The sequence below is a fragment of the Odontesthes bonariensis genome, chromosome 18, assembly GCF_027942865.1.
Source record: "Odontesthes bonariensis isolate fOdoBon6 chromosome 18, fOdoBon6.hap1, whole genome shotgun sequence".
Classification (NCBI taxonomy): domain Eukaryota; kingdom Metazoa; phylum Chordata; class Actinopteri; order Atheriniformes; family Atherinopsidae; genus Odontesthes; species Odontesthes bonariensis.
Window position 1 is genome coordinate 8,712,177 of NC_134523.1, and position 144,179 is coordinate 8,856,355.

At 41.4% G+C, this 144,179-nt stretch overlaps 2 protein-coding genes across 2 annotated transcripts; both read right to left on the minus strand.

Annotated features, from left to right (window-relative positions):
* Positions 1–29,598: 29,598 nt before the first annotated feature.
* Positions 29,599–53,208, minus strand: ptp4a2b (protein tyrosine phosphatase 4A2b). The gene is made up of 7 exons (XM_075449225.1): positions 53,091–53,208; positions 33,701–33,994; positions 33,216–33,324; positions 33,037–33,129; positions 32,817–32,947; positions 30,596–30,670; positions 29,599–30,270 (listed from the first exon to the last, which is right to left on the minus strand). The coding sequence occupies exons 2-7, from the start codon at positions 33,703–33,705 to the stop codon at positions 30,162–30,164; spliced, it is 522 nt and encodes a 173-aa protein (XP_075305340.1). The 5' UTR covers positions 33,706–33,994; positions 53,091–53,208; the 3' UTR covers positions 29,599–30,161.
* Positions 53,209–55,977: 2,769 nt separating this feature from the next.
* col8a2 (collagen, type VIII, alpha 2) lies at positions 55,978–104,921 on the minus strand. Its single transcript, XM_075449677.1, has 3 exons — positions 104,203–104,921; positions 61,997–62,185; positions 55,978–59,787 (listed from the first exon to the last, which is right to left on the minus strand). Exons 2-3 carry the CDS (start codon positions 62,157–62,159, stop codon positions 57,890–57,892), a joined length of 2,061 nt encoding a protein of 686 aa, XP_075305792.1. The 5' UTR covers positions 62,160–62,185; positions 104,203–104,921; the 3' UTR covers positions 55,978–57,889.
* Between the last annotated feature and the right edge of the window lie 39,258 nt (positions 104,922–144,179).

The window sequence follows — 144,179 nt, forward strand, 5'->3', positions numbered from 1 at the left end:
AGACTCCGAGAGCAGAAATATAGAGGCCATACCACAAGATGCAAACCACTCATCAGCAGTAAGAATCGGAAGGCCAGATTGAAATTTGCAAAGAAGTACAGAGATGAGCAGCTAAAGTTCTGGAACACAATCTTATGGACTGATGAGACCAAGATTAATCTCTACCAAAGTGATGGAAAGGCCAAAGTGTGGAGAAAGAAAGGAACTGCTTATGATCCTGATGGTGGAGGTAATGTCATGGCTTGGGCATGCATGGCCGCTTCTGGAACGGGCTCATTAATATTTATTGATGATCTAACTGATGATGGTAGCAGCAGAATGAATTCCGAAGTGTACAGAAACATTTTGTCTGCCAATTTATGGAGAAATGCATCCAAACTAATCGGGAGGAATTTTATCATGCAGCAGGACAACGACCCAAAGCACACTGCCAATAAAACAAAGGACTTCATCAGGGGGAAAAAGTGGAAGGTTTTAGACTGGCCAAGTCAATCACCTGACCGTAACCCGATAGAGCATGCATTTCACCTCCTGAAGAGGAGACTGAAGGGGGAAACCCCCGAAACAAACAAGAACTGGAAGAAGCTGCAGTAAAAGCCTGGAATAGCATCACAAAGGAAGAATGCAACAGTTTGGTGATGTCGATGGGTCGCAGGCTTGAGTCAGTTATTGCAATCAAGGGTTATGCCACCAAATATTAAATGTTACTTACTTTAAGATTATTTGTTCCTTTACTTTTGCTCACCTAAAAATGCTGTGGTGTAATACAAATGGTGATATATCCTAAGTAGGGGTGGGCGATATGTATCGTTTGCGAAATTATCGTGAATGTTGTTTTGACGATGAGTAATTTGCAATATCGAGATATAGGCAAAAAAAAAAAAAAAAATTTTTTTTTTTTTTTTTTTCAATCACCAAAAAGTGCGGCGCCAGTGGTCCTCTGCCCTTACCACAGCGCCACGCCACGCCCTGCTTTGAACGCTCTAATTTTTTCAAAGTAAACGTTTCGGACCCCGCGGGACACTCAGCTAAGAGCATCGAGGGGGCGCCGAGAGGCAGGGGCTGGGACAGCGAGAGGCAGGGGCTGGGACAGACGGCAGCTCGCCTCGCGGCGGACCGTCTGCTCGATCCCGAGATCCAACAACGAGCTTTTTAACTGCAGCAACTTTAAGATACGCTATTGGAGCTGGAATTACCGCGCCTGCTGCCTTCCTTGGATGTGGTAGCCGTTTCTCAGGCTCCCTCTCCGGAGGGAGAAGTAGCCTGAGAAACGGCTCGAGGTTATCAGTCACCAAAGCGGCCGGGGCACCCCGAGAGGCACCCCGCATGGGTTTTGGGTCTAATAAATGCACGCATCCCCGAAGGTCAGCGCTCGTTTTGCATGTATTAGCTCTAGAATTTCCACAGTTATCCAAGTAACGGTAGAGCGATCAAAGGAACCATAACTGATTTAATGAGCTATTCGCAGTTTCACTGTAGCCTACCGGCCGTGTGTGCTTAGACTTGCATGCTTGTGTTCATTTTATTGTGATCTTAATGCAAGTTTTAATTTTTTTTTTAAATATCGTCAAAATATCTTTATCGTGAAAATCCTAAAAAATATCGAGATATTTTTTTTTGCCCATATCGCCCACCCCTAATCCTAAGTTGTTTAACGCATCTAGATGTAAATACCAGGAAATAAAAGCTGACATTCTGAACTCTTGTCTTATACTCATCATTTGATCTTGAACCCAAATGTCTTCAGTGAACAACAAAAACAAGGGAATTTGCCTTGCTGTTCCAATACTTTTGGAGGGGACTGTATTTATTAATGCAAGTTTATTCTACAGAAGTAAGAGACTCACCCTTAAAAAGAAAAACAAACAATGTTTGCAGAAACTTTTTCAATACTCTATTGAAAAACATACACTATAAGAGGTAAAGAAAAACAACACAACACAATACTGAAAAGCATTTCCACTTACAAAGCACATCATCCTCTGACACTTTTAATTAAATGGGGAATTATGGGCAGTTTGAAAATGATCCCAGACTTTATAAATGCTCTTTATTAGAGCTATCTTCAATCCAGAATCTGCCGAACACATTCAGTGGCAAAGAATGGCAAATCAAATTCTGGTTGGCAGATTCTGTTTGGGGAATGTCTAAGCCATTGTTGTTGTCCAGACCGAGATCCAGGAATTTTTACTTGCCATCAAATTTCAGAAATATGAAATTTCAGACTGCTCTTGGTGAAAGCTGCAGTCTGCAACTCTTTTTCAAGCATAAGGCCTGGAACTGTCCGGGGATTCTGAAAGTAGTACATTCAATACCCCAATACAAAAAAAAAATGAGTTCTCTAGGTCCCCTATATGTCCCGCTAGGTCCCTCCAAAGCCAGCAGGTTTGTTTACAAAATTGCAGACCGGACCGGTAAAAGGTAACCAATCAGGTTACGAGCTGGGCCCTGCTGCCTGTCAATCACCGATTGTGCACGCGCGATACAAGGTAGGCCCGTCCCCACGCTTATTTATCTAGAGTATTGAACTTCATTACGGGCTAGTCTACTTACTGTGTCTTCCAAGATCGCAAATGACAGGTGAGTTAGGGTGACCAGATTTGGGTTTCTGAAAAGGAGGACACTTTTTTTTGGGGGGGGGGGGTAAAGCAAATTAATTGACATCAAAAGCACCCCAAATGAATCAGCTGACACCATTGCACAGTACATAAAAGACACACTGCAAAAGAAGGGAATCTTTTCTAAATGCATTGCATTTACTGGAGATAATTGCAATACAAATTTTAGAGGACTCCGGCGTAATGAGGAAGGAAAAAATGTTTTTGCAAATTTAAAGAAGTCCTGCAGAACACCGCTCTTATTGGTGTTGGCTGTCCAGCTCATATCCTGAACAATTGTGTTCACCATAGGTGCCTGCCTTACACGTCAAGCACTCTGCCTCATACGGATCACGACCCTGGCGAAAGCACGGGAATTTTTTCTTTAACTCCTCCGTAAATGTGCACTTTCGTTTCGGCATTGCCGTAGGACCGGCGGACACACGTGCGTGTGCTTTCGTGCTACACACTCGGGGGTAGACTGACAAGCAACACACCCTTTCTTCACACAGTCCAAATGACTAGACACAGTGCAAAAGACTAGATTTGAGGAGAAGGGCGTGACTAATGTGCGATAGGCTACAGAGAAATCTGGAATGGAGTGGAACGGAGTGGCAATTCTATTGACAATGCACTGTACATGTAGGTGTATTTATTTTTGAGCCAGTCGAACAAAATCCCGGACGATTTTGAAATTCCCCCCGGACATTTTTTTAGGTCTCAAAAGTAGGACATGTCCGGGAAAAAGAGGACGTCTGGTCACCCTAAGGTGAGTTGATGAATAAGGAGTCGTGTACGCGCATCTGGCGTGCACGTAGACGTGCACGAGTTCTCATGTGTTTTGATGGGGCGGGACAGGAAGTTGAATAACTTTTTATTTTTCGGTTAAAAAAGAAGCATTTCTTGCATTTTGCGACTACGCAGTTCACCGTTTTCAACTTGAAGCGTTCTGATAGATCATGTAAACTCTTAAAATGCCAAAAATTAGGACTTTACGTATGACAACAACAAATCCTGCAGACTGCAGCTTTAAGCAGTCCTGCACTTTAAGCTCGCAGACATGCATGCAAAGCTGTGAAACGCAACGCTCCGTTCAAAATCAAAAGGCTGTACTTGTAAAACAAAGAGGAACGAATGTGACATGATGAATCCACATCAGATTAACCAGGGCATCCCGTTGCTCGTTGCGGAACTTGAACATTTTGCTATTGAGAAAGACTTTGGGTAATTTTAGAGACCACTGAACAATTATGCAATTCCAAAATATCAGTCCATCACACAATAATGAGCTTTGTGTTTCTGAACTTGTGAAATGCCGTGACTTTCCTCAGCAAAGCCTCTCTGTTACTCACGGTCAGTGCATTTCCGACAGTGAAGTGCCAGGAGCTTCATTCCAGCAACGTTGCCTTGTGAATCTCTAACAACTTGCGTACCATCTCTTATCTGGATGTCTGACCGTCTGGGGTCCGCAGAAGCAATTCTTTTAAAAGCCTCCACCAGAACTATATACAGCTAGCGAACCTGGGATGATTAAATGCTGACTGCCCCTGTTTATGTGGTAATGTGTGCATCTACGCCCTCTTTATATCTCTCAGCCTCAACATTATATTCTTCCTCCTCTCTATCGCAATTCTCCATCTCTTTTCTTTCATTTTCTCTCCAGCAAGGAAAAATCAAATAATATGAGCAATGTCAGACCCACAGAGAAATGCCTACCATTTCCAAAGTAATGAAGGGAAGGACATCGAGTGGGAGCAGCCAACAGAAGAAGCGGAGTGATGGTGCAAGCACAGCAGGCCTCGGGCAGCGTTAGGGGGCTCTCAGCGAAATCGAAAGTGACAGAACCACACTGGCATTATGGCTATTTGATCACGGCCACTGATGTGCAAGCACACAAACAAAAAAAAATCCAATGTTAACTTTTCTGCTACACACTTCAAAAAGTGTTGATTTGCCACAAATTTCTTTTCTGGATCGCTGTGTCGTCGCCACAAACCACCAAGGAAGGGAGAGAAAAATGGAAACAAAAGACCTCAGAGTGTATTTTGACGTGTTTTGATACTAAGAGTGTCAGCAATCTCTCCTTAATCAAAAAATGTTAAGGTTAACAGCTTAGCAGTTTCTTTTTTTTCTGTTGGGAGCCTGTCGTTGTAGTTCCTCTTGCTGGGGAAAATAAAAAAAGTTTGGAGGTTTTCTCTCCTGCAAGCCATCAAACCTTTGTTGCCATAAAAAATAATAAACTTTGGAAAATTCATCGACAGTAAAAGCACATTTTCTCCCGTCTCCACCACCAGAGGTCCGTTTCACGTAGCAGGTTTAGTGAAAACTCTGAGTTGGTTAACCCTGAAATGAAGGAAACCCTGAGTTTTCCGTTTCACAAAGGGAGGTAACTCAACCCCGAGAAAGAGGGGTAACTCTAGCCTGTTTCACAAAGAGAGGTAACTTAACCTCTCGGTCAGTTACCGTAGTAACAGACTCTCTGAACCTAACCTGGTCGGGACCAGGTTTTATTCAAGAAACCTCGAGTTTCTTTCTGTCTCCGTCCTCTTTCAGCCACACACGCCATTTGATTTCTTCATTCATTCAGTCAGCAGAGCGAGTTCTTCTACTTCTATAAGTCCATTAGGCACAGTAGGAGGCGACTTTTTTCACGAACATGTCCTTTTGACAATGATCCCGTGGATGAAGGTGCAGCATTATTGCGCAGAGAAATAAATATTCGTCGGAGATGGTTATCAGACCGCGCATTTATTTTTGCATTTACAGATAATTATCTTTTTGAGCGGCACCATCAGAATGTGTTGGGACAAAAGAAAAAAATGACATAAAAGACAAATAAATATTTGTATGAATAGGCTTAAGAAGACATATATAGGCCTATCATATTTTATAAAGGCACTCGTGTCTTGGGGGTGGATTCCCTCCGGGGATTCCCTCAGCCACTGCCTTCCCGTTAGAGGTGGTGGCCACCACCCGTTTTACGGGCATCTGCCTTCTTTCTGTTGGCTCAGTAGAAGTCTGTGTTAGTTTAAATAGGCTTAATTATTTAACAGAACATGATATAGATGGTGACTCTAAATTGTCCTTAGGAGTGAGTGTGAGTGTGCATGGTTGTTTGTTTCGTTTGTCTCTATGTGGCCCTGTGATGGACTGGCGGCCTGTCCAGGGTGTACCCCGCCTCTTGCCCATTGACCGCTGGGATAGGCTCCAGCCCCCCCGCGACCCGACTGACGAATTCAGCGGTGTATAGATAATGGATGGATGGATGATATATATGAGAAGACAGAGTTTATTTGTGTGAAAACAGCATTATGTTGGGAATAAAATAACTGCACAGTCAAATAGCCACTTAATTTTTACTTTATAGTAGAAAACATGATTAAAATGAGGTACCTCCATGCCGAGGTCTCATCTGTTTGAACAATGTTTTTATATTTCATCTTAAACTGCTGCCAAGAGCGCTCCTCCCCCGCGAGATTGCACCTAAATGAAATAAATGAATGGGCTACCATTCAAGCAGTTTCCCTGTAATATTATTGTGATTGCAAAGGACTACATTTAAACTTACACTTTTGCTGCTGCAACGGTGTTGCACTTATTTCTAAAAACGTATTGAAACTCGCCGTATGAGCGCATTAAGATTTCCAATTCGAGGTTGGTGAAAAACGTAGCCCCTCCTCTTCCCCGTTGCCAAGGTGACTCGTCGAATCGGGGCTCCATTGATGCTGGCTTTTTAAAGTTGTGGTGCACGCGCAAAACTCAAGGTGAACTTACTCAGAGTTGATTAACCTCACTCAAATCAGCGTTTCTGGAACCGAAAACTCAGGGTTTTCTATCTCAGAGTAGATCAACTCAGAGATCAGGAATAGACTCAGAGTTGGTTGAACCTGCTACGTGAAACGGACCCCAGGAAAAGAGCCTGAAAAACAAAATTCAATATGGTTCCTGGAGCCAGCGTCAAGTCAGACCTGAAGGAGGTAATGTGGCGATACATCATCATTACAGAATCCCTGAAAAAAAAAAAAAAAACGAAGAATGAAACTTCTCTTTTGCACTTTGCACTGGAGCACCTTATTATATATCACACCCAACTCATCATAGGATCGCTCATTTCTCTCCCAACTCTAATTCTCTGCTTCTCCCCAAAAGACTGGGGAGAGAGTCGTGCATATGAAACCCAGCAGATGCCAGAGGTGTTGTTTTGACAGTGTGAGGGAACAGGAGAGAACAGGGGGTGGGGGTCTCTGACATGGGATGATAAATGTGTCGCAGAGGTGTAAATGACTTCCACCTGATTTGATATGGAACACTCTGCCTGTCCCTCTTAATCTCACGGACCCGATAACATTTTCATTGGAACTGTCAGACACACTGTTGCAGGTAAAGGTGGGGAGTTTTTGCCACGTGCTCTTATCTGTATAACCCATGTGCATCTTTTGGCATTTCCATTCAGCGCTCACATGGCACTGCATATGAGGGTAATACTGCAAATTAACTCTTCTAATTTTCATATTCAATCAATGCTTATGCTTTCCTCGTTTCTAACTCAGATGCTACTACACATTTAAATTGTTTAAGATTATTAGGATGCATCTTAAACATCAATACTAATCAAACTAGCTACTGTGTCACCGCTCCAAAGCGCCCTGAGTAAAGGTTCCGGCAACTCAAGAGAGGGATTTGAGCTCTCAGAAAGCTTCAATACAGGTATCAGATCACAAGCTGCGTTTCCAAGACAGGAACCTTTTCCTGAAACCAGGGTCTTTGAGGAGTGCTTTTCTTAGACCCCTCTGTTTCAACCGCAGGAAGTGGGAGCTAAAGAGGGTTCTGAGAGGGAATTTTCAGTCCCCTGCCTGTCCCGCAGAGCAGCTGCAGTTTCTCAGTCATTGTCTGATAACAAGAAGAAAAAAAGCAAATAAGAACACGCTCATAAGGAATTCAGTTTTACTAAGATTCCTTTTTCGGAAAACAGAGGAATGTTTGAAGTGAGATGTTTACTCCTTGGCACAGGTTAACAGGAGGCAGAATGAAAAAATTCAGTGTTCTGCCATACTATTACATTTAGGTCAATATCAGAATAATAAGGATTTATAGGTAGCACAAAGATACATATTATTTATTGCCATTTCTATTTAGAAATACCACAATATGATTTCTTTTGCTATGCAGTTGAGCCATGCTTGGCGAAGAGAGAATTCTCTGTTAGAAAGTATGGATCCGGTTCTGTACATTCTGGAAGCAAACATCACGCTGTGTGAAAAAGTTGAAATACATGGCTACAATACAAGGATAATGATCCTAAACATACCTAAAGAGGCACATGCTGAAGGTTTTGCCATAACCCTCGTAGTTTTATCTATAACTTTATGCCCTTTGGAGAGCAAAAAACATTTTTTCTCCTTTTGCTTTTCATAGTAACGGAACATGTTCACCAGGGGTTCACTAGGGTACTTTTGTACGCCCCCTTTTAAGAACGTATATATAAAAAGTATTTCACAATCTCTATAGGGTCTCTCTGTTTATCTACAATATTCTGAAACACACACACACAGACACACACACAGACACACAGCCTCTGCATGCAGCACCATGGAAGCTGCAGCTCGTGATACGGAGAGGCGGCAGAAACCCACCTGACCTGGGCTCTGCTGTGCTTTGAAACTTTAATTTCATCACCTCTGCAACAGTTGCTCTCCTCACTCTAACTTCTACACCTTGCCTCGCTCTCTGCTTCCTCTTCACCATCACGTTGCATAAATGCCCATATAGACAGGCTACGAGCTGAAGAGAATATTTTAATGTTAAGAAGACTGTTGCAAACAAATGGAGACAGAAAAAAAAGAGTTTACAGAAGTGTAAAGGCTTAGTTGAAGCAAAAGGGGGGAATGTGTTATATTGCAGTGAACTTCTGTAGGCCCCAACAGACAGGCCTGACATCCACACCTTTACTGGAGCAGCCAATTAAGCCAGCCAATCCTATAAAGCTAACACGCCAACCAAAGACTCTTGGATAGCCACTGCAAGGCCAATGACAACACAGGGGATAAATGGTAAATGGACTGGACTTGCATAGCACTTTTCTTGTCCAGTTGATGGCTTAAAGCGCTTTTACACTACATGCCACATTCACCGATTCACCCACAGACTCATGCAGAACGTCTTAGTCAGTGCTTTATTCTATGCGGGGGTTCAGCGTCTTGCCAATTGACGCTTCGACATGCGGCCCGGGGAAGCTGGAAGTTGAACCACCAACCTTCCAATTGGTAGGCGACTGCTCTTCCCCACGCTGCTGACTTCTGTTGCAGCGCAACTTCTGTTGTGGCTTATGTGTTGCGTTGTGTTGGACTTCTGCATTCGTGTTTTTGCTTTTGTGTTGCGTTGACCCTGGCGACAGTTTTTAGTAATTAACGCATCCTTGACTTTTGGCTAAAGACCCCCATCTTTCCCCACGGTTCCTTTGACATTTGACCTGCAATGTCCCCTCGGTTCATCCTCTGTCCAAATTATGGTTTGTGCAAAAACTTGAATAAGTTTGCACAAGGTTGTTTTTAAGATATTACATTCATTTTAATAGGACTGATGAAGTGATTACCTGACAAACATATGGCCTCCATCCTTTACTGTCGCCAGTGTAGAAACAAAACTTGTTCTGACCCTCTGAATCAGTGCACTTCACTGAGTGGATTGGTTCATCTGGCATTGTGACAAAGGACAAAAATTCCAATCAGCCTATCAGCACCATGGGTGGGACTAACACCCCTGCCAAGCTGCGGCTGAGTGTTGTCAAGCTGTGTGTCACCTGTGGGGGGATTTTAATTGGGCAGTGCTTTCTTTTTTCAGTACTACTGAAACATGGTTACTAAAGGGTGAGGAGACCCAGCAGATGGGTGGCCCTTTCCTCGTTGCAGATGTCGCTTCGGTGTATGAGACTTTTTTTTTTTGAGTGAAGGCAGCATTGGATAGGCTTCAGGTTGATAGTTATGTCCGTTATCAACCTGTTGAAATACAATTGTGTTTTTAAAGAATAAGACTTGGATCTTCCAGCATCGGCCACTTCTCTAGTTTCCTAAATTGGCTGCCGGGCAAAAAAGAAAAGAAAATGAAGTTTAAAGGACTGAGATACAGTGTTAAAGAAAATGACAAGCAGGATAAGGAGTCAAAAGTCAAATTCAAAGTCAAATGTCCCTCCTCTTAACCTCCAGTCATTCTTGACTCCGCTGTCAGTACTCCATCCTGTGGCCGTTCGGAGAGAAGGTGTGGTGTTCAATTATCCCTCTTTTCGGACGAGCGCGGCGACCTTCGCCACCCCAGGTTTAACTTTAAATGAATAACAGAGGCGACTTCTATGTGAACTGTGAAACAGTGTGCCACATGACAGGCAATTACTCTTGGTGATGTCAGTCAGTCAAAGGGTCACTCTTGCCACCATTGTTGTTATGCGGTGCTCCTTCAGTTTGCCCAACATGTGATAGACATTTCTTTAGAGTTTAGGCCTCGTGTTGCTGGCAGTTTGTGGCCATGTGTGGACAGAAACTCAATATGGGGCCAGTGTTAGTATGAATGAACTTGGAGAAGGACCAAGAGAGGAAAAGGAAGTAATACAATGGAGGGTGATGGAGTGAGACAACAGCTTTAGAAATTACCAAGGGAGAGATAAATTTAAATAAATACTCTCAAAGTCTTGAATTAGTGTTTCTTGGGTTGTAGTAAAATTAAGCCGTAATTCATTCATGCTAGAATATTTTAATTAATTCTCAGATTACAAGAAGAAATCTTGATTGACAAAAGCACCACAGCTGCGATGCACTGCATCATTTTGGGAGACTAAGTAAGCTGAGATATTTAATATAAACAAACACAAGCAGGCATTTTCTTAAAGTCTGCAGAAACCCTTTTTGAAGTTTTTGTCAACATAACTGCTTCTCATTTCTCTATTGGGCATCAGATTGTTGCTTATCGCTTCCATAAAGAGCAGAGTGGATTTGCAAACACGGGTGGGGCTCTTCTCCCCTGGGCTCCAATTAAAACTTCCCTTGGCAAAGTGACAGCTTTTTATCCCTTGCTTTCCCCGATTCTTTTTTCATTACCCTCTTATTTTTTTGCCACATTTCCTAACAAACTGCAGGAAAGTAGCAACGGGAGCAGCTTTTAGAAAATGAGAGCCAAGTGAAACGGGATGGGTTTGAGAGAGATGGAAGACGAAAGAGCAAGAAAGCCATTAGTCACGCATTAGTCAGAAATTATGGAATAATTTCAAATGTTAAAACTCCATATATATTATTCAGAGTCAATATTGTTGGACTGCTTTTGTACAACAAGAATGTCAGCTACTGAATGGAATTGAGTTTATGATGCCAAGAACCCAAGAGGCAACTCAAAAAGCTCCACTCAATTGAGTTATGTCAGAGTGCTAAGTGTGGAGTGGCAGTGAGACACAAAAGTCTTTTTTACTATTTTCTACCTCTTGAAAGTTTGCTATAAGTCAAACATAAGGTATGTATATGCATGAGAGAGCTTACTGTTGATCCTGATGAGCAAATGGCCGAGATCAAGCTGGAAGCAAAATCATGACGGATCAATTGTTTACCCAGCACTGGTATGTATTTGGGCTTGAACAGTCAGCTTTAAAAAAAGCCTTAATGTTACTGCTGCTTTGATGAAACAGCAAGCTTTGGAGAATTTTTTTTTTATCCTTGTGAGGTCTTCATAGTCACATGTCTGTGCTCCCCCACGCTCACGTTCCCCATAAAAAAACAGCTCTGCCTTTGTGTCCCTAGCCAGCTCTCAAAGTTTCCATCTGGATGGAATATTCCATCCATTATGATAATCAATGACTGAGCGGAAAGCCTCCAGAACTCACAGCAATCATTAGCTGATAGATGCATAAATAGTTATGTTTCGACGATAGAATAAAAGGTAGCTTCGGGAAAACTAACTCATGATTAGCTCATTGATTAAAAATTGATACTCACGTGGTTTATATTTATGCAGTGGCCTTGATGTACATTGCCCACTCGTTTATTTAGTCCACTCTGTAGTGCAGCCACTATTTTGTGGTGCTGTTCAAAACTTCAACTAAAAATTTAATTGACCGCATAGTGCACTACGAACTTGCCACGAGATACACTGAAGGTGCCGTACAGGAGCTGTACGTTACATTAGCCGGCATTGGTGTCCGGAGCAGTGTGTGCCAACACCAGCTACCGCTGATATCCATTAATCATTTTGTGATAATTATTACCACCATGGCTTTAAAGATATTTATTTACCAGCGGGCGTTGTGTGGTCTGTGTCATAAAGTATTATCCCAACAAAAACAGTCTTAATTACAATGGCAAAAGTCCATATGATCCCATCTATTCAAATTTTGAGTCCAAAAACCATCATTTAATCTATAAATACCAGCAGACTGGTGTTGCATCATTTGAAATTAGCCAACAGTCAGGCCTGGTCTTCCCCGTGGTCTCTGTCGTAACTCCCCTTTGCAACACCTGAAACACTGCAATCTGTGGAAAAGGAGCTGGTGTCCTCCGCTTTTGTTTGGCACCTCACTTGAGCCAATAAGAGCTTCCGTGTCTTGTCTGAGGCCTACAATAGCCAATAGGAATCCATGTGAGAGGTTTCGCCCCCCACACCCAGTGTAGACCAGCGGTCCCCAACCCCCGGGCCCCGGGCCCCAGACCGGTACCGGTCCACAGGTCGTTTGGTACGGGGCCGCACAGAAAGAATTATCTCCGTTACATCCGTCTATGACTCACTCTTGACACGTGTCAAGATGCTTGTCTCGGTCATGTGATACATTAATGCTAATATTAAACCCACAAGCTAGCAAATTAGTAAAAAAACAGATGTCTTTGGAAAGTTCATTTGCAAAGGTGAAAAGGCCCAGTGAGGAGACAGAAGAATAGCCTATGACCACTAAGAAAAAGAAAGCTGCATTTAACAGACAGTACCAGGAGACCTACTTAAAATATGGATTTATCGTAACAGCTGATTTCCACGCACCAAGCCCGCTCTGAATAATATGCGGCGACCGGCTCTCACCTTACAGGCCGGTCCGTGAAAATATTGTCTGACATTAAACTGGTCCGTGGCGCAAAAATGGTTGGGGACCGCTGGTGTAGACCATGGAAACTAGGGTAGCTGCAAATGGTCTTCACATAAAATAGCCAATCAAAATCTTAAGCAACAGCATGTTGTTCATTTGGGTAGCATTATATCCCCAAGACATGAAAAAGTCTTTCACTTTAAGCTTTCATACAGAATAACACAATGTATTCTCCCCACCCACCCCGCACAATTAATCAATGCACTTCAAAGCTCAAAAGTCAGGTACCGTGTAAACTGATCAATGTTGTCGTGTGTGAAAATAAATCACTGATAAAGTCCCCACAAATCTTAGTTTAAACGCTTGGAGATCAAACTAGGAAGGTGCAGCTCGACTCTGGACCCAGGGTAAAAGAATCCGAATGAACATCAGCACAGGCAGTTTTTGCACTTATTAGAACTGTTGAGAATCACCGTAGCTTCGGTGTAGATCTCTGGAGCATGTAAACATTCTATCCCCGGAGACTGACACATGGACAGCATTGATCCAAAGCTATATCACTGTAGCAGAGATAAGAGATCCACCATTGCACCACATAAATGAAAACAGAGAGCATATCTCACACTGGTACATGACACATTATGAAATATAGAAGCAAGCATGCAAACTGGGTGACTGTGTTGCCGCTGAGGTTCGTGTATTCATGCATGTATGCGTGTGTGTGTGTGTGTGTGTGTGTGTGTGTGTGTGTATTGAAAGCAATGTGACAGCAGGGATCAGATAGCAGTGAACGCATCCCAGACTGGATTTAGAGTCTGTCTGATATAAGGGTGAAAAGGGGAGATTGTCTCAGATATTTATTGACGGTGACTTTTCTGCAAGCAGTGACGGTGCTGCAAAGAGCAAAAGAAACTTTTACAATTTCTGCAACTTCAAAAGTGCACAAGAATGGACTTCTTTCACAAATTTTAATGAATTCATCAGGCATGTGATGCCCTAGTAAGAAAAAAAAAAGAAAAACAGAATTGAACATCCTTCAACTTATTCAAAGCTTCAACATTCTCCTCGGAAGGCTCACTGAAGACTAGAAGCCACAGAGTGTCGATTTCATCTCTTAGACTCACAAGTCAGCCAGCTGCCGTGTTCTTGTCATCTCTGCTAATCATTGAACTGACAGCAATCAAAGTAGCTTATGTTTGTTCATATTTCACAAGATTCTTAAGTATTTTTTTCTAGAAGCCCATTTTTTTTAAAGTGTCAGTTCAATCACGATACCAATGGTTATACTTTAGAACCTATGAAAACAGATTCAAAATTAAGGCTGGCATGAGAAAAGTAAAACAACACCGGTTATACCGATGTCCTTCTGCATGACTGAGTGTCTTGAAGCTATGCACAAGCACCCACATGAGCTCACCAAGGGTAACAACACAATTTGTCACCTGGGGTTTTTGCCCGCAAGTCTTTTGTGTGTTGTCAGACCGAGGCAAAGGCCTTGGCTGTACACGCAGCCTGGGGAGAGTCTGATTAGCTGCGGGTGGGCAAACACTTGACAGACTTTTTCCAAGACTTTGCTGGACATGCTCCTGTGACTGACCCTCGTTCTATGGAGTGGGCATGAGATGCTGTCCAGTACAGTTCTTAAACTGGACTTAACCTGGGCTCTCTGACGGTTGTGTCAAAAAGCCCAGTTCACCCCTACAACAACACTGGCTTTGAGGATCTGGCCTTTGTGGAGTCTTTTGGCAATTTTTAACAATAGGCTTCTTTTAAGCACAGCCAATTTTAAATGGTGTGACTCAGTCTTATAATGTAAGACAAAGATTCACTGTAGTAATCGCTTGCCTGTGTGGTTATATAACCTTTGTGGAGCACTTTCTGCAGTGCTTTCTGTGGACTCAAAGATCTATATTTTTATATATATATTCATATTCATGTTATATGTATGTAAGCTACTGAGATTCTGGTAGCTGGAGGAACATGTTGCAACTTTTCTGTAGTTTAGAAGGAAGAACAGCCGTCTGCGAGTCGGAAGGTTGGCGATTTTAGAGTTCCAGCATCCCCAGACCACATTTTAAAGTGTTGTTTGGCAAGACACAAAGCCTAATGTTGCCTCTGATGCATGTGTGAAGGTGTGTGAAGGGAAAAAGAGCACCATGTTGCCCGTAACACTGTACAGACTAAGACTAAGAGTGTGTGTGTGATGGGTAAATGTGGCTTGTAGTGTAGAAGCGCTTTGAGTGGTCAACTAAAGTACAGTGCATTTATCATATAACTAATTGGGTTAATTGGCAACAGGTCAATAACTTGACTGAGTATAAAAAGAGCACCTTACAGAGGTGGAGTCTCATAACTAAAGATGGGCAAAGGTTCCGCAATCTGCAAAAATACAGTCTATAAACTGTGAAGCAATTTCAGAACAATGTTCCTCAGCGTAAATTGTAGAAGACTTTGAATATCCCATCATCTACAGTTCATAACATCATCCGAGATATCAGTCTTAGAATCTGGAGGAATCTTTGATTCGTGAGCACGATTCGGAAAAACACTGCAGTCTTCTCTGAGGCAAAGCTCATTTAAAATGAACTGAGCCACAGTGGCAAACTGGTCTGTGGTCAGATGAATCAAAATTTGAAATCACTTTTGGAAATCATGGACGCTGTGTACTCTAGGTTAAAGAGGAGACGGAGCGTCTGGCTTGTTATCAGCACTCAGCTCAAGAGCTTGTATCTTTAATGGGAGGACACATCAGTACCTATGGCATTGGCAACTTTGACATGTGGAAAGGCACCATCAATGCTGAGAAGCATATTCAGGTTTTAGAACAACATGTGCTCCTATCAAGACAAGATTACTGTCAGGGAGGGCCTTGTATATTTCAGCGAGACAATGCTAAACCACATACTGCATCTGTTACAGCAGCATGGCGTCCAGGTGATGGACTAGCTGGCCCGCGGTCCAGACTATTCCCCTGTTTAAAACATTTGGAACATCATGACACACAAAATATGTAAAAGGCTCGGGAGTGTTGTGCAGCTAAAAATAGGACAACATTCCTCTCCCAAAAGCTCAGCAACTAGTTTCCTCAGTTTCTGGAAAAAAAGAGGGAATGCTACACAGCTCCAACCTTTGTTGAAACATGTTGATACCATCAAAATTCAAGAGGAGCATACTTTTAATCCAATAGTTGTATATAGCGTTTCCAACTTTTGATATGTTTTCCATAAAAAAAGGAAATATTGGTTAATGAGATTCTGTTTTTATTTAAAAATTTTACACAGCATTCCAAATTTCTTGAAATTGAGGTTGTGCCCCTTATAAATATATATCTTAAAGGAAAGAAAATGACATCCTATATGCAAACAAGCAGCTGCACAACAAACCCTCCATCCTCAGTAGATTTCGTCATCCCCTCGTTTGTTAGCTGGAAAAAATTGCTTCCGAGGCTGAACATGGCCTGGTCGGGTGCTGCACAACAAACATATTCAGGAGAGCACACATCGTGTAATGCACCAGTGAATTTGCATGAAGACAAGTTCATGCGTTCCTCAACCTCTTGTCACCCTCCGATTTCCTTCACAGCCACTTCTATTACCTCCACAGACGGGAAACCGGTTATACATCTTGACAGTGGTGGGTTATTGCCGGTGTGCCATGAAGTAAATGTTTGGAATACTAAATAGGCTTATGGGATGAATCTATACAGGCTCTTCTTCAAAAACAGGGTTGAATTATACATGAATTTAGAGATCACAGTGAATATGTGTGTTGGAGATTCACTGTGGAGACTCAGCTATCATTTATGCCCTCCTGCTCTTCACCCACTCTTCTCTCTGTATCTGGTGCCTTCTGTCAATATGCACTTGTTGAGTTAGAATGTATTGTTGTTTGTTCCCTCCCACCGCCGCCTTCGCTCAGTCTCTGTGATTGCAATCGGAGTTTCAGCTTTCCGGCATTAAGTATGCAAGCCGTGCTGCATGCAGTGCTTTCACTATCAGCAATCAGCAAATGCCACCGACTCAGCTTTTCCCCAACACACATAGGGCGAAAATGAACATGAAGAAAAACTTAACACTGACTGGTTAAAAGGAAAGGAATAGATGCTGGCAAAAGCTGGCTTCAAGGTATGTAATTTCAAGCACATGCTTAAGATTTTGTGGAAAAGAAAGTGATCATTGTGATTGGCTCAATTCAATGTCCTAAATCTGTAGCTTAGCAACTCAACATCCATGTAAACTTGAATTTTGAACAAATATAGAATTTTTACATTCAATTTCACGGTTTTCTACACTCAGGATTACATTTTAACAAACCCGACTTCGAACATTTAAAAGATTGGTGACAAACAACGATGAATTACTGAAATTTTGCAGGATTTTGAGCATTGTCTCATCACGACACACCTTGCATGATCAGAGAGAGGCAGTGGTGTGCTGCTGGTCAGATTCAGAGGGCCACTGTGTGGCCAAACAAAGCCTGCTTGAATCTTACACACAGCACTGATGTAAACTGCAGCAGCCAGCCTCCATTTAAGATTGATTTGGATTAGTGTATTTTGATGACAAATTCATTCACGGAAACTCAAATCAAGAAGTGGCAAGCCCATCAACGAATACAGGTAGGTTTTTGAAGGAACATTTTGTGAAACGTATGCATTTGCTTTTTTGCCAAAATAAGAAAGAAAAGAAAAGTTTTACTCCCCATGTTTGTCTGGTAATGATGTTGCCACTGCCAGCAGCCGGCTGACTTAGCTTACATACGAGAGAAAATAGCAGCAGCGTGACTTTGTCCCGAGGTGGGGTTAGGAAGCAACTGGAGCATCTACAGTCATGTGAAAAAGAAAGTTCAAACTCCTTCAGTAGCTGGCAGAGCACATCGTGAGACTGGACCCCAATGCAGGGCTGAGGAAACGAGTACAGGCAATGCAGATGGACAAAGGCTTTACTGAAAACCAAAAGGTGCTGCTTGAGCAGGTTAAACGTGAAAAACAAGCGTGAAAGAACTAACAAACTACACTAAAAGAACTGCCTCAAAGTTCAATAACTATTTAACATTGAAGTACGTCAGTGAAAGGGCAATTTAATTTGAAAACCAAGAGACACATATACTGGGCAGGGAGATGGGAAAGGGGGGAAGCAGGTGATCAAGGGAATTATCAACAGCTGGAACTGATAGGAAAAGGGAAAACTGATCCAAAATCCAAAAAGCACACACAGAGAAAGACACCATGACAGTTTCAAGGTTTTACATATAAAAGAAAAAATAATCTGGTCCCTTTGGGTCCTAAAACTAGATGAATACATCCACGGATGAACAACAACGCTCAACATTTTGCATTGCGTCATAGTTTACCGTAAAGGCTTCCCGAGGAATTAAGGACACCAAGTGTTGCTACTTAAATGCAGTGTGGTGTGAGGTGTGATCACCTCTTTAAAAAAAAAAACAGAAGTTTTCACAAAGACCTTAAAAAAGCAATCATTATTGATGCCCGTCAATCTGTAAATAGTTATCAGGCCATTTCCAAACTATTTTGGGTCCATTATTCTACAGTGAGAAAGATTATTCACAAGAGGAAAACATTCAAGGCAGTTTTCAATTGTCCCAGAGGCAGATGTCTCAGCAACTTCGCACCAAGGTCAGACCAGGCAATGATCAGAGAAACTGCAAAAAACCCAAAAGCTACCTCTCAGACTGTACATGCCTCAGTTAGCATGTTAAATGTTAAAGTTAAAGGGAGCATGAGGCCCAATTTTGGCACCTTCCCATAAATGATTCAATGAGCTTGGTCTCACCTCCAAACCATGACAGCAATCTTTTTGTCAGCCCCTCTTTTCCATCTTTTTAAGAATGAAGGGTCGATTTTCGTCTGTTCTCACAAGCTGCATGAAGCCCCGACGGGTTAATGGTAATGGGCCAATGGGTTCCAGGCTCAGTAAGCATTGCACAGATCAATGAGAATGTCTCTCACCTGAACCAACGGTAAAACTGTTAAGCATTAACTCTTCTTCTCTTTGGTTTGCGGGAGAGATCACCTTCACGAGGTCAGCTGTCAAAACACTGACAGCGTCGGTATCCCCCGGAGTAATCTGGTCTGGCAGACGGATGATCCCGGCTGAGTGAAATGACTGCCAAGGAATCTGGTCTGAATGCCAGCACTCCCCTATAGTCTCTATCTAACAAACCGAGCGGGCCAAGTCCATCTCTGGGGTCAAACTGCTAATCAAAACAAAAGCATTAGCTGTCCTTTTGTGACGCACAACAAATGCTCCCCCCGCTGACATATACAACCTTCCATCACAACAGCGTGTCTCCGGGATCGTCCTTGTTTAGACTGAACTGAGTTGTTCGAGTAATGCTAAACTCGCAGTAATGGTCAAGTCATTGACTCGGTAATGGTTTCTTTTCACTGCTGCCCCTTTTCCACTATTGACTCCTGATACAATTTGCTTTGCTCATTGACTACAGACAGTGATGTTCCAGAGAGTGGATGAGAGGGGGTTGAAGAGGTGATCTCCCCTTTATCCCTAAGCTACTCCGCTATTGTGGGCAGATCAAAGTGGTGTTTATGCAGGGCTGTTGGATATGTGCACGCTGCACCACAGCAAAGTAGGATGCTCAAATGCAAAATGAAAGCCCATCTATTAGTGGATGAAGGGTTGCCTTCAGATGGAAGTTCAAAAGGGCCAATCAGGCCCCAAGCAATTAATTGTTAATTCAGTAAAGCAGAATATCAGCAACATGTAAAAAAAAAAACTACTTGGTTTTAAAAGAGTGGTTTGACATTTTGAGTCAAAGAATACAATTATTTGCTTTGTTGTGCAACTTGGGTTAATGGGATGCAGTGTTTCAGATAATAATTCAGCACAGAAAATTAAAAGCAGACAAATTTCAAAGTTTAACAAGGTAGAAATTTATATTTCAAAAGCTGAAAGAGAAGGTCGAGGTAACATTTGGCACAGTGAAACCAAAGGAAATTGATTAAGCGGTCACAAAATAATACTAAAGCAGCTGGAGATGAAGCTGTAAGGATAAAAGGCTCCCCCTCCCCCAATAAGTTTTCTTTACTCAGGGTGGTCACCTGCCAAGCTGGGGGAAAAGGAAAGGGAAAAACCCCCTTTCAGCCATCACGTGAACCGACTTAAACAGTCACTTACATATATTGTTAACAATGTACTCTTTAGTGTAGAATAAAGTGTCAATGTCAGGGTCAAATAGCTACATGAAATCCCAGTAAAGCATGTAGATCATGGAGAAACTCTGCTGACTGTAATGCTTCAGGTTTGACAAAAAAAAAACAAAAAAAAAAAACAACAGCAAGTGTCTTCAATGTGTTCAAGGATCAGTGGAGAGGATCTGCTGCCCAACTACATTGCGGTAAACAAATCACACAAAGGCCGGTTTACCTCACTACACGAATGTACCGTTTCAGTAAAGATGCTGAACACATGATGGTTCTTGGTTTGCAAGTATGGGAATTCTCTGCCTCTCTTTCTCTGCATTTAATCTATTATTCATTCAAAGTGTTGCTCAAACAAACGGGAGATTTTAAAAGACAGCCGCTTGTGCTCTGAGACATTGAGATTCCTTTTCTTCCCAACTGCTTTTGATGGTCTGTGCACATCAAATGATAAAACAACAATTTCACCTTCGCTTAGGCTGATTGGTGTAGATTGTTTCTAAACTACATATGTGGGTATAAGTGGATACCTTTTTCCAAGAGGTCAGAACAAATTCGCCCGTGTGTTCCATCTTCACAGGTGGGAGAGGTACAAAGAATTGTCACTAATTAGACAGCACTTGGTCCTGCACATGGATGTGAATGCCTGCCAGATGACACATTTTGCTTCTGTAGCTAATCAGATCCGTGCTGAAGTGGAGGACATGCTCAGATGACACAGGACACCCCCTGCGAATCGCGGAGCGCAACCGAGCAAAAGTCAGGCGGGAAAGAAAGCGACGGAGAGAGAGCCACCGATTAAAACCAAGGAAATGGACACACCTGCCTGCTGGAATGGCTCGACACCAACTGCTAATGAATAGAGAGCTCAAACATAGCCAATTAGTTGCAGTCCTTGTTAAAGCAGCTACTTAACACATGCTGTGTCAGGATGGATTGGCCTTTCATGGCTGCTTTGGGGCTACTGATATGGCTGCTGACAAGTGTGGAAAAAAAAAATAGAAAGAAAAATATATCCATCCACCAATCCCTTCTCTGCTGTGGTATTCTCATCTCAGTGGGCAAATAAATGAAGGTCAGTAAAGCTGAATGGCACCACCAAAAAAAAAAAAAGAAAAAAGAAAAAAATATCCATCCGCTGCTTCAGCTTGTGTCTTTCACCAGCTTTATGACAGAGGAGGAGGTAGTTAGATTGGGCCTGTGAGGCAAAGCCGAGCTGCAAATCCACAGAAAAGGAGCGAGATTGGATACGGTGTTTGACGTTGAAGATAAAAGCTGGGGTGATGAGCAAACGGGTGAATAATGGAGGTGAGGAGAGGGTAAAAAATAAAAAGGAGACTTTCGCAGAGAAAAGCCGGCGGGGATGAATAGTGGAGGCAAACTACAATGCAGAGGTAGAAGACTTGGCTCGGTGAAGGGACGATGGAGGAGTAGTGCCGTGCCACATGGGAGAATGACACGTATCTTATCCCCTCGAGAGTGAAGGGGAGGGGGGCCGACAACCCTGCTGATTGACTGGCAGCATCTTCGCCTGTCATTCACAATCTAGTCTTCCTCATCAACACTGGCTGGGTGCCCTGCGATGACGCCAAGGGCAGAGAGTGAGCGCTGCACAATAAGATTCGCCCACATGAAGCTGCTCCGCGCCAAACAACTGCGCCACATAAAAGGAGCTTTAAAGAGATGCAATGCCTCGCCTCTTTTTCAATAGGCCTCCCCATTATTCTGGCGAGGCATCTGAGAGCCGTGTCAAGCATTTCTGATACGAACAAACAGCATTAAAGTCACCATCCTCCTGGTGGAGTAGTCTGAAGGAAGAAAAGAGAGAATGAAACTCGTGCCAAGTCAACTTGCTGACAGCTCCTGCTGGTGCAATGACTAACACATTCTATTTCCATCGGTCTCTCCTTCCTGAGTCACTGAGTCGGGAAGGGTTGAGGATGGAGAAGTTAAACATGCTCCCCCTGTTTAACAAACACAAATGTGTGGTTATTAATTACTGCATGGCCTCTGCCGCTGAATCCAAGCATCCTGAATACAGTGGCAGGATGACTCACCGGACTGGTGCTGTCCAAGGTGCTGCATGAGGGAACACAGCACACTTCTCAACACTGCAGCCCACAAGTGGCACGTGGGAGGTCAGTGTGTGAGCACTGCGCCCTTGTGTTCGCCGCAGGTACTGCCGAGCAGCTTGGACAGATAAACAGCACCATCTGGTGGTGACGGCGGAGATTGCATTACATCATCTGGATTGTTGTTCCGAGGTGGTTTAGAGTAGATTCTGGCAGTGTTGTATAGTAACGAAATAAAAATACTTCACTACTGTACTTAAGTATATTTTGGAATACTTTACTTTCACTTTACTATATTTCCGAACTTAATTGCATACTTTTACTCCGATACATTTTCATTGTTCGGTTTAGTTACTCGTTACAAAAGAGAGAGAGAGAGAGAGAGAGAGAGAGAGAGAGAGAGAGAGAGAGAGAGAGAGAGAGAGAGAGAGAGAGAGAGAGAGAGAGAGAGAGAGAGAGAGAGAGAGAGAGAGAGAGAGAGAGAGAGAGAGAGAAAAAACGCAACAGTGTTTTGACCCCATGCATGTTATGCCTGCCCAAAGACGTGGAAATTCTATCTTACAGAAACTCCCCTTTTTTAGGTTTTAAGGTAGTTTTACAAAAAAGGTCTTCCTCTTCAGATACCAGATAAGCTTGGGAGGGAACTCACAATTCTTTTTTTCTTTTATATAATGACCGGTTGTGTGTGCACCTCCTATAGCTTGTGAAGTACAGTAATCATAACAGCTTTTTTTCTTGGTGATGTTGGCCGCATTTTCTGTACTGAGTTATTTTATTTATTTTTTAGAAAGGTTTACAAAAGGGGTTTCAAACTGGACTCCCTCTTCAGATGCCAGATAAGCTTCAGTTTTCTCTATTTTTTTCTTTAAATTTTGTTTATAATGATGGCAATAACAGTAGCAGCCTCTTTTGTTTCATTTTTTTCTTAATGGTGTAATGTACGCCTCATTTTCAGCACTGACCTTACTTGAAGAAGAAAAACTTAAAGGTTCACAAAGTTTGTATTTTCTGTCTAAACTGGTCTAAATTTTGCCTGCACTTGGTTGTGTGTAGATTTTAAGTGTATTTGACCTTCAAAGTTTACCAAAATATAAAAAATGTCATTCAAACCGCATTTGCCTTGTTTACTTTTTACTTATACTTTTCATTACATTACTTAAGTACATCTATTTTTAAAGTAATTCTCATACTTAAGTACAAGACGTTTCGGATACTTTAAGACTTTAACTCAAGTAACATTTCAGTCAGTGACTTGGACTTTTACCAAAGTCATATTTTGGAGGGGTACCTATACTTTTACTTGAGTGTGAGATTTCAGTACTTTATACAACACTGAATTCTGGCGAATTAACAGATGAAGTTGCGCCGTTTTCGGTGTTGTTATTTGAAGATGAAGAGTCACAGTCCCTGTGCTCCTTAAATACAGCAGCAGCCAGAACTCTGCATGCTCTACTGAGATCACGAGTCCATGACTCGACAATCAGCGGCCGTGGGCTCATCTGAAACACCTCCTGACTTGTCTGAAAATTAAAACTGCTGCTCGCGACGCAGGGGAAGGCTGTAAAGTCTTTTCAGGCACAACATTATTTAAAAGTCTTGAGATACCCCTGATGTGTTTTCATATTACCGGGAAAACAGAGAAAATTGGTGCAGAGATTTATCGCAAACAAATACAAATACAGTATGCAAAGGCAAAAAATAGCTTTGTACAATTCTAATGAGTCTGAATGCCAATATTTGGCATGACCACCCTAATTCTTCAACACAGCTTTGTTGTAATTTCTTTAAATAGTCTTCAGGAATAGTTCTCCAGGCTTCTTGAAGGACATCCCAAAGCTCTTCTTTGGATGTGGGCTGCCTTTTGTTCCGTTCTCTGCCAACATGATCCTGCACTGCCTCCATAATGTTGAAGTCCGGGCTCTGGGGAGGATTCATCCCTCCATAAGACCTGTTGCCACTGATTTTCAGTCCACTTCTTGTAACGTTTGGCATACCTCAGCCTTTTTTCCCCTTACCCTCCCTTAAGAAGGGCTTCTTGACAGCCACCCTTCTACAAAGACTATTTCTGATGAGGCTTCAGTGAACAGTAGATGGATCAATTGAAGGAATAGATGCATTTCTGAGGTCCTGTCTCAGATTTTTTTTTTCTTTAGGACATCACTTTCCAGTACTGTCCGTACATATGTTTTGGGGCCTGTCACTTCTTTTTTGGTGCTCAACGTTTCTTCACACAGTGCGAATCCAAGTTTTCAGCAAAAAGCTCTTTTGAAATCACTTTGTAGAAAAAATGAAATTTTATGTCTTTTTGTGCTTACATGAGAATAGTTTAGGGTTAAATGGCTTGGAAAAAGAAAAAAAAAACAAATAACAACTTCTTCTGAAAAGGGTGTGAAAAAGCAGCCAATGTCCTGAAAAAATCTCTCCAAAGAAAGATCTTCAGAAAGCCCAGAGGTCAAATGGTCAAGACCACTTTTAAAGATTACACGAACCCTGGCCTCTAGCAATATATAGAGAAATGAGGTGTTGTCGATGATTCCTGCTTTTCTTATTCTCGTTGAAAATGGAAATAAAACAACGCCAGACAAAAAAAAAAGACTGTCAGAGAGAACGGTTCATTAGGTTGTTGGAAAGGCAAATCACAACCTCAGTTGGACTGCTAAAGAAATATACATTAAGACTGCTCAGACTGTGGAGCTGAGGTGCACTTTTCTGTTCAGCATAAACAGAAAAATAGATCTTTCTTGTGGAAGAATCAGAGGAAACTCATTGCTGCATCCTCACCATCAGCAGTTTGCTAATGAACATTTAAACAAGTCTGAAGCCTTTTGGAAACAGGTCCTCTGCGCATATTAAATTAAGATTAAAGATACTGTTTCCAGAGAGCAAAAATATCTAAAGGGTGCAGGATTCTTTTCAGAGAAAGACTTTCTCTATAAGTATTGATCATACTTTTATGCCGGATTCGACTAAAAAAAAAAAAAAACAGCTAAATCTGGACCCAAACATCCCAGCAAACAGATAAGGATGAAAAGAGGATGGCTTCTGCAACAGTTCCAACTTCACATTTCTACAAAACCCACAACTGACAACCTCATGAAGCTCAGGCTGAAAGTTCTGCACGGCGCTCTACCTTAAACATCACTGACATCGTCACGGTAAATAAAAATCTCAGGTGGCAACACGCAAGTTTGCAAGCTGTGCGAGCAAAAAAGGAGGACTTTTTCCTCTCGAGTCATTTTGAAACAGAAAAAAACTGGACTTTAAAAAGAAATCTTGCTTGGAATATAAAAGAAAAGTGCCATCCTTAATGCAACGCCCTTTGGAAATCAGTTTCACGCTCTTTGCTGTTGACACCAACGGGAATCTTGGCCGCCTAACCACACACACACACACACACACACACACACACACACTGTACCGTGCCACTTACTTTATAAAGTTGCCTCAGTGCTGAGTGAAAACTGATTGTTTCTTTGAGTGTGCACAAACTTAAGAGATGCTAAATCCCACTTTGAAAATTAAATGGCTTTCCTCTGAAGCGGCGGAGAATGATATGCAGCCTCGCAGCCTGTGGGGAGCAATCGCACGGAAATGTGCGTTGTGCATTCGACAGAGACAATTGATCAAAACTGACTAATTAATGTGTGTGTTTTACATATATTCATTTCCGTATCAAATATTCATGGCAATAAACGTATTTGTTTTTCAAATGAGCGCAAGGCTATCAAATATTTCAGACACACCTCATTAAAGATACAGAGCCAAGAGCGGGCATGCATTTTTAAAGGGCCCACGATTCACAATGGCATCTCGCTGGGTTGGATGCTCAGTAGTGTGGCCTAGATCCTCAGCTCTGCAGAAGTCTGAGTGCCGGAGGAGATCAATGACTTCTAGGAGAGGAGCCTGAACACTTTAGTGTTTCTCTCCTGCCTTTTTTTTTTTTTAAGAGCAAGCATAAAAGTAACACTCGGGCTCTTGAGTTCCACTTACGAATGACTCGTATAGCTTTTTTTTTTAAAGAGTTGAATGAGGCTTTGGGGTTCATTCAAACAACATTCTGAGCATTCCACCAAAATACTGACGACTCTAATACATCCTCCATGATAAATGTCCCCCGTCTTGTTGACACAGGCACGGATCAAGACAGGTGAAAGTCTGAAAAAAAAGTCATGTTTAGAGAACATTTTGGACACATTATATTGGAGGTTAAAAAAAAATGCAGAGATTTGAAATTCATTTAAAATTTACATTTAAAGAAGTTTGTTTGACAAAAACATTACAATGTACAATGCTAAAGAGCAGAATATCTCAAAACCAGTTCTTTGTTACGTTTCAACATGATTTAATTAAATGAAAAGCATTCAAATAGCTTTCTCAGAAGCTCTGCTTTAAAATCAATTCTACTACCCAAAGAAAATAAGAGGAAAGAAGTAACCAAACTGCCCATTCTGGTGTCTAGTGCAATTGTCTGTTTTTGCTTCGGGTGAATGAAAAGACCCTGAAGTATGCAGGCTGCAGCTGTGACAAGAGCTGTTTGAATTCTCTAAATACTAAGGAGCAACTATGTGTCCTATTATCTCTGTTAGCGTGGGAAACATTGGACCATCTTTGATGAAGGAAAGAAAGGAGATCGTGCCGTCTTACAATAAGACCAATGCTCAATTCCATGCATCCAGTTGTTCTAACCGGGATATCTAACTGTGGGAAAAAATGAGGACAGGAGGGTGAGAGTGAGCCTGGTACACCTTGGACTATGGGAGGTCATTTTTTTTTTCAAATGATTTGTCCACACCTTCTGTGTGGGAGTCAGAGAGGCAGGGATACAGTTTGCATGGGTGTGTCTGGAGGAAGTGACACACCTGACTCAACTTTCTCCTGATTTTTATTGAAGGCACTTGACTCAGTCGGTTCCTTCTCTCTTTCTCCACACCCAGCAGGATCTCATTTGAGCTTACTTACTTTATATTTCTAAGTTTTGTGTACATCCCACATGCATGCACTCTATATATTGCTGATTTAAGTGTTCTACAAATTATTTGGTAAAGTTTACTTCTCTTTTTTTATTTATATATATATATATATGAAGAGAGAGAGAATTGTGTGTGTGTGTGTGTACATTGTGGGTGGGAGGTGGTGTTTGAATAAATCTTCTCTCTCTAAATTGACATTTCCCTTTATGTTCAGGGAAGGGAAGGCATGGTTTATTTCAGCAGCACAATGCCAAACCACACCTCGCAGCGGTATGATTCCATAATAAAGGTTAACCAGGTTAACATGACCTCAGTCTGATCCTGCCACATGTGACAGAAAATACGACAACAGAGGCCTGTGACTATTGAACGGCTTCAATTTTGTATCAAGCAGAACTGGGAAAAATATGCTTTTTCCTGTTCCTGCTTTTAATTCACTTGAAAAAGTATAGCAGACATGAAATAGTGAAAACGGAGCACCTTCATCTTCTGTGGAAGAAGGCTGCCATCTGTGGTCCCAGAGTCACTGTGTGATGTTGAAACTGAGGGTCCAGACTATCTGATGGAACCCTCTTTGTTCTCCCTCAGCGCTGTGCGTTTGGGAGTCATGGAACAAAAAGGAGCTTCGTACTGATCCGACAAGTCCTCGGTGTTGTTGTGATGGGTAGGAATGTTAAAAAGGGCCAACAGTTCCCTCACATTTCTTTAAATCTAGTAACCCGTCCTGGGGAGCAGCCTGAGGCAAATTAACCCAATCTGAGGAGTACATCAAGATGTTTTTAACCTGCAGAGGACTTATAAATAAACCACAGCCTCTTCTTTACAACAGGTGGGTGGCTTTGATATGGTCTTTCAATATATGACTGCATACTGAGTCATATGTACTACAATCGCAACACCACCAAGATCCCGTTAGTGACACCCACTGGTGAGAGAGGCACGGCAAACGAGGAGAGACGACGTACACCTCTTCTCCCGTCCATTTGTGTCCAAAACAATGTTTCACTCCTGCATGCAACTTGATCCATTAGTCAAATATCATCAGCGAAAGTTTTTGGCTTCTGGGTCAGCTGGGCTGATCCGATCTGCTTCTTGAACCCTTGTACAAGCTGCGTTGCTGTTACACTGTAACTCAGCCTGTTACTCTGCAGCAACACCTCTAAACATCAACTGTAGCAATGAATAACAAGTTCGATTTGCATTGAATAACAAGTTCAATGCAAATCGGAGGTCTCACTTGTCGGCTTTCAAAGTAAATGGCTTTCATTTTTATTCAAACCAGGCTCTGCAGCACTGAACTGCTGACACGGGGACTCATCTGTGGTTTTGCAAGCGCCATCTGATGCACTGTCAGTAACATGGTGCTCATTTAACACACACACACACAAAAAAAAGATCACAAGACTGATCAGATGTTTTCCCCTCGTCCTCCAAACCGCTGATTTAAATTTTCAGAAATACACCACTAAACATGCCCTTGCAAGCCTAATGTGGAGCAAAAAGGACCTTTTTTCGTTCAAACTTCTGACATGAAGTTGCTGCCTGAAAATAGAATTGCCTTCATCATGACCAACTTTAACCAGGAGAGGGGGCACTCTCGGTCATTTCCTGCATTCGCCCGAGTCCTGGTGATCAGTTGAGGGGATTGTGAGTCATCCCCCTGAGTACCACGGTGTCCTGTGCCTTCCACGTGGGGCTGAGTCACTCTCTATTGATTAGGAAAAAAAAAATAAAAAAGTGTACGACAGCTTCTGACTGGCATGCTCGATGAGAACATGCCCACAAAAAAAAAAAAAAAAAAAAAAAAAAAAAGAAAGAAATTGTTAAATCAATTTATGGGCCAGAGAGAAAGGCCATAAACCTCAGAGCACGTGATGCCTAAGAGAAAGGCTGGAAATACACGGCACTGTCAGTCGCTCTTAAACCATCGCCTCCCACTAAAATAAGCAACTTCTGTCCACACCTCGTGTCAACACCAGCACTCCTTACAAACTACCAAACAAACAGCATTCCCCTTTATGAGCAGCTCCTTTTAATGCGTTCAGGGGGAGCGTGGGGGAAAAGAAAACACACAAGGAAGCTTTTTATTTAAATTTATTTTGTCTTTAAAGAACCAATACGAATCGGGGATGTTTCTAAAACGGGAACAACGATAAAAATTGAAAAAGGGAAGGAAAAAAAAAAAATTCATTTTCATTCCTCTACACCCCCCCCCCCCCCCCCCCCCGTCAGATTGGATCTTAGGCTCTGTGTGTGGAAAAAGTTCAAAATATGCATATTGTGGGGAAATTCCGTCGCAGGCCCATTCAGTGGAGTGATGAAAGCAGGAGTACCCGGTGTAGTGGCCGTTTCTGTTTTTCCTCTCTTCCTGCTTGACCGCCTGGCTAGCAGTCTGAAATGTACATATAGCCTACATCCGACTGTGTGTGTGTGTGTGTGTGTAAGCTGCACAGCAGGGTGTGATGGGCTTATCTGAGGTGGACCAATTATTGCACTCCAAGATTTACAAGAAAAAAAAAAAAAAAAACTAAACAAAAACATGGCTCTTAAAACAATAAAAACCTATTTGATAACAAAGTGCCCTTTGCCAACTCTCATCTGCCATACATTTTGTGTGAATAAATATTGATATATTCAGACTCAGTGAACGCCTAAACTGAAAGTGACTCGAAGCAAGTGAAGGGTAAGAGGAAAAGATTACTGCATCTTCAGGTGAACCTTTTGAGTTTTGTGCAATTCAAAAAAAAAAAAAAAAAAAAAAAAAAAAAAAAAGAAGAAGAAAAGACAGATGGTCAACAATGCGTGTTCAACGTTTAAAAAAAAAATGCTTTTTAAAAAGGCCCAATCATAAGATCAATAATTAGTGGAAATAAAAATCAGAATATAACAACATTTCATATTTCGTCATCATGTTTGTGTAAAAATAAAAATTCACATAATGGAAACTGATATCCCATGATTACAACTGAAAAACAAAAACAAAACAAAAAAACAGGATGGACTCAAGTGGAAAAATTGTGGCCCGTGGTGGAACCGGGAGGCGGGCCCATCTGTGTGCTTTGACCTTCCATTCATTGGTTCGGCTGGTGGATCCCCAGATCTGGATTCATTTGTCTGGTCACTCGATTGCTCTCTGATCAATTAACCATGACTCAAGTGTTAACAAATCACAATAATTACTGCTAGCACTTTCCATTTTTTTTCTCTTTTTTTTTTTTTTTCCTTTATTCTCTAATCTCCCCCATAATGGAAGATTCCAGACTAGACGTGCATGACACTGATGCACCGACAGACAGCCTACTGCACACAGCAGGGGCCGTTGTTATCTTTGAACCGCAGACGCATTTTGGGTCTGTATTTCTCGAGGTAAAGAAGCTGTTTGGAGTTGAAGGCTCCACGTCTTTTCCTGTAGTGAGCAGAGAACAGAGAAGCCAGGAGGTTAGAAAAATGCCCGACGTTAGAGTCATTAAGTAGCTTTAAGTCACCTTTTTCTCCCTCGTCACTCATATTTCAATTAAAATTAAAAAAAACTGCCGGTCACCAACTTTAAAACTTACATATCCAGTTGGGTTTTGTACAGAAAGTGCAAACAGACTGTAAACGTGCAGTTAAACAGACTTCCTGGAACCAAAGCCATCTACATTTCCCAGAGTTTATTATTCCCATAACTCCATCCAGTACAATCTGAGAGTCTCAAAAGAACAGAAGCAAGTAGTAGGCAGAGTACTTACTGCCTTATGAACTGCACGGCATCCTCATACTTCATCCCACCCTCAATGAGGGCTAAGGCCACCAAGACTGGAGCTCTGGAAGGTGGAGAAATCCAACGCACCAGTACAAACGGCAGACGGTGAGAGCAAGAAGAGAGGGAGAAGAGAAGATTAAATGCCAAGGTTCACATGGCTCCATAGTATTATGGTGCTGAAAGGGGGGTGGGGGGTTAAATCTGGGAAACGGGCCTGGGAAATCAACAGGGGTGCACGAGTTCACGGTTGGCCTGCTGGGGCGCTGCGCTCATCACACACATAAACACACAAGGCTGTGATAAGTTACAGTAAGACGGCCTTCTCTTTTCACACAAGAGGGGAGACCGAGTGAGAGAAAAAATAAATATAGGAGCTTTCCACCACTTGGCAGGTCACATCTCAGCACAGAGCATTTCCTGAAGAGACTCCTCTTGCGCACACATTTGATCGAGTATAGAATGTGAGAAAGGCAGGATTTAAAAGAAAGAAAAGAAAAAAAGAAGCATGGAAGAAGGGGTGAGGAGATTAGATAAAAGACAACACTTGGCTGCCTCCTTAAACATTCGGTCACAAAGAAAAAAGAAACGGGAGATGATTTCAGAGAATGCCAGTCTGACCAATACTGGGAATTATCCAACCTCTGGAATGCCACAGCAATGCAGAGCGCTCGGAGCTATTGAGAACTGATGGGCTTACTGTGCACTTGTGGTCAAGAAAGACTTCTTCGCACTAGTTCGCCCACATGTGCTTCGGCCTGCACCATTTTTACACTTTTATTCGCCACTATTTAACTGTAATTCACACTCACACTGTTCTGAATGTGTCAATGCAGCATCGCCCGTGCAAACCTCGTGACCATCCGATTGTATCAAAGTATAAACGCCTTCCTTTCTAGTCTACAGGGGCAAGAACTGTTAAATAATATATCTAATCAGCTGACTGCAAGTGGGGGCGGGGCTTTTAGCGACGGCAGAAATATACCACGCCAACGTGTGAAGCGCCGCTCCGTAATGAATATATCTAATCAGCTGACTGCAAGTTGCAAGATGAAGCACTGGTATGCATTTAGGGTGAAAGCTGAAACAGGCACAACAAACAATCAGCTGTGTGATCACTGCTGAAGAAGCAGCAAGTGGTAAAGGGAAGGAGGGAGGCTGATAGGAAGGCAAGATTAGAGGAAAAAAGACTTCAATGATTTCAATGCTTCCGGTGGCTTTTGTACGTGAACTCAATGACCTCATGTTACTGGAGTCACTGGGATATCAAGGAGAAGAAAACGGACCCTTGTCTGACCAACAAAAGCAACACACTAACCAGATAACACCAAGGAGACCGAGGATTCGAGGCCTGTGCAATTCACTGCTTTACACGGGGGTGAAGCCTCAGAATGGCTGCATTTGGATTTTCCTTTCTAAATTCAAGAAAAGATGCCACAGCTATTGGGACTAGGCATGGGCCGGTATGAGATTCTGACGGTATGATAACCTTCGGCAAAAATATCACAGTTTAACGATATTACGATTACAGCTCTAAAATGTGTATTTTGAATGTCTGTATTTAAAAACAAGAAAAATAAAAAACTTTTCCGTAAGTTATGAAATAGTGTGCTTCAGTGGACACACTTGGGAATCATCTCATTACTTTCAGGATGCAATAATAAATCAGTTTTATATAGCGCTTTTCATAATACTCAAAGCCTCTTCCAGTGAATGAAACAACAGCAAATTCCCCAAAGTTCTGCCAATCTCTGTCAGCGAGTTCTGGGAGTTGACGTGGTCACCACGTTGTTTCAGTGCAGTGTCGCACAGGTGTCTGTACCGCACTTCTGCGCTGAGTCTGGATTCGAATTGATCCATCCTGTTTGTCGTTCTCTGCAAAGTTTGACTGGTGCACGACTACGCTGCAACCAAACAAACAGACGAGGGGGGGGCATCATACTGGGGCACTACGCTGCAGCTGCACACGGAATGAGGGACCTCCAATGACAAGATGCACAAAAAAAAACAAAAAAAAAACGCTCATACCGCATGGTTTTGCAACCTTGACTTTTTAAATACCGAGGTATACCTTGATACCGGTCCATGCCTAATTGGGACCTAGATTAGCAGATACATGTCAGGCCCCTTCCAGATCTATATAACAGGTCATAGCTCAAGATGGCTAGTTATCCGAGGGAGGGAGGGGTCCAACACTGAAGCATACATACCGGCCCAGCCCTGCCACACAGTGCACGGCGATGCAGCAGCCGGGTTCCTCTCGAAACTTGTTGTTGAGCAGCTTGAGCCAGTCATCCACAATCTGTGTGGGTGGGGGGGCACCGTCATCGAAGGGCCAGTCCTACAGCGTAGAATGAACAGATTAAAAGTGAATCATCAGGGCGCGTGTCATCGCAACAGGCAGCCACAAATCAGCGTGACGACACTTACCAAGACTTGTATTCCCTCCTTCTCTACTGGAGCCTTATCGTAGGTGGCATCACAAACTCTCACCAGTGTGTCCACCTTAAACTTCTTCAGCTCCTGGCAGACATCCAACAGAGGACTTTAAAACAAAGTGCTTATTAACCAACACGTGCAGACAGAATAAAGGACAAAGAAGGGCATACCTCAGTGAACTTGTTAAGCGTGGCATTGGTGGGGTTGTGGGTGATGAGGAACTTCATGCATTCGTGGGAAATCTCGACTGCAGCGGGGCGGTTCATGTTGGCGAGACGGCTTAAAAAAAAACAATTACAATACAATACTCTTACAAAACAAAAAGCGACTTTTGGCTCAGAGGTCAGCAAAAACTGCTTATAGATTTGTGCTTATAGGGAAGGGTACAATAAATAAAAATAACACGTGGGGAAGGATGGGTCAGGAAAACAACAGTTCTTCAATATGGGATGATGCACACAGAGAGAAGGGTAACAAAAATGATAAACTAGTCCACAGTACTCTGGGATATGGAAAAAAAAAATTAAAAATGACACAAAATGGAAAAACTTTGAAAAGAATTAAACAAAAAGGGAAAAGAAAAAGGAAAAAAAAGAAAAAAAAAAAAAAAAAAAAAAGAAGATGACACTATCCAGGAGTCATCCAATGAGTTTACCCCATTCAGGAGAGCTGTTTGTGATTGGCTGTTCAAGGAGAAAGTGGAAAGCAAAGATTTTTCGTATTGGCTGGTACACGGCAGGGCAGTCAGGCCAAGGACTACGCAATATCCCAGGGGGTCTTTTGGAAAAGTCAGCAGTTCCTAGTTTGCTGGCAATCAGGGGGGTTTCTGGGTAGCGTAGTCCCTCAGGGGGCGGCCGATTCACTTCTCCACAGAGGTGAGGTGCTGTGCCTGGCAGAATTCTCCGGTCACACACGCCATATAGCTACGGCTAAAGTTGACACAGAAACCCTGTGAAGAGAGAACATGGAGAAGACCAAAGTTATGCCATTAAACTTCGATGTCACACAAAGATCAGCAAATATGCTTTTTCCAAATATATGTCAGCTCATGCTGAGGGCAGGAATGACCTTCTGTACCATTTGTTGGAGCAGAGCTGAAGAAGCCTCTGTCTGAACACACTGTTTGATCACTGATAAAGATATGATCTTTGTGATGTGGTAAACGTGCAAAGACAGACAGTGTGACAGAAAAACGAAGCAGATCAGTGCAGCAGTTGAGCTCACGTGTCCGGGATACAGTTTTTTTTTTAAACAGACTGCCGCCGACCAACCAACCCAAGCTGAACTTTAACTGTTTCCGCGAAGTTGTTAGAGCTTATTTCTGGCACGGCACATTTTTTAAATGTTTTTTTTTTTTTTAATATAGTTTCACCTACACAGTTTTGTTGAAATGATCAGGTATTTCCCAACAGCAAATGTGCACACCAAGCTGTGGTTCTGTGGAAGCTAGTTTATTGTTGATATTAGACGGTCGCATTTACAACATTAAACATGGATAATAAGGGAAGATTCAAAGCCATAAAGTGTCCGGACTAGGCAGAGGAGTAAAGCCGAGATAAAGGTAGGCCACTGCATTTTATTTTAACTTCTATTGCTACGACACTGAGTAGGCATATTCTTGTAATATCAGCTGCTGAGGGAGAATGAGACCACAACGAGTAGCATGCAGACGTGTGTGCGTGTGTGGTGCCTATATGCAAAGATGATGACAGAAACGCGGCACCTAGCTGTGTTAATGTGTTTCTCCTGCCTTGCGGGGAATATACAATGCATCATTATTACTGTGAAGGCTTAAAAAGAGTATCAGTTCTGTCAGTCGCTTTGTATCTACTGTGCAGTCTTAAAAACTCTTTTAGTTTCTCGAGTTGTTCTGCGCGTGCAAGGGGGCGGTGGCCTGGACACGCACCGCGGAGGTCCTCTCAGCACCGCGGTGATTGCATTTTGCGGTTATCGCGACAGCCCTACAGCCTCCCATGCTTATAAATCATAATCTTGCTTTCTGCAAACACGCTTTTACTTCCGTCTTGATGAACCACAAACGTCTGCGGCATGTTAAAAACTACAGTGACAATGTGAAAAGACAGCTACACTTTTAAAACTGAGCTTTTAATAAACATCCAAACAGCTTCTGCATTATTTACCCACAGTTATGACTGTTTCTACTTTTCAGGCTGAGGTGAGCAGTGAAAAGAATCCACCTTTGGATTACGTCACTCTGTAAACTCACCACCTGTCACCAACATGGAAACTAATAATAGTCACAGCAGGGCGCGCGCACACAGGCATCAGAGGGGTCTCTCTCAGAACAGGTAATGTCTGGTCCGTAACTAGCCAGAGAGTGCTCGGTCAAACTGTTGCCAAGTCCTCGGCAGTCTAAACCCAGCCGCCACAAACTGGCTGGAGCAGTCTCCGAGCAACATAGGGAGGTGTGTGGGGGTTGGGTAGAGGGGGAAAAAAAAAAAAAAAGGATGACGAGAGCAGCCTATCACAACACAGACTACACACACAGAGTAGTGGGCAGTACAAGGCTCAGACTTTAGCACCGTGTCACAGGCAGCAGTCACAAGGTGAGGATTAAAGAGTGGGCAAAGATTCAAACAGCTCCAGAATTTCAGTCCCACTCTTTTCACCGGTTTTAGAAAGACAAAACAAACAAAAATATCTCTGTACTCTTAGTCACTCAAGCCATTTCTACTTTCCCCAGAAATAAATAGTCAGGTATGTATGGTTTGAACAGGACAAAAAAAAAAAAAAAAAAAAAAAAAAAAAAAGTAGAAGACATCCAGCAGCAAATGGTCAATCTTGAAAACCACTGCAACTTTCTTTTACTCCCACCATCAAACCCCGAGTCACTTATCCTCAAGGTTAACTGCCAACCACAGACGTACTGTCAAAGGGATGCATCAACCCACTCTAAGTTTGAAATTTCTGCCCGCCTTGTGTTTGGCAACAGCTACAAGGGCACTCAAAACAGACTTGATATTTTTTTTCCCTTTTCTTCTTCTCCATTGATGGCTGAGATCCTCTGCGATGCCTTTAATTGCCCCCTCTGAGCTGCACTTAAACTGGCGGCCTAGCTGCATGCAGACAACTAAAGCTGGATCAAGGAGTGAACAGATAGTACTGATCCTCCAGAAATGAGGGATGGACAAGAATCGAGAGGTGTTAGTTAACAATGTGCTTTTCACCTGTGAAACACTGAAAAGGATGGCACACAATTTAATGAACTGAGCACGCAGGGGTGCAAAATAAAAACGAGAAAGGAACAAAAGAACCAGACACAACAAGAGCCGCTTTCGGACTGTAGGAACCATTGGCAGTTCTAATAACCTTTTAATCCGCGGGGCCGTTTTCTCCCGTGTTCGGACATACAGGAACTCGGGGCTTTCTCCCTCAGTTCCTATAACTATTTAGCTCCTTCTCCGAGGTCGGGTCTTTTCATGGTTCTATAGAAAAAATCTAACGGAGGTGTGTGGTGGTCGGTAGCTACGCCCCATGTCATGCTATCACGGCTGAAATGTTTCCTCGTACCACACAGACACAACCGGCGGGTGTTTAATAAGTTAAACTTACACTGGTCTCATTTGTCTGCGGCGCTCTGCTCTCCTTTCTTCCTTCATGAAATGAAAAAGTATCTCCTGACTCTCTCTGTGAGCTCTTCCAGCCTCGATATTAGACGCCTGATGTGATTGTCCATGATTAATATCACCATCATGCAGACCATAAACAGTGGCCTCCCCGCTTTCCATATTAGCTTCTTGGTGGTGTTTTTTCTACTCTCATTACTTTTACCGTTTTGTTTTGTGTTTGAATGTAGCGCTAAACGGCTAACGGGTCACTGAAGCAGACGGCTGCGCATCAGTCCCTATCAGGTCCCGACTCATGTGCGAATGCAGACTGAAACAGTTCCGCTGGGGAAGGATAGTTATCAGAACGAAATTAGTGGAGGGTAGTTCTGATAACTACTTTCTTAGAACGGTCTGTCCGAAAGCGGCTAAGGACACCACAATGACAGGTTGTGCTAAAAGATTAAACACAAGCGGATAGCGGAAAGTTGCCCACATGCAAAACGTGACTTCATACAATCCGTTTTAAATATGGCCAATTACAGGGTTACTGAGGAACAGAAAGGCCGGCCGAAGCACCAGTTGAAAGTTGTCTGGGTGAAACGGAGCATGGCTGGGCTTGGTCGAGAGCATGTGCAGTAGCAGAGAAGCATTTAAATTACAATGAAGGCACTCTGAAAAGGCCTGAGCTGCAATGCTTTCCGTCTACAGGCTGACCTGTTCAAATCGCTCCTGCACTCATCTGGTGGACAGTAAAAACATCCCATTTCCAAGGACCCAACAAAACAAACAAACATCTTACAGAGCAGCAAATGATCGACAAAACAGGAACAACAAGACAGCCATGCACTGCCCACTACTCATCGATTACACACAAACAAAACAGATAAATGGTAAAGACGAGGGCAATTTCCGACCTCTGTCTTGAGTAGGTTTCGCAAAGGGGAAGTGAGTAAACTGTGGTAACATCAGACCTGCCCAGCTGCCAGCCATCACAACACTGCCAGGAAGGCATGCAAATGATGCTTGAAATTTGCAAACTGGTTCAGCAGTTATACACTGCACAGATGTAGAAAGAACAAAAAAAACATACACACAAACACACTCAATTTGTTTGTGGAAGACGAGACATGTTTAACCACACAGGAAGCAAGCAGCCGTGCAGACAATGGACCTCAAAGATGTTGAGTTCAAACAAGTCAGCAACCTTTATCAGAGCTCAATACGAACGAGTGTTAGATGTCATTTGATGGGCATACTGCAAGGGTGCAAACATCATGCGAGAAGTCAGACAGCTGCAATGCCTTTCGTGTGGGATTAATACGCAGATTATTTTTCTCAAGTCATTAATTGCTCTTAAATGCATCAAAGCAATATATATATATATATATATATATATATTAATTAAAAAAAATAAAAAAAACTTTACTTAAATTGACAAAAAGCCTAAAGGACAATCAATTTGCCTTGATCCTTGGGGTGCTTAAAAAAAGAAGAAAAAAAAAGGTTCTCACACCTTTGGTTCCCTTTTCTGCAGCCCCTGTATTTATTTGGCAGATATGCACAAGGGTGTTGCACCACCCTCGATTTTAGTTGCAAATTTAAATGAACAGTTCTGCATTTTTGTTTTTTCTATGAAATGACACGAACAAATAAAACTGCATTTCATTGGTCAAGTTCAACCGAGAGGATGGCACGTCATACTGTAGTCAAGGGTGCCAAATTTACAGGCTAAAGGTGAAGGCTTCCTTCTCTTGTTGTTGGTATCAGTTACGGAGCTGCAGCGCAGGAGCACATCATCTGAGCAAATGGCAAACGGTTGAAAGAATAAGCAGCAGCTGCCATTTTGTGCACAAATGTCAAAGCAGAAAGATATATTCTAAATTGGGCAAAAGGTCACCTAATAAAGACAGAGGCCCACTTCCTTGTTTCCCGTTCAACATCACGTGTTCTGGAGAGAGAGAGAGAGAGAGAGAGAGAGAGAGAGAGAGAGAAAGCGAGCGAGGGAAGTGATAGGAAGAAGCTGGCCTTTCTGAGAAATCTCCAGCAATGACTAAGGAGAAAGAACAGAAGGAGATGGCAAGTGTGAGAGAGCAGGGAGTCGTGGTAGTACTAACTGATAAGGACCACAGTGTCTCAGAACAGAAGGACATGCAAACCTAAACAGGTGATAACGAAAAAGAAAGAATGGTATTCCAGAACTGCCAACTCATCATTTTAAGATGTTTCCATCTGCTCAGCAACTGTTGATGATCAGTCAAGTTCAACAGCAATCTGAATGAAAACTGAACCAAACTGTAATGCAGTGCAAGTGTTAGAAGCAAGTTTAGCAAAGCCTCCTAATATCAAAAACTGAACTGTGTGTGCACGTTGTAAAGTCACCACAAGCTTAAAGTGCACGGGGAGAGTGAATCGACACAGTGGGAGTACCAATTAAAAGCCTTTCGCAATGTTAAGGATTTTACTGCCATTATACTCCTGAACTGAAATCTCAAAAGCCAAGACCTGTTCCTGTTGACACCCGATAACTGTCAGGTGGCCCATCACCAGGAATCTCTCACCACAACTTCTATATGGATACATAGTGTAGATAGCCACAAGTTGGCTCGCGATATACATTTGACACAAGGGAGAGGGGCGTTGTTCTAAAATTAAAAAAAAAAAAAAAAACACTCGCGCACAGACACTAAAGTAAGCTCAAACGTCTGAACATGGGCTACAGACTGGAAAGGCACGGAGGCAAAACAGACTTTTAACAAACAGTGGAATATTTGAGTCCGTCTTATTCCTCCTTTTGAATAATGTTAGCATTATATGCATCCCCGTCTGGTGGTTTGAGGTTGTGCGTCTCTCATGGGTGTTTTGTCTGGAGCCAGACTGGGCATGACCAGATTGTACTGCCCCGAAGCAGCTGGAGAGCCAATTTGGTGCGCCAGATCCAAGCCGAGTGGCAGGGGGAGCGCATGTCATCCAGGGCAGGATGGACAGCGACGGAGGAAGAGGTTGAAAAGGTCAGAGGAGGCCCTTCTTGAAATGTGAGAGAAACAGGATAGCAAGAGATTGTCTCGCATTCTTAAAATAGGCAAGCTTCAGCGAATTAAATATGCATGTGTGCAAATACAAGGTGATGCAAAGCTCTTATAGTAACCATAAAACTGAAACCAAATGGCAGACATGCTCATTTCAGTAACCTCTGTGAGAACCAAATAAAAGGCAACCGATACACTCGGAAATGTCAAGGAGTACAGGGACAAAGGGACAGTCCCAAGAAGAAAAACCTCCGAGATTCGACATCCTGGAGAAATTCTTAAGGGGGACATAAGGGATTAGCTCAATTAAATAGGACAGAAGGGGGGTGTAAAAGACAAGAAAGAGTAAGAGACAAAAACTACTGCAGAGATAAATCAGGGGATTGCACCTGCCCAATAGTACAGCTGGTCCCTATAATGACGTCAATACGACAGATAGGCTTGGTGGGTGGATCACTCCTCAAGCTGGAGCTTAATTCTGCCTAATCATGTCCACACTAGCAGCTAATCATTTCAAATCAGAATTGGAAAAAAAAAAAAAAGAGAGAGAGACCTTAGGAAGCTCAGTGAAAATCAAAGCCTGAGACCACTTAATCCCAGTGACCCAGCTGACACGCAGCCCTGCTTTTGAGGAAGTTTTTTTTTTTTTCCCCTCACCAAGCTTGAGCATATTGGAGAAATTACGTGCATGTTTGCAGGCCTTCAAAAATTTGGGCTTGAGTTGAGACTGCTTTCCCACCCAAGTTTGACACAGACATTTTACACTTAGAGAAAGTGGTGATGTCAGCGATGTCTTGTTAGACTGCTCAACATATCGGAAACCAATTAAAATTCAGCTCATTACGACCATCTTCAAGCAACTGATGGTCGATACAAGTCAGGACTTTAGTGTGAAAGTAATTTAGAATTAATCTGGATTACAGATAAAGGATAATATTATTAATCTGATAGGACTGTATAACCTTAGTAAGTTATTACATGACAGTCAACTTGGCAGAGTTATTTAGAAAAGAGCATGCCAGGGCACAGTCCAGTACTGAAGGGGGCTGTCAACGTAGGGTATGGTGACAGGTCACCACAGCATTCAGCAAACAGTTCAAACGTAAAAGAAAGTCATGTACACACAACCCTCCCATCCCATCCATCATGCTTAAAAGCACCTAAAGTCAAACAAGCAAGCAAGAAAGTAAATACAAAACTATAATAAGCAACTCCAGTTAAGCTTCTCCTTTTCTGAGCATCAGTTTATCCAACGTAACAATCAACATACTTAAATCCCCAGACACGCCTGAACACGGCAGCATTGTTGAGAGAGAGAGGCATGTATGCAAAATTCAACTTCAGATATCCCTGTTGTTGTTCCTCTCATGAACTGCACTCTCCTGGGGCTCTGCAAACAGTCAAGTCGGTAGATTCTGTGTGACTTCGAGTTGTGTTGCCCGAATTCTGCTGCATTTCCAAGAATGGAGAATCTGGGAAGCGCCGTTTCTGAAAATAGCATCTTTATTTCAGCTGAAAGATAATCTGGATGGCTTCACGAAAAGAATATCGTGCCACATTCCATTTAGATTTTATCATTTGTCGTTGTGAACTAAAGACGATCACTGGAATTATTATAAGCTGGTGCACTTTTACTAACTAAACTTTCACATGGCCAACTAATCTAAAAATATGCACTCTTTTTTGAATAAAGAATAAAGAGTTTTTATACAGCAATAGTATTGGTATTGTGGTTTTATGGGTCGACAAGCCTAAAATATGAATATGTTTTGATGTTGGATGTTTTTTTTTTTGCCATTTTCATTTCCATACAACAAATGGTGTCTACAAAACTAGACACAAAAAAACATGACAACTCGTACATAGAGATGAACATACAGCACGATACAGAAGGTGGTGAATCAGTCTTACAATACACGGATATCGTTCAAGTCCACAGCAGTCCTTTTAATAGGGTGGAGGAAAGGTCTGGACCGATATAATCCAAAAACGGGCGCCATACTCTGTAGAACTGATCTACACTGTGATGTATGACGTTAGTAAGAAATTCCAGAGGTATCAGTTTGAAAATTATTTTGCGCCAGCCACAGACAGAAGGGACCTTGTCACTGACCCACTGCGAAAGAATATTTTTCCTAGCCGCAAACGTTAGAATGTTATACAATCTTTTGTTAGCTGCCGTTTTCAAATGGTCACTTGGAAGACCCAAAATCAGGGACATGGGGTCCATGTCCACACTGATATGAAAAATTCGCTCCATTTCACTTACAATTTCAACCCAATATCTTTGAAGTTTATGACAAGACCAGAAACGATGCGTTAACGTTCCCACATCAGTTTTACACTTGAGACACAGAGCGGTTGAAGAAATGCCTGCGGTGAGGGGAAATGTGTAGTCTGTGCAGAATCTTAAGTTGTATAGCTCGTGTCCGGGTGCAAATTGAGATCTTTTTTGCAAGAAACCAAATGGTATCGCACTTTTCTTCATCTATTGTCACAGACAACTCCTTCTCCCACACACCCCTGACCCCCTGCCAGGCACTTTGTCTGACGAGCAGATTTGTCCCCACCACTTTAAAAAAGTAGAGAAAGTGCAAACGCCGCTTTTGCTAAAAACTATCATTTTATATCATGGCATTCTCCTAACCAAAGACTATTTGATCCGCTCTGCTTTCCTTGTATGAATGCGCTTGCGATCAGCCCCCATTGCTGAATAGCAACTATGTTGAATCCGCTCCGCTCCCACCAGGCACAGACTGAGCAGTCACGGTCAGTCATCACGCTCCCTCGTCACTCTAAAAAGTTCCTTCTTACTGACGTTTCAATGGCACCTTTTCGCTATTTATACCACTGAAATTGCTATACATTACACACTGACGGTGGGACCTTGATGATGTGTTTTATTATGGTTCATTTACATTACATTATTTTATTTTATCTGAATATATCTTCGTACGCTGTAAAAATGTTTTAAATAAAATAAATGTATATCTATCTATATTTTGTATGTGTTTGAGACAACTGGAGTAAAGCACTGCCTTGTGGGAATTTCATTTACCCGGTTCCCGCCAAAAAAAAAATAGAACGTAGAAGATTCAACATTTTGTAGCTTGTTGGTCAAAGTAAGAGATAAACGGGGACGGTAGATGTCGCGGATGGATTACTTACAATCTTAAAAAAAAAAAAAAAATGAATCGAGGACCAGGAGGAGGTATTAAACGACAGAAGGGGGGAGCGGAGAAAAAGAGGGACAAATTGAACAGATTTGTCTCTGCAATCGCCAAGAAATACGTTCACAATGGGATAGCAACTACACAAATATGGATATTAACAAGATGTGTTGCACAGACGCTACGAACAAGACAAGGTAGGGGCCAAAGGATTTCCACTAATCATTGTGTCCGCCGTGGCACTATTTTTTTTTTTATATTTCATCCCATCTCCTTCACGTAGGGTCTGTCTTGTCACTCACTTTTCTAAATCAGTGTGTAGCCTACTGTCATAAGCTAGTCTGTGGCTAGTCTGGCTAACCTAAAGAGAAATACAAGGCACACTTTTCACGATGTGTAAACCTGTTTAGCTTGTGGTAACTGCCTGGTAATCTATGGCAGGGCTGTTGTAGTTGTTCTTATTCCTATCTTCATGACTTGGTAATGGGTTGTCGATTTGACGGCTTGTCTAGCTGACAATTTTACAGTATCTCCATGTTGCTTTGTATTTAGCTCTGGACTGGTTAGCATAGAAGTTGGACTACCATAACTGTCTTGTCATGAAGTATTAGCTGGGTCTCTCTCTCAAGTGGACAGCGATCTAAAGAAGGGACTTTTGCATATAAACACAGGGTGCAGGAGCGAAGTGGACATCAAAAACAAGTGGACAATTGTGTGTGTGTGTCTGACTGTCTGTGCGTGCGTGCGCGTGCGTGCAGGCAAGTTTGATGCCCGGTGACTGTTGTTTCTAGTTTGAAGCTTAATTTCGGTTTCTGAAACTTGAGTTTGGATGTGGATGTGGTGCGCTGTCACCATTTTTCTATATGTCTATGTGTTGCAAGTAATTACTAGGCCGAGTGATGAAAGACGTCGCTGGTGTTGCAGGTGAAGATTCGTCAGTGTTTAAGATGCATATCAGGCGAGATAGACAATGAATGAAAACTTCTTTCACAGAGGGGTTGCTGCTTGTTCACTCTTGCCCGTCGTTTCATAGCCTGGCAATGTTTGAAAACTTTGTCAGGGCAAGGGCTGTTTGTAGCCAGGCTACGTCTCCTGATGCGCTCTTGCTTGGTCGAGGTTTGTCTGAGATTTGTTGGTGTGTCAAGGGCTGTGCAATAACCGAACAGGATGTTTCCGACGGCCTAAACAAGACCGTGCAGATGGCTTTTAACTTTTAATATGGGGACAATATCGCGTCAGTACGCATCATCTAATGCAATGCCTATTATTTATCATGAAACCTCAATTCTGAAGTAATGGGCCTAGCTTGTACCCAGCACTTTTCAAACCTTACTCAGGTTTATGGTAATTGTCCCCAGCACTTCTGAAATCAAACTGACGCCCATGCCCCCTGCGCACCAGTAGAGGAAAAACCATTAAGAACACGGTAATTTTCCTCAATAACAGATATTTCAGGATGATCAATAAGGGGTGTATTATGTATTATGAGTGATATAATGCCTTATTTGCAAAAAGCAAAAAAAAATCTTGTTTGGACAATTTGTTATTGTTAGTAAGCTGTTCAAATGACATAAGCTTATCATCTGAAAACAGGTCTCTGAGGGATTTAATATTCTTATCAGACCATTGATGAAAACCAGGGTCCAAAGAACCAGGGGGAAAAGCAGGATTATTTATTATTGGGGTGAAAGTGGATGTTATATTTGATCTTCCCTCAAGATGGCGAACAAGCCGCCAGGCTTTTATAGTGTTGATTGTTACAGAGTTTGCACAAAAAGTTTTAATATCCTTAAAATTATTTAAAAAAATAGGTCACTTAGTCTGCGTTGTGATAATGCTGTCTCGATATCCATCCAGATTGAAGCTTTGCCCTTAACCCAGTCGTTTACAAATCTTAAATGGGCACAGTTGGTAGATTTTAATGTTAGGTAGGTCCAGGCCGCCCATCGAGCTTGGTAGATTTAATACTGCCATCTTAAGCCTGGGTCTACATTTGTTCCAAATAAGAGCTGAGCCATCCATTTATATCCTTCAACACCCTTTTAGAAAACAAAACAGGAATCATTTGTATAGGATACAATAACCTTGGCAACACATTCATTTTGACCAGAGCAATGCGCCCTAACCAGGAAACGTGAAGTGACACCCATCGCTGTAGGTCCTGCTTAATTTTACAAAATAAGGGTTCAAAGTTGGTCTTATATAATTGAGCAAAGGATGGGGTGATAAATATTCCTAAATACACAAACCCATTGGGAGACCATTTGAAAGGAAAGGAAGGTACAATAGTTGGTATTGCTGAAAGGGAACCAAGGGGCATACCTCTGATTTAGCCAAGTTGATCTTATAACCAGAGAAACAACTGAATCTATCCATCACATCAATAAGACCTGGTACAGATGTTTCAGGGTCGGTCAGAAGGATTAGAACATCATCCGCATATACGGTAATTTTATGACACAGCTGTCCAATCTCTAAACTACGTATCGTGGGTGCCACCCTTATGGCCTCAGCAAGTGGCTCTATGGCCAAAGCAAATAGGAGGGGCGATAAAGGGCAGCCCTGCATGAGTCCATTAGTCAAGACTGCTGCCTGTGGTTCAGTATATATAATTTTGACCCATTTTATAAAGTTCTCCCCAAACCAAATTTACCCAGTGTATACAGTAAGAAAGACCATTCAATTCGAGTGAATGCTTTCTCTGCATCAAGAGAAAGCACCAGACCATCAATAGACCTCTGCTTAAAAGCTATGACAGCATTCAACAAACGTCTAACATTGGTAGCTGAATTACGACCCCTTACAAAACCCGTCTGGTCCTCCTTTACCAATACTGGCAGGAATTTTTCTAAACGAGAGGCCAAGATTTTAGAAAGCAGCTTCCCATCTACATTTAGGAGAGCAATGGGCATGTAGGATCCGCAAGAGTTAGAGCACTTCCCCTTCTTTAAAATTAATGATATATTGGCCTCATTCAATGTCTGTGGGAATTCTCCTGTAATGAAGGAGTGATTGAGCATATCAAGAAGAGGATCTACAAGAATATTTAGGAACGGTTTATAAAATTCCCAACAGAAGCCATCAGGTCCTGGTGACTTTCCACTTTGTAATGTTTTGATTGCCTTGACCACTTCAATTTTACTTATGGGACAATTAAGGGCAGCTTTCTGCTCTTCTGACAAATTTGGCAAATCCAATTGAGCAAAGAAATAGTCAATTAGTTGCTCTCCCTCTGGAACTTGTTCGAAAGAGTACAGGCTTTTGTAAAAATTCTTAAAACAATTATTTATCAGTTTAATTTCATATACCTTGTGGTTATTCTTATCAGAAACGGCTGCAATAGTTCGAGACTCTGCACGCTTTTTAACATAATAGGCCAAACATTTGCCTGCTTTATCTCCGTGCTCGTAAAACCTCTGCCAAGTATATTTTATTTTCTTCTCTGCATCCCTGGTAAGAAGGCAATTTAGAGCTGTTCTGTTTCCTATGATTTGCCACAATGGTGGTGACGGAGAGGCAATATATGCTTTTTCTTTATCCATTAATTCACTCTCTAAAGATTTTTGTTTCTCCCGTCTTTGGCGCTTCTTTGTTGCAGAGTACGAAATAATTAAACCTGGCATAAACTTTGCATGTTTCCCATAAGATGGAGGCATAGCTGGCCGATGGAGTATTAAATTCCAGAAATGCTTTAAGTTCAGTAGAGAAGTTGGAGATAAATTCCTCATCTTTAAGAATAATGGTATTAAGTCTCCAGTGACGAGACTGATGTAACGCTGTTTTGGGGTTAAAGTCCATAATTACTCTTGCGTGGTCGGAGAAAATAATAAAAAAAAATAAATCAATCCTGGTCTGACACTTGTGTGGTGCTGAGAAAAATGTATATTGTTTATCAGAGGGGTGGGTTACCCTCCAAAGCACCAACAAGCCTGAACTCCTCACATAGAGCATGGAGTGTGTTGGCTTGAGGAGAGGGGGGCACATCACTGTGTGGAAATTTTTCAATAAGCGGATTTAATATTAAGTTAAAATCACCGCCAACAATAACAGTGGAGTTAGAGAGGAATGGAGCTAAGTCCAGAAACATTTTGGTGAGGAAGGTGACTGGGTGGGCAGGTGGAAAGTACACATCCATCATTACAATATTTTGACCTTACAAAATTCCTTTGATTATCACATAGCGACCGTTCGAATCCTTAACAGTCAGATACTATAAGAGGTAGGTTTTTCCTAATCAACACTGCTACTCCCCTACTTCTCGTTGTAAAGGATGAGAAAAATACTTGTCCGAATGGCCCTTGTTGCAACTTTAAATGCTCTGTGTCATCAAGATGTGTCCCTTGTAACATAGCAACATCTATATCATCCTTCTTTAGACGTTAACTGGTGGATTCTTTTTCAACAATGACTCATGATGTGGTCCGTTCAATCTAGCTACAGTGTTTTTCAATACAAGTGGGGGTAGAAAAATGGAGTAAAGTTGGACTGCACTCAGTAGAGCTACATGAACAGTTGGATTAGAACCTCGCCATCCAATTGGACCATGGTCCTCGAGCGACTCAACTTGACCCACAGTCAGTGCCAAATTTAACTTGGCAAAAATCCAACCATGAGACAACAAAAGTTCAAATGTTCAACTGAAAGCGGACATTTAATGCAATTATAGCATCTACTTATTGTCCCCTATGTCACTGCAAATACACTTAGAATTTACTGGTACCCCAGTATGTTAAGAGTGGTCGTAAACCTTAATACGAATTATAGAAACAGTAACAAGTCCTTCCTACGCCACTGTCCATTAGTGTCTGATGTTCATTAGGTCATTAGAACATTTGTTATCCAGATTTCCATGCAAATTAAGCTAAGCACTAATTATTTTGTCAAAATTATTTTGCTGAAAATTTTAAAAGTTCGAAAGGACTAGAATACATAGAGGCAATTGTCAGCGTTGTTTTAATTGCCCAGAACAGCACTGGTGATGTTTTGATAAATGGCCAACTTTACTCCATCACCTATTCAGCACAACAGGTTACCTCTGTACTCCCAGAGGATGGAAGCTAATCTTCCTTTGGAGAGCTTGTTGTTCTGGCTCTTTGCGTCAGTGTAAACCAGAGCGACGAAGAAGGGCGGTGAGCGCACATATACCCCCCCACCTCCATTTACATGAACAAACACCCACAACACATGCACTAGCACATGGCAAAGCCCACTTATCACATTGCTTTGCAGCCTCTGGGTGTGCACAGATAAACAGTGACGATCAAAGGCCTACAACATCGTTCAGGGGGGGTGGGGGACAAGGGCTGATCTGTGTCTGGAAAGGACTGAAAGATACCAGGGCTCAGTACTTTAGAAATGGGAATAAAAGAAAAAAAAAAAAAAACAACAAAGGCCTGTTCTGTCCTCACCAAACCGGCCGAGCAACAGTTTAAAAAAAATAAATAAATAAAAACACAAAATTTAACACCTCCATAAACTTTTTAAAAAAAAAAAAAAAAGAGAAAAAAAAAATTACATTTCACTAATTCAAATGAAGATGTTTTCAGCATATAAAGTAGAAACTGATTCTCTATGGAGGGAAAGAGAATGAATAAATTAATAATCCTGCTGAAAATGTGCACTCTCACCATGAATCCAGGAGTATCCACAGAAACCAAAAACAAAAAGACAGATTAAATTGGAACCTTGGTTGTTTCAAACCCTTTTTTTTCTCCCTCTGTTTGCAATGGATCACTAAATGGCTGCCCAACGTCACCCACTCGGAACAACTACAGCTATGTCGCAATGAATTCCTAGTAACAGATAAGGTATGCGACTGACGGAGGGTACTACTAGAAAAGTTTAACTTCTCACCAGCTGGAAATTACTGCGTACTCTTCTACAAATGTACTTTGATTCAACAATGTACCTTGTGGAGTCCAACTGTAGCAGTAGAGTAGGGTCCCTATTTTTGTTTATCAAATGGACAAAAAAAAAATAAGAGAACTCAAACTTTTCGGAACCGCGACGAATCCATTTCCTCATACAGTTGGACAGCTGATTTATCGTAGTATCGGGGATATAAATCTGCTGCGGTAGGCAGCAATGAATGCAAATATAAATTTGTTTACATGAACAGCAGAAGAGTTTCAAAACTGTTGACACTTCAAATACCACAGGAATCTCCCCTAATAGGAGTGAAATGTTTGTTTGTTTTGTGCTTCGAACCAAAATGTGGGTCAGTGGCCTATATTTGGCCATCTGAGCTCCTTTGATAAGTCATAATCTCATCACAATCCTACAATCCTGCTCACGGGTGACATGTCTCAGCAAAGACATCACAGGAGTGAGCCACACCTCTACCTGTATGTCATGTAAAGTAACAACAAGGACTCGCCTGGTTGAGTGCAAAATTTGTTTCCGACAGAAAACAAATGAGTAAAGCAGACTTGCACAGCTGTGACATTAAAGGCAGGGTATGTGAATGAAAACTATTAACAATTTTACATAAAAATGTATGGCATATATGTACAACAGTAAAACAATTAGAGCATTTGTAAATGTGCTCAATGGTTTAATGTAGAAAATGACAAAAAAATAAAATAAATCAAACTTCACTGAAAATGACTGTAGAATCATTCACGATGTTTCCAGATATTACATGCTCATTTGTCTTCAACTCTCTTCCACCGCTGCCTTGTATTCCGACTGGAAAATGAGGCAACTGAAGACACAAACATTATCCTCATTCCACCGTTTGCTTCTGTGTCTGCAACACGTTTGCTGTGCCGCTACCTTTACGTAAATTTTGTTTTCTCTCTTAACATACAAGTGTGGAATGTGCAGAGCATGTGCGCATCCTCGGTGCGTGCAGACATCTGTGCAAAGCATTAATCAGCCTTGATGGAATCATCCAAAAAAAATAAATAAAGTACAAATTTCATTTAGACTGTAAAACAGAAATATATTTTCCCTGCAGGAGGTCAATGCTTAGCAACAGACGGGACCCAGACAAGAACATGTCTGCTTGCATTTTTGCCAAGAGGTGCAGTCCCACTGCAACATCAATCCCTCTGACATTTGGATACAAACTTTGCCTTCTGACAGCAGCATCAGGAGATGTCCGTTGCCATATCAACAATTATCTTTGTGGTAACAACAAGTGCTTCTGCAGGGAATTTTGATGCCCTTTGTGAAGAGATCAGAGCAGACCACTGGTGCCCTCTTTAAAACTTTGCAGAGCAAAGATGAGAACAAAATATATATATATATATATATATATATATAAAATTCAGATTAGCTCTTGGTTGCAAATTGATCTTTTTACGATTAAAGTCACAGTACACATGCGGGTTTTGATTCGTGTTGTGAGAAGCGGCCACTTATATTAAAGTTTTTAATAAGCTGCTTTTAAACAGTAAAGAAAAAAGAAAGAAAAAGTAAGTTAGAAGTAAAGTAGCACCAAGGCACTGGGAATAACACGGGATGTATGTTTCTCAATGATAACCCGACGCTGCTTCAACGCCAACATTTTAAAAACAAGAAAAGGTTTAGCAGCTACACATGACAAACAACTGCTCTAATAATACCAAAATCATAAACCCCTGCTGCATAATTTGTCCCAAAGAAGTGCTCACCTGCAAAATACAACTTATCAGCTGTAGGTAAACACAGACAAAGCAAGATATGCCTACCTGTTGCTATAGTTTGAGCAGGCAGCCGTGCAGCAGCATCAACAAGAGACGTCAGTCTGTCAGACCCTGCTGAAACAACAGAGCCTGTGCCTTTGCTTTACTTGAACGCTGTGGCAACAACTGTAAACGAACACCGTGCCGACCAGGGTGCAACTTATTAACCAACGCACGGCACAAGACATGCACTAACAGCGCCCACGGCTACTATTGCATAATTATACACAGCTTTTTACACAACAGCTTCAGAAAAGACAAGACAATACTGTGAGCTACTCCCATCATTCAACTTTGGCCTGAATTTAACACAGTTTATATGAAGCCAGAGATCTTGGCTAATTAACCCATTGTAAAATGAAGGTCTGTGTTCCACTTTCACAACAGGCAAGAGCTCATGGGGGAATAACTAGATATTATACTGGTCAAATATGTTTGGGCCCCTCAACCCCACCTTTCAACACTCACGGGAACCCTGTAGTTAGATGGGCTGAAGGCCAGCAGGCAACAACATAGGTGTTCCTCTCCCTCAGTAACCCGCCTTGATAAGTTGGCTTTGTGTTACAGCACACTGGGTTCATCTTTCACAGTTACGGTAACCAAGGCTGAGAACTTCCCTCTTGTCACAGTGCATCCTTATGTTGCCAGTAGACAACCCTTCCAATACTGTAAATGTCAGTATTCAGCTAAATGCAGGACAATTATCATACTGTAATCCCTAAGCTGGTTCATAAATAGAAAACTAACATTGAGCAAATGCAATCAAGCAACCAAAAAAATAAAAATAAAAATAAAAAACTACACCTAAGAAGCTTAGGCTAAATGTTACATGTGATTTCGCTTCCCTAAATAAATATTGCGGCACGTGATGTTTTAGAAGCGTAAAACAAAGTGTTTGCAGAGGTTGGACCAACATGCATCAAATGTTTGACATATCTTGAATGAGTGCCCTTGGCAGCAGCGAGTGCTATAAGGGGAATCATTTGCTGGATGCCATTTCTAGATTAGCCAGTGCATTGTGTGTGAATGACATATCAACAGCCGCGTATGAATAAAGTTAAACAAACCTGAACACCTTTCCTTAAAAACCAAACAGAATAATTACGGGACTTCACTACAGTTTAAGCTTCATGTTTGTTTCTATCTATGCTGTAGCATAATTCATGTTCTTCTTCAGCCAAGTTAAATGGGCCACCTTGCAAGTGACTCATAAGCAGGAATGTATAATTAGCTTACCTGTTAGACCAGTTACTCATTGACTCATCAGCCCACATTGGCAGGGATGTTCAAAGCTACCTAAATGCATCATCTACCCTCTCGGAATTTACTACCAGCGAGGAAACTGAAATAATTGGAAGGTCATAAATTGAAAACTGAGAGGCATGGGAATGTGCCGCGGCCTTTTAGTGTCACAGCTGCTCGAGTCAACTTCCTCCCCGAGTGTATTTCCTCATTTCACTTCAGCCCACATGGCTAAATAGTCGGGCACTTTCCGTTTTAGGAAACCCGAAATGACTGAATTACAGACCACCCTAACCTCGGTTAGCAACGTATTTGCATGAAAGTCTGGCAAATCAATCGAGTCACACCAGATAGTTGACAAGCGGCTGAACCCTGAAAAAGGGAACCCATGAAGACAAACGGGACAAATATCAGTTTGCCGACCAATTACTTCCCTTTGTAAAAGTGTTAGCCTGGTATAAGTCTTAAAATACTTTGGTCAACCATGATGTAGGTCAAGTCTGGTCACAAAGGGCGGAAGGCAGTTAGCTAGCTCAGTCGCCATCTGGTTACTTCAACTCAAGCCAGTCTTAGTAAAAACTAGACGTTGGTTGAAACCACCACCAAACCCCAGAACAATCTGAAAATATCAGTGTGGCTAAGTGGATACTAGTTACACATTTAAGCGGTACAACTGCCATGGACGTTAACTAATAGATAAGTTAAAACGTTAACCCAAGCATTGGTTCACGTTAAGCTAGACGTTGTGCAAGAGAAATGCTATCGATACCTGTACAATTACACCAGCTTATTGTACAGCTAAGGGTAACGTGAACTCTTAGCGTACAATGCCGGACGCCGGGTTTGCCATGGAGTTATTCAGCAACAAACATGGCTTGGTTCACAATAAAATAAATTCGTTCGAAAGGGAATTCTCCTCCTTTTGAGAAGTAGCAATAGCTCAAATAGCAAGCTAGCGCCGCAGTATTAGCTAGCAGGTTAGCACAGCTTCGCACTTCGCTTCCACCAACAACGTTTACTAGCCAGACTTTAGATACGTCAACACGATAAGTTAGAGTTAACTGACTTCAAGGTGGATAACATCGACTAAAGAAACAAACAAGTACAACCAATGCCTGTAAAGAAAGATATGAACAATGAAAGGGGGCAAACATTCTAGCTTCAAAGCTTTCCTGTGCAAGCTAGCAAGGCTACATATTGGTTCGTCTTCACAGACAATCCCTCATGCTACTCACTTTGGCAACCCTGAATTGTAGTAATCATTTTCTAACGTGAAACCCAACTTTAAGATCGAGCTCTAGCGTAAAGTGCTATGTTCGTATACCTGGGGGGAAGTGTCCAGTTAAGATCATTTGACTATTAAGTACTTACAAAGAGCAGGCTGAACATTGAAATCCCGTGACTACCCCGGAGAAAGTGGAGGGAGTGCAGACAACGTTGTCAGGTCGCCTTTTTGTTCCTCTTCAATGTGGCAGCTTGAATTCTCGTCGGAGGTCGGGCTCGCTTTGGGGGGAGGAGCCTCCTCGGTTGTTCCTCGAGATGTTCAGGGACTGTAGGAAATATACCAGTAGTTTGGGGAAATGCAGGTAGATACACAGAGGTAAAGCAAAGTGCTTTAGTTTGGATGAACAAATAAAGGCACTAAAAATGGATAAACACTCTCTAACCCTCCGACTACGTTAGGCGACTAATTACAATATTTAAAATGCTATAGTTTTGAGGCAATTGTACTTCAGCACTTCAACTCCGAACTATGATTTTATGCATTTTGTGCTTCTGACATTTTCACCCACACGATTTTTGATCGGTTTGGTGTCACCTAATAAGTCCACACTACTGGCAACCTTTCGGTGTAGGCGAAACATTGTATCCCCATAAAATCGCCCAGATCCACAACAGGTAGTTTAACTAGATAATCCACTTAAACGGATTCACACAAATGCAACACGGAAGGTTTGGCGTCAGTAAGACGTAAGAAGAATCCGGATGACTGATGACAGATCACCATGGTGACGACAGTTCCAGAAAGTAAGAGCAACATGTCACCCCCAAGCTCGTAGGTCATTTATTTATTTATTTTTCAAAGAGCTTATGTCACGTTCTCATCTAATCAAACTTCAGGTAGCCTGAGGTTTGCTTAATGTAAATTATTGAGTGGTCCACGGGGGGGCTTACACCAAAGTGGACCTACTTGTTAAGATTGAGAAGTTAGTTAATTTGGGTTTTTTTCGGTTCATGTATCTATACTGTGTATATAGTTACAGTGCTATATTTATTCCTATACCATATGATTAATGTTTTTTTTTTCACCTCATCGTAGATGTGCCGTGCATCTTGTCTACATTCTATATACATCTAGGGATTTGAACTGACCAATATCAATGATGCTTACAAGTTTACAAAGACATCTGAGCTTTCAAATGCAGCAGAGGCTTTACTGTTTTTATTGTAATTCTATATCTCCCTCTAGTGTCCAAGCCTGCTCAAGAGGAATTCATATTGCTCAGTCTAGCCACTCAGGAGCGCTCATGCGAGTTAAATAGCCGTGACTTCCATGAGTTGCAAAGACCTAACACTCTCAGGGTAGAGCCAAACATCAGTGAGAAATCAAGGCCTGACACCAACGTACAAGAAAGTTTTTATTGATGTGATATCAATACAATCAAGTACTGTAGATTTTGTATAAGCAGACAAACATTTTCAATCAAAAGGAGTGCATTTCTACCCAAATTCTATTGCAGAGTGCATGCCATAGCCATGTATGACAAAAAAAAACGAAAAAAAACGAAAAACTATACGCTGATACATAACATGACACAAATAGAAAATAAAGGTCCACAAATAATCCTTCACAAACAATTCTAGAATGCTAACTACATGTTGTAAATACTCTTAACTCATCAATGCTATTAAATACCATTTATAATGTTCTAGGCTTCGGTGGTCAGTTTTGGCATCCCTATTAAATTATCATAAATGTATAAATACATCTTCATTAATTTCATGTGCAAATGGGAATGGCCGTTTGTGTTTACTGAAGCTAAAACAAACAAATATCCCTTAAGAACCGAAGCAAGGCTTTTGTGATTTTTTTTTTTAATGTTTTCTTTTTTAATAAACAAAAAAACAGGAAACAGTTAAAAAGCATAAGTTCGCAATTGAGACGATACATGGATCTTACTGACACTTGTTAAATGATTTGCACACAGTGGCAACTCAGCAAGTGACATTGTCTATGAAAACATAAGGAAAGAGTGTAATAGCCACATCTAACGCTCATCATCATATGTCCGAAAAAAATAGAGGGTGACAAAAAAAAAAAAAGTTAACATACAGTACATAACAAGCCTTGGACTGCCTTATTGACTCGCATAACAACAATTATACATAGCAGTTGTAGGTGTGTTCATGTTATTAGATACAGAGGCTAAGAGTAAGTGCATTACATAGATGTAAAATACTGATTACTGCTTTTCCAGAGCAACCTCGGTAGTTGGAGTTTAGTGAAACAGCATTGAAGGTGGTTTATAGGAACAATAATAAATCAGTCAAACAGCATACATTCTTTCTAATTGCAAAGCTCAATATTTGGCACTGTCCTCCTGTACATTGACGTTCCTCCATCAGCATGTAATGTAGTTGTAATTCAGTGTAAAAAGTGTTTGGGCGGCATAAGTTAGAGTTGTGTCTGAGATGAGACAGGTAAAGGCACAAGGACAGTCACGTAAGCGTCTCATGAAAAAAACAATCACAAGACTTTTCTTGCCCAGACCACCTTTTTTTTTCTTTGTCTCCCAAATGCAACCATTGAATCTTCAACGTTTCATAGTATGCCTTTTTTTGCTCTCGACTTGGTCAGACTCAGAATTATTGCACGCCATCATTCTATTGATTGGATCAATATGCAAAACAGCCTGTTCAGTGTTGACCAGAAATGTCTTCTTTTATGTCATTCTCAGCATCTGATTTCAGTTTTTCTCTGTTTCCCATGTTACATTCATCACCTATTTCAGTAGCTTGTTCCCTTGCGTTGCAAACGCTTCATTAGAGTGTCGTGACGTAAAACCTCTTGTGAGATTCTCGTAAAAAACCTAAATGGGCCCAAAATATTTGGATGTCTCAATCCGAAGCTTTCTTGAGGAACATTTACAGGACCATAAGCTTTTCTGTGGGTTTTGTAACTTCCTTTGAGTTTATTATTATCTTTGCTAAAGTATTCATGACCCGACTACCAAGGGGACAACATGACTCAGCCAGACACGCACACGCGCTAACGTGCACTTACTGACACAGAGACAGATAGAACACGATTAGAACATTCTAGCACATGCACGCAGAGTTTATATTTAATCCTTCATCCAACAGAAATGAGTAAATACAAAGGTCTCACCTCTGACCTACCACCACTCTCAGAAATCTGCCAGGGGTTTGTTAAACGTTACACAACCTGTGTTTCACAACCCGCGGCCCTTTACTTATTCATGTTGTAAATGCAAATTGATTCTCATTTCTGGATTTATACTTGGACACTGTTCCGTTCTGAAACATCCTGTTGATGTAGCCATAGCTGTTCCATTGAGCTAAACAAATAATTCAGCTATTTTTGACACGACGGATTGGAATTGAACAGACTCATTTCACTCTGATTTTCAAATGAATCAAAATTGTTCTCATTTGCCAAGCAACAGTCACAAGTCACAAGAAATGGCTCTAAAGGAAGAAGAAGACTGATTCTATTTGTCATCCATTTGCTTCCCTATTCTCTAAGCAGAGTCAAGTTTTCAAGATATTCACAGAATTTGCAGTAAACTGCTAGACTGGGCCTTTTATAGCATGGTAGTTTAAACAGTTAAAACTTGAACGTGATAATGATTTATTATTAGGGAATATATCATCGAAAATCTGTGATATCATGGGTGGAGCATGTGAAGAAGATGACTGCGACGTGGTGAGGTCACATGCAGTGCAACTGAGGAAAAAAATCTGATCAATACAGGGAAACGGGCTGTCGATCCACCAGGCCACATGTCCTTACTGTCCATCAGCAGTCACTTTCAGTATCTATTCTATGGCATGTAAACATTGACTCTATGCATACATATCATTTTAATTAGTCCTGAAAGTAGAAAACAAACAAACAAACATTGTCTTTGCACGATAATGTTGATCCTCTTTAAAAGGGCAAAATTAGATCTAAAAATTCTAATACTGCGAGGTCATATTTACTTTCAGATTGAAGTCGTTGGATTGCAATTTCAGGAAATTAGAAGGAAGACAAAGATCCATTTTCTTAAATGGTCTGCTACTAAATACAGAAAGAAACAGAAAAAACAACATCCAACAGATGCAGATGCCAACTAGCCAACTAACTGTCAAATATACACACATACACACACACACAAATGTGTGTGTATGTGTGTGTACATATTTGTATCACTCTAAAAACAACTATTTTATCCCATTAATAACTTTCACGTAGCAATTGTTTAGAGTACCAAAGAGGTCAAACAAAAGAAAAGGGAAAAGTAATGGTATTAGAGCACCAAATGCCTTGTTTTGCAACTGTATTTATTGACTATGTTTTCCATGTTGTTGTATTGCTCTAATTGCTCTCTATAACAATATTCCTATTCATAATTCAGATAGCACATGCAGTACATGACTGCAGCCAGGGAACCAATCACACGCAGGGTTTGGTGATGTCGTCTTTATGTCAGAGCATGTGGGCAGGATGTGCAGTCACACGGGAAGGTCTGTTTCTAGCACATTACAAAGTAAGGCACTTAATAGTCTGGATCACATAAACAACAATATCGATGGTGAGAAGGATCAAATAATAACAATAAAATTATGACAATATAATAATTAAAATAATATACGCTAAAAAAAAAAAAAAAAACACCAACATAAAATACATCCCAAAACACTCATTTGAAGGACATCGAAACAAAGAACACAGTATGATAATCCTTCCCCTGTCATTTAAACTTTCCAGATTTCATTCACAAAGTTTGTTTTCTCTCGCTGACTGTGAGGGTGAGACAGATAAGGTGATGAAAATGATATTTTGAATTTCATGGGTTTTGCATTTCTATTATGGCTGCAAGTATCTTAGGTTTAGGGCTTCTCTGAGGTGCCATGAAGGAACGTGTTTAAAGGAAAGGACAGGGTTATGTGGGACAGAGCAGGAATCCCGAGAAGGAGGAATGGATGTATTCGGTAGAATAAAGGCCATTTGCCTGATCTGAGGGCATCTGGATCCATACCTGGTCACCTTCTTTTAGCTCTAGGACAGCACTACCAGACGCTTGGTCCATATAGCCTTTCTTATATTCATCATAAGTATAGGTGGCTGGTACATTGTTCTTGTACAAAGCCACCCACAGGCTAGTTCCCTTTACATGCATGTGGTACGCAAAGTAGTAGACACCAGATAAAGGAGCAGTGAAGATACCAGTAGATGGGCTGTAGGCATTTTGCCCATTGTACAAGGTCCTATCAAATTTGATTGGCATGCTGGATGGAGGGAATGGTGTGGTGAGAATAGCTGTGAAGGCTGGTGCTAGAGAGGCAGAGAGTGGAACTTGACTAAATACGGGCCCCTTCCTGTCCCCTGGTATTTCTTCCCCACCCAATCCTGTATCTGTCTGCCCTGCAACAACTGTTTGGCCATTTCCTGGAGGCCCAGGGGGCCCTGGAGGCCCAGGTAGACCAGGGTTACCATTGAGTCCAGCAGGGCCTGGTTTCCCTGGAGGACCTTGAGGACCTATTGCTCCCTTCTCGCCAAACTTGCCCACCCCTGGTGTCCCTGGAACTCCGGCTTCACCCCTTGAGCCTGGGATACCCTGTGGGCCCATGGGACCCATAGGCCCTTGAAGACCAGGAATGCCTGACTGGCCCCTGGGGCCTGGAGTGCCTATAAACCCAGACTCTCCTTTCGGCCCTGGAGAACCTGTCAATCCTGAATTCCCAGGTGGGCCAATATTCCCTCCCTCACCTTTGGGTCCAGGTTTTCCTGTAGCACCATTAGGTCCAGGGATGCCTTTTTCTCCAGGGTTACCAGGTTTACCAGGAGGTCCAAGGGAGCCTTGGTCACCTCTAAGGCCAGGCAGTCCTGGAGGGCCCTGGGGCCCTAGCTCTCCCTTCTGCCCTAGCATTCCATGTTTTCCTGGGAGCCCCATTGGACCTTGAAGTCCTGGTTGTCCGGGTAGTCCGTCAAGACCTGGTTCCCCATTTGGGCCCATCATTCCTTGATCTCCTTTGTCCCCTGGGAGACCAGGAAATCCACCATGACCCTTTTCACCTTTTGGCCCATTCATACCAGGTTTTCCAAAGCCAGGGGCCCCAGGATTTCCAGGATTTCCTCTGGTACCTGGTTCACCTTTTGGACCAAGTGGCCCTGGTGCTCCCGGAAGTCCATCCAGACCAGGCTTTCCTAACCCAACTGGCCCTGGCAGACCTTGTAGACCTGGTTCCCCATGCTGCCCTGATTCTCCTTGATTCCCTGGGAGTCCTTGATCACCTTTAGAACCAGGTAGTCCTGGCAAGCCTTTTGGTCCTGGTTTGCCATTACCTGGAAAACCAGGTGGTCCTGTACTGCCTTTTAGTCCAGGAGGCCCCCTCATACCTGGAAGCCCTGGCTTTCCATTTCCATTCTCACCTTTAAGTCCACGGTCACCCGGTGGACCGACAATGCCCTTTATTCCTGGCTCACCACGAGACCCAGGGGGACCTCTAATACCTGGAAGCCCAGGTTTCCCATTCAGAGACAGACCAGCTGGGCCTGGGAGGCCAGGCTGCCCAGGAGGTCCTCTGGGACCTGGTTCACCATGAGGTCCAACCTCTCCATTAAGTCCTGGAATCCCCTTTGGCCCAATCTTTCCTGGGAGACCTGGAAGTCCAGGTTTACCAATTCCAGGAAAACCAGGAGGTCCCTGAGGGCCTGGTTGGCCAAGCTGACCTGGCTTGCCCAGTCCAGGTTTTCCCGGAATTCCTGGCGGTCCAGGAGAGCCTCTTGGTCCTGGTTTCCCTTGGGGGCCTGTTTCCCCCTTCATCATGGGGGGCATATCTAGAAGAAAAAGACCAAGTTGTTACCATGATAATATAACAGCAAGAGGCAATTGAAACCTGCACTATTAACTGTTGTAGCAATAGGCTGATCATACTAACTGCCCCTTTATTCTCACAGTCAGCTGAAGTGATTTGAGCGCATTTTCCTTGAAAAGAATGACAGACAACATAAACTAGTACTACTATTCTATATACTTGACTATTTTCTATGACACACTGAATGTGTCATAGAAAATCAGCAAAGTTAGTCACAAAAGGTTTTAGCTATAACATATTTTTCTGAAGACAATTGTAGTTTTCGGAATATTTCTTTCTAAATTAAACTGCATTTACAGCCTACAAAGAGAAGACAAAAAGATTGCTGTGGAAAAGACTACATTAGACAGTGTGCCAAGACTACATTAGACAGTGTGCCAAATTGTCGTATTGATTTCTCATAGCACACAACTATATGCAACCAGGCTAGGAGTGCCGAAATTCAAACCTGGTCAACTTTACAATAGCTGCCTTATTTCAGCAGTAAACTATCTGCATATACTGTATAACTTTTCAAGTTAGATCAAATGCTCGCTAATCATTCTTTAAAATATAACAGAAAATATTTCACTGACAAATGTTAGTATTTTGAAGTTGGTAGTGTCCCCATAGTTAGAACTCTGATAAATAAAACTCTAGTGTATCATGGAATAACCACTAATCAGCATGCCTTTATTGAAACTAAATGGTGAAGACAATCCAAACCAGTTTACACCCTGAGTTGGGTGAATAATTTCTCCTCAATTTAAGCTGCAGCCAAAGAATGTAAGGCATGGATTCCAAAACAAGGGATCTGGCCAGGATACCACAGTATGTTGGTAGTTCATGTTGATCACTAAAATGTCTTTCCTCGCAACTGTCGCCACACATATTCTTATTACACTCATGATATCACTTCCCCCTACTGGCACTTGATGAGACAATAATTTTGATAATTATTAAATAATATTTAACATTATTAATAATATTAACAGCAGTATTGCTGAAATCAAACAAAGTATTTGTGCCAAATAGTATTTGTGCAATAGTATTTTACGTATGCAAATGACGCTGAAATGATCAGTATGCATGGTTGCATTCAAATTTATGATCATTGCTGAGAGGCAAATAAGATTTGGTTAAAAAGATGCAATGCAAATGGTTTGTTTGTGGTTGGGATGGGGTCAGAAGAACACTCAAGCTGTATACAAACCACATTACTGATTAAACTTATATCAAAGACATTAACAACTGATTGTTCTTGTTGAAGTTTCTCAACATCTTCAAACTACATTTTGTACCCCTTGTAAGAATAGTAAATAATAAAGCATGGAAGGAATCTTTAGGATAAAAAAAACACAAGTAGTGCTTTGTAAGACATTTGAACGAGGTATATTGGTTAAGTTCTCCGTGTGTGTATATATATATATCTCTTGTTCACTTTCAGATGGATTAAAGTTTGATTAAAAAAGGTTCACTGTTGATGTAATGTTGACATATAACCACTAAGTGGCAGTAGAACCTTTGTATCCACTTATAGGGACAATTTGGAGACACCCAAACTCCAGTATGGTTAAATCAAATATATATATATGTAGATATATATGTACGTGTGTGTGTGTGTGTGCGTGTGCGTGTGCTTTAGAATTTGCTTTGAAGTAGTTTTCTCTAATTATTCAAGGGGCCGCTTGTATGATCCAGAATTTTTTGGTGTGTAGTTAGTCGAATTCAATAATGGCAATGACAGCATGCAGAGTTTTTTTTTTTTTTTTTCAATGATGACCACCCCCTTGCCTTTCACAGTTTCTTTGTTTCTTTGTCTGAGTCTCTTTTATTTAATCTATTTTGATTTCTCACACATTTTCTCCTGGGAAATTTGTGATAAACAGTGGTGTAACAGCATCCAGATGGCGAGAGGAGCAACTAGCTTTGTGGAGTTCAGCTAAAATTTGGCAATCAGGCCTCTGTTAGCCCTCAGCTGTGGACAGCCAAACGCTAGATATGAGTATTTGTGGAGATGAGACATAAGCTTAGAATATTGTTGATTTGATTTTAAATCATGGTGGTATGCTTCCACATACCCAAATGACTGATGCTAAAACAGAGAGGACCTATTAGCCCGTAGAGCTACTCAACAGCTTAAGCAAAGCAGAATGTAACTCACTTACACCACATCAACATGGATTACTTACCAACGTAGTGGCCCTTGCCCTCTCGGAATGGAGGTCCAATGGGGCCTTTCATCATGGGCTGCATGTATTTCATGTGGGGCATGGGGGGATAGCCTCCAGCAAGAACACGACCCCCAAGCATCAGTAGCATATAGACAGGAGCCAACAGCATGGTCACCAGCATCTCAGAGGTTTCTCACAGGCAAAGTACTGCAGAACATAGATCGAGAAGACAGTAAATATGGACTTGCTTTGCACCAACAGTGGCAGTGTTTTAAAAAAAAAAAAATTATCTTGTTTGATCTAGCTGAGTCATAAAACCACATCAGTGTAAGTGTGGACTCTCACCAATATGTTTTGCTGCACCTTATCTAACACTTTACAATTAAAAGCCCCCGGAGTTAAATACTTCACAGTTGCAGATAATCTAACACAAGTGAAATAGCTGTTTAAATAATCTACTTTAAAGGTTTTAAAGTCATGCAGAAATGTCGATCTTCCTCTAATATAAAGAATTGGCCTTACATTGTCTCTACAATGTCACAAACCAAAGAATCCCAAGGACATGAAACAGACAAATAATTAGTTAAAAATAATTAAAAAGATACATGTCTAGACAGAAGTCTACGCACATTCATCATGGGCATAAATGTCGTGGCAACATTTCATCCTCAATGATTTCTGTGCAGACTGATTGAAATTTATTCAACACTGCCCCAACTGTACATCGCAGCAGTGGTAGAATTATGTGCTGTCATAACTGGTAGTTTTCACAGGGATAGATGATGTTCTTTTAAAATTTCTCTGCATAAAGTCACCCTTCAGTTTCGCAGTAGAAACTTTGATACATTTGGGTGTTCCTACAAAAACCCTTAAACACATCAAAGTTTACTGTGAAATGGATAAAGCAGGCAAGAAATATAGATTTTGAAAAGGTCTTCTCAAAGTCCTGGCCTCAATCCTGTTCATACGATATGGAATTTGCTTTAAAATTGTACCCGTGCCAGAAACCAAACAAATTTAATGAACCATACTGTTTCTGATTGAACTGTGCTGAAGAAGAGAGGTCAAATACAACTAAGGGAAGGGTGCAACTTGCAATGGGACATTCAACCACATTTGGTGAGCTTGACAGGGAACATGTTTGATCTAGATGACCCTAAGTATCTGTGACAAGCGTTTCTGCTTACTTTAAGTTGCTTCAGGAAAAAATGACCACATCCCGCTCTGTCAAATATTTTCACAGCCACGGTCAGAAGCAAACAGGAAACCACCAGAACACGCTTGGCATGTTTGCATATCATATGCGAGCAACTGTAGGTGCGCAAGTCTGGCTTTAACCAGTGAAATGATGTGTGGAAATCATTGATGTCCACTCCAACTCTCCCCCGAGCTGTTTTCATCAACCCTCCTGAGTCTCAGTACTTATTTAGTGATGATGTGGGATGCAAAATGCAATTTCAAGCTCAGGCTGCTTGCTTTTAAATGCCAACCATATCACAATTTTATTAAGCATGGGAACTCTGTAAGCCAGGTTACTTTTCATTTCATAGCCAGGTTTGTTTACATGGGAATTTACTGATCTAATAGATATGTAGTTGTGTTGTACTTTTACATTATTGGACAACAGAGTTTCAACAATAACATGTAAGAATGGCATTTACTTTACCAGAAAAGACAATACCACAAGCTTCAGAACTGTCTAACTTTAAAAACTTGTGACATTTATGGCCACTATGGCAAGTGTAACATCTGATAGTATTAAGGTTAAGATTAAGATCAGATTTATTGTCATGCACATAAACATACACAAAATTTTTCCTCCGCTTTTAACCCTTTAGTTTTACGATGGTAGGTGTTAAGCTCACATTGCACACCATGTAGCCACTAATTATCTAGTCATGCAGCATCTAGTCTCTATCCACATGAAATAATCATTGGCATTCCTCTGTATTCGTTCTCCATTCCTGTTACGATCATCTTGTCACATCAGCTGTGGATTTGAGTGAGATATGCATATTATGTCCTCTGCAGATAAGGACTGCATGAGTAAGAGAGTTTGAAAGTTTACTCTGGAGGCCCAGCAGTTACACGAACATAAGTTGACGTTTTCTAATTTGAAAATTACATCTCATTACACAAATACAGTTAATTGGCAGCAGGACTGAGAGACATCTGGAGATTTCAAGGCAGACTTTAAATCACAAGTACTTAGTAGAAGGTGTGTTCATTATCACCATATGTGCCGAGTTTAGTTTTCCAGCTCCGCTCTTGCCATTGTCTGTGTTCAATAGCCACACGATGGCAGCTAACTATTCGTCTTTTTTGTTTCGTTTTAATGCCATTTGCTGAAGTGTTTTTAAAATGTTTTCGTTGGGTTCGTCATAAATACAGCTGCCTGTGAGTTATGGTTATTTGTGTAGCTGCATGTCGCTGGAGTCTTTGTGAGGAAGGATCCGAGATCTCTTCTACAGTTTTCACATCAAAGCACAATGTAAGAAAAATGAGGAAACCACAGGCTGATATGTTAAGAGAAATAAACAGTACAAAAAGAGAGCAGTACCAGTTGGTCAGTGTTTTGTCTCTGGCCGACTTTCTGGCTGGCTGGCAGGGACGTTCGTCTGGTACGGGGGTCTGTGGTTTTGGTGCCGATGTAATTTAACAGGCAGGTCTGGATGCTCACCATTCTACAGGCATCAAAACAGACCAAGGACCAAACTGACGCAAAGCCAGAGGCTTGAGATATGAACAGGGATCCGTCACAAACAGTTCCTCCACGACCTGTTTATCAAATGTTTTTGCTGGAAAGCTGTGCAGACAATGTAAAAAAAAAAAGAAGAAGAAGGAGAAGAATCTAATATAATCCCTTCTGGCTGGCCACCATGAGCTGCTGCTGGACAGGGACTCACACACGCACACAAGAACACCCAAGTAACAAAATACACAGTCTTGGTGGTCATGAGAGCACAATAAATGATTATGAGGGGTGTCTTGAAAATGCTCATTAACCTTCACCCAATTTCTCCTAAATTCAGTCCATTGAAAACATCATTAAAAAGGGTTTGACAAGAGAGACGAACAAAGATTAATCAAAGCCATTTTCAGCCATTAAACATGTGCAGCATCCAGAATTGCAGTGAAGAACTTCATCTGGCAAGGAAAGTGATGTTTAACTTAAAACTCATCTCACTTTTAAAAAAAAAAAATGGGAAAAAAAGACCAAAACAGGACCAAAAAGAAAAACCTCAGAACGGGTGCACATCAGTCACATCAGGGAGCAAATGTCACACAGTCAAAAGCTTTCTTTGTGAAATATCTGATTTCCACGAGTTATCCATATATCTTCCAAGTAGAGATAGATCTTATTATCTATATGAGAGATGAGAGGATATCAACGAGTACTGACTGTGACCATAAATCGGTTAATTTAGTTTTTGTTTTTTTTGGCCAACAGAACATTTTAAGAAATGTTGAAAATATTTTCTCTCGTGTGAACAGCTTTGTAGGAAGTATGTACAGTCCACAGGCTACTTTTTGGTTATTTCAGATTCTTTATTTTTATTTGAAATTTGGGAAAAGTCCAGTCGTATATGTTCGGGCCTGAATTATATCTGGCCGTACATCTCTGTCTGGTAAATATGCTCGAAAGCTGCAACTGTATAAAATGACTGGTTATGTCGTCTTTCCGCCATTGTCACCTGCGGCAAAGTTTTTATTTGCTTTTCTTTGTACAGACTATGTGAAGCACATTTTGGGGATGGAAAATCCTAACTACAGTTTCTTGTGTAGTTATGAAAGCAACTAATGAATGCTTTTGTTTGGTCTGTGTACATATGTCTTAACTCAAAAAAACTATAAGCCCCTTTAGCTGCCTTTTCACTCAATGTTCCCATGATATTTGTACTAAAATGCATTCGGACACAACACAGACATTTGAAACTGTTTCACTCACCACCTAAGGGTTCAGACTTGTGCCCTTTCAGTGCCTGAACAGCCTTGACTACCTCAAAGCCAGTGTAGCACTGGGTCTTGTTCAAAAAACAAAATATGTTGTGAACAAATCTGAACATTTTCGCAGCTGTGTTGCTGGCAATGAAAAACAAAGTGGATCCAAAATTGCAGGGTGTTTAGGGAAACTGGAAAGGGTCAATCTGCCCCCACAACCAAAAACGCATTTTCTAGAAAACATCTTGGAGACACAAGCAAAGTGCTGTGCTGTACTCCAAGGGGTAGTAGTAGGTCACTCGTTTCTTCGAGTGCAAAACCTTAACGCTTTTAAAATGATAAATGGACTGTACTTGTTTAGCGCTTTTCTAATCAGTCTGACCACTCAAAGCACTTTGACATTACATGTCACATTCACCCATACACAGTGCTTTTTTTGTTCTAATTACTCACATATACACCAATGGACGCATCGGTAGGCGACATGTAGTTCAGTGTCTTGCCCAAGGACACTTCAACATGTGGGCATGTGAGAATCCTGGAGTTGAACCACCGACCTTCCGATTAGCAGGCGACAGCTCTTCCTCCTGGGGAAGCTACAGCTACGACCCGCCCTACAGGTGAAAATCGTGCTGGGGTGCATTGCCTGCAGAATTTGACCAAACAAGCAAATCTAGGAACTATGACATGATAGTTGCTAAAAAAAAAGTTTGATACTACTGGATAAAACAAGTACTTTGTGCATAAATATTCGAAAACACCTCCTTTTTTTTTTTAGCTTTCGGTGACTTTTAAGGTGCTATTAACTTGTTTTAACACTGCGGATAAGCAAGAAAACATGCCCTTTAAGACCCCAGGAAAATGTGCCAACTTTAACTCCTTTAAAACCACTACTTTGGAAAAATACATTTTCAAGTTTAATTGGGAAATAAAAGGACTGGAATTATTGTGCATGTACTTGTCATTGCAGGCTCATGGTAAGCCAGTGTGGCAGAGTGTAAGCCTCTTCTGAAACATGGCAGTAGGTGTGAGTGTGCATTGTTTTGTGTTTCTGTGTGTTAGCCCTGTGATGGACTGGCAACCTGCCCTGTGTATCCTACTTCCTGTCCACTGTCAGCAGTGATGGGTTCCAGTTCTTTGGAAACCTGAACTGGATAAAATGGATCTACAGCCTGGACGGTAATGATGCTTAATGTATTTCAGAATTCTCATCGTCGACAATACAAAATATTATAGGGGACCATCAAAAACGGGCTTGAGAGACAGTATTTTTATGAATAAACCATAGTGTCAGATTGCTTCTGTTAATATTCCTGCCATTCTAAAGGAATGTTACCGGTGAACATCGGCATACATTGTTAACAAGCACATATAACACAGAAGACATTCCGTTGCCCCACTTACAGTAAACCTCACACATCTATCACCGAACCACCTGGCATCGATGGGAGACTTGTAGTCATCACCTTTCTTGAACATGTGTCGGATGCTTCTTAAGCTTAGCTGAAACTCTGATCTGTGATGGCTTCGGGCTGCCAAAGCAGACGCAACAGCTTCCAAACCCAAATTCAACATTATCTCGAGAGGCCGGCTCAGACATGCCGAAGAGACGCAGACAACCCTGCTGAGTGAGCGAATGCCAAGCACACACTTCCCTAACTGCTCTGTCTACCCACTAATGAAATTAACAGCGCCAGGGAGGTGAGGTTGAACGGGCTCTGTCTCCACCTCCATTAGGCTGTACATGTGTGGATCCAGACAGGTTGACATTTCCCAAACCCCGTGCCACAGAGAGATAATAAGGTGTGAGGATTAAGTGTCCTGCTAGGAAGAGGAGGCGTTTGCTTTTGTGGGGAACCTATAAGCCAATGCTTGAATGGAGGAATCCTCACGTCAACAGCATGTACTCTGAAAGGTCAGCTTTTACAAAAACACCAAATGGTTCAGAAACAGTTGAGGTCCATGATGGTTTAATAGTTTTGGTTTCAACCACAAGCCTTGCAGAGATCTACACTTAAAACCTAACTAAATATTTTCGCTGATTCATTCAGTTTTGACTAACCTCAGCCGCAGCCTTGACCATAATGGTTCTTAACCCCAGCCATGAATGCACATGGGTTCCTCAACCACAGCCAACCTCCTATACCAAACTCCTCTTGTAAATTAAACACGCAAAAGTTGGAAACTTGCACAGAGGCATAGAATTCAAAGCACTGAAGGGAAGGAAAAGGGAGATTTCAAATTAAGCATGTGTTACTTTCTGTTCTTTTATATATATAAAACAAAAACAAAAAAACCGCACACACCCACTAATGTGAAGAAAACTCTTTAGACTTATGACAATCAGAATGTATCTCATTTTCATCAGTTTCTGAACTGCTCTGTAGCTGTAAATGACTTTTTTAAAGTGATAGGAGCCCCTAGCTGCTCCTATAGAAAATAACAACAAGAAAATGTTAATCTATAGCGCTGGGTTATCAACAATTAGCACAGACTAGCACAGAAGAGGTTGGGGGTGGGGAGGACTTTTTTCTTCCTTTTTACTTCCTTTGTTCTACTTTGTTTGGCAATGAAAGTACTTTGTCAAGGTTGGAAAAACATCATGATTAGGCCTTTGTGAGGAAATACCCTACACTGACATTTTCTTTGTTGCCATGACTCACTCCACACACACCGTAGCCGGACAGCCATCATCCATCTGTCCCTCTCCAAGTAGAAATACATAATGCTGCATTTAGTTTTAACTAGAAAATCTTAATCACTGACTTATTGTCTTTGAAAAATTCAAACAAAATACAAACCAAATTACAAATGTCCTAATCGGTAACTCTGATAAGGTCTATCCTGACTTCTGTATTTCTGCATTCTCCAGCAAGGCAGCTTATAAAGTACACATCACATCCTTCTTTATTCTTTATCGTTTTTCTTTATTTAAGAAAACATTGGTCCAAGTACTTTTACTGTATTTTTCAAACTATTTCCTTTCTAGATTAAAATCAACAATAAAAATGTTGACGAAATTTTGTACTTAATAACAGGCAGACAAAGCAAACCTGATGGTAACTATGGTTATATACCTTATAACAAATGCACGTTGGTCGACTCTAACTCTGACTTTCCACTTTCAACGTAAGTCACATTCAGCGTATGACACTACAAGCACAAAACAACAGCCGACACGTATGTTACCATCTAATGATTTTCAACCCTGATTGGGACACTACTATATCTTGGTTGTTTTATATGAACGTACCTATTACAAGTTCTCTTGTGAGACTGAGCTGGCCTTACAAAAGTATGATTGCTGTGCACCCTTAGTTTTAAGATGTATCTGTCTTAATGTTTAATAAAATAAGCAAAATAGCGGATAGGACAAAAAACATGCTCCAGCAACTGACTTTTTTTTAAAAGAAAAAAAGCACAATGTTCAAATAAGATAAAGGAGATGAGAAGGACCTGATTGATTCAAGGTCATGGTACCTGTGGAGCATGGTTGTGTTTTCCTAACATCTCTGTAGCCAAAAAGAAAAGGGCTGAGAGGTGCTCAGAGAGGGTTGAGTTTATGTTGAGGGCTAATCAAAGAAGGAACTAGGAAAAGGAAATCAGTGGAAGGTCCGTGTCGTGTAAAGTGTGGGGAATGAGAGAGGTGGCGGGGAGCGGAAAAGAGAAACAAGGTCAAATAGGAGGTTTTCATTTTCTTGATGACTTCATTCAGGGAAACAGGTGTAATACCCCTGGGAAAGCACCTGAGTGTAGAAGCAGATGTGGTAATGATAAACTGGGGGCTGATCTAGCGTGCAGATGAAAGTGTTTGGGTGTTGGACAAAAGGTGAAGCAGTCAAAGTAAGGCTAATTAGTGAAAAGAAAAGTAGGTTGTAGGTCCTAACACATGTTACACAGGTTTTTTTTTTTTATCAGAAACAGCCAGAGGAAATGCCTAGATTATGTTCTATCATCCATGACCATCTTTTTGAGGGCTTGTGAAAGTTTGCAAAACATCCAAAGCTACCCCTGATCTATGAGGAATAGGGTGACAGTATAGCGGAAGCTGGGGAAAAAGTGAGAGTCTGCAGGCAGACAAAGGCAGCTGTTCCTTTCCATCTGCCCTGCTGGTGCACCTAAACTCTACACGAGTGCCTGATTAGGTAATCGAAAGGAAAGAGCAGAAAAATAATCTCATAAAGGGAAGTCTGCTTTCACCTTTCCAAGCAATACATGTTGTGCTTTTCAATTTTGCTCAAAAGGTCACGGGAAGCACACTTCCGCACTCTCAGAAACTGATATTACAAGTGTTTTGTCATCTTGTGCAAAATGAAAAAATTGATGCAAAGATAGAGATTTATGGATGTAGAACATATAGTCGTAAAGTGAGCCGTGTGGTAGAAGGCACTGTGGAGATGACCTCACCTCAGAAGGAAAACCTCTAGGACATCCAGTAATATGATCTCCTGTAAATCAGAATGATCTCTCTGTCTCTCTTTGTCTCGCAAGTCTCGATTGGCAATCTCAGCCCCCCCCCCTTTCTCTTCCTGAAGCCTCCCGCTCTCTGTTGCTCATTGCTGGTGTGAATACTCTTACTGTGTGCTGCCAAAGCAGACCGAGTGAGACGATTCTTTTCCTGCTGTTAATTTCAGTGTAACAGTAAAAGTGTAGCATTTCAAAGTACACTGTAGTTTAAAGTGAAACAGAGGCAGTCATACGAGTAAAAGTGCATTGTCTTTTTTGCGAATAGTGATTTTTCAATCGCTACAAAAAACAAGTTTCAAAGTTGGTTTAAAACTCGAAAGCTCGATAATGTGTTTACAGATGACTTGTTTAAAAAAACTCTGAAGGTTTTTTTTCATACACTTAAGTAGGTCAAATTTTATTTCATTGGATCAAATTCTGCAGATGTATTTGAAAGTAAAAGTGCGGCCAAGTCCTGGTATAACAAAGAATGAATCTAAGTCAACACAGTAGAAACACTTCCAACTTGTTCTCTTTCCCAGGGTGTGAAATACTCCTCTTCTGTCAAAGCCCCTGGCACCTGTCTGATACACCAGCTGCAGCAATATTAGACAACATAGGAGTGGAGTACTATTCCCAGGGTCTGAACACTGGAGATTCAAAGTCAGAGCCATCTTGGGATTTTTTAATTTTCCTTATTCATTTCCTTATATAGGCAACATATGGTTTGATTTAGGCAAACAAAAATGTCCTGGTTGTGTTTATACCCCAAAATACATCCATCCATCCATCCATTTACCATAATATGGGGCTCTATGCAGTTAGGGCCGTTAGAGCCCCTAGTGACAATCAGACATTAGACAGGGTACAAATTGGACAGGTCGCCAATCCATCACAGGCATGAAACATAGACAAGCAACCATTGTGTTCATAACTTTAATCTGATCATATCAACCTGCTGCTTTGAAAACTGATGCTGAAAGCTGTACTTGCTTGGCTGTAAGGTACACAGCAGAGGAGAATGGTGCAAACACGCAAATCTTGTCCAAGTTTGGTTCATACTGCTAGGAGACTGAAAAGGTAACCAGGAAGCTGTTCGTTTTCCAAGTGGTAAACTTCGACACTGGTTGCATCAACCAGGCTGTTAGAGGAAAGCCCTGACATTCCCGTTACTGATGAAAAAGAGGAAGAGACAAGAAGGAGTTAAGAGGGTGTGGTTTCAGAATATTCTCTGATTGTGACAACAATCTGATGGATTTAGGGTCATCTAGGAGTTGCACTCATGCAATGACCGGTATACTTTGAGCTGAGGGGTGAGGAATTTGACAGTCTCTCACACCAAGACACACAAAAATGAGAGCCAACTTCAGGCTGCACATCAACAGATTCATCACAGAGAGCTGCTTCGAATGTGAACTTGTTTTGACTTCAGTGCAGAGCACATGAAAGACACGTTGGTTTGACCTTGTGCTTGACCTTGTGCTATGCTCAGCTTGGCGCAGCGCAGAATAACTCTACACTTGTGCAGCAGTTAAGACATAAATGGGTTTGGTAGCAGAGCTCAGCACCCACCGTATCAAATGTGAAAGCAGCATTAAGTTTCCCTCTTTGTCAATAACTGGTGGTGGGGGTCTTGACAAATTGGCAGTATATGATAGTTGGAGTAAGAACAGGTCGTGCCTGCCTAAAATGTGAAAACACCAAATGTAATGTTATATCCAGTGAAAAGTAAAAGTACTACATAAGCCAGAATTTGAACCGCTGAGCTTCCAATTGGCAGACAACTGCTTTTCCTCCTGAGCAGCAGCCACCCCTTTCTATCTTTAGCATCAAAGTGATTATGCTAAAACGATATCCAGTGGTACAAGGAGGAGCAGGTATGGGCTTTTGTTTCATCCTGATTTTTCAGCAGCTTGTGCAACCTACAATCTTTCATAAACATAGACCTGCTTGGTTACGACCTATTGATCGACTAAATTTAACTTCTGTTGCTTGACTTCAAGATGTAAGCATCATAATGAAATTTGTGGCTAAACCTAATTCCTAAAACGAACACTAAAGGGTTTTTCATGCCCTAAAAACACTAGAAAAATGATGTGACTTGCAGCAGGCTCGTGAATATGATGCACATCAGCGGGGAATTAGAATTGTTTATTCTCAATACTGACTTATAAACCGATTAGTGACTATACTCCCCCTACCTTTGTATACCTTGCACTACACCATGAGCAACAACTCTCTTGGTAAAAGTTATCTTCAGAGATGCTCACTGAAAATTCCAATCCAGTCCAGTGAAAAATTAGGTTTAAAAATAGGACTGCAAAAAAACAAAAGAAAACACAAAAAAAGTTTGATGAGTTGGCATGAAATGATCTTCATGTTGTAGCAGACAGAAATGCAAGTAAATGTTACATTATTTTGCATGATTGTTAAACTTGCGTCTTTGGTTTTCTAACTGCTTGAAAAAAAAAAGGGACTACATTCACCAAAGTGGTTTCATCTCACTCCTATTGGAGATCCATGCATTTCTGTAAGATGACAGAACCGCATTTACTAAACCAAGACTGTCACGTCGTTATTCAGGGTCAGAGTTTAGTGAACAGCCATTTGTTCAGACAAGATGGGGTTGTGCAGGATCATGGACTGAATACAGGAATCTGTATAATTCTAATGTGCTGGCCTGGGCTTGGTCTGTGTTATGTCTCCTGTTTCTATGCCATGTCTCCGAGTAGATGTTGCCTCGTTCGTCTCACTTAGTGGGTGGTTTTACTTCTGCCAGAGGAGTACTTTTGAAAAGTTCAGTAGCGAAAGGTCAGGGAATTCACAGAGAACTGACAACTTTGAGACAAGGAAAAGAGCTCACAACAAGCCACCACACAAGTGATCCAATTTTTTTTTTCCTGAAACGAGTTTTGCATTGAGATTTTTGTGTTGCAGCTTCGTTATTCCCCTGCTGCGTGTCAAAGTATTCATGGTGGCAGGTCATCCAAAGTCAAAGCCAGTTGTGGCAAAGAGTCAAAGTCCATGTGGAGTGGAAGCACATGAGTCTATTTAAGATTCAGCGCTCTGAAGGTGAGAAATGTTCTGGGGCCCTGAAATAAGGGGGCTAAACCCGGAACAATCACACAACATCAATTGTTCCATTCTTTTTTTGCCAGAGCTGGAAAAATCCTAAGCTGCACGTAGTTGGGGCAAACTTCCAGGAAGGAAAAGCCTCTGGTAGTCTGTTTCTATCGAAAGGTTACCACAGTTTTACACTCCATGAAAACACTGAGCTATTACTATTTACGCTGTTCAACGCTATCACTGGTGGTGTGTGTCAAGAGCACAGTACCTTATGACATAAACAATATTGGAGCAGCAGAAGAGAAGATTTGGAGGTGGGGGGACCATGAAGGAGACATGAAGTCATTAGAAAAGGCTGAAAGAGAAACAGGGAGATGGAAAGAGGAAAGAGGAAAGTGAAAGCTTTAGCTCTTGATCTCCCCGTTGACCTACTTCAGATGCACGCTCCGCCAATCATCTCACACACTCCTTCTGCCGGCTGCTAAAACAGACTCACAAGTACACGCGCATGTTGTGCACGCACACACACACTCGTCTGTTGGCAGCAAAACAGACAGGGAGGCCTATTTTTCTGTCTAAAAGGGAGGGAAGGGTAGGGAGGAGAAGTGGAAGATTATAATTTAATAAGGGGCAGGAAATCTTGGTCAAATCCCTCTCAAGGAGTTGAAATGCCTTAGTGCTGAAGGCTACAGCAATGTAGCCTGAACACTCCATTAGAATGGGAAAAGACAACAAGGAAGAGAGATAATCTACTGTAATGTTGTTTGGGGTCATACTGTACTGTAATATGACATCTCTAATCACCAATTTTTGGAAGGCTTGGGAGTGACATAATTACCACTTAACAAACATAATGTCACCACTACGTCGTAATTCTTGTTAAAAAAGAATTTGCCATCGTGGGAAAAAGTCAGTGACCATATCATAATAATAGCCCACTGACTTTCCATTGATTACCAAAGACTCTCCTGAATCACTTGAGTTGAAAATGAAGGGGGAAAAAAATCCTCCTGATGAACAATTGTGATTACGGTGTGTTTTTTTGTTGTGGTTAAATTTTTGTGTAACTTGTCTGAGTCATGCTAAAGTCCAGGACTCCTGTACCCCTCCAGGACTAAGAAAAGAAGCCAATACAGAAGTGACTATATCTGCAACGACCACTTATTTACTCACTCCAAAAGTAAATCAGTTCCCCTACACCCCCATTTTAGATGCACAACTGTACAGCCAAATTAAACCGCCAACCAGGCAACCAGGAAACTGGCAAAGATATTCAAACATGGGTTTCTGTTTACCCCAAACAACAACAAAATCCCCAAACAATTACAAAATCCAAAAAGAGTTACGAGTATGTCCATAAAAGAGGTCAACTAAATGTAACCATACTCAAAAAGAAGAAAAAAAGATGCAAAATGTTTAACTAAACAACCAAATCAGCAAGCTCAACCCAAGAAAAAGTGACCTGACACAATGGCACATGAGGGCAATTTCGGCCAAACCAAATAACAAACAAACGGGACAACAAATTGAATGTCAATTACAAAAAACAGGATACAAACTAACTAAACCTAAATAACCATAAATAACAGAACAATGCACCTATAACCTTTCAGTGTTGCTATGTGTGAAATCCATACCAACATTGTAACAATCTGCCTCAAACTGTCTTCAAATTCAACATCCATGTATTGTTTACATTAATGGTCATAAAGTACTTTGTACTGAGAGATGAAGTAAATCAGGCTGGCAGATTCTACTTTGGGTAATTTTCATGTGTGTTGGCTCAGAGCGGTCAAACAATTCTCGAAAAACACTGAACTGATGCAAAAACAAAAACACATAGAAAATCAAACAATAACTGTCATGACAGACTAAATATTTGGAGTCAGTGTGCAAATATGATTAACATAGAATGGCATTGTATTTATCTTTTACTGTGAGACAATATCGGGCATAAAATGCTGACTTGGTGCGGAAAGGCCTTAATTGCTGGGGTAAAGGTAACATGTGAAATGGGTGTATAGAATATATGGAAAAGCGACACATTCTTTTCTTCTTTGCTCTGGAGAGTGGAAAGAACTACGGTGAACCCCTCTCTGTTCACAAATCTCTTGTTCACTCACCCGTCAACATTCTAAATGGATGCTCATTAGACGGTTTGAATCCAAGTTGAGGACCATTAACAACTCATTGGTCCCTGGTTGATTGATCACTCACTTAAAATCCCAGCTGCTTGTTTCAGAATTAAGCCCAAGACAGCAGAAAAGAACGCACAAAAGAGCCTCACACGACTACACGCATGCTTGCATATCACCCAGACCACCGGCACACAGCACATAGCGCATAGATCTCTCTGACTGTGGTCCTCGCTGAAACCCACCCCACCCATCAGGATCAATGCAAGTCTTTATTAGCTGCTGGCTAGGACTGCTGACTGTGTAAGAAGATCCCGACAGTTCTGGCCTCACACCTTCCTGAATCTACTGCTGGACTGTATAAACATGGCTCAGTGTCTGTGTGTGCTTTGTGTGTGTGTGTGGACATGTTCTGTCTATAACGTTGTAAAGTTGGTGGAGAACAAAGAAAAAGTACATGGAGAAATGAACATCAGAGACATGTCATGTCTCACATTTAATGCCATCATTTTTCAGGACTTTCCAAGCAGTTTCGGGCAGGACTGTTGAAACAACAATTCCGTGTCAGTAGATCAAGCATGTGATAAGTGGCTACAACAGTGCAGTCATAATCAGTCTGTTTTTGTTTTTTTTTTAGCATGAAACACATAAAAGAAGCTATTCAACTGCAGAAATGCACACAATGGAGCACGTAAAAACTGTGAGAAACCCAAGTGATTTGTCCCATGGGGGCTGTCAAGAGTGAGCCCACACCAAGTCTTTTGATGACTATGAGAGCCACCAGGGAGCAGCACAGGTCAGACCAGATGGTATAAGGAGCTCTGGGCCATGTCAGACACTTATGACAAGTGGGGAGTTGGGATCTTGCCCAATCTCATTTCACACCACCACACATTAATAGATGCCTGATCAAGCTTGTTATTTTATACAGAAATAAAGCCTCTGGCTTGCAAGCTGTATATAACACATGGGTATAAAAGCAGCAATTGCATGCTTTCATATGATTAAAGTATAGGATGTAGTCTATTTTAAGATTTGATTAAGAAAAGCCTGATTCTTTCATGGCTAGTGTGAAAGGGATCAAAACGTGAAGTACTAGTGATCCAGTTGGGATCGTCAGGCGTTTGTTAAATATCAAGGAAGGACAGGCTACGGAGAGATGCCAGCTTGATGCAAAGCATCTGCTAGTCCAAAACAACTGAAAGATTGTGCCCAATAAAACAACAGAAAATAAATAAAGCTGCTCTCCAGCTACAATTGGCAGACAGAGGGAGGTCAGGTTACTATGAGAATGGCAGTTTTCCTGCTTGTTCCTACCACAACACATTACTCTGTTGCAACAGCCAGCAGCGTCAGATCTCATCATGCCCTATGCGTTATCATGCACTGTTTTGTCTGTTAGGCTAAACTGAGGGGAATAAGAGACACAAGGAAAAGTGTGGCTCTCGGACTGTGGAGAGTGGGAGGTGGAATAAATCAACCCAAGCTAGAGGGAGGACAAGAGAAACGTGTTTCATAGACACAGGGGTTAACTTAGCATTTCCTCCCTAATACTTACGCTGCAGTCAGGAAAGAGGTTGTTTTCTCCTTATCTCAATGTCTCTCCCTCTCTGACTCTCTGTCTCTCCCTCTGACTTTCCCTCCTGAGTCATCAGCATCCCTCCACTGTCCTGACACTAATCGCAATCAGAGTGACTCCCTACTCAGTTCGCTTTTGTGTGATGGATTACATCAGAGCTTCTTTTTTATATTAGAACCAGATCTCCCCATCCTTCCTCTCTTATCTCTTCGGCTCACTCATCAGGAGGTGATCAGAGACGCACATAAAGGAATGTTCCAGTCGCTGTGAGGCAATAAGTAATGATGAGGATCAAAGGAGGCATCGGGTGACATTGTCAGTCTGGGACAGTTCAGGGAAGGGAAAGCCCGCTGTGTAACAATGGCTTATGAGAGTTTTTATCTCCTACGTTTGATTAAGTTTACTAAAAAACATTCGATAACATCTGTTACTGCTCCAAGTACAACACATCATGACAAATTAAAAGTTTTTGGGCTGCTAAACTGTCTGGTTTGATCTCCAGCATGCCAAAGCTTGAGCAGAGTTCATCTGGACGAAAGAAAAAAAAGACTCCTCTAACGACAATAAACATTCAGATTATTGTGTAGTGTTGAATGAACTCCACTTCCACATTCACCTGCCTCATGGAATTCCTGCAGTGCTGCCAAGACCCAATTAAACAGCACATTCAACCTCTGCAAGGCTAGACGCAATAAAAACCATCTCATTTTGTATTTTGTAGCAAATGGTAGAAATTAAGAGTAAACGAGGAAACAGTCAAGGCATTCTTTTCTGTTTCTGAATGGCAAGATTTGTGCCCGGGCCTTTAATCAGGCTACATCAACGTATCTAGTATGATGGAGTGCTGTTAGGGAGGTTATGATAAGAGACTACATCAGTCCTCACGCATCTAATGGTTCATTAAAGGGTGATTCTCAGGATCAGATTTGTTTATCTCAGACCTGGCAGCCAGACGAAGGGGACATTCTTGAGAGTCTGGAGTTAGTTTAGATTCATGGGCCCTCACTTAGATAATCACCAGACTAAAGGAAGGCTGAAGCAGCTTCTTTGTCTTCTCTTGGCTGATGGAGTGGACGGGAGGATTGGCAGGGGGAATATGAGAGTTAGAGAGGAATAAAACTTACACCACAGACATGAGAATGAGACACAACTTTGGATACCAAAGTCTCCGTGGGGGTGGATGGCGCGATGCAGAGGCGGCAGAGGCCAGGCTTCTTAAACAGAGCCTATCCAGAGGAAATAAATCAAAACAGACACAGAGGCTGGTGCTGGTGCTGCTGTCCTCACATGCAGTACAAGGTGCACATGTTGTTCGAAAATAGTATAGAAACATCTGGATGATGGGCACGCTTTTCTGTCTGGACTTTACAAGTTTTTCTCTAACGTTGGACTCAGTTCTATGTCATTTTCTGATTACTTCCAGTTACTTCACAGGCAGCATATTTCCACGAAAAACTTCTTCTAACCTTAACGCACTCAGTAATGTTTGTGTGCATCAGCCACGGTGACAGACAACCTACATTGATCCTTACCACCAATCACAGCAGAGCATTTTGACAGCAGAGCTGATTATGCAAAGAAGAATGCTGCAAAAGCTGCTCAAAATAATGGACAATGCTACACACCCTCTACATAACATAGATATCAAACAACAAAGTGTGTTGAGTCAGAGGTGTTTTATTACAGGAGGTCATTCCTCAGTAATAACTCTGAACAAGGACCTTTCTACAATGACTAGTGACTAATAACTGTTTGGTTTCTTTATGTTGCAAAAATGATTTTCCATTTTGGGATTAGTATTGGGATAAGTAGTTCCGTAAAATGGGTTACAGAGTATTCAATTCAATTGAATTTTATGCTGCATTCCTACTGGTTGATAGATGTGTCATCCCAGCAAACTGTAGATTCTCAGCCATCCAGGTCATGGTAATCCTAAGAGTTTGAATAAGGGAAACTGGACTTCTTTTTCTCAATTCTTGAAGATGATACACCCCTCATCCAAAAAGGCCTCAAGAAAGGCCTCCAGTTGCCTTTATTCAAGCTATTAGGGTTGCTGCGCAGGGTTCCCTTTTAGTAATGGTGTTCTGTGAAAATAGGGTCATTTGATGATAGCCTCGACCAATGTTCTGAGGATTTACACAAAATAATGTTGCTGTTGTCAATATTTCAATGCACCTCTACTGAAAAACTATCCTTACACTGAGTTATTCTGTGTATAAAAAAGTGAACACACACACACACACACACACACACACACACAAGACATATGTCTCATAAAACTCCAAAGTCCCACTGAGAACACTGTGGCGGGAGTGAGTAGTGGACATCCTAAATGCAGTAGCGGCTCGTGGTCTGGAAAATAGGCGGGGCAGTCGATCTGCGTTATCAAAATGCAAGCTTTTATGGAGCATACGCAATAGGCCAATAGTCTATGCAACCATATGCAGGGGGAGATGTGCGCACTCGCATAAAAGTCTGCCATACAACAAACACAAAAGCCCCATGAAAATGAGCGAAGAGAAAGTTTGTGAAAGGAATTAATACGGCCTACATTTCAATTAGAGGGAAACTTGTCGCAAAGCATTACCTAGCATGGCTAATTTCATGGCACAATTCAGATGCGCCTTGCTGGACTCGTGTTTTTTTGCCTTTTCCGAAAAATGCTTCATGTCACACACACCGACAGTGCTCCACATATCCCCTTGTCCCCCCGTGCCAGGCGATTGGAAGAGCAAGCATGGGAAAACAGAACATTTTATTCCTATTGGAACAACCAGAGAGCCAAGGCTTTTTGTCATACCACGCATGGGAAAACGTCCGATTGAAAGACCTACCCTTATCCATTGTTTGCTGAACTATATTAATATCAGGTTTATGGGGGCCGAGGTTTTCAATAGCCAATTTTGTTCCCAAATCTAGTCTGTCAAATGAGTTCTCCAAGAGAAACTCAACGCCATTGAGTACAGGTTCGATGCTAGCAGCCATCGTTAAAACTTCACTCACTGTAGCCTACTGTCAGACTGACTCGCTCCTGAGCTTGTGCAGAGTAATATAGCAGTAGGCGGGACAGTGTGTAGCAACGTTTTTAGCTAGTCTTGGGGAAACCTAAACTAGCAGACAAGTAACCTACTGTACATGTACGAAGCTGTCAACACATTGTTTACTGTCTCAACATTGCTTTGCTCATCAAGCTAAGATATTTCATTAAATCACTCCCAGTTTCCCATTTTGCAAAGACTTCGTTCACAATCACTTAAACTTTGTAAGATAGCAACTATAAAGTAAAATCTTTACCTACCACAAACGTGAATCCGGATTAAACAGCCAATATCCATCATCAAATCCGACATAGTTATTCGTTTTATCCAACAAGTTTGTAGGGGAATTTGGCGGCACTGAAGTTCCCACTGGCTAGATGGGCGGAGTAATATATTTCTTAAACTCTTTGAGTCCTTTCCATGTCCAGGGCAGATCATACACCTGCCCCAATAGCATCTATACAGGCGCGCTAAATGTAACATGATATTATGCTACGTAGGGGCCTACAGTGATTCTGATTGGTAGAATGTGCTCGAGAGTTCGGCGGGGCCGGGCTTAGCTGAGGGCAGACAAGGCATCTGCCCTGGCCAATGGCCATAGATCTAACGTTAAGCAGCCACACTGGAGGTAGGCTATATTTCAGCGAAAATAAAAACAGATTCCACTCGCAAAGTCCGTCACAAGCCACAATATGGTGTAATACGATTCCCACTGTGATTGAAGTTGAAATAAATATTTTATCTATAATTTATAATTATCTATATTTTATCTATAAAAGAAAGGTTGGGGGTGTGGAAGGCGGGGCTCTGCCCATCCTGCCCAAATACAGCGGCCGCGGCTGCCTAAATGCCATGTGGAGATCCGCTATTTGCTGGGACAGCGGCAGCTACAGGGCAATATGGTCATCCTTCATTCCTGAGATTGTCAAAAGACCGTCACAACTTTCTTTTAACTTCTCTAACAGTACAGCCTATAGTAGGCCTAAAGGCTGAGTTATACTTCTTTTAACAGCCCTTGCGCTTGTGTCTTGCGCTTGTGTTAATTGCTCGAGACGTTTATGCTTCATTTTGCTTTGTCGGCGGTTGCGTGTGCTGCATGGCGATTCACCGCCAGGACAGTAGGTGGAGTAGCGGGTTTTTTCAATGACAAGCCTACTATGATGAAAGGAAATTCACCGCCAGGACCTCTTTGGCAAGTCTCTCTTCGACTGGATTCATGCTTCTTCTTCTTCTTGTAAATAGCCAGTATTTTGTCAGATTTTCAACACCTTGGGGGTCTAAACGACTACTTTCTCGCCTGAAAATGTTTCAAATGTTGCTAAAGTTATATATTTACAGAGTTTATAGCTTAAGGGAAATCAGCTTTTCAGGCCGGCTGATTTCGGCTCGGGCAGGAGTGAAGTTCACTGTGTGTAAACGCTCTGCATACTGTCAGATCGATGAGTATGCCGTTTTCAAGTAGTAGGCGGTTTCGAACACAGCCAGTGGCTTGCGCTTGCGTAAAGTTTAGAAAATTGAGGTGACACACGCAAGCATGCAAGGGGGGGCTTGCAACCGCGCAAGGGCTTGCGTTGCGTCTTGCGTTGTGTCTTGCGTCACCGACTATAAATCAGGCTTTAGAAATAGCACCCAGTGATTCTTTTACACTGGTCATATTTTGTCTAATACGGACCTGCAATCCTGCAGTGTATGACTAGTTGCAAAATATGTTACTCATTTGGTCGCTGAAAAGTCCAATAGTTCTCTCAAGAAATTATCATTTTAAAGTTAAAAGAGTTAAAAGTTTTAGAGTTAAAAAGAGAGTGGATAGAGGAGTCTAAAGAAATGCCAATGTTGCTCTACACTGATCCCCCCGATGCTGCCAAAACAGCTCTGACAAGTCAGGGTATGGCCAAAGAACATCTGAGGGAGTCTTGGAGTGTCTGGTTCCAGGACATTAGCAATAGATCCTTTGGGCTATGTGGACTGTGGGGTGAGATTTTTATGGATTGGGTTTGGAAATGCCATCAGATCCCTTCAGATTGGTATCTGGGGAGTTTGGAGACTCGTTGAATACTTCAGACGCTTTTTTGTGTTCTTAGAGCCCTTCCTAATGAAGGAATTTTTGTAGGGCCTGCTGCCGTCCCTCTGGGAGAGGCTGCAACTGAAGGGGAATGCTGTAGTCACTTGGAGGGTGTCACAGGTTTAGGTCACATTCAAGTGAATGCCAGGATGCAGGTTTTCCTAGCAGAACATTACAATGTAACGAGACACTAATCACTTACTTTACCTGTCCGTGGTTTTAAAGTTTGACTACATATGTGAACATATGACAGGTGTGTATATAGGCAAGCATTTGCTAATGTGCATTTCCAATCATGTTAATATGTCTGCATTATGACTATAGTTGGTTTCTGCTGCCCCCAGGTGGCAACAAAGTATATATAAATAAATGATTACAAAAAAGCTTAATTCAACACAATAACGCCACTGTACAGTATGCCTCTTCAAAGATGGAATATGGAATATTTAAAAGGATGACTGAAAGGTATACCTTCATGACGTCCTACTCAGAGCTTCCAGTGAGCTAAACCTCTCCAAGCTGTGTTATTACTCCAAACAAACCTAAATGACCAACTGTGCTGGCCATTATAAAGCATCACAGGGATGACAGGGTATTTCAGGGAGAAGTGAGTGTTGAGAAGCCTCTTCCTCTAAGTTTGTTTACAAGTTATCAAATGGCAAAGTGGAGTGAGCCGACGCCAGGCAAGTGTGGTCAGCCAAAGACAGGTCAGCAGCTTGTCAGAAAAGGTTGTGATCTTTTCCTGCCCTGGCAGATGCCCCCAAGTCTTGTGCAAGTGTGTGAGTGAGATCATAGATGAGAAAAAACGTGTCATTTCCTCAAGGGAAACACCCTTGTTAATGATCTGCCAAATTTTACACAGAGCAGACTTTATGTCCTGTTAAACACCTCACACTTTAACAGCTAAAGGGTACGATCTGGTCAGTTCTTCAGTGATCATCAGATGTTTTCTTTGAACAGTATTTCTATCCTCTTTAACAGAAAGAAAAGGTAGCAGTGCAGGCCTGTGTAGCAGGCAGGGTTAACAGCGTTCTGCTTGAACTGTCAGAGAAGAAGATATCATGTGCATGCTGATTAAGAGACTTGAACTGCTTCCATCAAATTCAGCAAAGTCCAAACTAACATCCAGCAACTAACACAGCAGCTTAATGACAAGAGACAGCAGAGAAAGAGGCAGAAAGGGAGAGCTGTTCGCCTTCTTCGGATGACAGAGAACAGGCTGCTGCAGGAAACCTAATTTCGTTCACTGTGGTCTGAGAACATAAAAAGCTCCACATCCTTTGATCTCCAGTTCTGAATATGTCCCTTAGCTTCATAACGCAGCTTTGGAAACCATATTCCCCAATTATTTCCCCATTATTTCTCACTCTCCCCCTTCTTCCTTCCATTCCTCCCACATAAGCAACGCTGACTTTGATATCAAAGTGAAATGAAGATTAAAGTCTCAGTGAGGGGAAGAGTTGTGTGGTGTGGGGCCCGGCACTTTGCCACAAATTTAGACGTGGTTTGAGCCACAGAGTTATTTGCCCCGTGTCTACCCACTGGTACCTTGACCAAAGTTTACGGGAAAATAAAGACTTTTTGAGGCTTTTGTTTCCTCAGATTTGAGGTGATTGAACCTGAGCTGGAATTGACCGTTCTGCATTGAGATGCATTAAACCAAAACCCCCCATTTTCTGTTTCCACCTTGTTCACTAACATTTCTGGAGGAATTTAAAAGCCTTCCTCTGGGAAAAATGTGACCCTGTAGAACTGTAAAAGCAAGTCATGTTTTAAGCTTCTCTTTGAACTTGCAGCCTGTTCTCTGCCTTCACATATTTTCAACTTACATCTGCCCACCAGCTAAGCGTCTGTCAGTCAAAATGCACCAGACCATCACTGCTTCCTTGCTTGCAACTGTGCATGCACTCTGACCCATCATGAATTGGGAAATGTAACCAATTACAAAGCGTTTGGAAGGTTCAGAGGCTCTGATCTCATGTCAGCCACTTTTAAGGCTCATGTTTGTTACCCTTGTCATTCAGCTAATCTGTGTGGGTACTTTGTCTCATTCAAACAAAGTGGTATCTCTGTTTGCAAGTAGAATTACATATTTCACCATTTTGATTTGAAACGACTATGCATTAGAGTATAATCCCTTGCTTTCTTATAGTTCTCTATAGGAAGGTTGTTTCTATGAAGGCAACATACAAAAAATTTTGTTTTCTGCTCATAAGCTTTTTATTTCCATTTTCCAGGTTATCTGGGCATGTTTGTTTCCATGTCACTTTTAAACTACAATAAGTTCAAACTTTTAATCCATTGAATAAATCCAACAAAGAGAGAAATAAGATAAGAGTGCATATGAGATTTTTTTTTTTACTTCAATATTTGTTGTCAAACCAGGACAGTCTTGCATACAGTGTTTATCGCGAGCTGCTGTGGTCAAGCCAGCTCCAGAATGAGAGCTCGCTCTGATTATCACAAGAAAGCAATTAAATCAGAGCAATGCAAAGTTAATATCTGACATTTTCACAGTAGTTATGCACTAAAGCACAAATAAAAACGTCAACGGTGAGTAGAAATGTTTAGATATCTCCAGAGTTGATATGCACTCACTTTGGGCAAGAAAACGTTCATCTCTGATTGATTCACAACAACATATTCTAAGGCACAAATTAAAACACCCAAAAACTTTAAGATATGTAACATTAGCCCATTTTGGTTAAAACAACAACTGAAACACACTTCCCATTTAACAGTGTCTGCGTAGAAAGCTCTGATCATGGCACCCATGCCGACACTCCTGCAACATGGTTAGGGAGGAGTGACACGCTTTAGCGGACCTAAATGTCCTAATCTACCCTGTGCCTTAGAGTTCAATGAAATTCCAAAAGAACCAGGGCTGAAATAATCTTTTAATTCCTTGAAAGAAGCTCCAGCTGATGTTCTGGGTGCTGCTGGTCGAAGTGCACCCTAAACCACGTGGAGCTCTTTAAACAGTGCCACAGGATCATTTCATAAAGTTTTTACACGTGAACGAAAAACAAATGTCTAAGAACCCGGGCCAAAAATAAAAGAATATTGCTTAAAAACAAGTTTATTGTCATTGAAGCAAGGGTTTATAGACAAAATTGTGTCTACTATTCTGCAATTTTTAGCTGAAATCTACTACACTGACAATTTCTGCACGCCGATATTTAGCAGGAAGCATGTTAGCATGCTAACATTAGCTAATTAGCTTCAAGAAAAGATGAGCAGTAATCGGTGTGGAATTATTTGGTCACCAACCAAACACTGACTAATTGAAATTTCGATGCAATGGTGGGGCTGGATTCATAGATAGATCACCTGATGTGATACAATAATTCAAATTTGAGACATTTCACAATCGCCAAAACCACAACTGCAAGATTGCAACATCCAGAAAAGTCACGGAATCAACATCCATGGGATGATCTGTGAAAGGTTCTTCAGGAAAAATCAAATGATCACCGGACATGAGTCCAATAGTCATTAGATTAGATAGATATTTCTGAAATTAGAAATTTCAGTTTAGACGAAATTGATGTGCCTATTAATAGCTGAGTATTTCCGTTCATAGAGCCATGTCTCAAAAGTTAGACTGTTTTGGCAAGTAGAATTTCACTTGAACAACATATCATGTCTTTGGAAGATATTTGTTGAAAGATGTAATCAGATAATCAGAGACAAGCACAATTTGCTCAGTAAAAGACCCAGTTCAAGAGTTAACCACGACAAATTGCTCTGCACTTGCAAAAGGCAAAAAGAACATCATCCCTGACTTCAAAGAAAGAAGGAGGGAGCAACAAAGAGGGAGTGTTTGCATCAGTGGAAAGCCTCAACCAATCCTCTAATGCTACCAGGCCCATTTCCATACCACATTCTGGCTTCTTATCCCCACTGCTCTCATAAAACCTTTGGCATAATACTGTTGTCGGGTGAGAACAAAAAGAAGAAAATAAAAATTGTTTTAGCAAGAAAGACCTGCATTTTTGAAGCACTTCAGTTGGCTCTGAAAATAATTCATGCACACAGAAGACGTGTTTTTCAATCCACAAAGGAGCTTTAAAGTCTTCTTTTTATTCAAAATGTGGAAACATTCCACAGGATACCGAAGTTTGTGTTCAAGAGTGAAAATATAATCACAACTAAAAAGCTAACAGAATGCAGTGTACTGCAAAACTAACAACAATTATTGTTTATTTTAATCAGCATGAACATTTAGCAACTTTAAAACAGCAACAGATTTCCGACTGTATACATAGATTGTTTTCCTCTGAAAGAGTCGCTGGCACATGGGCCAAAGTTCGTCTATGAGAAACAGGGATAGAGGAGGAGATAGAGTTCTGGATTCTCTGCTGAAGATATTATCTTGTTCCCCAAACTTGCCGTTTTAATGGAAATCCTAGGCCTTAGCCAAACTACACGCTGGTCTTAAGGTATGAACCTCCAAACAGATCCACAACCCCTTCTCCCCCTCTCTCATTCCACCAAATATTTTCATAGGACATCTGACTTCAGTGGCTTGCTATTAGTTTCACAGGTGTGGAGAGACTAACTCCATTTAAACAACCCGGCACATTCCGCCACTGTACTTGCCATGGGTTCAATTCATGACATGCTTTTCGTTCCCTCTCTCATATCAAACAACATGTGTCCATTGTGAGATTCTCCCAAATGTAGCGAGTCACCAAAATTAAAAAATTTAAATAAAAACGAGTGTAATAGTTTCGCTCTTGGGTTACTCCTTATGTGAACACGTGTGTGTGTGTGTGTGAGTATGTTTATTGCTACAGTAGCTGAAAATATGCAACCAGTCTTCTCGACTGCGAGCTGTTGTTGTTTTAAGCCCCTTGGAGGTCTCTGTATCACTCCCACTCAAACTGGCACAGGATCCAAACTGCAACCAGATGGAGGACTTCTGCCATTGTTTTTCAGTTGAGCAATAGTGCAGACTACTAGCCGGCAAGACAGAGCGGAGGGGGACGATCATGTGTATCATCCACCAAACCTGAAATCTGTGCTCAGAGGGAATGTCTAGTCTTTCTGTCCTTTTCCTCCCATCTGCTTATTGGTCACTCCCCCCTTTTTGTTTTCTCTCCTTGCAAACATCTTTTTCCCATTTACCATCTTCAACAGTGTGATTGTAATAAAGTAGTGACAGAGCATGTGAGAAGGATGATTATCAAGAACAGATATAATGATCTGTCCAGAGCAAAAAGAATGGCTGCCTGCAGCCCAAAGTTGACCCCGGAGTGACTCTAAGTCCCGCCTATGTAAATTGCCCACAAAACCTCTCTTTCATTTCAAATCACTCATCCTCTGCTGAAAAAGCATAAAGCCCGGGCCCTGTCTGACGCATCTCTTTAGCACAATTGTGTATGGTTTGGAAGCCAGCATGTTTACTTAGGTTTGGGGGCTGCAGGAGTGAAAACCCCAACACTTTGTTTGTGTGTGTGTACTTCCTTTTTCGATGCAAAACAAAAAAGGGGGAAAGAAACATCAACTTGAGCACAAACCAGAAGTCTAAGAGAACTGTACTTGTGTTGGAGGTGTAGGTGATGCGTGGGGATTGTGGTGTGTGGGTGTGAAGGAGAGCAAGCTTACATGTGCTCTGGAAATAGGGGCTAATGGCCTCTCTCTGAATGGTCTGTAAAAGTGTTCCAAAGCTTCTGCACTTTAGAGCATGTTTGAAGTTGGATGTGCGAACCTGTGTGCATGCATACTGTGCACACTGTGTATTTGCATAACATTTCTATCTGACATAAACTGCAAAGGGAGGAGAAAAACAAATTGAGCTACAGTGCAAAAAAGTTTCTAAACGGTGTGAAGAAGTTCCAAAATTCTTCACAGTTCAGCTGCCTTAGGCATGGTTTTTTCCACAAAATTACATCAAAAGAAGGGAAAAAAAGCTTGATTCCGTTACACCTAGCAGATTCTAGCAGCCTAGACAATTTGAATTTCATGAGGCCAAGTTTGTAGATATTTGTTGATAAAAGTTCAGATCAAAATGAGGCAAGTATGACAGGTGGGATTTTGGTAGTTTTCAATCAATACAAACCATACTTCAACAGCTACAAAGATATACTGCCAGGCCACTATTCGCTGTAAATTAGTTATCACATAAAGTAACATTATATTCGATCATTTAGTAGACCTTTCAATCTTTAACAACTTAAAAGTGAGGAATAACATTCAGGTTTCAGTGCAGTAGGACACCATGGCATAAGGATTGAGTATCGCCACTTAAAGGATCTTCAAGAGAGTCTTAAAGGTAGACAGGAATACCCTGTCCTGATAGCGTTTGATAGCTCATTTCACAATCATGGAATAACAAATAAGAACAGTCTGAGACTGAGACTGCCTTGTGCAGTAACAGATGGCATTCTTGATCAGAGTGCACACAATGTACACATTTTAATCTCTCAGCCCTCTACCAAATCTTGTTCCAGTAGTCCACAGACCCACCGCTGTGCTCCAACATACTGTTCAAATTATTGAAGGCTAGAAACTATTTGGTTCTAGCCTTCTGTTATGGATTAGATAGACTGGAAAACCACTGCAATGTTAACTAGGACCCAGTTCTAATGTAGGGTTTGTTCCACTGACAGTGAATCCGCCTGGATAATCCACAGAGAAAAGTCTTTAGATTGTTCCGAGCGATAGAAAGGATGGAAGACCTTTATATTTTACAGTTCAAAAGTATGCCTTAGACAGTGTAAAGCATATTCAGACAAACTTGCTACTAAACATACTATCCATTCATCCATCTCCTCTTGCTCCTCCAGGGGGTGTCCCTAAACCAGATTACATATAATCTCCTCACCCAGTTTTATGTCTATCCCGAGGCCTCCCATCGAATGGATATGTCCAAAACACAAACCCTGGGAAGCGTCCGGACCACCTCAAGCTGGATCCTTGAGACGCGGAGGAATAGCAACTCCGCTCTGAGCTTCACTCAGATGACTGAGCTTCTTGCTAAGTCTCCTCACTTGAATTTCCTAAGAATGATAAGATGAGGCATAAAATGGTGGATCTGCCCAGACCCAAGCTGAAGCGCCCAAACCACGGATGCAAGGAGGCTGTGCTTACATTAATAAAGCCTAAATGAGCCATTGGAATTATGCTTAATGGATTCAAGATGGTAGTTTTTACAATCTTTGATTGGCAACAACTAGGATTAAAAGATAAATCACCAATGGCCATAAATTGTCTTGTGTGCCTAGAGTAGCAGAGTAGGCAACTCAGTCCACAACTCAAAAGGGATTACCATATTTCAGATGCATGACCTCTGTTCTTTTTTTCATTCATATCTGACATGTTTAGCTCTGTTACAATGAAGAAACAAAGGTTAGTTTGTTTGGGTGTTTGATAAAACTTCTCTCTTCGGTGTGATAAACTCAGAGCACAAACTTTATTTCAAACATGTTTAGACTTTTGAAGGCTACAAGAGTCCCTGCAGGTCAATTTGCAAAATTCAAAGTGAATTAGTAGTGTTTCAGTTACAGCTGACAGAGTTTGTTTTGACTTCGTCGAGCCAAATGTAAAGATTTGCGACTTGAGTTTGGCTTGAACCCAAATTAAGCGAGTCCACAGGCTGGTAATGACATTATTTCAAGAGATATGTTGAGGATACTTTTTTCTTATTAATAGCTTTTTTTTCTGTTCAGAAAAAAAGTCAAATTCAAATTTCACTCAACTCCAGAGGAGGCATAAATCTCAGACAGAGATATTCAACAACAAGTGAAACCAAAACCATCTGTATGGTCTGATAATGTTGGAGGTAAAGTGAGCAAAGTTAGTATGTGAGTTCTTGTCATCTAGGTGACATGAGTATACCTCCAGATCCGATTAAGAGGGTCATTTTTTTTCAAAACAAGTGGAGGAAAAAACGTCTAGACGCGCAAAAAAGAAAGATACGAGGCATGACGTCAAAGAGCAGAGTTTATCCGACTGCTGCATTGCCCTGCACCATATTTGCACTCACTCGGCTTTGCTAACACTGACCAGGATTGCATGGTATGAGAGAGCTGTGTTTAGATGGCTTTTCGCAGCTCCTCAGTTGAGAACTGTGCAAATAGACATAATGCCAAAATAACAGTCGTTGGAATGCATTGATGCATATGTGGTTGTTTGCCTTGGATGGAGATTTAAGGTCACGAGGCAGACAGATAAACTACCCCAAGTTTTCCTGCTACATGTTGGGGAGGTTCTTGTCAGAGGCTTGTCTGGGGTCTCAGTGAGAGGCATGAGTCGGTCAACAGTAGCCTAGCAAAAGCTAGTAAGGTGCAAAAAGGTCAAACTTCCCTTAAAACATCTCCTGGCAACAAGTTACCAACATGGGGTCAATATTTGGGAACTAAATAAAGCTGCATCGCTGCCTACGGAAGTACACCTGTGGGAAATATCACACATTTGGTTAAGGGAAGAACTGAACTGATTACCGATAAGCCTTCGCACTTTGCTGTTATCAATAAATTATTTTCCCAGACAGGAGAACTCCCTAACCGCTCACACTGAAATGCAGCATAGGAGAAGGACATGAAAAAAGATTCAAAGAGCAGACTGTAAAAGCAAACAATGTCTGACTTGCTTTTCCTGCATTTTCTTTCAATTACCCCACAACCATAGCCTGTCCATGCCGTAACTTTCTCTACCCCTTTCTCCCCTGGACAAGGTATTATAACGGCTGCAGTTTTTGTTGGAATGACTTAAATGGCTCTTGAAATGCCGCTTGAGTGATGGGTGCTGGTGTCTACTCTGTCCTCTGTACATGTGTGTTTATGTGTGATTGTGAGCTGACTCCAGACCTCGTTTCCATCAGCAATGCCAAATTTCTTTCACCCACCCAGCCTTCCAGCCCCACTTCTTGATGCTCACCACATCTCCCACAATGGTCTCCCTCATTTTTTGCTTGTGAGGGTTTTTTCCCCCTCCCCTAAAGCTTATTTATACACTCTGTGGGGAAAAACACAATTGCCCTCTCACACTCATAAGGTAATGGCTACAATTTCCTTATCGTGCAAGGACAGATGTGTAAATAAATGGAGTCTAGACTGATAGTGGAGACAAAAAACCTTACCATCTGGGTTTACAATTTGGTCCCAAAGAATCACAAGTTAACCAAACAAGATGTTTTTGTTCTAACACACTTGTTAGAAAACAGTCCAGACAGTCTTAATTACAATATCTGTTGATTAGATCATTTTCTCAGCTGACGAACAACATCATGTATTACTCTGCCTGTCTTTCTTTGTTTTCTGTATCAATGGTCTTATCCACCAAAGATGCTTTGTTTCACTGTCTGCGCTACCGTCTTGTACCAGAAAAATGCGCTGAAAGTGATTACAGACACATTCCAGATGCCCTCTGTGGAGCGAGTGATACACCAGTGGAGAAACATACACAGAGGAGATGCAGGGAGTACATACGATGAAGTGCATCTGAGCTTCCAGATGAGGCATGACGATTCTCTTTCCTTCCTTCAGCCTGGAGTATGTAGACCAGAAACGTTTGAGTGTATGCACGGGAAGAGGAGCTCATATGCATTTTGCAGATGACAACAGTGTACAACAGAGCTGCCATGCCATCTCTTGTAGGAAGTATCAAAAATGCCAAATGGACAATACAGAAAGCAGAATCAGACCGTGCCAGACTAAACTGAATCCACAGACCGGCAGAGGCTGTTGATATGCTGAGAACTATTAGGCCTGAGAACTATTTGGACAATTTTGGACCTTGGCAGTATTACAACTAATGCCCCACCCCTCTATGCTCTCATTCCTCTTCGAATAATCGTATTTTGAACACTATAATGGGCAGAAACTGTCACATGGGGTAGATTAGCAGATTAATCGATGCAGGCTCTGGGGAATGCATTCCCCAGCATTGTCTTCCCATTTGTTTGATATGCATCGCTGATCAAGATGGAGAGCAGAAGTGAGAATATTCCTGAAACCAGATTCTGCTTGATGGAGCCAATATAAATGTCCATGTACAACTTTGGTAGATTTTGAAAATGAGGCTGTCAAGACATCTGATTTTATCTCCATGTTTATTGTGGCCAAAAACATTCACGATAATGATGTCATCAAAATATCAAATTAAAAAATTCCTAACTTAAAAGAAATATTGCTTTCAGACTAATTCATCTTAGATTTGTCTCCTTGGCAATTCAAATTACACTCAAATTAGAAACTTTAAAACAATCTGAATTCAGTAGTAATTATCAGCTGGTTTCTAATCACTATATTATCACACTTGTATTATCAACACCGTGTTGGTGTTTCTTTGTTTAAACATCACGGTCATCGTTGATATATCGTGATATATCGTGACAAGCCCAGCTGAAGTGTAAATCCCCACAAAGATGGTAGGCATATTGCTGACAGTCCTGCCTTCAACAGCGACAGAAACATTGATGCTATGACCTATTTTTACAGCATTATATCGTGGTGGCACTTAATTTGCTTTCAGTATCACACAAACAATGCTAACTGTCAGTTAGCAGCTTTGGACAACACGTTTCTTGGCTCGAATGACATTGTATAAAGACGAAGGAAGGTCTGTATTTCTTGGCAGATAGGGATGGTGGTAGCGAAGCTCAGACCAAGGACTTTTCACCCAAGGAGACTGCCATCGGCGTCCAGTGTATAAACATAAAATGTAGCTGTTGCTGCTTCATTAATGTTAAGTTCTTTTTAGGCTTTTATTACTACCATTTTCAGAGAGCATTTTAGGGATGAGATAGCAACATGTCTGCCATTGAATTGGTTGACAGGGTGATGAATCCAAACCAAGGTGGGTATTCATTCATTCAAAGAAGAGTGGACATTGAGTCCTATTGTTGTTTCTTTGTTAACTTTGCAGTGCACCAACAGTAAAATCTCACAAGATTCATCGTGTATTTTTGGTAGATGAAAAAAAGCAAATTAATTAAGGAAAATGATAATGTGCCACTATGCACCCTGTGCACAACTCTCTGTTGTACCTGAAATCCTCTGTAGAATTGTCTTAAAACCTCAGTGTTTGCATATTGTGCATGTCGCCGTCACTGTCAGAATTCACAGGATCGCAGTAGTGTTGTGTTGCGCCGCAGCAGCAGGATTCCTCTTAGGAAAGAGCTCTAGAGTGTCACCGTGTGACTGTCATCACAGTTCTGACAAGCAAAACTCGAAGAAAACAGCAAGATTGAGATCAGATTTGTGATCAAGAGGATTACACACTTGAAGGGAAAGAGACACAAGATGCAGGGAAATGTCAGAGAACCTGTTTTTTGGATCACAAACATACAGAAAACCTGTTTTTTGGATCACAAACACACTTCGACACATATATATATATAGCCCCACAGGGAAAGGCCTTCCACTCATCAAGGGACCTTGGTGTATACTGTGCTGATTTGGAGGGAGTCTATGCACATTCCCCTCAAGTGTTGAAGGGGTCTGGATTTGTCATTCTCTCTGTATTAGTGAATGGCTGTGGTGCATTTCTGTACTTTGTTACACCTGGCTTATCTCAACTCTCAAAAACCAAAGATAAGAATTGAGTTTTAAGTACCCTCTGTATGTCTTTCTGATTGATGGCCACATCATTGTCTTCAACATAAGAGGGATTTCGCAAGACTCATTTCAGTATTTTGTAATAAGTGAATATCTGTGTAATCTCTGTGTATGTGCGTCACAAATCCAACTGCATGATGATCCAGTTGGAGAATCTAAATTTCTGTATTTTTGTGGAACAGGTCACTTTGTGAACTTATAAAACATACAGTATTATTAGAGGTTCCTTTTGATTGAATTTGGGTTCTTGCGATAGTCAGGAGCGTTTCTATCCTCCTTCTGTCAGAATGATTGATGACATAAACACTGTTGACACTGGAGTCTAATGTTGTTTTTGCCTTTTTTTTCTTTTAAATCTGAAACATCAGAAGTTTTTTTTTTAACTCACCAGATTTTTCCACCATGCTATTTATTACAACCTGTTGCCGTAGCCCTCTTCATTGCTGTCTTCATTGGATGTGCTGTTGCTACGTTTTAAAACCAGTCATTGCCGTCAAAACTGTTAAGTTGCAGTTAACTTTGTTACGTATCAAGTGCGTATGCAGTGGTGACATCTATATCACACAAAAGTACAATCTCACATGCAAAAAAACTCAGCAAATCCAAGCTGCGTGACCAAATGTTACATACTGCGTGTTAATGTCTCCACATATTACACATTTCGATAAGTGCAGCTTTAACAAAAACTAGATTTCTTTGTTCCAATGAAGCATTTTTTTTTATCACTAAAGCCCTCACCAAATTGCCATTTTTTTGAAAACATTCTCTAGCTTTAGCTGCAAATCACAGTTTCTCTGCTTTAAACATGAGGTTCGAATCAGTAGGCTGTCAAATGGCAGGGACATGGCATTCAGGACACATTCTCTCACAACAACATTCCGGTAGACATGTCTGCATGCTCATCTTCCTCTTCCACCTTCTTGTCATCCCTCCTTTTTCCTTCCAGACAATGACGGATCCAGAACATACCTCATCCCTTGGATGGAATACAGTGACTGAAGCAGAAATAATGGATCATGTATCGCACGACTAAATGAGACATAACACTGCCGCTGAATGAGCTACAGAATATAAAAGCTGCGCTGTTTTTATTGAAATACATCTTTAAATCTTCAAAACTATCCAGACTTTTGCTTCCTTGAGAGATTAACGGCATAGAAAGTTTAGCTGATTGCAGGAGTTCTGGAGTATTACTGTGCTTGTAGCTGAGCTTCAGGAATGGGCCGACAGGGTAAACAAATATTGGAGTAGTAAAGAGGTTGTGGCGAACTGGAGCAGAGTAAGTCATGAAGGAATGATCCGCGTCTGGGAGCAAACAGACGGCCCCTGCATGTTTCTGTTGACACTGGTTCAAGTCGCCCAGATCAAAGACGCCACATGGTTACAAACCGAGTGATTCTCAGACCCAGCTTATTTTCTCATTTATTCTACTTTTGCCATTACATTTTTCCAGTACTTTCACCTATCCTTGCCTTTTTCCCCACAATCGTCCTTGCATCTTCTCCTATCCCCGTTTTCATCATGTCCTCCTTTTGGTCTTTCTAATGGATGCGTTGCCATCCCTCATTCCCAGCCCTCGCTGATGTTTCCCATTTCCCTATCACACTTTCTCCACATGTCAGGAAGACATGGGCTTGTGTGGTCACTGCCCAGCTTTGGGAACAGTCCAGCTCAGCATCCATTTGATTGGTTGTTGGTTTGTGTTGTGGAGCGGGCCAGGGCCCAGTGTAAGGAAATGACCATTTCTCTGGTTCAAATTAGCAATGAGGCAACACTACAGGGATTTTTGGAGACGGCTTACAGAGGAAAAAGCAGGAAAAGTAATGAGGGAGTGCGTAGACATCTGCAAACCACATGAAAGTGAGTTGTAATTGATCCAAAGCCCTTTGTAATTAAGGATTATGTTGGTTGGCCAAATAACATCCTCCAGAGGTGGTTATACTTCTGTAGCTTTCAGCGTCCAAACAATCAGAGACTTGCATGGCTATTGTCAGATTGGGAGGGTGTTTTATTTCAATTCCACTTATTCTGCAATATATCATCTACTGCACTGAGCATCCAGCTTTCAACTCAGGTCATGTAAATCTTTGACTTTCCCTGGGTCTTGATTCGACATTTCCATGTCTGTGATGTTTTATGGAACTGCAGTTCTGCTTTCACACCCAATAGCATTTTCCTAACCTCTTTAATTGTGCTTTCTGCCTGAAAATGTGCCCATGTGGCAATGGTTCATGCAGACAGCTACAGATAATAATTATGTTGGAAGAATATACAACCTCTAGTGGTCGTGGGAGAAACTGCATGTAGAGGGTAAAAACAGCATCCATGGCGATACGGTCATGTGTGACTGCCTAAATCCAACAAGTGAGTGACAAAAGTGTTTTAGCGATAAGTTGCTGTTTTATTCACAGAACATTTGTTGGTATCGATCTCACAGCGCAGGAGTTAGCTGCTCCATCTTTCTCCCTCTATCCTCCTTCTGATGGCTTTGTTTCTTTCAAACAAGAGACTTGATAATGACATCTGCTGTGATGTGGAAACACTCATATGAGTTGTATTTCCCTTCTGGCTTGATCTCGTTGTGAGCTGTATTGACAGGTATGAACATGACTCATATGAGTATTTCAGTTGTGAGACGGGTTGCTGTTTTCTTGTATGGAAAGAAGGAAAGACATTGGACCCACATGGTAACTTTATTTGAGCGGAACATATTTGATTTGATCTACAGAAATATGCTACATATCATCACTGAATAAGGCTATATAATCGTGTGATTAAGCCCTGAAATTTCACTGTTATTTCAAAGAAAAGTCTTTCCATAGTCACTTGTGTGCATATTTGCAAGTTTACATTGACAGACAAAACTGAGCAAATACATGATGTAAAGGTCGTGCGGTTGCTTTTACATTTGTTTATGTTAGTCTTCACTGCAGAGCAAATCACAAATGTTCCTCATAAAACTCCCCTCCACATGTATCCTTTCTAAACTGGGTTTTGTAGGCGGAGCAATGAGAGCATGAAACAATATAATTCTTCCTCATCTGCTTCTTGAAGCATCTTGGAGTGGTGCAAATCTGCATCACCTCTGCTGTCTAACTTCAGGACGCATTGCATATACTGTAGGGACAAAAACACAATAACCTTGTACAGGCACTGTGTAGAGCGCAGTCACGAAAGCTATGCTCACGTCGCATTCACCCCAAATGAGCTTGAACGAGCCAGAAGTCGCTATTTGCATTTTATCGTTTCACTTCTTTGCTGCGGATTACAGGAAACGATTAAGACAAAAGCCCTGAATGACTGGTTGTGTTGCAGGCTTGCTAAAACCTCTGAGCATTGCGTTATGAAATACAAGTTGCTCAATGGGCTCATAGTCTGTACAGAGAGGATTACAGAGTCTCTAAACTCAAAGAAAAATAATTACAGTCCGGGGGGAAAAAGCACCCAGCTCTGAACAATCATGGGACAGTGAGACAGCTCCAACAAAATGTGTGTTTTCTCTCTTTTTCTGATTTGCTGTCTTTGTGGGCATGGAGCACTGGTAATATGCAAAGATTGTGTGAAACTCTGGAGGTATAATTTGGGCTCATTAGATCAAAACAAATAATACCAATGCCCAGGGTGGTCCACTGTAGGGGATGAGTCATTATAAAACTATCGTGGTGAGGAACAACACGGGACAAGGTCAATTTCAGGTGTTTATGTGGGCAAGAAGTGGCAACCCCCTGCTACTTTGGTTTAGTGTGGAAGAATGGAGGCTTACAGATAGTTTTGGCCATGTGACAGGGGCCTGAGGTAACCTGCCACTACAAAAACATCAGTTTTTATTTTCATATTAGCCTGAACAGCATTTAAAGTACGTGATCATGAAATCTACATACCGTGGATGTGTAGATTATCAAAGCTGCCGTAAAATATATAGCAAGCCAAAGCCAAACATAACAAATCAGCTCAGCTGAAATTCAAAGTTCAAGAGTATATTCAACTGGGCAGGAAATAAGTTTACTCGCTACAAGGCTAAACAAGTCATTATCCACAATTTGATATTGTTTACGAGGCAGTGACAAACCCTAAAATCTGGGTTTGCAACGAAATTACTATTTTCTGTCAGTGCAAAGCCAAGTACATAAGTCATGAATGGTGTCAGAAATACTATATAGAACACTGAAACATTGAATCCCCCCCACGATATGAACAACCAATGTAAACACTTTCAGATGCATTGCAACAATGAGCCAAACCATATAATATACCACAAAACTTTCCGATTCATTTTGATGATATACCCTTTTATGGCATGTCCCCGCTAACACAGTTAAGATTTGGTTGGACACGGATTAAAAGTCTTGTGTTACATGACCAACTAGGTTATCGATGGATGAACATTGTGGTTTAAGGGGGGATAAAGTCACGATTGTTCAGGTAGGGGTGTATATAGGGGGCATCCCTGGGTCTGATTCTGACTCTAGGGTATTTACTGCATGTCACCACTCTTTTTTTTCTCCTGTTTTTCTGTCACTTCTCCACGAGATCTGTTCAAAATGAAGGCAAAAGAAAAACATCATGTCCTTCATTAAAAGTAATAATTCCTATGACCACGAGAAAGCGGTGCTCCGTGAACGAACAGTGTTAAAAGTCTTACTGACATCTAATGTAGAGGTTGTAGATCACAGCCAAGTGAATACACTAAAATACTTACTATTTTACAGATTATGTTAAATTGAATTTGAATCCTAAAAGCCCTCTCTAGAGCCAGTGTTTGGTTTGTCTTTTCTGTGTCTGTTCTGGGTTACTGTAGAAACATGGCTGTAAACCAGTGTTTACTGGGAGAACAAGGGCCCCTGCCATCTGTAGTTATAGTTAGATAAGATAAGATCTAAGGTAACAACACTTCTTACTTTGATTGTTCAAAAATGAAAATAGAGTTAGGAATTTCATTTTTCATTTCTGCAGATACAGCCCCCTAAATCCTTTATGTTTGAACTTTGAATGAAACACGCGAGATGCTTTTTCCCACTGAACCGCCTGGGCAGTTGTCATCAGCTGGTTGTCCATTTCTGTTTTTGATTTGTAGAAGATGTTAGAAGATGCGTCATAGAAAAGAGTGGAAACTGTGAAAAATGAATGATAGAAGGAGAAACGTCCTCCAATGCATGAAGAAAATGACACGCTTGCTTGTGGTAGTTTTCATCCAATTAGACTTAAAGCAACTCTGCAATTCATATCTCAACTGGCAAACATTAACATTGCGTTACTCACGAGATATTTTGGGTCTAAAATGGCATCCAATGAACTCGCACGTCTTTCCAGCATGTTCCTAAATATGATATATCTCCGATAAAGTTATACCAGAATGGGAGCTCTTTCCATTTTCCTTTTGTAGATGTCAACCTCAGATATTGTAGTTTCTTCTTCTTCTTCTTTGATCGTGGTAATGACAGCATATGCTGTGTGCAACGAAGCCTATACTGCCTTATACTACTTTTAAATAGATTTTGAGGTATAAGTTATAAGGTACTAATTTGATTCTCAGGTAACTGGTGGAACAAGACTTGTTAGTTGATGGCAGATATATAAAATTGTTGTCTACTACTGAAGTTCTGGAAAATTTCCACTGTGTGTGAGCAATATGATGCATGTGGCACCATAAGCTTCCATTTCCTACCTCACAAAATCTGTCTCTGTGAAATAAAATGCTTTTTATTATCCCGCTCCAAGGGGATCATAACACCACAATAACCCCAGTCTCTTTTCTCTCTTTACGAACACCTACGCACATGTCTAAATCAAGTTCAGACTGAACAATAACAAAGTCTGGAGCTTTTCTAATAGTCTCAGAGGAGCTGTTTCCAACCTCTTACTCACTATTGACCCATCGGAGAGAGATATATCCATCTCTCCATCTATCGAGCATCTGAAGTGAAATAATAAAAATAAACACTTGGCTCGGGAAGTTTGTCTGTAACATGATGAAAAGAGGGATAATGTAAGTTTTATACTTTGGAGTTGACCCTGTAAAGAGTTGGCCCAGCGTCCTGCTTTTGAAAGCCCCCAAACAAAACTCTTGCCAGACGGTGAATTGAGGGGCAATGAGGAAGCAGAGTCAAAATATGAAAGCAAATAAACCTACCCATATGCTCTGTAGACGTATGCTCATTTGTACTGACGACCTGAACATACAAACACATGCACTGCTCAGCAGGGTAAACAGTCTTCATTTGGCCTCACTCGGTGTTACGGATTCCCCATTTTTTCTCTTCCCAAACTGTGTAAAGGTTGTTCTACACATCCTTGCAAGATGCAGGGAAACTCTTTCTTTCTTGCATCAACATTTAAAGCCAAGGACAACTCAGCCTCAGCAGTTGTTACAAGAAAAAGCTCTGATGCTGGATGAACAACAAGTTCTCATCCCAATTAGTTTCTGTTGAATTCTATTTGAAAACACAAGCTTTCATCCTAAAAAGCAAAGACGGACCATTGGAGATAGACTAGATTTGACTTTAGAAAGCAAATGCTGTATATAATCTTACTGTGTGTGCTTCGCTCAGACTTCTCTGATAAACAGCTATGTTTGGCACTGGGTTTCTGATATGAGACCATTAAAAAAAAACACATTAAGAAGGTAAGAAATAGGGACACCGGGAAAAAGAATCAAATTGATTAGGAATATTACAGGGGCCAAAATGTGACGATGCAATAATTATCAACTCGATCTTCATCAAAAGTTTCCTCCTTTTTGTTTCTTCTAAGTGGTCCTCTGATATGTGATTTCTGTTAGATGCTGTTGTCACGCCATTCCAAGCTTGCAGGCCTTTCTAAGAGTGAACCAAGTGCTGACAGAGTCAATGGGAGGCGGAGGAAAAATAACAAGGGGCGTCTGCCAAGCCTCCCCACAGCTCACTTTCCCTGTCTCTCTTTCTCCGTCCCCATGTTGCTGCCAGGCCAGTGGAAAAGCTTCCTCTGGTCCAGACAGTTATGAGAGAATGAAACAGCAAGAGGGATACTGATAAACAGAGATATAGGGAGGCAGACGAATGAATCAGAGAAAAAGAACCAAGTGAAACTACCACAGCTATAGTCCACATAATGCAAGGTTTAGAATCATGGAAAACTCCTTCCTCTTTTTGTCAACTGGCTCGTGCTGAGCCAAAACTATGCTCCAGGACAAGGGACTGATTAGTAACACGCTGTCCCATCCATTCCTGAGGGCCATATGTTTTTGCAGATTCACTATCTTGGCTCACAGCTGACTGATTTCCACATTTATCATCCGAGTGTAAACGTCAAGATGACTACTTGTCGTGTGCAACAAGTTTAGAGAGTATAAACACACTGGGCAAAGGAAATGCAAATCTTCAAGCATCTGCACACAAAAATGTATTTATGTATCTTACTCTCTGTGTCTTTTTTTTTTATTCCCCTTTCAGCCAACAAAACCAAATCCAGCCTATTAGTCTAATAGTGTTTTGATCTAAGCTCTGATTAAGACCAAGATCAGTATTCTGTTTCCACCGCCCTCCACTGCAGTTCCTCTCTCAGTATATCAACGGCACCAGTCAGCATTCCTTCAAATAAGTGCTGAAGAGTGTGTGAACATAAAAGTATTTGTGTATGGCTGTAATCACAGCTTCCGGCTAAAAAGCGCACTTAATGAAAACACACTCACAGCTGGAGCCTTAAAAGCAGGAGTTGCCAGTTTTCACTCGGTTGCTTCTTTATATACATACAAAAAACAAAAGGCCCTGATGAGAGAAATGTGTGTGTGCGGGTGCGTGAACGTGTGTGCATACTTGTGTGTTTTGGAGGTGTTTTGGATTTGAACGCACTAAAAGGCTAGATGGGCGTTCACGTTTGCTCGAGAATGAGTGCCATTCTCCTTCATTTCCTGCTCGCGTTGAAAGCAACAGAGGCACATGTGCTGGCCCACACTCAAACACGAACACACCTCTTAAAGCATGTACAGCACAGGCACGCGGGAAAGGAGCATGCGTGAGGGTAATGCACATCCACATTGAATGGAAACATTTTGCTGAGGCAATTTTGGCCCCTTCAACAAAAACTAAAGACAGGGGTACGCTGAGCAAGCAGAGTGACAGCTTGTGGCTGCTGAGATGGGAATAAATCATGATCGTTGCTAATATTGAAAAAGGACGCCATCTTGAATATAATCAATGTAATTAGAGAATTATGGGTTTTTGGATGTAGTAACCATCAAAAAGCCACTACAGTATTCCCCTTACACATTTACTTGCAAAACAATACGCATCCAGTTATGTACATGATGTTATGTGCTTGTCGCTGTGTATTTGGCAGTGAACTGCCTGCTGCTCTGCCCCCTTGTGGCCACAAACTATAGCCTGTTACACAAGCCTGTGAGAAGGAAACACAGAAAGTGCAGTTGAACTAAAATCCCAAATTAAGTTTTTCAATAGATAGATAGATAGATGGATAGATAGATAGAACAAAAAAAGTACAACTGAAAAGCTAATGTTGAGATTGGAATCTAAAATGTCTCGAGTTCAACGTGTTCTGGCCAATGAAGTAAAAGCACTGGAGCATGAGAGGCTCAGACAGTGTGACTGTGTTCATCTGTTCTAAATCTGCGTTTGTGTTTTCGTGGAATGGTAAACCCATGTAGTTGCTTGCATAGCACGAGGCATAAAGTATGCTGCGTGCGCCCTTGTGTATCCAGCGTGTTGTTTGTGTATGCTCGGTCACGATTTGGCACTTTGTATCAGAGGCCTAAATGGGCAGCTGGTTAGAACCTGGTATATGTGGTTAAGTAATGTACCACTCACACAAGCACACACTCGAGCTGCTTGTAACCACAAGTCAGCCAATTACTGGCCAGCTGCCACACGCTGGAGGACACAATTCAGCAAGAGCCAGTGGTACATGGTTACCATTGCTCCAGGGCAAGGTTACCATTGCTTCTGTGCCAGGCTTTTTTTTTTTTTTAGCCAAAAAAAGGCCATTCATTTTGGAAGGAAAACTTTTTCTTTTTTTTTCACCTAAACGTTGAATAATCGAAGCAAAGAGTGTTGAAGCTCAGCGGCAGCTTTGCAGACCTGAAAGCTCGTTTTGTACCTCAGTGCCAGAGAGGAGAATTCACGCTTTAGTGTGTCTATCACCATCCTGAAGATATCACTATTCAGTACTTACAGAAACTCAGTCATCTAAGAGCACATACACCAAAACAGACACACACTCACCACACACTCACACACACACACACACACACACACACACACACACACACACACACACAGGTACACATGCATTGAAATTTTCTTCTCGCAAGCCAGCAAAACAGAGAGATGCTGCCAAATGTTTTTGGATCTTAGAACTCCAGACCACTGTCTTTTCCAGACTCCCCCTCTCTGTTTGCCTCTAAACTTCTCTTTACTCTCTGCTACGAAAGCCTGCTGCTGGTGCGCTGAAAACACATGTGATCGTTTTGGAACCATCTCCATATTTTGGATATTTTCTCGGTGTCACAAATGTTCCATTCTTTCTCCTTCTCCCTTTCATTTCTGCTCTCTTCTCCCCACTTTTCTTCCTTCTCAGTTAGTTGTTTGTTAGGTGGGACACCTGAGGAGTCACAGCTATCTGTCCTCCTCACTGTTTTCGATGGAGGGATGTCGTTACAGGAGGAATGCAGCATCGCTTGCCAGAGGCGTCACAGTGGATAGACAGAGTGAAGCAACAGGGGGATAAAGAAAAGAGAGGAGAACAGAATAGAAGAAGATGTGCAATCCTGCTTTCTGTTGGTACATACCCCTCATAATATGATTAACACACATGTCAAATGAGCCGCAGTGGCATGCCATATTAGTAGCAGTGGCATGACATGAAATAACAAGATCCATCTACATGCAGGACCCTTATGACAGTTGTACTACATAACCAGCTACCACACTGCCCTATCCTGATACACACTGGTGATACACGACACGCCCATTTCAACATCACCACTTCAGTCCAAGATGTGTGACCACAAACACAGTCTAAGCCCAGAGCTGGAATTCACATTCACAAAGCCACAGTCCCCATCAATGCCATCACCATCAAGAAGTTCTGAATGATTACAGGCAAAGTATGAACACTCAACCAAAGTTGTTCGTGGAGAAGTTAGGTGAACAAACGGTACTGTTTCTTTTTAATCCACAAGTTTTTGTTCTGTGCACTAGCTTAGGACTGAGGAGAATTACACAGGTCTCATGACTGAGATGTTAAATCAGTTGTTGTTTTTTTTCCTCTTTCTCCTTTTCTCTTTCTGTCTCTTAGCTAAGTTGACCTCATGCACATGTGATAAAATAAAGAGATTTCAGGACATGAGGATGCTGGCAGAGCCAGAGGAAATATGAGGACAGACAGATAACTGAGGCTTACCTCTCTCTCTCTCCTTGGGGAGCTGAAATGCAGAGGGGGGTTCACCAGGTAAGGCCAGCTGTAGGTGTGTGCTTCAGGTGGGTCTAACTTCTACCTCCCTCCTTGCTTCAGCCAAGCGAGTCGCCCATGAGATGTGATGGCATCAGATATTCAATGAGCATGCAGCCAAAAATGAGGAGAGGTGTCCTCCTGGGCAAAGAGCGAGCACCTTGAATTCGTCCAGTTCTTCTCACAAGTACAGGGAAAATTGTTTTGAAAAGAAGAAAACAACCAAGTCAAGAATACAATATTCTCAACTGCAGGTGGAGCAAACTCTGTTCAGCTTTTATTTTCTTCTACCTCCAGCAAAAAAAACTAAAAATCCCATCCAAGTGCTTTTTGGAAGAGATGGTGAAAGCGAAGGAGGGGACGAAAGTGAGAGAAGAGGGAAAAATCCTCTCTGTGCCGTCTTCAGGCTGTCCAGGCGCAGGTCTGAGGAGCACCTTCCCAATCTGTGCACTCTCGCTCTCCAGGGTGGGAAGTAGGAGGGCAAGAGCTAGGGAGCAGGACAGAGAGGGAGAGGGAGCGAATAACAGTGGAGGGAAACTCAGTCTGTCAGTCAGTCAGGTTAGTCAGGCAAGAAGGCAGCAAGACAGTGTCTGTGGAGCTGAAGGCTGTGGGTCCTAGCAGCATGCGCTCGCACTCCCAAGACTTATAACCAGGGGCTGAACAGCTCGCTGCTCCAATCTCCCCGACTAACACCCCGATCCCTCTCCCACTGGCTTATTTTAGGAAAGACAGAAAGGATTGTTCGTTGGGTTTAACCCCCTCCATACAAAAAGCAAGTGTCTGTGGCTGGCTGCAGAGAGGAAGCAAGGGAGTGAGCAGAATGGGGGGGGGCAGCAGCCGCACAGAGAGGGTGGGGTAGGATGAGGAGAAGGGAATGAAAAGAGACGAGGAGAGGGGAATTCGGAAGCGTCTCTTACTCATATTCCGCCTCTCTCCTCCTTTTTTCGAATTCGCCTCCAATATATCAGTTTGGTTCTTGACAATTTAAAACGTGTCCTCCAATCAGCTCATCAACCACAGGTAAAACTATGCATACTGACATTACATACCTGTGAAAGTTTAATCCTTTGGTTTCCCACAAAAATTCCCCTCCATACTTAAATAGCGGCTCGCACAGCTACTTTATAATTTGCATTCACAGCATAACAAACACAATGCATGAAGGGGTTTTGTATTATCCCTGTGAACCTGTTGCACTTTATCAGTACACAGTACCACGTTATTCACTAAAGTGCAGCAGTGGTGTGAAAAAGAAACACTCTTCCAAGTGTTTTTATGTTACAGAACATTGCATTAGATAATTAGGTCCCTACCATTTTCTAGGATTAGGTCAATACAACCTCAGATGAACAAGAGCAAATGGCATGTCGGTATTACACCATATCAAAATATAGAAGCAGTGCATTTAGAGCTGTAGATTTGCTTGTGCGTCTGGGTCATTGTCCCGTTTCCTGGCGGAATTTGTGCCAGGCTTTAGCTGTCAGACAAATGGCCTCACGTTTGACTCTACAACAATTTAGTATACAGAGGAGTTCATGGTCGACCCAGTGACTGTAGGGTGCCCAGGTCCTGTGGCTGTAAAACAAGCCCAAATCATCACCCATTTGCCACTGTGTTTGACAATTGTTATGAGGTGTTGATAGGTTGTGTTTGGTTTTCACCAAACGGGGTGCCTTGCATTCGATGAAACCTCTCTCCACTTCGATCTTGTCTGTCCAAAGGACATTGTTCCAGAAGTCTTGTGGTTTGTTCAGGGAAAACTTTGTGAACCTAAGATATGCTGCCATGCTCTTTTTAAAGAGAAGAGGCTTTCTGCAGGCTTTTTCTAATTGTGCTGTTATGAACTTTAACATCTAACAAGCTAACTGGGCTATGTCAAATTTGAGATGTAAATGTGACGTCCACAAAAGTCCCTGTGGTGTTCTCTAAATACAATATATAACTGTATTTTATTTGGAGGGAAAAATATCCTCAGAATTCATGCATTTAGAACTCCAGGCCAGCAGGGGCAGAGTCGAGTGACGGGTTTGGCTGCGCGCATACTATTATAGAATCTGTGGTTGTTTTCATTGCTGCAGAAAGCTTGAGAACTTGAAATACCGTCTCCTCATCTCTCTCCTGTGTTACAGGTGGGTAAAGGTACAAAAACATCACAAAGCTATGATTTAGCCGGGTAGAAATGTGTTTGGGAAAGAGGTGAATTGGTTTAGTGAAGTGATTTTTGTTACAACCTGTTTTTGATGTTGTTTCTGATAAGTTGTAACGAGAGAGTAAAAGCCGACAGAGTCGCTGTCTGATTTTGCGCGTGCAAATCATTAAGAGTCATTAGCTCAACACACACACCTTCCCAACGTGCATGTACACACCGAAATGTTTTATGACCTATTTTGAAGTGTACTTGTTAGCTACTGTATATTAGCTTTCCACCATCAGTTAAAATCGTTTTGTACTCAGTTCATATACAAATGTGTGTAAGTTAAAAAGGAGATTTGAATTGATATAAAACATTTTATCTAGTTCTGAGCATGCCCTGCAGTACTGTATTGACTTAATACTGGTAAAATACTGTGAATGGGAGTTTATAAGTATCCTGAACATTTAGCTGGTTAAGATTACCATTGTTTATATATTTCATTTTATTAAATTGGATACAAGGATGAAGAGTAGGTGAACTTTGCATTTGACATTATTTGATTTGATATGATTTTGTACGGACATGTACACTGAAACATTGTGATGTTTAGAGGACATTGAATATATAATATGTGAAACATAAAATGAGTCTTGTTGAAGACGATGTAAATAAATTGCTGCAGAAAGCTTGAGAACTTGAAATACCGTCTCCTCATCTCTCTCCTGTGTTACAGGAGTCAATCTGTCATTACGGTGCCGTTGCTACGGTATCCGTTACATAAACAGCCAAAACTTTTGCTTTTCTAGAGTTGCATGCAGTTGCTGATTATCAGTTAATCAAGTCATTTTGATGAACAGCACTTGGCTGGAGCTTACCCCCTTTTTTGCACACTACTTCTGTATTTCAACATGGGTTTTCTTCAGCAAATATTGACTAAGTTTAATTGTAAAGTGCTGTTGTTTATCTGAGGTTGTCATTCAACATTTTGCTACAACATCGCACCTAATTATAGCTAAAAGTGTGTTCCTAGTATTAAACGGGTTTTCCTTTTAAAACGAGCCAAGCATTTGGTGGGAAAATGCATAAATTCTAATCAAAATGGGTCATTGGGAACCGTGTTTGGGCTGTTAGTTAAAAACCTGGATTAAGCAATGTTGTTCCTTATCGTCCACTGGGTAACTTCCAACACAGCAAAGGGTTACAAGTACCAGTACAGCCGTAGCATTCATGCTTTAATTGGAGGTATGCTAGCTGGCCCTGTCCTATGCTAGTGGACCTTGAAGAGCGTGCTGTTCTGTGCATCTGATTAGATGTGCTGCAGGAACGCTGGCCAACCCTTTTCCTGAAAGACCTACAGGGACCAAGCCATTGGCTGTTAATCAGATAGAGTCTGTGATTTTCAAGTTTTAATAATTATCGAGCGGCACCAGTTGGTACTGATTTATAAGCATCTCTGTGGATTAAACAACACCCACTGATTCATTCTTTCAGTCAACGCAAAAGTTCCAGCCAGTTATCAAAAGCTGGCAGTCCTGCTGCGCTTCTCGCAGTCACGTTGTGCTCAGTAAGACTAATAAATGTCCCCAGACTGTATAATATACCAACCATTAGAACCAAAAGCAGGCTGAACTCAGCTTTTCCTTCCATGAGAACTACAAGCAACGTCTCAACAAGGGCATGTTTGGATAAGGTCTCTTATATTTAATAGGACCTGCTGTCATTCTGGACAAATATAGAGTGCATTCGCAGTGTTTTACCTGAACTCTTTTGGCAAATTCGACATTTCTAAAGATAACAATGTGATTAAACAGGCATTGATGGAATAAAATATGGGACTCATTGACTTACAGACATCTGTACTTTACTGTCGGAAGGTCATAAACTTTGTCATTGTTCTCTGAGCCATAGAAATCTGTGGAATTTCTTCTGAAAACGTATTTTGTTCATGATTGGAGCCAACTCAATTGAATAATCTTTCGAAAATAAGCAACAGGCGTCATGTCTGTGAAAGAGCCATGGTGTAGTGGCAGTCAACTGAATGGCTCTGTGAACATGTAAAGGGTGGAGTGACCAGATGCCCGGGGATGATGTCATCAATAGGAGCCCTGTGTGGCAGTCTGGCCTGCCATTCATTCATCTACCAGGTGTGTGCCGCTGCATGAGCACGCTGTTGTTGATCACACCTCACCACATAAGCAAAGGTTGTCTGTAGCTCACTGAGGCAAATAATTGGTTTGTGGAGACTCACACACCAACATAAGAAAGCCCCCCCCCCTCTCCCGGTCATGGCCATGCTACAGTTGCACTGAAGAATTCAGCCTCTGGCTCCTCAAAAATCTTAGCTCCAATACTCTCACACAACACACATTTATGCTCACTCATACCCTTTGGTCAGCACACACCCGTTGAAAAATCCCCAAACCATTCACTTCGGCTCGGTACAAAAATTCCCTCCCACTCGCTTGCTTTTACAAGGTGAAACATTCCCGAGAAAAGGGAAAAAACACCTGGTTGTCATAAGTTTCTCTTTTTTCTCTTCACTTTTCTCCTCCTCTCCCTTCCATTAGTAAGAGTGAAAACAAACAGAGGCAGTTTACTGACTGGAAAAGCCGTGCATTGCATCACACAGACCCACTTTTGCCATTGATGTTCATCAAAAAGCCCCAAAATAAGCCATGAAAAGCAGGCTGGCGTCACAGATACACTCCACCCTACACCACACCCGCTGTCACCGAACATAGACCCACTATGAGTTAACGTATAGGGGTCTGTTCTGCTGAGAGGTGGGGTGTTTAGGGTGGAGTGGGTTTGTTTTGGGGGTACATTGAGCTTGTCTTTTCCTTGACAGAGTTATATGAATGGCTGGAGTGTGTTGTAAGGTGCAGTTGCTTTTGAGATAGATTGGAATTAAGTTTTGGGTTGTAATGTGTCCATGTTTATTTCATTAAGTGGCCGCTCACTGAGTAAAAGTATTGTGTGGAAGTAGATGCCTCGATGGCAGCTTTTTGAAAGCGAATCATTTCTCTTTTTTCAGAGGGACAACATTCTTTTATGCTTCAGAGCTGGATTAGAAGTTTGTACCTACAGTACACCTACAGTGTACTTATCCTCATTTAAGCCCCTTTTATTCAAATAAGCCTTTGATATCAAGTAACAAAGGTCGGGGTTGAGGGTTCATACAAAAATAGCAGAGGACAGGTGATCTCCCTCTTTTCACCACTGCTTTTATAGTCCGTCTTTTATTCGCTATCAGCCTCTCTTTCCAGGGGGCGACAAAAGGGCAGTTTTCTCGCAGGTTGAGTGCTTCACCTTTGTCTGTTCTAACCTTACACAGGAATGCCTGGCATTCACCAGGCTGTGCCTGCACAGGGCCGTCAAGGAGAGTGAAAAAGGCCAGCGAGGGGAGATGGTTACAGAGAGAGGCTAAAGTGAAAAGAAAAGAGGGTTTACAGGAATATTGGAGGTCAGTGAGAAAAGAGAGAAGAAGAGATTTAAACATGCTGTTGGACTTACAAGGAGAGCGTGGTCTATTCATAGGGCATTTTGGATTGAATTGATACAGATTTCAACAGTGAATTCCCCTGAAATGGGTTTGGGCCTCTGCTACCTTGGTGGCACAAGGGTGGAAGGTGTGGGTGGGATGATGCGAGGGCACCAGGGAAAAGTAATGGATGGATAGAACAGGTAGGCAAGGAGACATTTTTTTGGCCAGACTCCTCCTGGCTCACCTGGTGCATATTGTTGCCGAGCTCAGTTTCCCCATGGGTAATCATTTGACACTGATAAAAGGGGAAAAGGGAGGGGGGACAGTAGAGAGAAAAAGGATGACAGTGTTTCCACCATGGGAAAAAGCTATCTGTGGAGATTTGAGGACAGCTGGAGTAATTCTTCCATCTGTTGAACCGAGTCAGGGAAGACCGAGGAAAAGTGAAAAAGAGAATATGAAACGGAGTCGCAGAGAAATGATAACGGGGAGGATGTTGAGCGGTTTAAAAGGCGTTTGCACGGTAGTACGGCTTCTTCTCCCCTCCACTGTCTTCTCACAAATGTATACAAATCATTGACTGACAGGAGACAGCGTTTACACAGTTCTTGCTTTCACACATACAGATAACAGGTAGACACATGCGAGATGCTGCACCATGTGTAAATAGAGGAGTGGCAAATAAATGGCATTTTACTGCTGTATTCATGGCAGGTTACTTTGACCCTGGGTGGTCCCTGCTGAAAGACTTTAAGAGGTATTAATCATCAATCGGGAATCAGATGTCAGGTGTTGCAGCACACGAGGGAGGAAAGTAACCGAAGAAGAATGTGAGAGGACTTACTGCACTGCAACATGGTAGACACAGTGAAACTTCAAGGGTGTGTGTGTGTGTGTGCGAGTGTTTGAGGTTAGCCTTGCGTACCAGTGGATATCCTAATCAGCTGAGCTGGTGGTGAGATGAAAGAATGCAAAGATTATTGCCTGGTAATTGTTTCCAGAGAGCTACAGTGCTGCCATATCTCAAACAGAAAAACTTTCAGTGCAGTGTGTGTGTGTGTGTGTGTGCGTGTGTGCATGAATTTGCACTACCATAGCATAAGGCAAGGATATAGGAGCAATTTTCTGAGATAAAGCCAACCCAACATACCGGATTGTAGGCCTCTTTCAAGTCCAAGAAACTCCATTATTCCTCTTTGTCTTTCATTTACTGATCCCAAAGACAAACACACTTTGCAAATGTAATTTCCCTGTCCACCAACTCAACCAATATCCTGCCAATCTTCCATCTAGATTAATACGTTTGCGTGCAAACAGTAAAAACAACACATCCAGAGACGTGTGCTCGACCGATAAACTCATCACGCCGCCATCTATTCAACGATTCGAATGATATTTTCTTTCCCCCCTCTTGAAGAAAGACTCACCTCGGTTAGTCTGCCCCGACGGGGCAACGAGAACACCAATCTTTCACAAACAAAGAGAGAGACAGAGAAGGTTTGTTTTGTTATAATTTTAAAAAGCATTTTGATTTTCAGAACTAGCAGGCGAGAGAGCAATTTCCTTCACTGCAAGAGCAACAGAATCCCCAAACCCAAACAATCAGGTCAGATTAAATAAAGTCAACTGCTAGGGTTTAGAGATCTCGGCGGCACGTCCAAAAACTCCACCTTAGTTGCTCAAAGATGAGCAAAGGTGATTTATGTGTGTTGAGGAGAAATGTGAGCCCTCTGAGCATGCAGGTTTATTATTTAAAGTTAAATGCACTGCAGCTCCTAAGGCTCCTTATTTACAGATCACATCGCACTTTATGAGTAATTATTCTTCTATAATCCTTGGAAGAATATGTCTTCGGCTTTTATTAGTTTATGACCCAGGAGGTGGAAAAATTTTAATATTTTCTAAAACTAATTTAGTCCATTTAGAACCATCTGTTTGACCAAATAGAAAATGCTGGTTATTTTAGATTGTCCTCTCTTGAATTTCACTGATTCACTCAGTTTTCACGTAACAATCTGATCCCACAGGAAGAGAGTGTGATAAACACAATTTCTTAATACCACATAGCTCATAACAGGTTAGAGTTTGAAAGAAATACAAATGTATAACAGTTATTTAGGCTGTTTGTTAAGTATATGAAATTAACTGGCTTGACTTAAGATGGTGATTTCCCAATTTATAGCCTTTGCTTTGTAAGTAAGCTCTCTTGCTCTTGTTTTCTTGCTTAGTTTTAATTCTAGAATTGATTAACAGAAAAAGTGATCACGCTCAGTGCTAATATTTAGGCAGCATCGCTTATTGAAGAATAAGCTCACATGGATCATGAAGCATTTGCATTTGTTCAAGTAGGACAATTAATTTAGTCAAAATACATCTGCAGATGGATTCCAACTTCAAGCACGGACCTTGTTGTAAATACAGTGGTGTGAAAAAGTGTTTGCCCCCATCCTGATTTCCTATTTTTTTTGTATGTTTGTCACCCTTAAATGTTTCATATGATCAACCAAGTTTAAATATTAGACAAAGATGAAGGTGAATGAAATTAAGGTGTTTATTATTAAGGGGAAACAAAATCCAAACCTATGGCCCTGCGTGAAAAGGTGATTGGCTCCCAAACCTAATAACTGGTGGGGTCACCCTTAGCAGCAACAACTGCAATGAGTCTTTTACAACGCTGCAGGAATGTTGGGCCGCTCTTCTTTTCAGAATTGTTGGAATTTAGCCACATTTGACATTGGAGGGTTTTCGAGCATGAGCCGCCTTTTTGAGGTCATGCCACAATATCTTAAATGGATTTAGGTCAGGACTTTTACTAGTCCATTCCAAAGTCTTAATTTTTTTTTCTTAAGCCAACATAACCTTTTCTGTTGCTCTGAATAACTTTCCCCTCTCAGTGGCTCAGGTGACCGGTGGTGTTCCACAAGGCAGAGTCCTTAGCCCCCTTCAGTTCTCCATGTACATGCTACCTCTGGGCTAGCTTATTCAAGACCATAATGTACATTGTTATTTTTATGTTGATGACACTAAGTTGTACAAGCCTATGAAATAAACAGATCCCAGCAGCCTTGCAAATATGAATGTTTATTTTTCTGACATTAAGTCTTGAATGGCCCAAACTTTTCTGAAATTCAGTGATATTCAGAGGGTTTTGTACTCCAAATTCTTTCAGTCCTGTTTGAGTTTAACATTGGCATTCTTTCAAAAAACATTACTCAGGCTGCTAAGAATCTATGAGTAATGTTTTTCCATTGAAGTCAAGCAGACTAAGTATCTAGCTACCTTTAAAATCCCCCCTGACAACTTTACTTTTTGTGAAAGCCGTTGTCCAAGTCTGATATACTGATCACACATTCTATGACTGCCATTGTGAACATCCATCCAACCTGACTCACCTGGTCTCTTCTTGTAAAGCACTTTAATTTTTTTTAAGAGAAGTGTATTTCAAATATTACTTGTGTTTGCCAGTCTCACTTTCTCAAGCATTGCAACAACCTAAATTATGACCTCTTGAGTGACAGAAACATAGATTCTGTGTTCATTTTGCACGTGCCCTAGTCTCACCCTTACACCCCCGGCTGTAACACAGAATGTCAATTCAGTTCAGTTCAATTCAGTTTTATTCGTATATCGCCAAATAAGTCTGAAGGCGTCAGGCACTTCAATGGTACAGTCTAACTCAAACCAATCCAGTTCATTGTAATACAGTCAAAAGGAATTCATCAAAATCCAAATGAGTCCAATCTACTAACCTGCCATCTTGCCTGAGAAGCTTTGATCAGTATTATTTTTTTACAATACCTTCAAAGTCAGAAACACATTTCTCTGTGAGTACATTATCTGTAAAGAAAAGGTATGTTCACACGCAAAGATTCATCCTGTGAAATGCTTGCATTCTCACATTTTCACACTGTATAGCAGTGCCCTGTCTCACCTGGTTTCCTTTCTAGCAGTGTAAATGTGTCCTGACCTTGGTGCTCACAGGAACCTCCTCCCTAAACAGCTGTTTCCACGTGTCCCACCACCCAACGTCCTCTATACACAAGGAAACAGAGAAGCTGCACTGTAGTCTCTGCCTCAGAAGTCAGGTCACACACAATCTGTGAACATCACATCATGAATTTCAAATTCTGAGAGGATAATGTGATCGATGCATCTGGGAAATGGTTTGAATAACACTAAATTGGTTCTCAGCAAGACATTTAGAAATATTAACTGTCGGAAGGGATCATTTTTCCACTTTGATCAGACTGGGTATATAATAACGAACAATATGACCTTGTTCGGAACGGGAGAATTAACCATAGAGTGCTGGTGACTGAGTGACTGTTGGAATCATAATGCACCTCTTGGGAAACGCTGTTTTTTCATACAAAATTCATTATGCTGACTTGTTCCTGTGTAACTGAGAAGACAGGGAGGAGCAAAGATGGAAGTATGTCTGTGTATGTTACACAAAACAAGCTGTCAAAGAGGAGTATAAATATTGAAGCTGTCAGCATGTGTGCCAGACTGTGCCAACAAACCACAGTTTACATCAGGGGAACTGGGCTAACGCTAGCTCTCACTTGCACTTAAAGAAGAAAGTGGCAAGTTGGTTTTCAAGCCAGAGTCTTTCTGCTTCTCTGCCCTTCCTCTGTTTTCCTGCTTTTTGCTCAGTTTCTTCTCAAGAACCTGCAGATGTGTAGATATGCGAAAGAAAACAGGCAGCAGCATTGAGAGACATTCCAGAAAAACAAAGACCTCTGAACTGTACAAACACAATAGCAGAAAAACTGCAGCAAGGACCACCCATGACGGTGACAAATGGACAACCAGGACCTTAATGAGTTTCTTATAGGAGGGTGCTACTAGAAAAAATTCTATAAACACTTCCATCATAAGAGAAAACATCAACTCTTACTTAGTGGACTCACATTTTTAAGCCCCATGTTCTATTGTTTGGACATTAACCATCTGATTTTCTTTTTTAAACGGGCAGTAATGAGTTGGTGGTGGTCAGTCACAAGGTAACTCTGCCATGGAGCCTCTCTTATTTGTTTCTTTATTGAATGCTTAAATAAATAAGACACAAGTCATTAAGACCAGAATATGCCTACTGAGATAACATCCATTGAAAAGTTGGGACATTTTATCTATCCGGATTATTTATTGTATCACTTTTTGCAACCGCAGTACTGTAGTCACCCCCCTACTGGCTATTAAAATTTCAGGTTTGAAGCTCATATTATGATCTTATTTTTTAATTAGTCTTGTCATACAACCTGTGGAAAATTGGACAAGACTATGTAACAAACAAATCATTTACCATGTTACTTTAGAAGATGTTAACCCCTAATCCTGCTCCCCAACCAGTGGCTCAGGGCATCAGAATCTTACTTGCAGGCCACTCTTCTTGAGGAATAGCTTTACACGCCTATACACACCTTAATCTGAACTGAGCCAACTAAACCAAGAGTTGGACTCCTTAAAATTGACACAACCCTCCAAATTCAGTTCCACCGACCCGCTTAGGGCCAAGTCCATTGACGCAATGGGACCTAAGTGACCCCACAAACTCTTTCCAGCTGGGAACGGATCAAAGGTTTGAGACAACTTAAACCAAAAATCAACAAAATTCTCCTTTAACAAACCCCAATTAAACTTAAAAGAAAAAAAAATAGACCAAAATATCTTATTAATAGGGAACGTGATAAGACTGGGAAAAACCTCCAAAAAAAAAACCTCTTTATCACCAAATAAGTTGGACTCGGCACCAACTCCAGGAACTAATCACCCTGAGGGGCCTTCCACAGGCAAGAAGCGTCTGATCATAAATGGCTGAAATGCTCATTGACCACGTGGTACACCTTTGACGATTAGTCCTGAAATTCTCTTTCAAGCTATTAGTTAGTCAGCACTTGGCCTTTTAATTTGGCGGCCATGCTTGTCCCAGGTCAACACAGATTTTGGAGACAGCCAAAGGAAATGTTGGGATTTTACTAGCAATAACAATGTGGCTGATAAGGGTAAGATAATATCACATCTATGAAGGATTACACATATTCAACATTTTCTCTGAATCCCTCATTCAAATGAACCTAGATCAGGACAGAGGTATAGGAGCTTGCAACCACCAGCAAAATCTATTGTTTGTGGTAAATAATAACATAGATATTTCTTCATTCATGGAACTTAAATGATAAGCATGGTTTATCTGACGAAAGCACCTTTTCCAAACTTCCACCAAACTACTTTTATGAGGAGGTATTGTAGAAAGAGAACAGTGGAAGGCGTGATGTGACCAAAAGGCTTGAGTTTGGCAGAACTGATGTTAATCATTGTCAGCAGGGTTACATATATTATTAAATGTCTTTAATGTAGAGCGACCCTTTTCGATGTTGTGCATCCATATGGTCAATGAGACCAAGCAACTCACCCAAGAACACTTCCACAGTTACAGCGGTCTGCTGCCGACTTGGGGTCACTGCCTACTTCTCCTAATACTTGAGAATTTTCTGTTTGCTTACCTCAGAGTGTTTATGAGGAAGAGACGCAGGCCTAGATCTGTTCAGGACATCTACATTTTCTCATGTAGATTTCCTGCTTTGACTATCTGCAAGTGGCGGGCTAGTCTTATCTTTCCTCAGACAGACGGATAAACATTATTGTTGGAGGTCAGGCCAGTTCTTGTACAGCACAAGGTTATGACTCTTGTCAGCTGCATGTGTGAATGCTCAGGAAAGACATAAAAAGGTTGGGTTCTCTAAATGCAGTAAAGAATAGAAAGCATGGGTAGGAGGGGGACATTGACATATTAGACAGTATTAACACAACCTAAAAAGTTGAGTTGGTGCTTATGCATTTATCTATTACGGCCCACGATTGCTTATTTAATTTGCCAAATAAACCTGCCAGCTCATATCTGTAAAGCTTATGTTCCGGTGGTAACAGCTGCAGACTAGATCTACTCCGAACAAAAACAGTTATCATTTTGTTCAGGGGGTGGGTTTTAAATCCAGAGAAATTCTGTTGAAATTCCTAAACAAACAAGTGTTTGTGCCTTGCATTCAACCCCCTGACACCACTGAACTTTAAAATGCAAATAACTTGGAGTGAGACAGCTCTGTGCTCTATCTGGGCCAATTTCTCATGGGTAAAAGAATGTGAATTGCAAAATGAGAACATTTTTAAAGAACAGTAATGATTTCCTTGATGGTGCAATTCCTGTTAAATTACATAAAATTGTCACCATCGCCGTTTGAGCTATTCATTTAAATCTCAAATTGAAGCGCAGACAGCACAGTGGGCTTTCATGCTGTGGGTAATGTCCGATAATGTTTTCATGTTTGCACAAGATTTCCGTGTGATAGAAGAGCATTTAAGGAAATCAAACTAAATATTTCCATATGCTCTACATAACGTTTTGATATACATCTGTCAATCTCATCCGCAAAAATCCAGAAAATTTTCTATGAATATGATTCCTTTCCTTGCTTGGGACTAATATTTTTTTTCCCCTCCTTTTGCCTTATAAACCTAAAGTCGCTATCCTGGAGAATATATCAGCCTCTGTTTTCCTTGGAAAACAAGGCCACATCACTACCTTGATTTGATTCAACTCAAACCCTGAACATTACAGCATATATGCAATGTACATGTATTCTACATGGCAAACCCCGCCACTCCTCTCTGACCTTAGTGCATTAACATTCTTCTTCTATGCTTTCTTTCTCTTTCTTCTAGAGCCTCTTGCTCTCCATCCTCTACATATTCTGCCTTGGTGTGTGTTTTAAAGGCTGAGCCTTCAACCCAACCACGGGCTGTGGTTCGCTCCTAAATCATTCACATGGAACTGGTTAGGAAGACATTCCTTCCACAGAGGGAATGTCTGGAAGCAAGCGCCTGTAATACAGAAATCATAAACGGTAGGTCCAGCCTAATCACATCTCATGGCACTCTCACCCTCTCCAAGTTCCCTCTTCCTCTCCTGCCTTCCTCTGTGAGAAATTATTACGAAGGAGATCGTAAAGCGTTGGCTGATTCTATGTTTTCTCTTCACGTGTAACATGAGAACATAAATCAGTTTCAGATAATGAACGGATGAGCTGGAATATGTCCATGCTTATGAGTTCCTCTGTCAGCAAGTCCCAGATATCTATGAAGGTCAGAGCAAGTCCAGCAGGTCAGAAGAAATAACTTGAGCCAAGCAGTGCACAAATGACGGCCCAGAAAATACATGCTCAGTAGCCTGGAGTCTGGAGGCTGACGCTGAACCATACTGTTGACTTGCTCAAATTAGCTGGTTACTATGATATTTTACATGTCCATACATAAATAGACGAAAACACAAATCCTTTACTCAGCAGAACAATGTAATGCTGTGTTCAACATTAGCCATGGTTAATTTGATCAATTAGAGATGGCTGTCAGTCTGCAGTGCATTACAAATCTGCTGGAAATGCACTGAAAATAGAACTTCACATGTACAATACAGATTGGAGACGTGATAACAGCAAGCCTCTCAAACATTATTGTCATTCCATGGGGCTATAATGATTATGGTGGCATGATAGTTTCTCTTGGAGTCTCATCAAAGGACTTGAGGATCAAACACATCCAACAGTCGTTTCCAGCCTTGGTGTTTAAGCATTGAGATTTCTGCAGACTCCCTGAAGCTTTTCACAATATTATGTATTATTGATGTTGAAAAACCAAAATAACATGCAATTCTACATAGAAAAAAAAAAAAATTAAACTGAGTGATGATTTTCTGATTAGGTTTGACATGGAAAAACTAAAGTCTTTACTGGATTATCCTTTTATACCCAATTTTGACACCCTCACCTGTCACCAATTATTTTGCAGATTGGGGAATATTCCTGAACTGTGTTATTTGTATGTTCTATAGACTTTCCTTGCACAAAATATTAACTGATACTGTTACATGTCACAAACAGATACACACGAAGTAGTTACTTTCAATTTCACTGGATCCACCAACCCAAGCACTGACTTGTTTTCAGTGTATTGATAGTGATTCAATATTACCCATAAACATCTATCAAATATGTTAAAACACGACTACTGTTAGTAAACAACAGTTTTTAGAGTCAGTCTACAATTTGGCTGAGTTCAACATAGCCACTGAAAATCATTTCTTTGAACGCGTCTGTTAACTAAAGGTTCAAATGAATTAACAACATATGGATTTAAGTTTTTGTTAAGTTTTAGAAAACTTCCAAATACATTTTCTGAATAAGGGGTTTGTATAACAAATCAATCATCTTTTGTGGAACACTTCTTTCCCAGAAAGCATGAGCCATAAGTCCTTGCCCTGCTCCTCTTATTTTCACTGTGTTTCCCTAGAACTGCGTGTCCTTCTTAATAAGCTCCAACAATTCTTTGTCAGTTTTCTGGCTCAATTTGGGGAACCTACAGATGTCCCTGCCTCTGTTTCCTCCTCCTGTTTCTTCCCTAACGTACTTGGCCTTAATTTGTTCTGTTGGATAGAGGCAAAGCAACGACAGGGCAGCAGAGGACTGCCTTTTGTCCCGGTGCTTCAGTATAGTGCCAAGATAAAGGAGTGGGTTTTTAACTTTCCACTTCTTAAGTCCTAAAATATAAAAAAAAATTAAACTTTTTTTTTTTTTTAAAGCTCAAGCTTTAAGCATTTTTAGCAAAGTATGTTAGCATTTGCTAACAAAATCTACCTGCTTCCACTGGCAGATTTCAAGAAATGAACCTGCATTACATGACTGTGCCAAACTATCAACATGAATAATGTAACAGTTTGGACATTTTTCTAAATAAACACACACCATTTTGTGCAATCAGGAAAAGCAAAAGGTAATTATTCCTCACTGATCATTAAACTTATTAATCTGATCATCTGAATCCCATCAAGATAGTTGTGTTTCTGAGATTTGTTTTGCAGAGAAGGATGAAAGATACCAATGATTAACTTCAGGTCAATGTGATTTTAAGTACTTATGTAGCGTCATTATGTTGACCCATATTGGAAGCTTTATTAAACTCCTTTGTAGATTGTCCTATTTTGCTATTGCTGTCTGATTTGGGGTTATTTTCTTCAATTCACTGAAAGACTGTGGCATCTCCACATCACTCTTGGTTTGGGTTTCTTAAAGGAAACACTCCATCATTGGCCCCTCGAAAAACTGGCTGATGGGAAACAATGGTGCCCTTGAATTTCTCCCACTCATTTTGCATGTAATGATATCTAGATTAAACCTAATATTATTGTTGGCCCGTGCAAGCCTATCACAATTTTCTCTCACCCATGCAACAGAGTATGCGGTTGTGTGGAAATAGTCCTATTTTTTCTAAACAGCAGCTTTACTTCCAGCTTCACAATCGTAGTTTTTGGGGATGGGGAAGGGGAGAAGGAGACTGGTAATTGCAGTGCGGAGAGGAAAAGAATACTCAAGTAATGAGGGAACACAACATTTTTTGAAATCCTTGAATTTAGACTGGTTTATCCATAGACCAATAACACTTTTTTTTAAGGTTTATCATGAACAAATCACAGAACACAATTGGAAAAAAAAATTGAAGGAAAGGCTTTTTTTTAATCATTATTCTTGTAAGGAAAGGAATGAAGAGTTAATGCAGTCCAGTAACTGTCCAATAATAGCATATGTATGTGATAAATCAGCATAAACAACCAACAAATGCTTGTTTGTCTTTTGGAATGCCGAGGAGTTTCCAACTTTGTATGAAAGTTAGCTCAAATTTTATGCGTGTTCTGTCATAAATTAGTAGTAAGTTTGTCTAATTTGTTCAAAGTTTAGTTGCGTATCTATACACTGTAGGGAAGTGTCAATAATATACCGTGGCTTTACGTCAGCATCATACTGTATTTCACTGTAATTGTAAAGTTAAAGCTAAATTCACATCACTCGTATGTGAATTAACTGTAATCTCACTCACTCACCCTCAACAAGATTAAAACTGTAGTGGGATGGTGAATTGAGAAGGATCCTTCTTGTGACACAGATTAGCATAATCATAATGGCAATTTGTTATCAAGGAAGTTTGGAATTTAAAAAAAAAACGGGCATAAGATGAAGCGGAAACTCGATTCTTCTCAATTTAAGCGTACACAATTTTTTTCCCCTCCTCAGTTCTCAAAAAAAATAAAATAAATTGTGTTAACAAGGTTAGAATTGGCAATATTACTGCTGTCTCCCATTGCCATGTAAACATAAGGTAATTAGCTGCATATTCTGATGTCAGACCAAGGCGTAATTGCACACAATCTGGTGTTGCAAGCCAAAAAACCTAGGTTTTCCTGTCCATGCATAAACATTACGGTTGGAATCAGTGAAAATCTCCATCCTGGAAGTTGTGTTCCAAAAAGGTTCACTGCCTAAAACTGCATTCGAATGTAAACAGTACGTGCAAATGCATAGGAAAATGTGCAGTTACCAAAATACATGTGTTTGTGTGTACAGAGCCTCAGACTTAAAGAAAAAGGTTTACTAGGAATCAGTGATGCGCGGGCTGACACGAAGCCAGAGGGCGCCTGCAGGCATCCGCGGTCACCAGCAGTTGCGGGTCATAAAAAAATATTTTTAATGATATTCGGGTTGCAATCGGTCGGGTCGTTTTATCGTTTGAGATAAACATTAAAAAATAACGTGGTAAATGTTTGTAATTCAAACAGTAGACACAATGTTCTATTAAATAAATACACTTTACTGGCTGAATAACTTCCGCAGAGATGACGTACGTGGTCAGAAGTACAGTAGGTATGGAGACGGCAAGAGAGAAGGTCAAGTTGGGAGAGTGGAAGCTCCGCAAACACACAAGCAGAAAAAGTAAGGTTTGGGACTCATTCGCCGAGATCATCAAAGATGATGAGCAAAGTGCAGGCTTTGTCATATATTACGTTTATCCTCTGTTTAATTGTATCCTATTTATTTTACCAACAAGTGGCACCCTTAGCCTTCGTTTTACGCAATGTCAGGCTTCCTGTTTCAACGTTCTGTTACTTAAATGGGTATTTGATGAAGCACAATTGTAGCCTCGGTCTTTGGCCAGCATATTGATACTATTTTTGGTTGTCTAAAATGAGACACGCGTTCACAGACATACGTTAATAAAGACATATATTGTGCATGTGATGTGAGAGCTTTTATTATTCATCCATGTGACGAAGTTGCCTATAGGCAATTGTTGTGGGAAGGCTACTTCTATTGTATTCTTTTAGATGCTGAGCGCTAATTTAACTTTTGAATGCTGAAGCGGGGTAAGTTTGTCAACATAAACTTACAAGCAATGCCATTTTACAATTTTAACACCTTCAAAATTAATGCAGGTAGGCTATATGAGGTCCGTTGTGCGTTGCCAATGACGCTAGGATGTTCATTAAGACCATTGGCTACTTTTTTCAAAAGCGGGTCAGGAAGCGGGTCGGGTCAACATTTTTTCATAAATATTTCTTGCGGTCTGAGTTAACGGGCGGGTTAGTGGAAAAAGCGGTTGGTTGCGGGATGTTTTTTCGTCGACCCGCGCGTCACTGTTAGGAATAGATCGACCTCCATTCAGAAAAGCAACATACCAGACAAAGAGGAGGAGGAGCAAAAGGACAACATGGATGCTTGTTTTGAGGAGATACTTTGCAAGAGGCTCACCTGTATTCACACGTCTCCAGTGTACTGTAGAGGGATTACATGTCCATGCATGGGAAGCATCGGCACAGGTGACACGAAAGGTAGCATTTAAAGGACAATGTGCACATCCGCACATTCCAAATTAGTTTCTGCAGGTGGGCACAGAAATCATAAATTCCTTATTTTCTACCAACACGATTACGTTCTACGGAAGCCGAGAACGGAAATGGATTTTTTTTTTAATGTATGCACTGTTATCTCGTGATAATTGCTTATTATTTTGTTATCTGGATATAACAAAGATCGTTTTCTCGTGGGATAACAAATTAATTTGTTTTTGTCTTGATTTCAACCTACAAGAGTTGCCACGAACAGCTTCCGTAGCCACTGGCTGTAGCTGTACCCTACCTGTAAGTTACACTTTACGTTAGCTTGTTTACTTGACTGGGTTTGTTTAGGGGCCACCGGTGATCAGATGAGAGGCTGACAAACTCCTATCTATCCGGCTGCTTCAGCTAAAGTCTTTCTGTTATATCGAGATAACAAAATAATTCATTTGTTATCACAAGAAAACGATCTTTGATATATCGAGATAACGAAATAATAAGCCATTATCGCGACATAACAGTACATAACAAAAAAAAAATCCATGGCCGTTCTCGGCCTCCGTAACTTTCAACCACAAAGTGAAATGCGTAATGTTAATGTAAAAAGTTTAAGTGGATTACTCATTACTGAACAACATAGTAATGAGGTAGTGACTTGCCAGTCTCTAATATACCGTGGAATATATATACTGTGAAATTACTAGGGCTGTGACTCGATTAAAATTTTTAATCGCGTTAACTACAGGCTTTGAAATTAATTAATCGAAATTAATCGCATTTTAATCGCATATACTTTATCCTTTAGAAAATTAACATTTTCAACAATATTTCAACAAACACAGAACATATCCCTATTTGAAATCTGAATGTAGCATGCATGAAAACACAGTATATAGAATCTTGGATGTTAAGCTGCGTTGGGCCCCCGTTTACTTCCACGCTAGCTGCTACATGTCCGAGACACATAATGGCTCGGCGGCCAGCAATCGGATAAACCAATGAAGTGAATCAATCCTGTGAAAGAATGAAAACAAGTGAATGAAACCTGCACTCACCCATTATGAAGTTAACTCTGCCAGCCCTTCCATAACCTGCTCAGCCAACTCCTTGACATCGGGTATGGTTGGTAACGTTACGGCGGCTAGCATTAGCAATGAGGCTGCTAGGCTTGCTAAATCGGTAAGCATTAGGCTACTGAAGAAAGCTAGTCTTTTTAGCTACGTAATATTATCATCTTTCTTCTCGGCTATAACCTTTGTTTACGGCCACTGGCCCTAACCTGACGAGCTAGCTGTCAAATCACCGGAAGTACTCGCGCACACACAAAAACTCTCTCCAGACATATCTTTCTTTCATTCCGCCCAGATGAAATTTAATGCCGCATGAAATATTGGCTACACAACGAGCCCCTTGTCAGCCCTCATCATCAGTAAATGTCTGAGTGGGTGCGATCAGTCTTGCTTGACTTGGGTCCATCCGTCTGTATTTAAAAAGAAAAAGAAAAAAAAAAAAATTATAGTGTGCGATTAAAATGCGTTATTTTTTTAACGCGCTAATATGTGTGTAGTTAATTAATCGAAATTAACGCGCTAAAGTCCCAGCCCTAGAAATTACATTAAACCGTTACACAGTTGTCTTACGGTGCGTTCAGGCCGGAATTTTTCACGCGAGGTGATTACATACAAAGTCAATGCAAAGACGCGAATAGACGCGAATTCGAGCCGGTGGCGCGAATGAGGCGAATACCGCCGTGCGAATGACAAGACGCGAATTCGCGCGAGTTCAGAAAATCCAACTTTGGTGAAATATTCGCATCACGACAGCCTATCAGCGTTGAGATTCTGGACGACAGTGACGTCATGCGTCCCGGGATCTTTTTAATTGATTTATATGCCACTCACCGGAGACAGAAGGACAGGCGCTCCGCAGCTGAAATGGAGTCGTGTCTGGCACCGATCCTCCCGAGCAGGTCATCAAACTGGGTCCTGGTGAGCCTGAAATACCGCTGGAAGCGGCCGTCATCCAGACGCAACTCCTGGGCTGTGTTCGAAACCGCCTACTTCCCCTACTATTCCTACTAGTCATACTTTTTTAAGTTCCCGGATGTACACTAGATGCATACTAGATTCGAGTATTCATCATGAGGTTACTTGTCACACTCAAACTACCCAAGATGCAATGTAACGTGACGTCGCCCATCGCCATTTGAACGGTCAAATTCCGTAAACGGGACGAGAGCAGTCAAAACGGCATAACCGGAAGTGCGTTGCTCACTGCGGCCTTAGTACCGCCGAATTCGTGGTAACAAAATTGTAAATAGCCGGTATTTTGTGAGATTTTCAACACCTTGGGGGTCTAAATGAATACTTTCTCGCCTGAAAATGTTTCAAATGTTGCTAAAGTTATATATTTACAGAGTTTATAGCTTAAACGAAATCAGCTTTTCAGGCCAGCTGATTTCGGCTCGGGCAGGAGTGAAGTGCACTGTGTGTAAACGCTCTGCATACTGTCTGATCGATGAGTATGCCGTTTTCAAGTATGTAGTATGTAGTAGGCGGTTTCGAACACAGCCCTGGAGAAGGCGGTGAAATTCTCCGAGCTGAGTGCGCCTCCGGATGATGTCACTGACCCAGACACGACGGCGTGTGCGTTTCCGTCGAATCTCGGACTGCCACAGCAGGTACAAGGACGCGATGGTACTTATATCAGCCATGGTTGATGAGAGAATGAAATGGATGGCCCCTTGAGTGAAAATTCGCTCGTTGTTTACTCGTGCGAGTAAATTCAACTACACCCGCGGCAAAACTCGCGCAAGTAACGCGAGGCGAAAATTCGCACCGCGTCCAGTCTGAACGCACCGTTATCTTCATGTTCTGTAATCTAAAACATTGCCATGCACTTTTAAGACAGAGTGAATACTGGTGTCTCTGATGCCAGCAGTGTGATGATGCAGTCATTTTAAAAAATAATGTTTTTTTTGTTTTTTTAAATGACGCCGACAGCTTTCCCCCACCATCATAACAACTGCCGCCCCTCTGCCATCACCAAGTTGGCAACGTTCGTCACCAAATTTCTCCCCTCTCACCTGTCTCGTCACCTGTGTCCCCTGAAAAACAATCAGCAGCACACAGACACGCAGGCTAATCTGTCTGGGTCAATGTGCCGGGCTATGCAGGGGCTCATACAGAGGCCAGCCTAATCGCCGTTTGGATCAGCACTGAGAACAGAGAAGTCTGCACCATTTTATCCCAAACCAAAGTCAACAGGACAGGATTCTTGGGAGGCATTGCAGACATTCTTGAAAGCAAAACAGAGGGATGAAATTAAAGAGCAACTGGACCCCTTTCTTTCAAATATGAGAGTAGTAGACAGTGAGGAAGTCGAGCATGCTGAGGAAGATGCTCAAATGGCAGTTCTCTTTTAAGCGTGTTTGGGAATGTGCTTCATACCATCACAAACTACCTCACTCCAGCTTTCCTTTCTTTGTACTTCGCTTTGTTTTCTCTTTGTCTCTTTCTTGTTTAACATCAATCTCACCACACACACACACACACACACACACACAGACTCTGGACCTAAAGCTTGGTCGATGACCTGGGGTAATTAATTACTCCCTTAACTAGGTGCTGTTTGCACAGATGGACCTCCACCCAGAGAACTGGCCACCCTTTTTGCGATGCTATTTCCGCTCTCCTGTCAGCCTGACATATCGTGCACTGAGCAAACATGGACACTCACTGAACGTGGCAAACGCAACAGCACTGCTGCATGACTTTGAAAGCGTGATTTGGTTCGCCTACGCATAGCCCAAGAAGGATTCCTTCCCTTGTGGGCCTAATATCCTTGTAAACAGAGAAGGATGAATTTTCTAATAGTGACTCTGACCACATTTTGGAGCAGAAAATAGGACAAATGTAAAGAAAATGAACTAAAAACAAAGGATGATGGTGAGCGGGAGAAAGAAAATTGAGAGTGGTGGCAGTAGGAGGATGGGATTGGAGACATTTTGGCCAGGGATGCCAGAAAAGAATCAGCGAATAACTTGGCTTGTTTCTTTGTGGTGAGAACAGCATGGGCTGGAGGCTGGAGCCAGAGCCCACAATGTCTAGCCTGGAAGGTTCTCTCATTAGAGAGGATGGAGTGCAAACTCCTGGGAACTGCAGTACTCATGAGAGCCCTGGGAATGCTCACTATCAAGGCCATCTCAAGTATAAAGTAATGATCATTTTTGTTCTCATTTGAACTTTTTGACAAGTTGTTGCTCTTGTGTTTGGTCTCTGTCTCTGGTGTTTCTAGTGATGCTCGCAATTGACAATAGGAATATCCCGCACCTCTGTGTTTGTCAATTGAGGAGGTGTCAGAGAATATCCTACGAGACATGAGTTTAGGCCCAACACCAGACAAGCTTCCTTTGAAGAAGTGCAATAGCATGCCAGTGTTTTTTGTTTAAACACTGGTTTATAACTCTCGGGGAGCTAAGTTAAGCTGGTTGGCAAGAGAAATGACAAAATGCAGAGAAGGAGCATGAGAGGAAAGGGGAGAAGAAAAGCTAAGGGTACAAATATTCCAGTGTGGGGTCCTCAACATTCAGCTCATCTGGGCCATCTGTGGCGATGCCTCAGAGGCGGCCTTAAATGTTCCGCCATAAATGAGGAGAAAAAATATTTGAACCTGTGTACTCAGCCGTAAACTATAAACCATCAGGAGCCTTAACAAGAGCCGGGAACATGTAATTGTAACAATCAAAAAGTCATAGGGATATACATGCAGAAGTGGGTTCTTTCCAGAATTGCCCCTGGCATGTGGATCCAATAGCAGGCCATAAAACGTCTGTATATTTGACTTTACAGAACTCCACTTTCCTTTTTTTTCCAGGGATGCCTATTTGCTCAAGGATAAGGAGAAGGCGTTTTTGAACTTGGCTAGCGAATTTTGCTCGTGGGATGACTTGTGTGTGGGTGTGTGCTTGCCTGAATGACTGACTGATGGTCTGTAAGAATGAGTCTAAGCCTCTCCTGAAGTTGTGCTTAAGCATGCATGTGGCTTGTCAGCGGTTATAGTCAAAAATGCATTCAGAAATAGTTTTGTATGATTAGTGCATGACTATGACCTCAACTCTTCACTGTGTATATCTATGTCCATGTAGCTATTAGAAGTCCTCGGGCTGAACTGCTGAAACAGGCAACACTTTGAGAATCGCTTCTAACTAGAATGCTTCGCCCAATGAAGACTGATATGCGTATAAGCTTACTGTGACCCTGGGATGCTGATGAAAACAGCAAAGGCAAACACATGAAAACATTTCGGAAAACAAAATAACTAAATAGAAAACACTTAAAGGGATAGTTCGCCTCTTTTGACATCCCATTCTAGCAATATCGTGTATGAACATTGGGCCTCATGCAAAAACCGTTCGTACGCAAAGATTTGATCTTAAACGGTGCGTACGAGTGATTCAAGAAAATTTGCGCATTCACCAATCTTTTCGTATTTTACGTTTTCTTTCAGGTACGAACAGAATTTATGAGTGATCCAGACCTGTCGTAGGAGTTTCGTAAAATAGTCCGCTGTTATTCCAATCAAATTTGCTTGACTAATGGATTGTATATTTAATTACTTTGAAGCAAACATACATTATACCCCATACTGATGCTGACATTATTCTGTTTGACTTAAATTATGCACTAATTGAAGGTTCATTTGAATCTGTATACAACAAGGTTAATGGGAAGCGTAACCAGCGGCTGACTTGCTACTTTTGGATGCCTTAGCGCGTCAGGCTCTTTAAGAGAACGTGTAGATATCCTGCGGAGACAGACGAATGGCTGACATCGCGATTAAGACCGCCCAGGACTGTGCTGCTGCAAATATACAGCTTGCTAGAACCACAACTCCAGAAAAACACGCCGATCATACCCAATTCCACCACACGTCCAGGTCCTCACCACCCTTGGATGTTTGGCCTCTGGAACCTTTCAGAGTGAGATTGGAGACAGATCGGGGGTGTCCCAGTCCTCTGTGAGTCGTGCGCTCCCCTTATCATCAAAACTCTCATCAGTTTATCATCCATGGTACATCAAATTCCCACACACCGCTGTCCAACAAGTACAAATTAAGAGGGACTTTCATGCTGTGGCTGGACTGCCAATCATAATTGGAGCACGAGACACATATACGCATCAAAGCACCCGTGCCCCTGTTGTGGAGCGCACTGAGCAAACTGCTCTATAGTCCAGAGAAGGCATGCCAGATTTGCACAATATTGCCATGAAAGAGGGTCTCCTACTACCTGAACCAGCCCAGGCAGACCAGAAGGTGTGGTGCCAGAAGACCCCCCTCATGGACCACCCCATCAAAGTGCCATCATGATGAGGCAACAACTGTTTGCACAGCTTTAGTTGCAGTCATCGATCGCCTGGCCATGGAGAGACGTTTTTTTTAAAGCTATTTTCATATTAAACTATTTCTTTTTTTTTTTTATTTCGGTGACATTACGAACTACCTAACTAACCTTATATGCTTAATTTTGGGCGTGGAGTATGCAAATTTACTATCCTTGTGCACGTGCCCCTTAAATAAGCACAGGTGGGATTCATCATTTACGCAGGTCGTTTACACACTTTTTCCGAAGTTAGGAGCGTTTGTTGAATCTGACGTGGCGTGTTCGTACGAGTCCTTACGAAAAAAGTAAGAGAAATTTAGAATAAAAATACGAAAATGTTCTTGCATGAGGCCCATTGACTTACCCCCTACTGTGTCCTGTGAGCCGAGTTTCAGCCTCGTTTTGGTGTTGACGAAAGTAGTCCGGCTAGTTGGCTGGGGACACAAAAATAAAGCGTTTTGCTTCTCAAAACAATATGCGTTCAAAAGAGTAATACATTTGCATCACAAAATCGTTGTCCAGGAAAAAGTCAGACCTCACAATCGCTTGGCGCTATTTTCTCTCCCTTCGTATCACTGTGTGCTGCCGCCTGCCGCACCTGTTTCAAGGTGTAGACCGTGCAGACCGAAGTGCAGATCGAGCAGTCCCCTGCTTCTGAGCAGTAAACACTGTGAAACAGAAAACAGACACATCAATAAATACTGAGAACAGCAGAAAAAAACATGATTTGAGGTAAGTCGTTTTTGTTGTACTTTCTGAAATGTCATGCCATGTCCGCTGTTGCTGACATTACAGTAACACATTCACCGTATCAGCAGACTATGTGTGCTAGACTGTGCATACTTTTGCATTGCTTTGATACAGATGCATTCTCTCACCACTTCCTCAAACATCTCTATGAAGCACTTGATTAATAAATTATATTATATAATCTATAATAATTATATAAATTTTTTTTTTGCTACTTTGTTGCCATATTTACGAATATGTTCACATTTGCTTTGAAATGTAGGTATAGGGAAAATATAGATATAAATACCGTTACAGTAAATTTACATAGAATACAGAAGACACAATAAAACAAGATTACGAAGGGCTACAACAAGCTTTTTAATATATATTTTTAAATATATTTTATCATTTAACACTAAGTGTTACTCTATCACAAAGCAGAACTCTGTCTACTTTGACTTCTGTCTTTTCCACAGCAGAGCAAAGCTAATGAAACAACAACAGCACCAGCCCACAGCCAAAAGCATCCCACAACTCACAACGCTATAACATCTTGACGTTCGTTTGTGATGCACCAACGGAGAATGAACGATGTTCAGCCCCTCACTCTATGCAGCGTTATAGACTACGCAGGGCTTTTTCTCTGTCACACACATGAGCACGCCGAGGTAATACATGGTTCAGCGTCTTGCGTCTTGCCCAAGGACTTGTATACCACAGGTGAAAAACTGATGTTTAAAGGGCGTCATTGATGACTCAGAACTCTTACAAGGCTTTTACTCAGGAGGCGGAAAAAACAACCGTCCCCTCAATGAAGCTTTTGAAGAGGGCACGTCTCTTTGACTTATTCACAAAACACCACTTATGACTCTAATAAAGCCACTTCACTAAAATGGGAGTGTTTATGAATAACAGCTCGGGCAAAGTGCTCAGTCGCTACCCTCATCATTTTCTTGTACGTCAGTCCTAAAAGGTTTCCCAAAATATTCAGCCTGGACCTTCCCCTCAGCATTTACCTCATGGGCTGTCTGAAAGAAATGATTCTTTCTTTGTGATTAATTTGGCCCCAGCGTACAGTTGCACCGCAGGAAGAGCTTTTTAAAAACTCCTCAAGGAATCATCAAAACAAACCTGAAATCTTTCCTGAAATCTTTCTTATAATTAAGTGATTTAGACAGCAGAAATGCTTTGTGTACAGTAGGTCAGGCACTGAATTGGAACACCTGCATTTAGGGGATCTTCTGACTGAAGTTTCATCGTTTAAATCTCTGACTAATGATCTCTGAAATGTCTAAATGAATCTCTCTCTGTTCAGGCTTTAAGGATTCATTTTCCAAGCACGCTTTAATAAACAACTTGTAATACATCTACTCTTTATTGTGTTTGGTCATCATTAGGCGGGTGTTCTTGGCAGAAAACACAAGATTTTTCTTTGCCTCAAAATTGAGTCCTTAAATACACCTTAAAACAAGTAAGATACTGGAAGATCTTAGTTCGGATAAATTGCATTTATCCGAACTAATCTGTTAAAATCACATCATTACACTGCATAAACAGTATGCTTATGAAGGACCCCGTAGAAGAGAGTAAAGTGGTCTCTTTAAAACCTTTTGGCATTTCACCTTCTTGTAGATTATTTCTGAGATGGGCCGATGCTTGAGCCTGAATAGAAACTGAACAGACTGAATAGAAGGTTGCAGTGATGGTGAAGAGAAAGATTTCGTGGACATGTGGGGGGAAAAACAGGAAAACTGTGGATAAAGATGCTTACGTGCAATGGAGCAACATGTTAGACCATGCTATATGTTAATGTTTATACATGTTTATGTATTTGGTAGACGCTTTTATCCAAAGTGACTTACACTCAGATCCCAGGTAGTGTAAGGGGGTCTTGCCTAAGGACCCCTACTTGAGGTAGTACCATTCATGCGGGGAGTCAGGATTCAAACCCCGGTCACCCACATGAAAGGTGGCAATCTTACGACTACACTATCCAGTCAAATAAAGTTTTTCACATAGGATGCGATTTCCACAGTTATGCCAGACAGTCATAGCGTTTTACAACCCATCCCATCTCACTGCTCTGTCGGAAAACCAATGCTCCTCATGTCAACACACACAGGTCAGGTAGGGCCTCTCTATATGGACACTGCATACACTTCTTATGCCCCTTTTGCCTTTTGTCTGCATATGCTCATTTATTTTTTGGCGCTTTGATTTCCTCCCGCAATCCACTTAAATGCTTTGAAGATTATCTGGTATTTCTAAGAGGTCCTTATTTGTAGATATTTTCAAGGTGGAGTGCTGTACCTTAGTTGTGCATTTACATTCTGTAAGGTACAGAGCTGCAGTGGTGGATCGCAGGTGAAGGGGTCTGTGAGCTATCAGCAGATGTAGTCCCAGAACCGATTCAGTGTGAGGGCATGAAGGAAAGCACATCTCACAGACAATTCTGCTGTAAAACACCAAAGATATTCTCACATTGCTGATTCCACAACGCCTGCATGATATTTGAAAGCACACGTTGATAAGGCACAGTGCTTCCTTTGTTTGGTCACCATGAACAAGCAAAGGCGAGCATAACAAGGGAATTGTTTTGATGGCAATAGAGTGTGATCTCTGTGTGAAAAAGGCTTCTGTCCAGGGTCCGACCTAATGGCAGCTGAGATTAACTCCTGACCCCTCGTACAAGACTAAGCAGGTACAGCTAATGGATGGGCAGATGGAGGTTTAAAGTTAGAAAGTCAGTACAATGTTTACCTGTTGTTTGATTTTGCATTGTAGTGCAGCAAAAGTTGAAACATGTAGAACTTTATATAGCCTCAAGTAGGTTTGATGTGATGGGAAAATGGAACCCATGAACAGATTATTACACCACATACTCTACAAGTTAATGATTGCTCAAACATAATGTATCACATTTTATTCTCAGTTGGCTTGAAGATGCAGCAAATTCTATTATTAAAAGACACAACTTTAGAAAACCTCTGCATGTCGCACTAAAAAAGCAAATCCTGAGTCCAAATTAAACTGTTCATTTAGTTTTGTAGATCATTTCCCATTTCTGATAAACAGAGTACTGTTAACTCCAGTCTTATCCCTCTCTTTGCAGAAGATTTGTCTACCCCAAACAGCATGGTTTATGAAGTTCAGAAAAAAAATCTCTCTTGATCCATACTGCCCGTCAGAAACAAACTTGTGATTTACGACTGTGCGGTCAGACCGGCTGTCACTACACAAAACAAACGAGCAAGGATTTTGTACTACACAGAGAGGGATATAGCCTCTCTGGTAAGATCGTCATCGCATCACTAAAAATAAATGTATAAAGGTTTAGAATATAGTAAGAACTTTGAAATTGTCCTATTCCACTGTCTGATAGAATAAAGACTAAAATAGCAATCCCTAAACTGTAGCTTCATTTAACAGCACAGGGGCAATAGCAGAATGAGTGGAAGAAAGCTGCTTAAAATGAGATGAGAAGAGCTGCCGTTATTGACCAAGGTTGTTACAGTACCAAACCACACCCAGTGACAACACATACACAGTAACCTAAAGAAGAATGCATTACGGTTTTTCCTAATCCCAACTGTTTCTCATGAGTCTCCCTAGTACAGAGGGCACATTGGAATATTAAATTCAAAACATATGCCGCCACTTTTTGAAAAAGACTTGACAAAACTTTTGCCAAAACCGGATATTGAGCACAATGACAACTCTGACTGTGACACTTCCTGAATCAGTGATCGAGCTTCTGGTTCACACTTGTCTGTGATCACATGTGTGCATCCCAGTTTCCCTGCCCATACACACGCCTTATGGAGAGTACATCCTGATAAATCAAGGCCTCTGATCTCGCCGCCAGGAATTCCAGGCTGCCTGGGCCACACCATTCAGATCCGTGAAATTAGGAAACAGCGGCTAAGCGCACCAAGAATCCAAAGAATGGTATTATAGTCCATTAGTTTTCTGTGAGGCACAAATAAAAGGGAGTGTAGAGGAAATTAATACATTTTACAATTCTAAAGAAGTGAAATAATCCAATTTTTAACCACGGCCATATGGAGACCACACTTGAACACTTGCATATGTTTGGCCACATGCAAAAAGACACAGCACAACTGCAAAGTCAAAAAGGGATGAATGAATCTCACAAAGACAAACAAGTGAACACACTGTAAATTATACTATATATCGGGTGAATTAAAAGCTAAAATGTCCTACAGTACCTTCATGACACTATCATCTTTATGTTGTCGATATGTACATAGCGTCTTAGGAATGTTCCAGGTGTTTCATGAGTTAAATTTCAGATGAAAACACGAAGGGATGTCAAGCATTAAAGATCATGCTGAAAATTTTGTTTGCATGTTTGAGTGTATTCAAATGTGGCCGGTAAGCTCCAGATGTAGAAGAGCGTCACCTAAAGGAAGGAGTGTGTGTATAAGTGCACATGTTTCTATCTTTTCAAGACCGTTCATGTCGTGCGCGTAACTCTTCGGGACTGCATTGTTGGGACATGGGTACGCAGTATGAAGGTTGGTGAGGTTGCCTCCAAGAGTCCTCTGAAGTTACAAATGACAGTGAGGGGTGTTGTGACTACAGCACGTAGAAAACAACTACGGTAGTCTGGAAAATTAACAAAGCACCGTTGATTAAAGCAAATCTTTCTCAAATTGCCTTTCAGCTTCAGGGACCCTTGACATTTTATTGAGATATACATCATTTTAACTCATCACTCTAGGATTTTCAACACCTAATAATTGGAATTATTTTGTATTGCCTCCACCTTTAAGGCCACTGAATTGAAATGACAAATGTCAGCTCTTTTTGTTGCTACTTATAACTCCTGCACTGAGTATGATGAGTCATAAGGACTTTTTTTCAGTCATATCTGCTTTTGATAAATCAATTCACCTAATCATTTCTTAAGGTATTTCTTTCATCTATACCTATTTTCACAGCTCTATCTTTTATCTCACTTTTATTTCTTCCAAACATCAGAATTCATGAACAAATAAGCAACACAAAGTAACGAAAACATCCAGTGAATGACATAAACATGCTTCTCACTAATAACTGCCATGAACCTTTCATACACGAGGTCGGTTTCTTTGGTCTGTTCACAATCAACTTATGCTGAAGCAGCAACCGCAACCTCTCAAATGCCGTTCAAAGAGGTGTGTGGTCTTACCTCACTTTAAGTCTCCCCATTAAAAATGGCTCACAGGTTTTCAGCAGTATGCAAATCAGGTGAAGACGGGGTCATTGCTCGGTCATCCGAGGTCTTTGCTTGCTGACCAGGCATTCGCTGTCATTTCATTTGTCGAGAAAATACTTGTAAAATCTCTCCTCAGGTATTTCCTGTTTCAGGTTCAATAGCCAAGTGTCAAGTTTCAGCCGGGATTACCATGACTGTGTCTTGGAAGACTTGCACTTCTGGATCATTTTCAAAAAACATTTGATTGATTGGTTACATCTCCAAAGTTCTGCATTTTCGAGCATGTTGCATCAGAAAGGTATTATTGACTCTTTCTGGCTTATTTTACATGAGATAACGATGTTGCCCTGTTATAAACATGTTAATGCGACATATTAATCACTTTACAGCTCAGCCTCTCTCGTTTCACAAATACATATCACCTGAAAACGGTTAAACCCAACAGGAACACATGGTTTGGAGTTTGGAGGTCAGCATTCCCACCTGACTAATAACTGTGCACACAGTGTACTTTTTGAAAGTCCCTGCCCTTTTCCAGACAACTTCCAAGAATGTCTTCTCGGGTGGTTTTTTCATAACAAACCATCTGGCGAGTTCAGTCAGCACTTTCACAATTATATTTCTTTCAGTGAAGACCTGTGCAGGGCTCAGGGGGGCGCTCGCAGTGTGTTCGCCCCACTCAGAGAGCATATTCTTAAAAGTGTCATTTTTCCAAAAAAAAATAAACTGGACTTGCACAGCTGGATTTAGGAAATTCATTGCATTCTTCCTGGGAAACCCTTTCCAGGTCTGTCAGATTGAATTGGGTGCCCTTGACAGCTGCAACCTTTAGGATACTCAAAATAAGCTTCATGGGGTTTGAATCTGAGCTCATATTTACCACACAATGATGGAGAGCGTTTCCATCGAGCTGTTCCACCGTTAAGGTCTGGCTAATGTAGTGATGCTCCAGCGATGATAGTTCTCTCATTACTGCAGAGATTAATAATGAGAGTCTCTGGTCAACCCCAACGCCAGCTTTGTTAATGAATTAGCTTGGCTAAATTGCCAAAAAGTTCCAGTTCTTCTTCTTTTTTTAACATGTCAGTTAATATTTATATGTATATCTTATAACAAGTGGAGTGTGTTTGTGCTCGTGTGTGGAAATATTAAAGGAGACACAAAAAACAGAGTCACACAACTGGAATTCGCAGAGAGAGGAGTTAAAAGTCTAATCAAGTGGCCCGATCAAAAGCAACCAAAAGAGCGCTTAATATCTTAATTTGCTTAAGTCCACAGCTGGAGGCTTGTCTCTATAGCCGCTTTCAGACTGTAGGAACCATTAGCAGTTCCCGCTCTCCATATTAGCTTCTTGGTGGTGTTTTTCTTCTCTCCTTACTTTTACCGGGTTTTGTTTTGTTGTTGAATGTGGCGCTAAACGGCTAACGTAACACGTCAGTGACGCAGATGGCGGCGCATTAGTCCCGACCTGGTCCCGACTCATGTGCGAATGCAGACTGAAACAGTTCCGCTGGGGAAGGACAGTTATCAGAACGAAATTCGAGTAGGGCAGTTCTGATAACTGCGTTCTTAGAACGGCTCTGTCCGAAAGCGGCTTTTGTTGTGGTGCGGCCCCTTTGCTTGCATCTATTCACATCTCTTCAAGGATGAAAAACACCATTCACACATGACAAACTGCAAGGCCCTTCCCACTGCCAGAATCAGCGAGGTGAGAAAAAGCCTTATCGCTGGTTTAAAGTGTAATGGAAACAGTTTGGGTGCCAAAGACGCATTGGTTCAGGTGTTATTCTGTGTGCTGGGTGAGTTCCCCTTTTCAGAAGAAAATAAAAGTCATATGTGTGACTCCAAAGCCTGACAGCTGAGCTTGTACTCATCAGCCAGCAACCGGGTTGAACTTCTCATAATGCAATAGACTCTTGAGGGCAGATTTGTTGATCCTTTGGAAGCCAAGTCTTAAAAAAGACAAACGAGATTGTTGTCATAGAAAACTCCTCGCTCTTTCTGCAAATGTTTACGATTGCAAAAGCGGAACAACAAATTATTTTTAAACTGTATTTAAGAGTTTAAGTCCAAAGTAAAAGTCCCAATTCAACACTTGTTTTCATGCTTGTCAGGTCACTGCAAAAGAGCAATGCTGAATGAAAACATTTGCCAGCTCAGTATATCACTGCTTCACAACATAAGAAGGAGCTGGAAGACCATCAAATAGCGGGTCTTGGGAAAGCGAGGAAAAAACCATTTCAAGCATGTCAAATTTCACTGACACACATGTCACCACCTCAGACTCAAAGACATGTAAAAAGATGGAAATCTAAGGGAGATAGGAGGCGGTGAGGTTGGACACGATAGCCTCAGGAGGAAGACGTTGGAAGTTCATTTAGAGGACCGTTTACTTGAGCTTTTCCAGAAAAAACTTTCACTTGGTCCTGTTACATTGAGATGGTCAAAAAAAGATTATTGATTCGGAACCTTTCGACCCTTGTGCAATTCTAATTTGCACTTATTTCTAAAGTTCTTCACACGAAACACACAGCACAAAATATACCCTTCCTTAATTGGGTGTGCTGAACCATCTCTGTGAATTTTGAGGGTGAGACCTGGGATTATTTTAACATTTCTAATGCCAACTAAAGTTTCCCTGTAAAGGATATGTTATATCTAGAATGTGTGGACATATGGGATTGGAAAAAGCCATTTAGGACACAAAATCATATGAGTTCAAGTGCTGACTGTGGCCACAAGAGGACAACTGTACTGTAGTGAGTCAAGCGTTTTTAGGGACATCGTGTGTGTTTATCTAAGAGTACAAGGCTGGCAAATAATGAAAGAAGAGAGAGAATTACACTAACATGGTAAGTGTCTTCAAGGCTAAGGTCACTTGTATCTTGCATAGAGTATCTTATTCTGTAAATAGATTTAATTCTGACATTTATTTGTGAGAAGCAGCAGAGAGTCGAGAAGCGTAGTAACATGTCCAAGCATCTTTCACTAAATAAAACCATGTTAGACGGAAAGTACACCCTCTTTCGATTCTAAACTTTTCCACATGTGCACATGTTAATGTTTTTTAAAGAACCATGGATTCATTACCAGGTCTTGAAATTAGGTAAATACGTAGGTAATGATCTTACACAAGAAAAAGTTGCTGCCCATCAATCTGGAAAGGGTTAGGAAGCTATTTTAAAACAATAGGAGTCACTCAAGAGTCAATTAAGAAAGGATATTCAGTAGAAAAGAAAAGAAAAACCAAGAGCTACGGCTCAGACTCTTTAGGCTTCAGTTAGAATGTTAAATGTTAAAGTTCATGGCAGTACTATTAGAAAAAGACGGACAAAGTACGTTTTGGTTGGAATGGTTGCCGGGAAAAAAGCCTCTTCTCCCTAAAAAGAACATGGCAGCTCAGTGAATGTTTGGAAAGCTGCATCAGAACAAACCACAAGACTTCTGGAACAATGTCCTTTTGGGGAGACAAAGTGGAGATTTTGACTATAATGCACAGCGCCATGTTTGATGAAAACCACAGCACAGCATATCAGCACAAACAATATACATAATGCCCAGCCTGATGTTGGAGGGACGTGGATTTGGGCTGGTTTAGTCACAGGACCTGGTCAACTTGCAGTTATCAAGCAAACCATGGACTGGGTGACAAACAACAATATCCGTTCTTTAGTCAGATTTTAACCATGCAGCCGCATGCTCAGCAGTATCTGGGATTAAAAATTTCCAATCACTGTCACAATGCCCTGATCTGAAGACCCCTCGTAGCGCAGTAGGGGATAGATGCTGACAGCAGAGCTACACAAACCTGAAGTTTTCAATCACATATACGGCTAAACACATGCCCGCATCCATCCAGAGCATGGCTCATTTCCAACAGTGAACAGGTTTCACCCAGTCTCTGTAAAGCAAACTATTCCAGAGTCAAATGGGATGCCATCTCTCTGACAAAGGAAGATTGGCTCAAACTGGTTCATGCAACAGGACAATGACACAAAACACAAGAATTAAGGTGCTGACATGGTCAAATCAAAGCCCCTCTGCAACATGGCTGAAATGTTGTGGTGGGCCCTTGAATTTAGCAAAAGTTTAGTTTCTTGTACCTTTTCCCTATATAATATCCCTATATTCCCTATATAATCCCTATAGAATGATTGTTGTCTTGCATCCAAATATGTGGCTTAATGTTGTGACTGGTCATCCTTAATTTTTTTCCAAAAAGTTTAAACCAAGAGCATGAAACGGCCATGTCCGGTAAGACTCTAGCAACAGTTGGACAAGCTTTTGCTGTAATGCTCTTTTAATGAAGGTATGGCTCGGAGCCCGGTCTCAATAAGAGGTGATTAGTTTTAATGTCAAAATGTCAAAACTGAGACTAAACTGACACCATGTCACAATTTAGCCAGACAACCAGCAGCTCTGGCATGACCAAAATCAAATGAACAAAAATACATTAACTGTACAACGCGCACACACTAGTTGGGGCACATGCAAATGCCAGGCCAGGTGTATCCACTCAGCAGATATAATATACCATTGAGCACATTTAACAGGCCCTTACAGCTCATATAAGCTATGAACCTTTCTATGGCAAATACCTCCCTGCTCAGAGGCAGAAAAGTTGAATGCAAGGTAGTAAATCATATAGAAACAATGTCCATATTTTTTATAAATTTTATTTGGGTTCTGTGGCTTATAAGTCTGAGTCTTTGCACGAGGGGTCTCGTATAACCTGTATTTTTTCATGCCATTATGTTGTAATATCCAGACGTCCTGCCTCTGTTAAATATCAGGCTCAGTATTTCAGACTTTGGATGACCACTGTTCGACTTTTCCCCTTAGTAAGAGGGACAAGTTTCATTTGGTATGCCAGTGTGGGCAAAGAATGCTGAAAATGTTCAGGAATTGTTCAGATTTATGAGCACAGGGGGGTAGACTGGAATTCGTCAAATGCAAATTGCCCAGTTTGCACAGTGGACGATTAAACTTATTACAATTCGCAATCTAAGGGCATTTACAGTTATGTGTTACATTACACCTTTATTTTTAAGCTGTAGACAGGATGTGGCTGTGCAGTTGTGGAAAGTAAATGTTCTATGTCGTTCTAAAAATCTATTGTAAGAGTCTGACTCAATCTCCATGTAATCTTGGCTAGTTATAGGAGTTCAATGGCCAAACGTTTTGTCAATGCATTCTGTTCTAAAAAGATCTTCAAAGAGGCCCATGACTCTTCACGTACCGATGTTCATTTCTCCTTTTGGGATATTTCTAAGCTGGCAACCAAACTAATGCAAGATACACCACCATGGTAATCTTGGAAATGTGGAAGGAAACTTTCAGCAATAAATTTGTGTTATTCAAAGTAACGCCAATGAATTTGGTAACACAACAGTCATAAAAACAAATCTCTGTGTGAGCTTAAAAATTGTTTTACAGCCGTAGGATGCGTTGCTATGGGGATCGTGAAAAATGCTGGAGTTTTCTTCAAAGAAATGTGTTTTTAAAAACATTTTCACACTGAAATCGATGTTCTCTCAACCTTGACGAAGTACTTCAAATAAAAAGCACAGAACACTGTAGAAATGAGGTCAAAATAAAGATAGAATGAAATGGTAAGTAAAAGTGCAAAGGTCGGATTTAAGTTTGTTGCTCGGGCTCCTGCGTTCCCTCCTCTCTTCCTAACTTTATATGTGACCTGTGGTACTTGTTGATAAGCCAGCACTATATAAATGTTGATGTTATTTTTATTTTTTTTAATGCTGCAGTCCGCTCTCTTAACACAGCAGAAGGAACACTGGCAATACATACAGTGCCTTGCGAAAGTATTCGGCCCCCTTTTCAACCTTTTGCCACATTTCAGGTTTCAAACATAAAGATATGACATTTTAATTTTTTGTGAAGAATCAACAACAAGTGGGACACAATCGTGAAGTGGAATGAAATTTATTGGATGTGTCAAACTTTTTTAACAGATAAAAAACTGAAAAGTGGGGCGTGCAATATTATTCGGCCCCTTTACTTTCAGTGCAGAAAACTCACTCCAGAAGTTCAGTGAGGATCTCTGAATGATTCAATGTTGTCCCAAATGACTGATGATGATAAATAGAATCCACCTGTGTGTAATCAAGTCTCCGTATAAATGCACCTGCTCTGTCTCAGGGTTCTGTTCAAAGCGCAGAGAGCATCATGAAGACCAAGGAACACACCAGGCAGGTCCGAGATACTGTTGTGGAGAAGTTAAAAGCCGGATTTGGATCCAAAAAGATTTCCCAAGCTTTAAACATCCCAAGGAGCACTGTGCAAGCAATCTTATTGAAATGGAAGGAGTATCAGACAACTGCAAATCTACCAAGACCGGGCATCCCTCTAAACTTTCATCTCGAACAAGGAGAAGACTGATCAGAGATGCAGCCAAGAGGCCCATGATCACTCTGGATGAACTGCAGAGATCTACAGCTGAGCTGGGAGAGTCTGTCCATAGGACAAAAATCAGTCGTACACTGCACAAGTCTGGCCTTTATGGAAGAGTGGCAAGAAGAAAGCCATTTCTCAAAGATATCCATAAAAAGTCTCGCTTAAAGTTTGCCACAAGCCACCTGGGAGACACACCAAACATGTGGAAGAAGGTGCTCTGGTCAGATGAAACCAAAATCGAACTGTTTGGCCACAATGCAAAATGATATGTTTGGCTTAAAAGCAACACAGCTCATCACCCTGAACACACCATCCCCACTGTCAAACATGGTGGTGGCAGCATCATGGTTTGGGCCTGCTTTTCGTCAGCAGGGACAGGGAAGATGGATTGGGCCAAATACAGGACCATTCTGGAAGAAAACCTGTTGAAGTCTGCAAGAGACCTGAGACTGGGACAGAGATTTATCTTCCAACAAGACAATGATCTAAAACAAAAAGCCAAATCTACAATGGAATAGTTTACCAATAAACGTATCCAGGTGTTGGAATGGCCAAGTCAAAGTCCAGACCTGAATCCAATTGAGAATCTGTGGAAAGAGCTGAAGACTGCTGTCCACAAACGCTCTCCATCCAACCTCGCTGAGCTCGAGCTGTTTTGCAAGGAAGAATGGGCAAGAATTTCAGTCTCTCGATGTGCAAAACTGATAGACATACCCCAAGCGACTTGCAGCTGTAATTGCAGCAAAAGGCGGTGCTACAAAGTATTAACGCAAGGGGGCTGAATAATATTGCACGCCCCACTTTTCAGTTTTTTATTTAAAAAAATTTTGACACATCCAATAAATTTCATTGCACTTCACGATTGTGTCCCACTTGTTGTTGATTCTTCGCAAAAAATTAAAATTTGATTTGATTTGTTTGAAGCCTGAAATGTGGCAAAAGGTTGAAAAGTTCAAGGGGGCCGAATACTTTTGCAAGGCACTGTAACTGTGGAGCAGTTTCATGTGGGTCAGAAAGCAATGCCACAAAGTTACCGTGTGCATTGAAAATTTAGGCAAAAAGCTATTGACCAAGAGTCAACGTGTGACGAGTTGTGAATGTAAATTATTTAACTTTAAACTTAATCCATGTTTACCAAAATCTAGCCAAGTACTTTCAATGCCTAAAGCTAAACAAGCAGCAACTGAAAGCAAAACTAAGGAATGAAGGTGTCATGACTCGTGGTGATGGAGAACCCATACACAGAAGAAGCTAGCAGGCAGTCAGTTGACAGAACTGAAGACTTTTAATGTCATAATGTAATAAAACACTGCTGATGAAGGGAAACCCAAGAACTAATCTCAAAATGAAACCAGGTAGAAATGGGAAGCAGGACAGGCTGATGTGAAGTGTATATGACAAGGACCTGGAACCGGACCAAGCAAACAAGGGTTTTTATATGGAGGAAGCAAATGATTAACACAGGGCAGGTGGTGGCAATTGGCCAACTGAATCCAGGTGTTCGGAGTAAGCAGAAAAACAGAACTAATTGAGAACAAGGGGAAACTGAGGAAATGTAAAATGAGTACATGAAATAAAGAGCCACCATGAACAAATTCAATCAAACAACACTTTATTTATTTTTCATTTGTAAAACAGAGCTCAGTGGTTAAGCTTGTGCAGACAGTCTGCTGAGCACCGCAAAGGATAAGAGGCATTTGAATAGATATGTTCTATCAAATAGTTTCATGTATCCCTACCTCAGCAGTAAGTAAGTTAACTTTTGCCCATGTGAATTTGTCCCATCACTTTCTCAAGTTCCTGCCAATGGAAATAACAAAACATCCAATATGGCTGCCACCACCTGGATTCGAAGTAAAGAGTGAATTTCACCTCAAATTAAAGGCTGCTGATATTACCATGGATTTTTCAAACTGTTCAACCTGTTACACAATGCAGAGGAGAACATAAAAGAAATAAACATAATTTAAAAGAACTTTGGTGAATAAACAACCAATGGATAAAACATCGGCACCTAACATTAAAGTGGGACCAAAAAGCTGAGGAATAAAATCAAAGCTGCTCCAAAGATATCATTTAAGGTAGCTAAAAGCTAGGGAATCATGAGACGTGAATAACATAGTTTCTCGTTTTTGCTTTATCTGTGTTGCTTTATTAGCATCCTTACATAATGTAAGCTATTGCTATCAAATGCTTGTGTTTTATAATCGATGTTTTGTTCTTGTGGTGCATTAACGTAGTAACTCTCAAATGTATTACTCAATTAGGCTGAGGACGATCCAGATGTTGACAGATATCAAAAAGTAAGTGCAACCTTAGAGTCGGCCATCCAAAAGCAGATTCCTGGGCCATCTTTTAGCCGCAGTCCACCCATGGTTGCAATGACAGTTCACTGGCTAACCAGCATGAGAAAATAGATCCAGTTTTAAACACGATTAAACATGTTTATTGCTGAGTTTATGGAAAACATGAAATAATGTTCATGTTTTTCATAGAAAACACCATTTGTGTTCAAAACATTTATCATGGTTTACTAGAGATCACTTGTGCACTTACAGATCCGAAATTTTTAAATTTTATTGGAATACGAATACTTTTTTCTGCCCAAACAAATACAAATAGCAGGTGCCCTGCACACCCCTACAGAGAAGACCTGAGATACCACAACAGAGCAACACATCCACAGACAACAGATGAATGAATGAATGAAAAGATGGCTGAGAAAGATAGAGACAATCCTGACTCAAAGTTGGTCTTAAGGACTGTCCTTACAGGACCAATTCAAAAAGATTCAGAGAACATGATTTTAAGCCACATCAGATAATTGTATGGTGCACACAACAG

Bases quoted from the DNA above. Each gene is read 5' to 3' on its own strand.
- ptp4a2b (XM_075449225.1), bottom strand. The intron at 33,130-33,215 runs GTATGCCCTTCT...GATGTCTGCCAG, and splicing joins CGCTTAACAAGTTCACTGAG to GAGCTGAAGAAGTTTAAGGT. The intron at 32,948-33,036 runs GTAAGTGTCGTC...TCTACGCTGTAG, and splicing joins AGGAGGGAATACAAGTCTTG to GACTGGCCCTTCGATGACGG.
- col8a2 (XM_075449677.1), bottom strand. From the start codon at position 62,159: ATGCTGGTGACCATGCTGTTGGCTCCTGTCTATATGCTACTGATGCTT. The intron at 59,788-61,996 runs GTAAGTAATCCA...TTTTTCTTCTAG, and splicing joins GGGCAAGGGCCACTACGTTG to ATATGCCCCCCATGATGAAG.